Genomic DNA, 114,088 nt, shown 5'->3' with positions numbered 1-114,088 from the left:
TAGACTCCTAACTTTGGACAGGCACCACAGTTGTGGAGGAGTAAATATGTTTAATGAGATCTCAACCCTTCCCCTATACCTCCAGCAAATATGGAATAAAAAGCACAGAGCAAATTGCCAATATTAAATGCACAGTATCACTGTCAGTAAAACTCAGGTAAAAGAAGTCAAAGACCTGTTCTCTGACACCTTTAATTTTCAATAAGTTGAATGGATATTTTCTTCACACTTTTTTCCAGTACTACTTTGTACTCTATGGTCTCGTGCTAGCATGATCAACTTGTGTGCTGAAGGTTGTTGGGTCTGAACCACAGCCTTCTCAAACAAAAGACTTTAAAATTGGTATTTGTTGCTTCTTGGGTAAGAAGTAAGAGCAAGAGTAAGGCTGGGACTGAAGACTAAGACATAAAATGAGCTAGTCATTTAAATATAACTGTCCATTCACGACAAACGCAATATACAATGATTATGAAAATGGATAGATATTTAAGATCCAATAACAATTTTCACTGGCACATTGGGTGTGATAATAGGATTGGTATTTGCTGTTTCTTGGCTAAGTATGCTGCATAAGAAGTAAAAGGAAGAGTAAGGCTGGTCATCTCAGAGTCTGAATACTGTGATAGTGATATGCTTGTTTTCATAGCTGCAGGTTGTGGAATAATTACACATTTTCTATCGATTATACAGAGAAAAAGCATCAATAAGTGAAAAGGAGGTTAAAGTCATAAGAAACCTCAAATCAAAAAAAAAATAATGCATATGTTTTTTATAACTCAATGGATAGTTTTCATTATAAAACTTATGTACATATACTTTTTTCTGAAGAAAATTCTTTAATTTATTCATATTTAGAAGAAGTTTACTTTATTTTAATTGCTTGCTTCCAGCAACCAATTCCCCCGACATATTTTCCGTATGCAAAGTGACCTTAGTGTGACCCATCTCGTAAAAATCCGGTGATCACAATACGCATGGATATCCTTAATATAAACTATTATCTGAATTCACATGTTAAAAACGTGCTTTCTTTCCATGCTTTTTTTGTTTACTTTTTGTCGATTGTTGATAATCAGGTGACCATCGTTAAACTTCGGCTTCAAAACACGAACTTTAATTACCTGCCATATTTTCACAACAACACTGACCGATTAAAAAAAAAAATGACGATTATACGAATTTTACACGAAAAAAATGATAAATTCGTGCACAGAAAACTAAGTTTATGATGTTTGTATGCATTGGTTCAAGAATTGGAAGAACATAATTTTTCACCGGTCACTCGTTTCTTATGACTTTAACTAAATGATAGAATTTTAAAATAAAATATGAGATGATATCACTCATAGATGCTTTCAGAACTTCAAAAGAAAAATTGAGATGACTATTTTTTTTTCTGAAGATTCCTTTATTGTTTTGTCTGACTTACCTCCCCTTAATAAAAAAATTGACATCAAACAGATTTTACTTTTGTAATAATATGAGTGATACCATTAATAACCCAAGATCCCAATAATTTGTTCATTCAGATGTTAACTCTTATAAGTAAGTTGCACTCCTGTTTCTGTAAGTGTTTGGGAATTCTCACTTCATTACCCCGACAAATGGTGGTAGAAAAACGAAATTAACAGACTGAACGACTGAAAATATCAACAATGATGTCCAATAGTTTTGACATGCCTGTTGTTGATACTGTTTACTTTCATTTAAAAAAAAGATGTGGTATGATTGTTACTGAGGCAACTATCATCCATAGTTCAAATGAAGTGGATGTAAGTAGTTTAAGGCAACTGTCATGACATCTTTCAACAATGAGAAATACTCATACTGCATAGTTGGCTATGAAAATGTAAAACAATTTAAACGAGAAAATTAAAGGCATAATTTATAACGAGGAAAGATCTAGCCATGCATTTTTATACGACCGCAAAAATTGAACATTTTTTGGTCGTATATTGGTATCGCGTTGGCGTCGTTGTTGTCCGAAGACATTTGGTTTTCGCATTATAACTTTAGTATAAGTAAATAGAAATCTATGAAATTTAAACACAAGTTTAATGACCAGAAAAGGAAGGTTAGGATTGATTTTGGGAGTTTTGGTCCCAACAGTTAAGAAATTAGGGGCCAAAAAGGGCCCAAATAAGCATTTTCTTGGGTTTTGCACTATACCTTTAGTTTAAGTAAATAGAAATCTATGAAATTTTGACACAAGGTTTATGACCACAAAAGGAAGGTTGGGATTGATTTTGGGAGTTTTGGTTCTAACAGTTTAGGAATTATGGGCCAAAAAAGGGCCCAAATAAGCATTTTTCTTGGTTTTCGCACCATAACTTTAGTATAAGTAAATAGAAATCTATGAAATTTAAACACAAGGTTTATGACCATAAAAGGAAGGTTGGGATTGATTTTGGTAGTTTTGGTCCCAACAGTTTAGGAATAAGGGGCCCAAAGGGTCAAAAATTAAACTTTGTTTGATTTCATCAAAATTGAATAATTGGGGTTCTTTGCTATGCTGAATCTAACTGTGTGTAGATTCTTAATTTTTGGTCCTGTTTTCAAATTCTTCTACATTAAGGTCCAAAGGGTCTAAAATTAAACTTAGTTTGATTTTAACAAAAAATGAATCATTGGGGTTCTTTGATATGCAGAATCTAAAAATGTACTAAGATTTTTGATTATTGGTCCAGTTTTCAAGTTGGTCCAAATCGGGGTCCAAAAATAAACTTTGTTTGATTTCATCAAAAATTGAATAATTGGGGTTCTTTGATATGCCAAATCTAACTGTGTAAGTAGATTCTTAATTTTTGGTCCCATTTTCAAATTGGTCTTTATTAAGGTCCAAATGGTCCAAAATTAAACTAAGTTTGATTTTAACAAAAATTGAATTCTTGGGCTTCTTTGATATGCTGAATCTAAACATGTTCTTAAATTTTTTATTATGGGCCCAGTTTTCAAGTTGGTCCAAATCAGGATCCAAAATTATTATATTAAGAATTGTGCAATAGCAAGAAATTTTCAATTGCACAGTATTCAGCAATAGCAAGAAATCTTCACTTGCACAGTATTGTGCAATAGCAAGAAATTTTCAATTGCACAGTATTGTGCAATAGCAAGATATTTTCAATTGCACAGTATTCAGCAATAGCAAGAAATCTTTAATTGCACATTATTGTGCAATAGCAACAAATTTTCAATTGCACAGTATTGTGCAATAGCAAGAAATCTTCAATTGCACAGTATTGTGCAATAGCAAGTATTTTCAATTGCATAGTATTGCGCAATAGCAAGAAAGATCTAATTGCACAATATTGCACAATAGCAAGAAATTTTCAATTGGAGTTATCTTTCTTTGTCCAGAATAGTAGTTGAATCAACTTAAATCATTGTTTTATACAATATACAATGTAAATTCACTTTTACTACCAACTGATAAATTAAAACAATCTTTACCATTCAGTGATAACAAGCACTTTTTTAAAATTTTACTATTTTATGATGTATTTAAATGAGTAGTTATTGTTGCAAACTCCATTAGCTCCATTAGAAATTTGAATTGAGATCAGTTTTGGAATAAGGGAAAGGGGGATGTGAAAAAAAAGGGGGGGGGGTAATTTTTCTCACTTCAGATTTCATAAATAAAAAGAAAATTTCTTCAAACATTTTTTTGAGAGGATTAATATTCAACAGCATAGTGAATTGCTCAAAGGCAAAAACAATATTTTAAGTTCATTAAACCACATTCATTCTGTGTCAGAAACCTTTGCTGTGTCAACTATTTAATCACAATCCATTAGAGCTGTAATTAGCTTGAATGTTGTGTCCATACTTGCCCCAACCGTTCAGGGTTCAACCTCTGCGGTCGTAAAAAGCTGCGCCCTGCGGAGCATCTGGTTTAAAGGAAATATCAACCATAAATCCCCATTCAAAAGCAGGGAGTATTCATAACCCCTTTGTTTTGTTTTGGCCAATGGCAATCATACATTGCATCTCATAAATTTAATGATTTTACCGAAAAAGATCTCACTACAATGTTTACAGGATAATCGGTGTATTCAAAGGACCAAAAAGTTAACGGATCAGCTTTGTATTTACTAGTATTATAAACAACATTGTCGTAATATCTACAAGTACAGCCAAACTTTCAAAAAGTTGAAAAATGCTTTAGTCAATGTCGGTTCATAGAATAGTTTGAATGTCCCTTTTTGTTTGACCACTAACACTAATAAATAGACCGCAAAACAAAGGAGTAGGTCCGGTAAGGACCGATTTTGGCCTCAAATTTCAGGTTCATCTGACGAAAGATTTCACCGATTTTTTTAAACACTTAAGTGTCCATTTCATTTGATTCATTTAGTTTATGTGAACGATTTTAACTAATTTAGGGCTATTGGTACTTTACGGAACGGAACGGAACGGAACGGAACGGAACAGAATTTCATTTAAGGTATCCAAAGGGGGCATTTATCAAAATTTCGAAAAATCTTTAAAACAAAACAAACTTTAAAATTTCTGTGTTTTACGGTTTTCCATATACAAATAACACAAATGTACTATAATCTCATCTTCACAGGTGAAATGTGCAATAATGTATAACATCGGGAACTATTCTGTAAATGAATATGTCGGATTGTCCTGATAAATTATCATGAAATTAACGCATTTGCAAGTCATGCATTATGATATCTAGACTGACCTCACGTCGTCCTTTCCGACGATGATTAGAAACATTGGTTCTGATTTTAACTTTTTAAATTTATTATTCCGTTCCGTTCCGTTCCGTTCCGCAAAGTACCAATTGCTCTGAGGAATTGGTATTTAACGGAATCGAACGGAACCAGACATTTATAATGTAATAAAAGCAGTATGATATAAAAAAAAAAATGTGTCTGACACCCCTTTTTGCACGAGAAATAAGTGTTTTAGATAGCATTCCCGACCAGATAAATAATTAAGAATTTAAAACAAAGGCAGCTTAGACAAAAAGTCTTACTCCTTCCATTGGTAATTATATTTTTTAAAAGAGGCCTTCCACCTCTCGTGCCGAAGAGGATTAGAAACAGTAATCAAGTTGAATCTGATTTAAACTTTTTAATTTATTATTCCGTTCCGTTCCGTTCCGCAAAGTACCAATTGCTCTGAGGAATTGGTATTTAACGGAATCGAACGGAACCAGACATTTATAATGAAATAAAAGTAGTATGATAAAAAAAAATGTGTCTGACACCACTTTTTGCAGAAGAAATAAGTGTTTTAGATAGCATTCCCGACCAGATAAATAATTAAGAATTTAACACAAAGGCCGGATAGACAAAAAGTCTTACTTCTTCCATTGGTAATTATATTTTTTAAAAGAGGCCTTCCACCTTTCGTTCCGACGATGATTAGAAACAGTGATCAAGTTGAATCTGATTTAAACTTTTTAATTTATTATTCCGTTCCGTTCCGTTCCGCAAAGTACCAATTGCTCTGAGGAATTGGTATTTAACGGAATCGAACGGAACCAGACATTTATAATGAAATAAAAGTAGTATGATAAAAAAAAATGTGTCTGACACCACTTTTTGCAGAAGAAATAAGTGTTTTAGATAGCATTCCCGACCAGATAAATAATTAAGAATTTAAAACAAAGGCAGCTTAGACAAAAACAAAAAATCTTACTCCTTCCATTGGTAATTATATTTTTTAAAAGAGGCCTTCCAACTCTCGTGCCGACGAGAATTAGAAACAGTAATCAAGTTGAATCTGATATAAACTTTTTAATTTATTATTCCGTTCCGTTCCGTTCCGCAAAGTACCAATTGCTCTGAGGAATTGGTATTTTACGGAATCGAACGGAACCAGACATTTATAATGTAATAAAAGCAGTATGATAAAAAAAATGTGTCTGACACCCCTTTTTGCAGAAGAAATAAGTGTTTTAGATAGCATTCCCGACAAGATAAATAATTAAGAATTTAACACAAAGGCCGGATAGACAAAAAGTCTTACTTCTTCCATTGGTAATTATATTTTTTAAAAGAGGCCTTCCACCTTTCGTTCCGACGAGGATTAGAAACAGTGATCAAGTTGAATCTGATTTAAACTTTTTAATTTATTATTCCGTTCCGTTCCGTTCCGTTCCGTTCCGTTCCGTTCCGTTCCGTTCCGTAAAGTACCAATTGCTCTGAGGAATTGGTATTTAACGGAATCGAACGGAACCAGACATTTATAATGTAATAAAAGCAGTATGATAAAAAAAAATGTGTCTGACACCCCTTTTTGCAGAAGAAATAAGTGTTTTAGATAGCATTCCCGACCAGATAAATAATTAAGAATTTAAAATAAAGACAGCTTAGACAAAAAGTCTTACTCCTTCCATTGGTAATTATATTTTTTAAAAGAGGCCTTCCACCTCTCGTGCCGACGAGGATTAGAAACAGTGATCAAGTTGAATCTGATTTAAACTTTTTAATTTATTATTTCGTTCCGTTCCGTTCCGTAAAGTACCAATTGCTCTGAGGAATTGGTATTTAACGGAATCGAACGGAACCAGACATTTATAATGTAATAAAAGCAGTATGATAAAAAAAATGTGTCTGACACCCCTTTTTGCAGAAGAAATAAGTGTTTTAGATAGCATTCCCGACCAGATAAATAATTAAGAATTTAAAATAAAGACAGCTTAGACAAAAAGTCTTACTCCTTCCATTGGTAATTATATTTTTTAAAAGAGGCCTTCCACCTCTCGTGCCGACGAGGATTAGAAACAGTAATCAAGTTGAATCTGATTTAAACTTTTTAATTTATTATTCCGTTCCGTTCCGTTCCGCAAAGTACCAATTGCTCTGAGGAATTGGTATTTAACGGAATCGAACGGAACCAGACATTTATAATGTAATAAAAGCAGTATGATAAAAAAAAATGTGTCTGACACCCCTTTTTGCAGAAGAAATAAGTGTTTTAGATAGCATTCCCGACCAGATAAATAATTAAGAATTTAAAACAAAGGCAGCTTAGACAAAAACAAAAAATCTTACTCCTTCCATTGGTAATTATATTTTTTAAAAGTAAGAGGCCTTCCACCTCTCGTGCCGACGAGGATTAGAAACAGTAATCAAGTTGAATCTGATTTAAACTTTTTAATTTATTATTCCGTTCCGTTCCGTTCCGCAAAGTACCAATTGCTCTGAGGAATTGGTATTTAACGGAATCGAACGGAAACAGACATCTACAAATGTAATAAAATCAGTATGATAAAAAAAGGCTGACACTTCTTTTTTTGAATGAGTGGTAATTGTTTTATATAGCATTCTCGACCTGATCATTAATAAATAATTTAACACAAATGCAGGTTACCCAAAATCCATCCATTCCTTATATTTGAAAATTTTCGGGAAAAAAAATGATGAAATGGGCCAAAAAATGTTGTCGTTAATTATTAAAGTTCGGAATGAGTTGCTACATTTGTATGTCTAAAGTAATGTTGATCCTCTTGGAATTCATTTGAATGTAAGTTTTAAATTGTGCTAATGAATATCATGCATGTGTATTTAAGTTAAAAAAAAAAATGAAAAAAAATGTCTTGAATAAAAACAAAGCTCTCGTCAATTATACCCGGCGTCATTACAGTGGTTACAAATGAAAATATCAAAATCAACCTTTTATTAAATTAGAAGTCCGCAACTTTGACAATATACGGTTATTGGGTTCGGGATTGTGTACTTGTTTTTATGTTGTTCGTTCGATAAATAAAGTTTGAGTACTGCAGACGTCTTTTTGTCACAGCCAAGCTTTTTGTAGATCTCTGCTATTTGTGGTGCCAAATAGGACCCACGTTGCTTGAGAAATGTTTCAGGCATCACACTGGTGTCAGAAGTGTCGACTATTGTGAATTTATTCGACTGAGAAGTTTGGAAATTCATCGGAAAGTTGCTAGTTTGGAAAACCACGTGAGTCGACGATTGGGCGATCCAGAAGCGGATCCCCGTCAATCACAACCCAAACATAATTATTCCGGTGAGATCGTATGATTTTTATACTTTAAATACTGAAAATTGTTTTAATTTTTACAAAAAATTTAGCTGACGAAAATTTGCATTTGAAAAAAAATAATTCCGGTGGCTCCGACCTCGTCACCAAATTACCGGACATACAAAAACATTTTTATTTTTTATTTTTTATTTTATTTTAGTCAAGATTTGCATTTTGTATCATAATAATTTGCATATTTTTAGACTGTTTCATGTAATACGTGTTTTTTAAGTATTACAGATCGAATTTAGAAAATAAAGGACTTATGAGTGAAACTGTTCTACACAACTATCTCAGGTCTATTCCACTCGTCATCACACAACAGACAAAATATTAATTTTCACCTGCTAAGAGACGGGCTTCATCCTAAAAGAATATGGGCACAAAAGAGGTTTAGAAGATTACCACTTGACATATGCCAAGAGTATTGGTTAGATAGGGAATCATTTTCAGTACACGTCGATCCACAGGATTGAAAATTACAATCTTTTATAAATTGCAATTTAATAATAAACATGAATGACGATACAGTAGTAGAGACGGGTTCTGATCGAAAAGTCAGCGAAGATTCCCCGCCAAATGGTGATCAGTTGGGCATAAAAATGCTTAACGTGTTAGAAAGAATGGGGAACGACATGGGAACCTTGGCTGACACCATGACATATGTTTAGAAAACAGGATGAGGTTTCTGCCAATACACAATGCAGCTACTCTACCAACAAAGTAGAAGTATAGAAGAATTGAACAATACGTTTTTGCAGAACCGGGAGACATCGAAATCCGACATTAAGAGCACAGGAACTAATACTTCCGGTTACACAGTTGACGATTTTTCTGGGTCTTCTATTTGTCCAAAGTATGGATTATATGATGGAAATAATGAACACCTAGACCCTAAGTTAGGTGAAAACAAACCAGTTGACAGTTTTCAGGTTGACCAAGAGAACAGTCACAGACAATCTCTGTTCGGTCAAGATAGCAAGCCGAAATCGGTTTTACAGTTCGGTCGTGGGAACAGTCCCAGACCACCTTCATTTAGTTTAGATAATCAACCAATAGGATATTTGCAGTTCGGTCGAGGGAACAGTCCCAGGCCATCGTCCCAGAATACAGATGATGACATACAGACCGGAAGTTTGCAGTTTGGTCGCGGGAACAGTCCCAGACCAAATGCAAATTCACACACACCATTGTCATCAACACAAAGGGATACAACAACACAGAATTTAGATGATGACAGACAGAACGGGAGTTTGCAGTTTGGTCGCGGGAACAGTCCCAGACTAAATGCTAATTCACACACACCATTGTCATCAACACCAAGGGATACCACAACACTCCCCCCTTTTAAACCGTTGTTAAGCACTATAGAAAGATGGGAGTCTAGGTCGAGTTCTATGAACACAAATAATAGACAAGATTTGATAAGAAACATACAACCTTCGTTTTCTAGTTATATTGAAGCTATGCACAGTAGTAACAATACACAGCAGACAAGACAAAAAGTACCAAATAGTGACGTTCCGCACCAAAAACTTCCAACATTCGACGGGAAGGATGGTTATGAGGGGTTTATTATCCCATTCAACAGGGAACCTAGGAGAAACGAATGGACAGAGGAGGAAAAGTTAGATAGGTACATTGAATGCCTGCGAGGACAGGCGAGTAAATTTATGACCGCAATTCCTCGACAGGAAAGAGATACTTTTGAATCCAATTCGCGTCACATGTAAAACAGGTTCAACCGAAAAGAGCCCCCATCCACTGCACGAAAAAAAACTATCTGATTTAAGACAACACAATGAAAAGAATGAAGAGTTTGCTGAAGAAGTAAGACGATTAGTCTCAAGAGCATACCCAACAAGTAGTATCGAGTTACAAGAGGAACTTGCAGCGGAACACTTTTTGAAGGGCCACAAGAACGCCAAAATAGCATATGAAGCTTTAAACCACCAACCTTAGACTGTATCTTCAGCACTAGATATTGTTGTACAACTACAACACAATTATCATGCTACGTTGGGCAGGGATGTTGATTATAATACAAAACAAAGGACCAGACGCGTTACGTGGAAAGATGAAGAGGAAAAGAGTACTGACCAATATGAAGGGATGGACAGCGTTAGGCAGTTGGTAAATTCATTTCGGAAACTAGATAATCAAACATTACAGAATGAAATCAAAGCACTAAGAGATCTTTTAGAAAGGGCCATGCTGCATGATTCAAAACCAGCTACCTTGACAGCACAGTCAACGGGATGCTATTTTTGTGGCGATAAAAGCCATTTCAAACGTGATTGTCCAAAAAGATCACGATCCCCCAGCCCTATGAGAAGACAAGATACTGGTGCTGATTGTGAAAGGAGATATATTATCAAATTGGCAGAGGACAAGATTTACTCATTCCAATTCAAGTCAATGGCAATAAGGTCGATGCTATTGTTGATACAGGAGCAGATGTAACTATACTTTCAAGATCCTTTGCAAATTGTATTGGTTTGAGCGGTACTACCGGTATAAAAGCTTGCTTATTGAATGCAGAAAATGGGAAAGAAATGGAGGCTGACATGAATATTGTTGCAAAGCTTCAACTGGGTAAAAAGGAGATAATTTGGAAAGTATGCATTGCCCCCATAAGAGATGATATTTTGATTGGAATAGACTTACTGAAAGAAGTAGATGGTATCATAATGGCCAAATAAGGTGATCTGCTGATAAATAATGAGCTGATACATGGACGGTATCGAACAGAAAATGATTGCCAAATATCAAGAGTGACGGCTGAAATGGAACCCACTTTAGATACTTTAAAGCCCATGGACGAGACAGATGTATATGGAGGAGTTGAAAGTCTAAAAGAAAGTATTGTTGATGTTTTAGACCCAGCTTCCTTACAAGACAATAACAACACTGGGTCGGTTTTAGTGGAAACTCGCCTACAGGATAATCTTGAAAAAGATAATGTTTCAGACATGGACGAGGTAAGTGCGATTGGTTCAAATGTGCCACATGAGCCGAGGACACAGGCTCCAGACTCAGGTGGGTTTGAGAACAATAATATTAAGCTATCGCAAGAATTTGTTGTCGAAATTTCAGATGCTTATGATGCGGCTAACGACGATAAATCTGATAGTTCAAAGAAAGAGAATTCACTATTTGAAGACTATATCATATGTTCATTAGAACAGACGATACAAAGTTTAGATTCGGGCAAGAATTCAACCAAACAAGATGATGAATCAGAACAGAAGGAGATTATATCACGTGATTCGGGGACACTGAGTCCAGTCTCAAGTGGTAGTAAGACCCATGCAAACGTAACCAAGAAGATAGGGTCTCTCAATGATGCCTTAAATCCAAAAATTTCACCCAAGATGGATGACAGTTCAGATTCCAGTGAGTCGAGGACACAGGCTCCAGACTTACCTGGGAATCATCAGATGACAAAAGAAAAGCACCCACCTAAAATCAGTCGATATGGACGCAAAATAAACCAACCCTTACGTTTCAAAGATTGACAAAAACATTTGTGCAAAAAATTAAGAGATATTCTTATTGAGAACTGTCTGTTTATAAAGAAAAGGGGGGATAGTGTAACGGTTATTAGGTTCGGGATTGTGTACTTGTTTTTATGTTGTTCGTTCTATAAATAAAGTTTGAGTACTGCAGACGTCTCTTTGTCACAGCCAAGCTTTTTGTAGATCTCTGCTATTTGTGGTGCCAAATAGGACCCACGTTGCTTGAGAAGTGTTTCAGGCATCACATTACATTGTGTTAAACTCGCACGTCAATCTTTTGTCTGTCAAGTTTTGATCACTGTTTCTAATCATCTTCGGAAGGCCCCTTTTTTAATTTATAATTACCAATGGAAGTAGAAAGACCTTTTGTCTAACCTGTCTTTGTGTTATTTTTTATACGTCCGTCAATTTTGACGGGACGTATTATGGTATACAAATGTCCAGTGTCCGTCCGTCCGTCCGCCCGTCTGTCCGTCTGTCCGGTGTAAACATGTCGCACCGTAACTTGAGAACGACTTATCCAAATTTCATGAAACTTAACATAGTTGTTTCTTATGATGGTCAAATGATCTGTATACTCTTTTGTGAAAATAAGATTACAACTTTTTGAGTTACGGCACTTTGTAACTAAAACAGGGGTGTGTTTTTTTCACATGTCGCACCGTATCTCAAAAACGATTCTTGATTATGGCTTTAAACTTTAAATACTTCTTAGTTATATTAATCTTAATATCTGTATACTTTTTGGTGATGATTCAAAATTTAATTTTTGAGTTATTGAGTATTTTGTAAAAAAGGGGGAGTTTTTTTTTTGTGAAAATAAGATTACAACTTTTTGAGTTACGGCACTTTGTAACTAAAACAGGGGGGTGTTTTTTTCACATGTCGCACCATATCTCAAAAACGATTTATGATTATTACTTAAAACTTTACACATGTCTTTGTTATATTAATTTTAAGATCTGTATACGTTTTGGTGATGATTCAAAATTTCATTTTTGAGTTATTGAGTATTTTGTAAAAAAAAAAGGGGGGGTTTACATGTCGCACCATATCTCAAAAACGATTTATGATTATTGCTTAAAACTTTACACATGTCTTTCTTATATTAATCTTAAGATCTGTATACGTTTTGGTGATGATTCAAAATTTCATTTTTGAGTTATTGAGTATTTTGTAAAAAAAAAAAAGGGGGGGGGTTTACATGTCGCACCATATCTCAAAAACGATTTATGATTATTGCTTAAAACTTTACACACTTCTTTATATTAATCTAAAGATCTGTATACTTTTTGGTGATGATTCATTTTTATATTTTCGAGTTATTGAGTTTTTTGTAAAAAAAGAGTTTTTTTTCACATGTTGCGCTGTATCTCTATTGCTTAAAACTTAACAGGCTAATGTTGCGTCGGGTTTCCAAATACATCTTGTACAATGATGAATCTTCCTATTGATCGGGAATAAGGAAGGAGTCAGGATATACTAAGCATGACATCCTGTACAACCCTGTGTTATTCAAAAAAGATTTATGTTTTTTCACAAGACGACGGACGTATCATGCGCTCATGGCGCAGCTGTTTATTTAAATATTGATCAAGTCGAAATGCTATCTAAAACACTTACCACTCATTCAAAAAAGAAGGGTCTGACTTGTTTTTATCATACTGCTTTTATTACATTATAGATGTCGGTTTCCGTTCGATTCCGTTAAATACCAATTCCTCAGAGCAATTGGTACTTTGCGGAACGGAACGGAACGGAAAAATAAATTAAAAAGTTTAAATCAGATCCAACTTGATTACTGTTTCTAATCCTCGTCGGAACGAGAGGTGGAAGGCCTCTTTAAAAAAATATAATTACCAATGGAAGGAGTAAGACTTTTTGTCTAAGCTGCCTTTGTTTTAAATTCTTAATTATTTATCTGGTCGGGAATGCTATCTAAAACACTTATTTCTTCTGCAAAAAGGGGTGTCAGACACATTTTTTTTTATCCTACTGCTTTTATTACATTATAGATGTCTGTTTCCGTTCGATTCCGTTAAATACCAATTCCTCAGAGCAATTGGTACTTTGCGGAACGGAACGGAACGGAATAATAAATTAAAAAGTTTAAATCAGATTCAACTTGATTACTGTTTCTAATCCTCGTCGGCACGAGAGGTGAAAGGCCTCTTTTAAAAATATAATTATCAATGGAAGGAGTAAGATTTTTTGTTTTTGTCTAAGCTGCCTTTGTTTTAAATTCTTAATTATTTATCTGGTCGGGAATGCTATATAAAACACTTATTTCTTCTGCAAAAAGGGGTGTCAGACACATTTTTTTTTATCATACTACTTTTATTTCATTATAAATGTCTGGTTCCGTTCGATTCCGTTAAATACCAATTCCTCAGAGCAATTGGTACTTTGCGGAACGGAACGGAACGGAATAATAAATTAAAAAGTTTAAATATGATTCAACTTGATTACTGTTTCTAATCCTCGTCGGCACGAGAGGTGGAAGGCCTCTTTTAAAAAATATAATTACCAATGGAAGGAGTAAGACTTTTTGTCTAAGCTGCCTTTGTTTTAAATTCTTAATTATTTATCTGGTCGGGAATGCTATCTAAAACACTTATTTCTTCTGCAAAAAGGGGTGTCAGACACATTTTTTTTTATCATACTGCTTTTATTACATTATAAATGTCTGGTTCCGTTCGATTCCGTTAAATACCAATTCCTCAGAGCAATTGGTACTTTGCGGAACGGAACGGAACGGAATAATAAATTAAAAAGTTTAAATCAGATTCAACTTGATCACTGTTTCTAATCCTCGTCGGAACAAAAGGTGGAAGGCCTCTTTTAAAAAATATAATTACCAATGGAAGAAGTAAGACTTTTTGTCTATCCGGCCTTTGTGTTAAATTCTTTATTATTTATCTGGTCGGGAATGCTATCTAAAACACTTATTTCTTCTGCAAAAAGGGTGTCAGACACATTTTTTTTATCATACTGCTTTTATTACATTATAAATGTCTGGTTCCGTTCGATTCCGTTAAATACCAATTCCTCAGAGCAATTGGTACTTTGCGGAACGGAACGGAACGGAATAATAAATTAAAAAGTTTAAATCAGATTCAACTTGATTACTATTTCTAATCCTCGTCGGCACGAGAGGTGGAAGGCCTCTTTTAAAAAATATAATTACCAATGGAAGGAGTAAGACTTTTTGTCTAAGCTGCCTTTGTTTTAAATTCTTAATTATTTATCTGGTCGGGAATGCTATCTAAAACACTTATTTCTTCTGCAAAAAGGGGTGTCAGACACATTTTTTTTATCATACTGCTTTTATTACATTATAAATGTCTGGTTCCGTTCGATTCCGTTAAATACCAATTCCTCAGAGCAATTGGTACTTTGCGGAACGGAACGGAACGGAATAATAAATTAAAAAGTTTAAATCAGATTCAACTTGATTACTGTTTCTAATCCTCGTCGGCACGAGAGGTGGAAGGCCTCTTACTTTTAAAAAATATAATTAACAATGGAAGGAGTAAGATTTTTTGTTTTTGTCTAAGCTGCCTTTGTTTTAAATTCTTAATTATTTATCTGGTCGGGATTGCTATCTAAAACACTTATTTCTTCTGCAAAAAGGGGTGTCAGACACATTTTTTTTTATCATACTGCTTTTATTACATTATAAATGTCTGGTTCCGTTCGATTCCGTTAAATACCAATTCCTCAGAGCAATTGGTACTTTGCGGAACGGAACGGAACGGAATAATAAATTAAAAAGTTTAAATCAGATTCAACTTGATTACTGTTTCTAATCCTCGTCGGCACGAGAGGTGGAAGGCCTCTTTTAAAAAATATAATCACCAATGGAAGGAGTAAGATTTTTTGTTTTTGTCTAAGCTGCCTTTGTTTTAAATTCTTAATTATTTATCTGGTCGGGAATGCTATATAAAACACTTATTTCTTCTGCAAAAAGGGGTGTCAGACACATTTTTTTTTATCATACTACTTTTATTTCATTATAAATGTCTGGTTCCGTTCGATTCCGTTAAATACCAATTCCTCAGAGCAATTGGTACTTTGCGGAACGGAACGGAACGGAATAATAAATTAAAAAGTTTAAATCAGATTCAACTTGATCACTGTTTCTAATCCTCGTCGGAACAAAAGGTGGAAGGCCTCTTTTAAAAAATATAATTACCAATGGAAGAAGTAAGACTTTTTGTCTATCCGGCCTTTGTGTTAAATTCTTTATTATTTATCTGGTCGGGAATGCTATCTAAAACACTTATTTCTTCTGCAAAAAGGGTGTCAGACACATTTTTTTTATCATACTGCTTTTATTACATTATAAATGTCTGGTTCCGTTCGATTCCGTTAAATACCAATTCCTCAGAGCAATTGGTACTTTGCGGAACGGAACGGAACGGAATAATAAATTAAAAAGTTTAAATCAGATTCAACTTGATTACTATTTCTAATCCTCGTCGGCACGAGAGGTGGAAGGCCTCTTTTAAAAAATATAATTACCAATGGAAGGAGTAAGACTTTTTGTCTAAGCTGCCTTTGTTTTAAATTCTTAATTATTTATCTGGTCGGGAATGCTATCTAAAACACTTATTTCTTCTGCAAAAAGGGGTGTCAGACACATTTTTTTTTATCATACTACTTTTATTTCATTATAAATGTCTGGTTCCGTTCGATTCCGTTAAATACCAATTCCTCAGAGCAATTGGTACTTTGCGGAACGGAACGGAACGGAATAATAAATTAAAAAGTTTAAATCAGATTCAACTTGATCACTGTTTCTAATCCTCGTCGGAACAAAAGGTGGAAGGCCTCTTTTAAAAAAATATAATTACCAATGGAAGAAGTAAGACTTTTTGTCTATCCGGCCTTTGTGTTAAATTCTTTATTATTTATCTGGTCGGGAATGCTATCTAAAACACTTATTTCTTCTGCAAAAAGGGTGTCAGACACATTTTTTTTATCATACTGCTTTTATTACATTATAAATGTCTGGTTCCGTTCGATTCCGTTAAATACCAATTCCTCAGAGCAATTGGTACTTTGCGGAACGGAACGGAACGGAATAATAAATTAAAAAGTTTAAATCAGATTCAACTTGATTACTATTTCTAATCCTCGTCGGCACGAGAGGTGGAAGGCCTCTTTTAAAAAATATAATTACCAATGGAAGGAGTAAGACTTTTTGTCTAAGCTGCCTTTGTTTTAAATTCTTAATTATTTATCTGGTCGGGAATGCTATCTAAAACACTTATTTCTTCTGCAAAAAGGGGTGTCAGACACATTTTTTTTATCATACTGCTTTTATTACATTATAAATGTCTGGTTCCGTTCGATTCCGTTAAATACCAATTCCTCAGAGCAATTGGTACTTTGCGGAACGGAACGGAACGGAATAAAAAAAATTAAAAAGTTTAAATCAGATTCAACTTGATCACTGTTTCTAATCCTCGTCGGAACAAAAGGTGGAAGGCCTCTTTTAAAAAATATAATTACCAATGGAAGAAGTAAGACTTTTTGTCTATCCGGCCTTTGTGTTAAATTCTTTATTATTTATCTGGTCGGGAATGCTATCTAAAACACTTATTTCTTCTGCAAAAAGGGGTGTCAGACACATTTTTTTTTATCATACTGCTTTTATTACATTATAAATGTCTGGTTCCGTTCGATTCCGTTAAATACCAATTCCTCAGAGCAATTGGTACTTTGCGGAACGGAACGGAACGGAATAATAAATTAAAAAGTTTAAATCAGATTCAACTTGATCACTGTTTCTAATCCTCGTCGGAACAAAAGGTGGAAGGCCTCTTTTAAAAAATATAATTACCAATGGAAGAAGTAAGACTTTTTGTCTATCCGGCCTTTGTGTTAAATTCTTTATTATTTATCTGGTCGGGAATGCTATCTAAAACACTTATTTCTTCTGCAAAAAGGGTGTCAGACACATTTTTTTTATCATACTGCTTTTATTACATTATAAATGTCTGGTTCCGTTCGATTCCGTTAAATACCAATTCCTCAGAGCAATTGGTACTTTGCGGAACGGAACGGAACGGAATAATAAATTAAAAAGTTTAAATCAGATTCAACTTGATTACTATTTCTAATCCTCGTCGGCACGAGAGGTGGAAGGCCTCTTTTAAAAAATATAATTACCAATGGAAGGAGTAAGACTTTTTGTCTAAGCTGCCTTTGTTTTAAATTCTTAATTATTTATCTGGTCGGGAATGCTATCTAAAACACTTATTTCTTCTGCAAAAAGGGGTGTCAGACACATTTTTTTTATCATACTGCTTTTATTACATTATAAATGTCTGGTTCCGTTCGATTCCGTTAAATACCAATTCCTCAGAGCAATTGGTACTTTGCGGAACGGAACGGAACGGAATAATAAATTAAAAAGTTTAAATCAGATTCAACTTGATTACTGTTTCTAATCCTCGTCGGCACGAGAGGTGGAAGGCCTCTTACTTTTAAAAAATATAATTAACAATGGAAGGAGTAAGATTTTTTGTTTTTGTCTAAGCTGCCTTTGTTTTAAATTCTTAATTATTTATCTGGTCGGGATTGCTATCTAAAACACTTATTTCTTCTGCAAAAAGGGGTGTCAGACACATTTTTTTTTATCATACTGCTTTTATTACATTATAAATGTCTGGTTCCGTTCGATTCCGTTAAATACCAATTCCTCAGAGCAATTGGTACTTTGCGGAACGGAACGGAACGGAATAATAAATTAAAAAGTTTAAATCAGATTCAACTTGATTACTGTTTCTAATCCTCGTCGGCACGAGAGGTGGAAGGCCTCTTTTAAAAAATATAATCACCAATGGAAGGAGTAAGATTTTTTGTTTTTGTCTAAGCTGCCTTTGTTTTAAATTCTTAATTATTTATCTGGTCGGGAATGCTATATAAAACACTTATTTCTTCTGCAAAAAGGGGTGTCAGACACATTTTTTTTTATCATACTACTTTTATTTCATTATAAATGTCTGGTTCCGTTCGATTCCGTTAAATACCAATTCCTCAGAGCAATTGGTACTTTGCGGAACGGAACGGAACGGAATAATAAATTAAAAAGTTTAAATCAGATTCAACTTGATCACTGTTTCTAATCCTCGTCGGAACAAAAGGTGGAAGGCCTCTTTTAAAAAATATAATTACCAATGGAAGAAGTAAGACTTTTTGTCTATCCGGCCTTTGTGTTAAATTCTTTATTATTTATCTGGTCGGGAATGCTATCTAAAACACTTATTTCTTCTGCAAAAAGGGTGTCAGACACATTTTTTTTATCATACTGCTTTTATTACATTATAAATGTCTGGTTCCGTTCGATTCCGTTAAATACCAATTCCTCAGAGCAATTGGTACTTTGCGGAACGGAACGGAACGGAATAATAAATTAAAAAGTTTAAATCAGATTCAACTTGATTACTATTTCTAATCCTCGTCGGCACGAGAGGTGGAAGGCCTCTTTTAAAAAATATAATTACCAATGGAAGGAGTAAGACTTTTTGTCTAAGCTGCCTTTGTTTTAAATTCTTAATTATTTATCTGGTCGGGAATGCTATCTAAAACACTTATTTCTTCTGCAAAAAGGGGTGTCAGACACATTTTTTTTTATCATACTACTTTTATTTCATTATAAATGTCTGGTTCCGTTCGATTCCGTTAAATACCAATTCCTCAGAGCAATTGGTACTTTGCGGAACGGAACGGAACGGAATAATAAATTAAAAAGTTTAAATCAGATTCAACTTGATCACTGTTTCTAATCCTCGTCGGAACAAAAGGTGGAAGGCCTCTTTTAAAAAAATATAATTACCAATGGAAGAAGTAAGACTTTTTGTCTATCCGGCCTTTGTGTTAAATTCTTTATTATTTATCTGGTCGGGAATGCTATCTAAAACACTTATTTCTTCTGCAAAAAGGGTGTCAGACACATTTTTTTTATCATACTGCTTTTATTACATTATAAATGTCTGGTTCCGTTCGATTCCGTTAAATACCAATTCCTCAGAGCAATTGGTACTTTGCGGAACGGAACGGAACGGAATAATAAATTAAAAAGTTTAAATCAGATTCAACTTGATTACTATTTCTAATCCTCGTCGGCACGAGAGGTGGAAGGCCTCTTTTAAAAAATATAATTACCAATGGAAGGAGTAAGACTTTTTGTCTAAGCTGCCTTTGTTTTAAATTCTTAATTATTTATCTGGTCGGGAATGCTATCTAAAACACTTATTTCTTCTGCAAAAAGGGGTGTCAGACACATTTTTTTTATCATACTGCTTTTATTACATTATAAATGTCTGGTTCCGTTCGATTCCGTTAAATACCAATTCCTCAGAGCAATTGGTACTTTGCGGAACGGAACGGAACGGAATAAAAAAAATTAAAAAGTTTAAATCAGATTCAACTTGATCACTGTTTCTAATCCTCGTCGGAACAAAAGGTGGAAGGCCTCTTTTAAAAAATATAATTACCAATGGAAGAAGTAAGACTTTTTGTCTATCCGGCCTTTGTGTTAAATTCTTTATTATTTATCTGGTCGGGAATGCTATCTAAAACACTTATTTCTTCTGCAAAAAGGGTGTCAGACACATTTTTTTTATCATACTGCTTTTATTACATTATAAATGTCTGGTTCCGTTCGATTCCGTTAAATACCAATTCCTCAGAGCAATTGGTACTTTGCGGAACGGAACGGAACGGAATAATAAATTAAAAAGTTTAAATCAGATTCAACTTGATTACTATTTCTAATCCTCGTCGGCACGAGAGGTGGAAGGCCTCTTTTAAAAAATATAATTACCAATGGAAGGAATAAGACTTTTTGTCTAAGCTGCCTTTGTTTTAAATTCTTAATTATTTATCTGGTCGGGAATGCTATCTAAAACACTTATTTCTTCTGCAAAAAGGGGTGTCAGACACATTTTTTTTATCATACTGCTCTTATTACATTATAAATGTCTGGTTCCGTTCGATTCCGTTAAATACCAATTCCTCAGAGCAATTGGTACTTTGCGGAACGGAACGGAACGGAATAATAAATTAAAAAGTTTAAATATGATTCAACTTGATTACTGTTTCTAATCCTCGTCGGCACGAGAGGTGGAAGGCCTCTTTTAAAAAATATAATTACCAATGGAAGGAGTAAGACTTTTTGTCTAAGCTGCCTTTGTTTTAAATTCTTAATTATTTATCAGGTCGGGAATGCTATCTAAAACACTTATTTCTCGTGCAAAAAGGGGTGTAAGACACATTTTTTTTTATCATACTGCTTTTATTACATTATAAATGTCTGGTTCCGTTTGATTCCGTTAAATACCAATTCCTCAGAGCAATTGGTACTTTGCGGAACGGAACGGAACGGAATAATAAATTTAAAAAGTTAAAATCAGAACCAATGTTTCTAATCATCGTCGGAAAGGACGACGTGAGGTCAGTCTAGATATCATAATGCATGACTTGCAAATGCGTTAATTTCATGATAATTTATCAGGACAATCCGACATATTCATTTACAGAATAGTTCCCGATGTTATACATTATTGCACATTTCACCTGTGAAGATGAGATTAAGTATACATTTGTGTTATTTGTATATGGAAAACCGTAAAATACAGAAATTTTAAAGTTTGTTTTGTTTTAAAGATTTTTCGAAATTTTGATAAATGCCCCCTTTGGATACCTTAAATGAAATTCTGTTCCGTTCCGTTCCGTTCCGTTCCGTTCCGTAAAGTACCAATAGCCCTAATTTAGTCATTAAAAACGATCTGATTTAAGCTGAAATGTGAAAAATCTACCAAATATGCCGAAAAATGTCACTTTTTAGATGGTTTTTGTCAAAAATGAAAGTGGCCGCATCCGTGTTCATCCTCAACCTTTATATATGTTATGTATTATCATCAAATACAATTTACATTTCAATATTAAGGATGAACACGAATGCGGCCACTTTAGTTTTACACGGAAACCGTCTAAAATTTACCTAAAATGCTAGAATTGTGAAGATTTCAGTAATTTAGCATGACTTAATGGTGCTAGTACCCGATATACGTGCATTGTATTGTCAAAAACAGCACATATTTGTGTAGCAGAAGCATTTTACTGTTCAATAAATAACTAAAAGATTACATTTTAACAATTTTGTAAAACTGCTATATTTTGGGGCCAGAAAGGGGTCTTACTGGACCTACTCCTTTGGAATTGTATAATGATATGGTGTTGTCGTTGTTTGCGTCGTCTGAAGACATAGTTGGTTTCTGGACAATAACTTTAGTTTAAGTGAATTGATCTCTTTGAAACTTTATAAGAAGGTTCAATACCACAAAAGGAAGGTTGGAATTGATTTTCGGATGATGGTCCCACCAGTTTAGGTATTAGGGTCCCAAAGGGCCCAAAAACAAGCATTTTTCTACTTTCAGGATAATAACTTGTGTATAATTATTTCAATTGCACTGAAATTGTACCATAATATTTAATACCACAAGTAAAAGGTTTGAATTTATTTGGGGTCAATGGTGTAAACAGTTTAGGAATTAAAGGCCCAAAAGGGGACAAAAACAAGCCCTTCTGTAGTTTCTGGACAATAACTTGTGGGTAAACCGTATGGATCTCTCGGACCTTGTACCACAGAGTTTCATATCACAAAAAGAAGGCTGTGATTGAGTTTTAGATTTTTTGCCCTATTCATGCAGGAATTGCATTTGGGGGCCAAAAAACATTTTTCTAGTTTCTAGACAATTACTTGAGGTTGTGTTTAAGTGTATGAATCTCTCTGAAATTGTACTATAGGTTCCATACTACAAAGGATAGGCTGATATCGAGTGTTGTGGTAATTGCTCCAAGGGGGATTCAAAAAGTTTGGGGTTCTATTTTTTTTAAGGGGTTTAATTTTTTATCAAAATTTTCAAATTTCAAATTTTTGAAAAGTTTCAAGAAGAAATCTTCAATTGCACAGTATTGCTTAATAAATTTGTAAGACCTTGACATTTGTTTTGTGTCAGAAACCTATATTATGGCACAATCCAAATTCAGACAGTATCAAGCTTGAATGTTGTGTCCAAATTTCCCCCACCTGTTCAGGGTTCAACCTCTGCTGTCGTATCAGGCTGTGCTCAGCGAAGTATTTTATTGTATTTGGACATATGGTTGCAACTCCCTTTTTATGTGACTTGCATGAGTTTGAACCCCTCTTTTAAAATTTGCTGATCTGCGCCTGTAAGTCATATTTGTTAACTAATTAGGTGAACATTTATTTTTCCACAAACAAAACACAGCGGCAGGAACGTCTGGAGTTTAAATATCCATAATAGAAATGTTTCTCAATATTTGTTTTTATGAATATTGAAGTTCGTGTAATTTCATTCTTCCATTGAAAATGACTACAATACGATTTTACGATTAAGGTGTTAAACATTAACTAAAATATTATTACAAAAGTTAAATAATTCTCTTTCGTATTATTTTTGAAGATTTAGTAGATCAAGTCTCTGAGTTTATTTACTTGTTGTTTACAAAGTATTTTTATTGAGATTTTTTACACATCATTAGAAAGTTAGGTCGGCTATTTTGTTATTTTGATATATCATATATTGTAGGCCCAAGTCAATCAGTTAACCTTGGTCGAAGTTTAGAATCAAACTTATTAAGAAAAATAAGGAGATATAACAAACTTCAGAGTCAAAAGCAACAATACAACAGCTATAGGTTATCGTACAAGGAGCAAAACTCATGCAGTAGAGTAAGTTTTATAAGGTCCTAACATGAAAAATGTGAAACCGAGAAATAACAACAAAGCAAAGTTGAACTTTTTAAATTGTTATTTGGATGGAGAGTTGTCTCATTGGCACTCACACCACATCTTCCTATATCTATTGAACACATGATTTGAAAGCTTGATTAAGATACCATAATTATAAATATAAAGATTGTACATTAATTTTGGAGCTCTTTCAATTTAAGATTATCAGAACTGATGATTCTGCACTTTTGATAAGAGGGTCTGGATTGAAAATCCTTCAAATATAAGTTTTATTTAAGCCATTTTCACAGTTCTTTATATTTGGCACCTTATTTTTGTAGCCTTTTTTCCTCATTATTTTTTAGTTTTGGTGCCAATTTCTGTAGATTTTGCCAAGGATTTAACCTTGGTTTTGCCTATTATTCTCTATTTTGAAAACCCCATCTACGAAGACTGTTATAATTTTTGTCGTTATCATTTTTTACGGTTCTTTTTTTGCATCGGACACACTCTCCTTTGTTGTAAATACTTTTGTTGAAATTTCCCCTCAATATAAAATAATTGCTAGTAGCATATGGTGCATCGTCGGTAGGTGTATATGGCTGTTTAAGTTTTGTAATCTTTAAATTTAGAATAATGTTATTTTTTTACGGTATTGCGGACCGAATATATTAGCCCAATTCCCCCTTTTTTTTTTATTACGAAATAAAATTACAATATAACAAAATAATATAACGTATAGGTCAGGTACTTTCTATACTAACGTTAGTATAGAAAGTACCTGCTTAGGTTGACTGTAGAATATAAATCAATGGACAAATAGTGCAGAATCATTGAAAGGGCGAAATAAATAGAAAAAGAGAAAAAATGGTTACCCCCTCCCCCCAAGAATAAAGAATAAAAGGGTGCAAAAATATACAAGAGTAGCGAATAATGGACAAAATACCGTGTAAATACAAGAGAGGGACTTAAATGAACTTACAAAAGAGTAAAGAATATAGAAATAAGGGATCCAATCCAGACCCTCATATGATACTCTTTTAAATATTTTTTATTGAAAATTGTCCTAAAATTAAAATAGAAATACCTTTTGTTCCGTCCAAAAATCACTGGTAGATTTTAATTTCAACACAGTATATTTTATTAGAGATACGATTGATAATGTGTTTATAATTTCAATTAAGTAATTAAATTCTACTTTTAACATTTTAATTTCCACGGTAATTTTCAAACTACAAATAATTTTGTCAAAAGATAACATCAATTTCAAATTTGTTTTTATAGAGGGGGGATTTTAATATCTTATTTTCACTTAAAGTTTAAAAGAATATTACAAATGTTTTATAGGTACAATTATAACCTTGAAATTATATTTCATTTTGACTTGTTATTTTTCAACTTAAAATAATAATGTATCTACCACGTGTTTAATTATACCTTTGAAAATACTGATGCACATTTAGAGCTTGACATATATATTGTATATAGACACCTGTATAGGTATTGTTGAAGACTATGTTGCCCTCTTTTTCTTTTTGATTATTGAGGATTAGGTGCCCTCGAAAATGATTGGTTTTGTCAATTAGTGATTATCGGGGTTTTTTTTGCCGATTATACCAGAAACATATATATTTATACTGTTCCCAGCGTATACAAGTATTTTGATAGTCGTCCATACAAATCCGTGTCGTGTATCATGTTGTTTTTTCGCTTACAAATACTAAACCCTAATTTCAAATTAAATAATGATCTTTCAACGATATCATATAACTCGGTGTAGTGTAACTTTCGTTTTTTTCAGAGTATATTTCTGGTATAAACCATGCATGATTGTTTATTCCACACTAGCTAGAGATTCAGGCGTAGGGTTGAGAACTCATAATACATATTTAACCACGCATCATTATTGTACCTGTCCCACATTATGGCTCTTGCCTTTGGTTGTCTGTGTGTGTTTTTTTAAATTTTGGTTCATTTGTATGTTTTAGAATTTACTGTAGCGTCCAAATCAATGAACTTTTTTGCCATGTTGCTGTTAGTTAATTTTTGACCTTTTGATCATCCCTTTGGTATCTTTTGACTCCAATCTAATTAAAATATTGATCTCTGATTACGTTATACTACATATGAGTAGTATAACGTAATCAGAGATCAATATTTTAATTAGATTGTTTTGACTCTTTCTTCTTTTCCTCGATAGTTACATCATCGAAATGAATTACTAACATGACGATTGCCACTTGTGAAGCAACATTTCCTAACTACCTTTCCGGGGTACCTGAAATCACCCCAAGTGCCGTTCGAATAACGCAGGATTAAGTGTTAATTATGCAGTGCTTGTTCATACTTCTGTCGTCTTTCCGGCGTTTGATATGGCAATATCAGTTTATCTCCAATTTATTTATGGGATTCAAGGGTCCCCTTGTTGTTTGACATCTCCTTTTCACATTAAAAACTTATGTAAATTAAAATGCATTTTGCTTAAATAAAGACTGAACTTGTTAGTAAGATTTATCTTTATAACATCTAAACGGTTACTGATGGTCTAAATGCACGGTCCGTCAGTTAATACTGGAATTAGAGATTATCGTTTATCATCTCACCGAGAAAGGCAATCGATTTGAGATGACCAATGATAATCTGTTTATCGCTATTTTACCTATGAAGACGTTGTCAATTTCATGTCAATTTCGTTAGTAACGCCACGTGCCTGCCGAGTAGCATGATATGAAAATTAACACAAAAAAAGACCAAACGAAAAATGCACAAAATAGCGATATTTAGTTTTAGCACATGTATGTGTTGGTTCTTATTTCAGTTATAAAAATTAAAATGTTTCATTTTGATGAGATTATTGTTACATTTATTTTTAATCGACCAATTTTTTGATTGATTGCATGTGATATCGATTGATCGAATAAATGAATTAACGAATAATTGACTGATTGAATAATTGATTGAATGATATAATGTCCTCTGGCAAAAATGCACATTCTAAAAGTTTTCAGTTAATGTTTTTTCAATTTTTTTTTTGGTGTTTCCCAATTTTATCATTTATTCCCCTCAAGATCCTTCAATTTCACCAATTGTACGTAAAAATTAAATGCAGTCATAGTAAAACGGATTAAAGTTTAATTTGTTAATTAATATTTTGATGTGACCAGTAGCCCAGGCGTTAATCCTGTAATCCTGTAATCTCTTATTAATCTATTGATCAAAAATGTTCATATTTTTCAGAGCTTATCGTGTTATTCGTTTTGAATTTTAATGATATTTTTGTTTACCTTAAATTTTTCTCTGTTAATTTTGAACCAAATCTGTAATCTGTGTTAAGATATAGACGAGTCGAGTGTGACTTAGCGAATTGTGTTATTTTTATTGGGAAGATTTGGACACGGGAAGTGTTATTATTATAAATTGTATAAGACTTTTTTCAATTCAAATTATTCTTTTGTGGAACATCACCTACAACGTTAAATATATTAAGGTAAGAATAGTTTTTTTCAAACACTATACTGATTGATCAATAATTGATTTTTTTCAATATTCGACGGATATGTTCCAATTGTCGTAACCGCAAACCCGTCCTCTTTTCACCTTATAAGAGTCATAAGCACCGAGTTTATTCTTACACAAGCAACACGACGGGTGTATGTAGCAGGAGATCTTCCCCCGTCTATATATATGGTGGGGTTTGTGTTGCGCATTCTTTCTGTTTTCTAAATATATATGTTGTGTTTTATGTACTATTGCAGTTGGTCTTTCTTTATGATACCAATAATGAGTTGAATTGTCCCTATGTTATCTTTTGTCTGTCTTTTTCAGGAAATTACAATTGTAAACTAAATTCAATGACAGTTTCAAACTAAATTACAAAATTACTCTAGTATACATATATATAACAGAAAATCAGTTTGGGCTTTTGTTATTAGTAGTTAAATTTTTTATCAGTTGGATAAAAGAAAAAAGTAAAGTATTTATAATAGAAAAATATAATTGAATCAAGAGGAGTTAAAATTTTAAATTATTATTCAACATGAGTGTGCCATTGAGTGCTATCAAGAGTGCAGATTTTCTTATCATTGCAAACACAGATACAAATGTTTCAAATTTATATGCTACTTGTAAATTTTTACTTGACTTTTGTGCCTTTTAGATGCAGCACAGTAAACATCAAAACTGTACTTTACAAATAATGTCAGACATTCTCTTGTGACCTGAAGTAGGTAAAAGTAAATTGCATTAATTTTTTATTTCAAAGTAAACAGTACTTGACAGCTTTGTTACGGAAACAGTCGATATACACAAAAATTTACGAGTTTGCAATGCAATCTTAATCTTTGTACAAATATGATACATATTTGAAGAGACGACCATAAACGAATAACGACATACACTACAAAAACGTATATACCTATATAGATAAGCTATGTCCTTTGTAGATAAGTAGATAAGTTGAGTTGCTTTTTGCTGAGTCATATTATGGGTGAATTAGTTTACCAATGTCATGACCCTCTGGCATGGTCCGGATTCAGATCTTGAAGACTTCTCGGTCTTCTCCTTCCAAATACAAATGCAAAAATCATTATGATGAATATTCTGGCAAGTTGCAGATATTTGTACGGAGGCGTTTCATTCGGTATATTAGTCTTTGATACCAGCTGAGACTACTATAACAGACTACTATAACAAACACACGTGTTATAGTAGTCTCAGATACCAGTGACGGCCGGATCCATCAATTTCGTAAAGGGGTCCAATCCAGTCATGCTTTAGCGATTCTCTATATAATCTACCACAAAAAAAAAGGGGGGGGGGGGGGTACTTCCTGAAAAAAAACTCTAAATCCGTCTCTGGATAAGTTGAATCTGTCAAAAAGAGACGCAAAGTTGTTATAGCTTAAACCAGGAACATATATATTGATATACTCTTCCCAGTTTGAACATACATTTTATACAGCCAGATGTCTCTCAGTGATACAGCCAATCTTTTTATGTGTTGGAAATAAGCTGTACAGTTAGAAACGATTGAAAGTTGACGCCCAATAACTGTTGTTTGTAAAAAAAAATGGTCTTATAGCTCCCACGGCGGGTCAATAATTTTCATCTTTCGATAAGATTTTGTATAAATGCTGTTTAATCGTTTAAAATCATGTCAAGTTGTACAACAAAATAATATGTGATAACGGAATATATGAATGAGTTCTAATGCCATGAAATATGTTTACGGGTGAGGATTTCACAAGAGTTAGACTACAATATACTGATGAATGGGGTGTGTTTTTGAAATCCCATCTGCACATGTGAAAAAAATATATCATGAGACCCCCTCTTGATAGCTCCCAACCCCTCACATTAAATCCTGATTCGCGTCGTGTGCTACATAATCATCATCGTCTCAGTAGCCTATATACAAGGAACATTGACACATGATCGATCATGATCTGAAGATCAGATGATGATGTGTTTCTGTTTCTATACGAAAAACATACATAAAGCTATATATACATGTTTCGTTCCCCTCTCTCCATGGTCCCCAATGATGGTAAACTGTTTGAAAGTTTGGGAAATTTGTTTGCAGAAAAACATATTAGATTGTTGCAGGCCCGTAGCCAGGAATTTCCTAAGGGGGGTTCGTTTGACCAACAAACTCGACTTTAACAGTCACAATTCGAACAGAACCTTGACTTTAACAGTGCTTATTTGTTTGTAAGGGAGGGGGGGGGGGGGGGGGGGGGGTCGTCCGGACCCCTGGCTACGGGTATGTGTTGCGTTGGCGGACCCAGGGAGGGGGGTCCGGGGGTTAACATGTTTCTGAGACTATGCGTGCCACGACCTATATGTGGCATGGTTGATATTTACAGAGAATCCATGTAAACAACAACTCGATTTTGGAACAAAACAGTTAACAAAAAATGCAAAAATGCTGATAACAGTTAACAAACAGGGTTGAAAACAGTTTTACAACTTAAATTGGTCTCAAATAACAGTTGTGAACTATTTATTCATGTTATACACTTTGATTTAATACCCCTGAAAACATTTTTTTGGGAAAAAAGGGGGGCATATAAGAAATTACACTAAATGAGGTTTTCTTATACATTCTAAAATTTTTTACTGTTCTAATTTCTGTGTGTTTGAACATTTGTCTGTTTCAGGATTTAATGGACTTCAATTTATCTGAACTAGAATCCGTAATTGTTCAGGGCCTACTGAAGCCTGCCATTAGGTGATGGATAAATTTCTCACTGCATTGTAGACCCATTGTTAGCTATGGGCTTTTGTTCATTGTTGTAGGCCTTACAGTGACCTATAGATGTTAATATCTGTGTCATTTGGTCTGTTGTGGAGTGTTGTCTCATTGGCAATCATACCACATCTTCTTTTTATAATTTGGCTATTTTCACCTGTTTGGTAGGGTTGCTGTCTCTTTAGGCAGCAACCATTTGATTTTCTTGGGGGGGGGGTATGGATTTTTTTTCTGGACAAACTTTTTTTTTCGCTTTTGGCGTAAGACAATCTATTTTTTTGGCGACAAGTCCAAAACTATTTTTTTCTTTCAATTTTAGCATTACATATATAGTGGCAGCTGAGGGTGAATCAAACATTTTTTTTCTCAGGGCCAAAAACAAATTATTTTTTTCCAAAAAAATCCATAAGTAAATACATGTATATGAAATTTGATGTTCTGAACCAACTTCTGACATAAATTGTTTCATTGACAGTGGCTGAGTGCATCATTCACACTGTGCAGTATAAGCCTTTTAACATCTGGCCTGGACTTGATTAATACAAAAGCACACAAGTCAAAAACTTTATATTTTTTTTTTATTTTAGAAGCATATTTTAAACTATACCAGATTTATGACTCTACAAAGGAAAACAGTGGCTGATCACAGAAATCGTCCATAATTCAAATTGTCACGAAAACATTTTCTTAATTGTGACATAATTTAGTTTAATGAACCTTCAACAAAATTTTAACTATTAAAGGATTAAATAAATAATATGATTATGTTAGGATATGGTTCAGTTATTTTATTAAAGTTGTTTTTGATATTGACTTGACATTTAAAGAATATTCACATAAATATACATGTAAGATTGTAGATATTGAAATTGTAGCAAATAAGAAATTTTACATCAAAATATTTTTAAAGATTAGTTCATCCCAATAGTTAAAAAACAAGCTGGGGAATAACCCTGTAATTGAGGGACATCCCTTCAATGAGGGTCTGTTCCTCAGACAAAGGGTAAATTTTATAATTAAAACAACTGTTTTCTGAAAGAGGGGTCCACTTAATTAAGAATGTTAAAGTCCATGAATATTACAAAATTTATGTACAATTATGGCTTAGACAATATGATACAAGATAGATGTATAGTTCTTTGGGAAAAGTTTCTGCAAATAATTCAAATACTTTTCAAGAAATTTGTTTTACAAAAAAGTATTTTTTATCACTTGAAATGCATCTCCCATAAAAGGGATAGTCATTTCATTGAGGGGTTATCCCTCATTTGTGGTGTTGTTCACAACCTAATGAAGTGTAAAGTAATTAAATTTTTTTGAAATGTTTAGATGTGAGTGGTTCCCTCCTACTTTAAAAGTGATATATGAAATATTGAGTAGGTGTCATTAGAACAGGAGAAAATGTCATTTTTTTTAAAATATAGATATTAAAAAGATCAAAGAATATAAACTCTGAATGTGGTAAGTTACATTTGTAGATTATTCTAACAAAAACAGTGAAATGAAATATTATAATGTACATTCAAAAGAGACAAAACTGAAAAAGAAAAAATAAACAACATTTAAAAGCTACGTGTTAAATTAACGTTTTCATTGAAAGCATGATTCAGCAATTTTAACTTCTTTTTTTTTACAAAATTTTATTGCATTTTGAAGGTTATACACGGAAATGCATAACGGTATAAATATATGTAGTATATATATCTATCATGTCTATATTCTTTTATGATGACTGAAAGGAGTAACAGTTTATTACCATGTAATTGTGCAAATAAATGCAATATGCATTTTTTTTCACAATTTTTTGTGCTTGAATCTTATGATACTTATTCTCTGAGTGTTTTACACTACTTGGTAAGAAATCAAAGTTTTTAGCTGTTTTGAATACAAATCATTTTTGATCATCATCAAATGGGCACTTTTAATGTTCTGATGTCCCTGCACTAATAACCCTCCTTCTGGAATACACAATATACTAAAAAATATCTAATATGAGAAAAAGGGGCCATAAGAGTAATTACAGTATTTATGGGGCTTAAGGTTGCACTTCTTAAATACAGCTGTTTCTAAAAACACGCCTCTTTTGGGGAGATCTTGAATATTCATAACTTTGAGAATTTCAGGGCATATAAACGTTGAAAATATGCCGCACAGCCCTATATTTTGACCTTTGGAAAAAATTGTGGTGCATATGAACTTTCAATTCTAGGATAAGATTTTTTTCAAAACTTCATAGTAAAAGTGGTACAGTTTAAGCTGCAAAAGGAGTTCCTATGGGAAATTGCATTGTCAATATTTACAGAAATGCAACCTAAAAGGTCACTTTATTTTGATATCTTATACATAAATGATTAGTTACAATTGGACCACAATTACATATAAATATTTCAACCAAAGATAAATTATTTTCTCATAAAATAGATACTTAATTTGATCTTCATTGATTTATTAAGGACACAATAACCAACATACCAGTGTTCATTTATCATATAGACATCAAATTCCTGGTACCTTTAAAATGCAGTGTATTTAATCCTTGAGATAACATACCCCACGCTGACAATATCAGTACTTTACACATACTCTAGAAGTACTTTTCCTTTTAGGTATCAATTTTATTAGTTTGTGAAAATTTGTGTGTTTTTTTTTAGATTGATGAGCACAATTTGACTCAACAAAAAAAATTGTTTTCTTAAAGAAGATTTTTTTTTCTTTGAGGAAAATTGAAAAAAAATATATATTGTTAACCTACACATGTTTGAGGTCAATATGAGGATATATATCAACCTAAAAGAAGTACATTGACTGAAAATGAAGTCTGAGGTCAATATACTTCTTAGGTCTATTATGGCCTTCAACGATGAGAAAAATCTACTGCAAATTTAGATTTAAGAGACCAAAAACAATTGAGGTCATGACAGTTTGTGTAAATTTTGAAAAACTCTGAACATTTATAATTAAAATATAAAAGAACCTCTTTTGAGTTATCTGCCCCTGTTGCTTATATTTAAATCCCTGAGTTTTCATTGATCTGTGAAAGGATCTATTGTTTAATTTGTGCTTAATCTTCTGAAGTACAGTCTGATATTTTATTCTTTAAATATCATAATCTTTAAATGACGTTCAATAGGCTGTGTCGGTTTCAAATACGTGTCTTAATTTGTTAAACAAGTGCTTGGTATTATAATACTACTACGTTAATTGCAGTGTCGATTTCAAAGTCTTAAAAGGTGAAATAATATTTGTTAACTTTATCAAAGGAGAACTTGTACGCCATGGACATTAAACATTTTAGATGCATTGTTGATTTCAAATTCATTTGAGGAGAAATATTGGATTTTTATTTATGAAATTGATTTTATATATTAATTCGTAACAGGTAACATATTTTAATATTTTATTAGCTTTTTTTTAAAGGGAAATTTTCAATTGAAATTAAATGCTAAATGAAAATTTATGTACATGTAAATAGAGGGTTGATATTCATTTTAAATAACTTTTAAAAAAAATGCTTTTTTTTTCTTTCTACACAATCTAGAGTTGCAATATTCATTTAAATACATGATAGAAGAAATATCTCTTGCACTATAATGTAATGTCAATTTTAAAATTTGCATAAAGTTTTAAAAAACTTTTACTCTTTCTACACTTAACCTTGGATTGTCCTAATTAACATGTTAATTGATCAACCATGAATGGGTGTTATATTTTAACAACAGAAAAAAGTATACCACAGTTCTTCTACCGTGCACATTTAGCACGTTTTTTAAGTATAATTACTGAAAAAGAAAAAATATATGAAATTTGCAAAATTGTGTATTTCAAACTGTTAAAAGGTTAAAAAAATCCCAAACATTTTGTTGTATTTTTTATGTACATTGAATTAACGTACATAATATACATGATTTTTTTTTAGAAGGATTTGTTTAGGCACTGAATTATGTATTGCTGTTAATTAATGCATAAATTCTTTATCCACAAGAAAAATAAGATTTAAAAATATAAATCTTTTTGTATGTCATTGTGTGCATTTCAAAAGAATGGAATTAAAATAAATTTTAAATCAATATGAAAAAAAACCAAAATTTAGATAAATCCTTCTTTTGAAATGAGACTGTACTAATTATAGAGTAATTGAGTATATTTAGCACCACAGGGCGAAAACACATTTGTTTATTTTTTAATCAATAGGTTAAAAACTATACAATGAAATTTATGTCAAAAGGCCTCAAACAATTTAGATAATTAATTCTCCAATAATCAATAAATAAACTGTAATGTTTATTTTGTAGATTGTCACCTGAAATTTTTACCTGGGATTTTCGTAATATACTTGTATCTCACCTGAGCTTGAAAGCATGGATTTATAGAAAATAGACTTTTTTTCTGGGATTGAAAGATTTATTTCTGTGACATAATTTGAAATTGATCTGCTACAACTAAAATGGAAATGTATTACTGTGGATTTGTAAAGAATGTGGATACCTCATGTGGATTTCATTTAACTATGGATTAATAATGCAGTAATAAGGTTTGTTTATTTATAAAATGTGATGGTAACGGAAAGAAATATAACTTCTATTTTTATCTTTTTAATAAGAGTAGAGACAGCAAACTGGGATTTAACCTTCAGGGGTGGATCCAGCCAGTTAAAAAAGGGGGGGGGGTTCCAACCGAAGATACAGGGGTTCCAACCATATGTTCCCTTTCGAAAGCATTAATCGTTGAAAAAAATAGGGCTCCAACCCTTAGAACACCCCATGGATCTGCAACTGACCTCCCCTAATCATATCATGTTTATTGTCACATTTATTATAAGACTTATAAGGGTCTGTGATATGACACAGCACTTGCATGGGCAGGTGATTGTAACCTGTATGTAATTAGCAAAATACTTTGACCCATTAGTAGGTCAGTATGACCTGAGAATGCTACCTCATTAGTTCATGTTGTCTTTATTCAGAAGCTAGGGTCATTTGAGGGTAACCTAAACTGTAAGGGATAGGGTCTGTCTCATATAAAATTACAATTTGCTCAAAAATATTCTAATTTCAAGAACTAGCAAATTTTATTTTGCATGGATATACCTTTATAAGTTGATATAGGCCAGGATGGACCTTATTATTAGGGAACTAATGTGTTCTATGGTCATTTGTTCATTGTTGCCATTGATCAGTTTCGTGTACATTACATGATAGACAGCAATTAGTCCCAACAAATGCATCAACGACCACAGACAGAATTATTAATGATTCACACAAAAAGGGAAATTTTGTTGCAGTTGCTAATTTGTACAGCTTTAAAATTGATCTTAGGTATACCGGTAATATCTATTCTCATGATTCTAGAAAATACAAAAACCACAAAAAGACAAAATACATACCAAAAATAAGAAGATATTTCAGGTGCCCCTGGAAGGGTAAATAGATCCTGCTCCATATTAATCTTGGATGGTGACAGTATATATAGTTAAATAATGAACACTCATAAACAAAAGTGAACTTGAAAAATGCCACAAAAAACACACATAACAACTGACCACAACAATTACCGACCAACACTTGATTATACCCCCAGAAGATAAACAAAAACAGAACAGGGCATATACATTTTGTATTTAAAGGCTATCATAAACCAACGCTGACTTAGTATGGGGGGTCCAACCATATGTCCCTATATAAATGCATTGAAAATATTTGGTTATGTTTTGTGTTGTACAGTTATGCCTTTCTTTGATCCACATCCATAAGATTTTGTTTGGACTTAAATTCCAGGACAGTTGTCAATTTTGCAGGAACTCTATTTTGTGGAAATGGTTTAAAATTACTAAAACACTCATTTAAAGACAAATTAACATGTATTGCTCATTCAAATTATTGGAAATATTGACATTTTTTTGATAAAGAAGTCCTTGTAATTTTGAGTGTCAAAAACATGTATCATGTCAAATATTTCTTTTTAATGATAAAAATACCATGTGGACTAATGTGCCACAAAATAGTAAGAATACATTTTAGAGGGACGTAAAAGGGGTGGGGGGTGGGGTATCTGCACAGAAGAACACGAAATATCATTGCCATTTCATGATGAATGAACAATTAAAAATGTCTTGCACGTTGATCTTTTTACCAATTTCAAGAAATTTGGTGAATAACAAACCTTTTCCATGGCTGCACTTGAAATAAAAATGTCAAAACATGTTGCACTAAAATAACCCTTTACCACCCTCAATTTAATAACTCAAACAATGATAAGAGTGCTTTAAACTTGATTCCAAGAAAAAGATTTTGAATTTGAAACCTTAAAAAAAGAACATCTACTTGAAATTTCTTTGTGAAAATAAAATTGTCAGTTAACATTGATACAACGTATCCTTATCTACCATGACCTTCAACAGTTACCAAACACATTTAGACCTAAGATATACATGCAAGTGTCAAGAGTTGACATTTTATCTGACATTTGATAAAAACCTTGAAGACTAAATTGTCTGGCATGTCCTTCCCAGTGGTAGACCCAGTAATTTTCCTAACTTGGAGCTCACTGACTGCCTAAGACTGGGGCCTGCTCTAGTCATGCTTCAGTGATTCCCTAAATATTCAACCAAATATTCCCCACAACCTCCACCCCTTAGGGTCTTATGTTAAGTTACTGATCTAACATTACAGGGCTGATATTTTGAAGAATTATTATTTACATAATGCCTATAAAGTTCCAATACAATGACATACAAATCTATTAGAGTAGATTAACCAGTACAGAGATTAGTTCAATTATATATATAAAATGTAATAATTAGCAGTGTACCAGTTGGATCTCAGGGCAGAAGGGTTGTGTTATGCATACAAAATCTCAGGGCAGAAGGGTTGTGTTATGCATACAAAAATATATATTATATATTGTACCAGTTGGATCCAACTGGTACACTGCTAATTATTACATTTATATATCTGCATGCTGTGGGCCACTAGGGGACCACTTATTTCTACACCTTTGGAGATGCCGTTTTAACCAATTACCAAACTTGTATGTTCTATTCTAGAGTTCAAGACATAAGTTAAGTTTGTACCATCAGAGCTATATGAAAAGCTGATATTTTTTTCATGTGGTATACAATATACATGATATACATGTACTTGAAAACCAATTAAGAGCTGGCTTTGATTACAAAATTATCGGCAGTATATTATATTTCTATAACCATTACATGCTAATTGGCAATTTTTTAACAAATTGTTCATAATTTTCTACCGCTAATCGATTGCAATAATATATTTTGATTTTACCTGCAAATTGTTATGACGTTATTACAATTACTATCAAAATATATAGGTCATCAACGGTATGCCATCAGCTGTTTAATTGCTTTAAATATAAGTTAGAAAGTCTCCCAGGTGTGCAAATTAAATGTTGATTGCAAAATAAGGCTCATTTAAACTGTTGGTTTTCCCATTTGAATGGTTTTACACTAGTAATTTTGGGGGGCCTTTATAGCTTACTGTTCGGTGTGAGCCAACTTCACAGGCTCCATGTTAAAGGCCTTAGCTTATGATCATGATAATGGTTTATTTTATAAATTGATATTTGGATTTCGAGTTGTCTCATTGGCACTCATACCACATCTTCCTTTATCTTATAATCATAAATAGATGATATTGAGTAAGAAATTAAAGGTTAAAGCATTAACCAAACTTGTTCTGATACTGAAAACAAATTTTGAAAACAAATATATGACAGATGCAGATTCAGAAAGTTGAAAAGGGGGACCTCCAAAAAAGTCGACACTTGGAGTGGAACATTGTATGCATTAACGTTATATGTAGCTCCATAAGTAGGGATAAAGGGAGCTATTAGCCCCTTTTAATGAGAGTTGCATGGCCATTTGCATCTAGATCTTTTTGCAATTTGCATGCAGACCTTCTATTTGAAATAAGCCAGCATAAATTTCATGGTAGTGACTACTGGGTCCCATTCTAGTTTTATAAGGAACAATTGGCAAAACAAACTGTTTTGAGAGAGTTGTTCCCCTTTTCACATAACAGTGTATTACTAATTAAAAGTGACTAATGATATGGTTATGATTCAGTGACAATTTTCAAAAAATTTTATGGACAGGATATATGGAAAAAAGTACTTCTGATACTTAGTAAGGGTCCTCTTTAATTTTGTTAGGTGAACATTTTGACTCCCTGTTGGGACCTCGCTGACTGTGAGATGAAAAACAGCAATAAAAGTGCTGATCATTTCCTCTCTGTTTTCTTTGCTGTTCATGTACTGATTTTGTGTCGGATATCCCTAGCTTCTTTTCCATTATACTAACTTTGAACGGGGTTACTCAGGGCCTGAGTCAATATATTTTTTATGAATGCAGGCTTATTTTTTCACTCCAACCTTTGTCTAATGTGGGGCCCCTTGTTTCAAAATCCTGGATCTGCATCTGTTAACCACTAAAATGAGCATTTTAGTGGTTTACAGATGTGGATCCAGGATTTTGAAACAGGGGGCCCACATTAGACAACTTGTTTTTTTGTTTTAAAATGTGGACAAAATTGCTCAGATGCCAGATGTGCTCCCTCCTCCAGGTCTTTGAGTTTTTTACTCACTGCAGTGATGAAGACCCATTGTGGCCTTGGCCTGTTTACTGCTTTGGTTGGGTTGTTGTCTCTTTGTCACAATCCCTATGTATACATTCTCAATTTTAAAAAGATATAAAAACAAACAAATGTTAGGACTTTAACCATTCCTAAACAGAACAGATCAGATGGGAAGATAAAGAGCTTAATAAGTTATAAAATTTATCAAATTGTATTCAATCCTTTTAAAAAATGAAAATATTGTTGTATAACGTCTATATATCTCTCTCAGGAATTTGTCGTATTTTAAATATTTACGTATAATTATTTACAAGTATAACTATTAGGATAATATGATACTAGAATTATAACCAAGAAGTATTGAATACGACAGATTAAAAAACTAATTATTTGTATATACATAATAATAATTATATGAGGTTTTTGAAATACTTAACAGTTTTGACATTCTTTTGAAAAAATAGTTGACTTTTCAGAAGCAGAATAATTTGAAATAATTGGACCTTATTTACGCTAAGGGTACCTGAATTTTAAGGTAAGGGTCTACTGTCTACTCCTCACTGGGTTTTAGGACTAGTGTCTAAACTCTAAGGTATAGAGTTACAGGGTTCCCAACCCAGGATAAAGGGGAGTTCCAACCATTATGTCCCCATTCAAATGCATTGATCGGTCAGAAAAACTCGTGTATTATGATATTTCTCCACTCTTGACAGTTAAATTTCAACTACTTACCTTATGATTTAAAAAGCTCGGCAAAGCCTCACGCTTTAAATATTAAATTTAACTGTCTCTAGTGGAGAAATATCGTAACACACTTGTTGCAGATGTGGAATTTATATTTCCTAAATTTGTCTTGAAACAATCAATTTCCCACAGAAAACACCAACTTATTTAGAAAATGTCAAGATCCAGAGACCTGATTATCAAGCAGTGTTGCATGCACAGTTGACAAACTGCCCACAAAATTTAAAAACTCTTGCCCAATTGTACTGTAAATTTGTAGGTATCTTCTAGTATTCTTTAATTGTATTTTCTTTTGAAGAAGTTTTGTTTGAAACATCACCAGGACTATAAACATCAAAGTTTTAATAAAAGTTAAACTGTAATTTAAATAATTTAACCTAAGAATTTGTGTGAAACTAAAAATAATAAAAAATATCAATTACATTAAAAAAAGGTCTGAAAATTGGGGTCATCCAAAGTTGATGTATTAATCATTCCACACCATATTAGATTAATACAATTGTTCCTTATGGTTTTAATATGTCTATCTGGTTTCCAAATCTTAAAGTTTGACAAACAGTGTGTAATAGTCCATTTATAAGATTAAATTGTGTATACTTTACATTTTGTCTTATCTGATTTCCGAGCAATTGACCACGTTAATAAATTTAGTACTATTTTATTGTCTAAAATTGTTTAAAAGATCCCCCTGGTATCTTTGTATTGGAGATGTTCAAAATGTGTATCGATATATCTGTTTAGAATATGTATAATTCAGTGTGGGAGCGACGATTTTGTATGTGTGGTCAAATTAAGAATCATGCATGCAAATGAGTACATGTATATTGTTTTACACAAAATTTTACACCATTGTAGGGTACACAGGAAAACCAATTTTGAGACGGTTAGTGACATTCAATTATGAATATGATACTTTTCACTTCAATAAAAATCTGTACCAAATTTATAGGTGTAGAAACACTAGATATTATCTTGAATATTGGACACCACAATTGTGGCTTAAATTCTTTGTTTATTCTTTGAATACCAATTTCCCTGAATACAATACAAAATGAATAAAGTGAGACATTAATTTCAATTTTCCACAAAATTGAAAATACAAAATTGTGAACATGAGAAAAGTGATCTAGAACATGTAACTATTAATGTCCATAAACATACAATTCTTCAGTAATCCACGAAAATTTGGTTCCCACAAAAACACATTATCCACAGTTCATAACAAAGTTAGATATATAAACTGCTGGTCATATATATATGGGTTTTTCCCACACTTTATAGGGTCCCTGAGTGATATGCAAATTTTATCAGCCAGCCCTTAAAATTGTCCTTTCGATATAACCTACCCATACAAACTTTCTTGGCCGTCAACATAAGTTACACGTGATACATTAGATAACAACATCAGAGCAGACAGAAATCTATTAAAATATTTTAGATACACTTCTTTTTAGGTGGGTTAAGAAGGTATGTTGAACATTCAAACAGTCTTTTATAATTTTTGGCCTCATGTGGAATAATGTTGTCGGAGCACTCTAAGGAGTAATAAAGATATATGCCATTTTCTTTCTGCAATCATTAAACATGAGGCTACTTGGAAATGAATTGAATTTCCAAGAAAAATATCTTTTTTGGAGGCTGTATTGACAATAACAAATTTGAAGATATTAGTTGAATTTATGTGTTTATATATTTTTAAATGTTCAAATATTGTAGATACACTTAGGGTTTGAACATCAACATATGGTAAGAATTTATTCCTTCAATAAATAGCTGCTGTTTATGGAATTTCATAATTAGCTGATGCATTTAGAAAAAAAAAAAACTTTTTCTTTCAGTTTAAAAGTATTTTCTATATATATAGTCATTGAAACAAAATGGTATTAGTGCATGCACTTACAGTTTGTGCAGATTCCTATTTTTCTTTTTAAATTTTCATCAGCTTATTGTTCATTAGCCTTTCAAAGTATTTGCTTATTATGCTAGCTTTTATTATGTTGCTTATAATGACATTATTTTAAATATCGTCGCTCACACCAGGGCTTCTAAAATGTAATTGTATATGACTTTTTTGGCTAAAAATATGTTTTGACACCAATGGTCTGGGCAGGAGGAAATCTTTGGTATTACAAAATAGCACACAGTTACAATCAAAATGTGTGAAATAAGACATATTACAAAACTGCCAATGTCAGTTGTTCACAAGTAAAGTTTGCTTCCAAAATGTTGTATGAAAACTGAAAATCGTTGTAGAATGGCTTTGGGGAAAAAATAATTATACAATTCTTTATTTCTGTGAAAATAATTTAAGTTCTTAGATAATCCAGAAATGTTAAAAGTTTTTATTTCACTGCTATTTACAAAAAGGTTCAAGCTCACATACGACATTTTGGAAGCATGCATTTTGCAAAAATTTTCAAAGCCTGTTTGTGAGATATTTTTTTCTTGAAAAATTTGTAATTTACAACATTTTAGAAGCCCTGGGCTACGATATGTTCATTTGATGGTTAGCTTTATCAGCTTTTATTGCTTTTGATACATCATTTAGTTTAGCTTTTGCTATAACAATTAGTTAACTTTAGCTTTTGCTATAACATTAAGTTAACTTTAGCTTTTGCTATAACAATAAGTTAACTTTAGCTTTTGCTATAACATTAAGTTAACTTTAGCTTTTGCTATAACATTAAGTTTTAGCTTTTGCTATAACATTTAGTAGCTTAAGCTATTGCTATAACATTAAGTTAACTTTAGCTTTTGCTATAACATTAAGTTAACTTTAGCTTTTGCTATAACAATTAGTTAACTTTAGCTTTTGCTATAACATTAAGTTAACTTTAGCTTTTGCTATAACATTAAGTTAACTTTAGCTTTTGCTATAACATTTAGTTAACTTTAGCTTTAGCATTTGCTATAACATTAAGTTTTAGCATTTGCTATAACATTTAGTAGCTTAAGCTATTGCTATAACATTTAGTAGCTTAAGCTATTGCTATAACATTTAGTAGCTTTAGCTTTTATTATAACATTTAGCTTTTTTGTTTTATACCACTGCAATTATTTGCTTTCCACCCCCCTATTTAAGATTCAAAAATTTTGAATAAGCTTTTTATGTGTAATTGAACCATGTAGTGCAATGCTTGAAATACATGTTATAGAATAGCTTTGTGGGAAATGATATTTAATACTGTACTTGATATTTGGTCTAAAAACTCTGAACCGTGTCTACAAGTATAATGTTTCACACAAAATATTGACGCTTACCAAGTGAATTAAACAAGTAAACATGTATTGTTTTAGACAAGCCCAAACAATTAATAATTTATAAAGACTTTAAGTCATTATGATATATTCAAATTATCTCAATATCATTGCTAATGTTGCCAATTTATAGTGCAGTCATTATTAAAGACTTGATCGATCAAGGTTTTGAAAAGATAGACTTCAGATGATTTAGCATATACTCATAAGACTCAAAAAAGAATGACAAATAACAATTGTCAGTCTAGTCCATGATAGGTCTTTAGTTGTTAGTCATTTATCAATGCTGCGAGTGAGTGAGTGAAGTCAAGAAGATTGGCAGCTGTTTTTTTTTTAATTTGAATGTTTTAGTACTTAGGGTTTGCCACATTGATTGCATGCAACTTAAAGATATAAAGAGTTAAGACAAAGATACATTTTGTAGCTGTGACTAAAAAAAATTCCGAAATATTGAAATCTAAATTTTTTTTAACATGGTCTGGCTAAAAATATGAAAAAAGATTACTCTAGATTAATGGAAATTCTTAAGAAAAACTTGTATAAGGAATATAAGCCATTTTGTTGCAACCAAAATAAATATCTAAGATATTTAACCATTTAAAGTTTGAAACTTTTGATGCAGATAAAATTTGGTACTACATTTAGAAAATCACTCATAAGTAGAAAATAACAATTTTAGAAAATATCAATACTTAATCATGCTAATGGCTGGTTATGATTTTATTATTGAACTGCTGAAATAACTTTTATAGTCAAATTTTATTCAATATATATAACCACACAAAATTTAATCTATATTTCGTTATTTAGCAATTAAAGATGTTTAATTATCGATAATTCTATGAAGCATGTATTAAAACAGCTTAATACTGACGCAATGTTTAATACATTAATTGTAAACTTAAAACTTGGTCGTATTTAATTTATGGCTTTAAAAGGCACACAGATTTGATTTATACTTTAATAATTGACTAATATTATTTGAAATGGTAATAATTATAACTGCTGTAAATTCAGAAGTTAGAAATGGTTGTGAAATAAATATGAATTCACCATTGCAACAAGCTTTTAAAAGTGTGTTAAAATACTTTTACACTAGAGACAGTTTAATTTAAATATTTTAAGCGCAAGGCTTGCCAAGCTTTTATTAAACAATTACAATTTAACCATTGAGAGTGGAGAAATATCGTAACACACAAGTGGTGAAATCTGTTGTTTTAATGATTTTTATTCTTCCTATTTGAAGATTTGTAGAAAGAAGTATTCTTTATATGTAACGTCTAACTCTTATGGTCTTCCTTTTTGAAGATTTGTAGAAAGAAGTCTTCTTTATATGTTATGTCGAACTCTTATGGTCATCAAGCATTTTGTCAGTTTTTTTCATTACATCACAAAAGAAACTCAGGAAATTTAGATGAAATCAAGAAAATTTGAAGTCATAATGAAGCTTTTATATGATAAATGCATAGACTATTTACATGTATCACTTCCAATGATGGCTAAATTTTCCAAGGGTCCCTTCTTTTTATGCCCCACCTACGATAGTAAGGGGCATTATGTTTTCTGGTCTGTGCCTCTGTTCGTCCATCCGTCTGTCCCGCTTCAGGTTAAAGTTTTTGGTCAAGGTAGTTTTTGATGAAGTTGAAGTCCAATCAACTTGAAACTTAGTATACATGTGCCCTATGATATGATTTTTCTAATTTAAATGCCAAATTAGAGTTTTGACCCCAATTTTACAGTTCACTGAACATAGAAAATGATAGTGCAAATTACAGGTTAAAGTTTTTGGTCAATGTAGTTTTTGATAAAGTAGAAGTCCAATCAACTTGAAACCTTAAAGTGTACATGTTCCTTTTGATAACATCATTCTTATCTAATTTTAATGCCAAATTAGAGAATTTATTCCAATTTCACGGTCCACTAAACATAGAAAATGATAGTGCGAGTGGGGCATCCGTGTACTGTGGACACATTCTTGTTTTTTTTAAGAGAGATCAACTACTTCTAACCTAAGCACAAGGCATTTAGGAGTTAAAAGCAGAGAGTTGACTCATTGGCACTCATACTTCTTATTTCTATTTAATCTGCCACTGCAGGATGTAATAATTGTTAAATATCCTAGTTATTCCATCGATATATCTCAACTCTTTGATCTGAAAAATATAATGCTATTTTGTGGGAAGGTAGTCCAGGTTGGGCTGTTTTACATAATCACCATTTCCATCCCCTATTTTAAAAGTTTTGTAGAGGAGTTATAAATTTACAATATGAATAAAAAGAATGTTTTTTGCAAATAATCTGAACTTCAAAGCAATAGTGATCTAAAAATTTGTGTGAGAACTTTGCATGATAATGGTTGCCCCTTTAGCATCTGTGGATATTTGTTTTATAATAATAGCCTTTGTTCTGTTAGATTGTTGTTTAAATTTAGAATAAATTGCCAGCAGACAATAAAACGTTTATGTTATTTCATTCTGAAAGACACAAATTTGATGATCTTTTAACTGCAAATATCTAAAATATCTTTTTATTTCATTCTAAAAAATGCAAATTATGATCTTTAAACAATTAAATGTACTTTTATAAGTAATCCATTCACTCATTCAGATATGAAATACGAAGGCACTGTTTCAGTGATGATTTTGGAACAATTAAATGCACTTTAAATAATGAATTATTTTACACCGAACCAAAGTCTGAATTTGATGTCTTTTGACTATAGGACCGTGTAATTGAACATCACCTGATAATTATTTAAACATTATAACGATCTTTTAAATATGATTTTTGATCTAATTCAGATAAACTTATCTGAATGCTATCGATATTTAATTGTATTGTCAAACAGAACAAAATGATTCATTATTAAGGGGGTGGGCTTCAAATAACCTGACCTAAAACTGTTAAAATATATGTCAAGTGACAATTGAAGATTTTAAACGGTATTTAGAAGAACTAAGTTTGGTTAATGAAACAAGGGTTTTAATTTTGAGATGCTTTTATACAATAAGGACTTGACACATATTTAACCATTTGTTTTAGCATTTAAATAAAATGAATGGGTACAAATCCTTTTGAATAAGAATAAAACTTCTATAGGAAAACTCAAAAAGTATTAATTGTAATTACCGGTATCTCTCTTCCTCAGACGAATACCCTAGGCATGAAATGAACAAATCTTGGTTTCTCTTAAGTATTAGTGAATTGAAAGTATGCACAAATTAAATTTCCCCATTTATGCAGCATGATATAACGCTGCCACTGGACATTAGGGAAGCAACAATCAATTTTTATTTTGAAGGAATAGCAACTGTGGCATAAATAAATTAAAGGCATGACTATATTAAAAGTAGGTACAAAAAGCTCTAATAGCCACAAAAACTGTCAGTAAAGAGAGTAATTCTAGTAACATTTCTACATATCGGAATTAAATCAACATGTGTTTAATGTGTTTTTGTACTGTAGACTGAAAATAATTCTTTGTTTTTCTTGAGTTATTTCCCTTTGAATAGTAAGAATAATTAAAACATTCTATAAATTTTTCTTTTTTAGTTGAAATGGACCAAACTTCGTCATGGAAACAGAACAGGATGAATTGTTGTTTACGGCTGGACCCTGCAATACAACCCGACGAGACAGTGGTCTTGACGTAGGTTTTGACAGCATCAGTAGAACAAAGCTTGTACGTAGAGACAGTGGATTAGATATTAGTGATTTGGATAAGTTCAAGAAGAAGCAATCCCGGGTAAAGAGCCATGATAGCGGAAATGATGACCATGGAATGAGTACCGCATCGGTTTCAAGTATTGATGACATAGATTGTAGAGATTCAGGATCACCCGTGTTTTCTAAAACATCGCCTAGAAAATCAGAACTTCAATCGATGGAAAATAGCAAAAATGAAACTGATTCAGATAAGATTCCTTCTTCTAACGAGAATTGTAAGGATATTGAAATTGATGATTTGGAGAATGTAGAGTATACAAATTCAGAAAGTCAAAATGATTCTGAGAATGAGAGTAAAAGCATAGAAAAAGGGGAATCTGAGATTCTGTCAGTTGCACTAAAAACATCTGAAAGTTCTGAAAATGAAAAAAAATCAGGTGGATCGGAAAAAACATCAAAAAGTGGTAGTGTTTTGATATGTCGAAAAAAGAAAGTGAATTCTAAAGGTGATGCTGGACTTCGGACACCATTAGCATCAAAACCACCACGACCAGAATCATGTCGACCAAGTAGTGTATCAAGAGTTTCTGTGTCTACACGTGTTGATGTTATGCTAAATAGCGATCTTTTCAAGAAATATTTATCAAAACATGAAAATTTAATAGACAAGATTTCATTGAGACAGGGGCGAGGAGCTGGAATGAAGAAAGCGTTATCAAATTTAGATTTATCACAGTTAGACTTTGATGATGACCAATCACAAGAAAGAAAGACAAACTTAATTTCAACATTTTCGTTTAATGATGAAAAATTGAAAAGTGAATGGGAAAATTCACCCGTTACACGGACTCGGCGTAACACGGTTTGTGAGTATGATTACAATAGAGGTGAAGGGTCAGATAAAGAAAATACTAATATTTTGGACAATGAAAAAGAAAATGATATTCTTCGCTCATCTGTTGATAGTAGTTCTAAACAAAGGACAAGCAATCGAAAGAAATTTGCTATACCAAGTTTTCATGAATTTAAAATGTCGAAACATTTTAAAGAAATTCCCGAAGAAGGACCTTATGATGATGAAGAACAAACTTCATGTGAAAACTGTGATAAAAATAGAACATATGAAAATGAGAAACCAAAAAGTAGGTTACATTCAAGATGCCAAAGAATCAAAGAGAAATATTTTCAAAACCATGAAGATCAGACTTTAAGTTCAAACAATGACTGTTCTGGTGGGAATGATTCTATGCATGACCTAGAAGCTGAAGGCAAATCTGATGCAAATGTTCCGAAGGAAAAGTCCAAAAGTGCTCGGAGAAGTGAAATTCCTATCCCAGTTAAGATCAAGAGTTCATCTAGTCCTGTGTCATCTCCAAGGCAACAGAAAATTGTTGTCGATGAGATTAAGAAAGATCAAATTCATATAGGTCAAAATGAAAAGCCTCAAAAATCACGTATTTTGCCCAAAACACCTGATGAATCAGGTAATGGCTTACCACCCAAGCATGTTTCTGAACCCAAAAAGCGTGTAGTTCTTCGTGCATCTAGAAAAAGGAAAATGGGTCAAAAGAAGCCATTTTTACGAAGTCAATCAGACTCTCAATTAAAAGTTGATAGTGCTAATCATTCTGGAAAATCTTTGGAAGAGGTTAAGATGAAATTTAAACCTCCGCCACTGGAAATAAAAAGTGTGCAAAGTTGTGAAACATTTTCAACATATAGTCCCTTATTTAGTGCTTCAACATTCGACTCCAGTAGCAATCCCTCATCTGCTACTGTTGGGTCTTTTGACTTCTCTAGTGATCATGTGATCAAATTTAACCTTGGTGAACAGGAAACTCCCTTTAAGGGAGGTAATACTGTGCATAATACAGAAACCCTTACTACTAGGGGAGATAATAATTTACATCTAAGCAACAACTCTTCAAAGGGAGATAATCTCATGAACTCTCCGGAAAGTAATGAATCTAGTGCTAATTTAAGGACAGCTTATTCTGAATCTAGTACTTTAAATTCAGGGACAGATAACTCTGATTCAATACCAGGAAAAGATAACTCTGAACAGTTTTTACCCAGAAATAATAGCTTTAATACTATTCTATCCCATCGGAATACCTTTGACTCAATTTTATCAAACAATAATATTGCTAGTAAAATCCCATCAGGAAAAGACAACTCTTGTGATATTCAGAATGTTGAATTGTGGAGTGACAATTCAGACAAACCTATAGAAAGTTCTGTTCCCAGTTCTTCCAGTGATTGTTCTGATAAGGTCAATGACAATTCTGTGTCTAGAAATTATTCTGAAAACCGATCTAGTCCGACTAATTGCATTTCCGACAAAGTTGATAATTATCTGTCTCAACAAAATCTTCAAGTCGACGACGATTCAAAGGTGAGTGAAAGAGCTTAGAATAAAAGTTCATCATAATCTGACCTTTTTTATGTCTATGAAAACTGGCTTCACTTTTTGTTTCCTTATTTACAATCTACAACGAAGAATTTTTTAATTGATCTAAGCTGCAATGAGAAAAACTAAATGAAATTCCCTATTTAAAATCTTAATACAAGAAAAGAAAAAAAGACAAAGAAAAAACTCATAAAAAACATCCAAAAAACAGAACTAAATTGAATAAAACCTTGGAAAAAAATAAAATACAAAAATAACCTGATAAAAAAACTGATAAAAATTTAACCCTGAATCTGAATGCAGCAGGACTTGGTAATAGGATTTGTAATGCTCAGTTTAATAAGTTTACCTTAGAATTAGTTGAATACTCAATACACCTAATCATTTGCTAACACCACTGAGCACGGTATCAGTCAATATTTGGTCTGGCTTTACTGAGTCAATATGTTTGTGATTAATCTGTGTATTCAGACTATATAGAAACCATATAAATTGGATTATAATCTATTTGTCTTTAAAAATTCTAATCCTTAATTAAATACCACAAAAAAAATTAGGCGTTTGTAGGTTGGGAAATTTTTATTTGAACATCATGTTCTTTTAATTTAATTTTATGTGGTATATCATCTCTCAAAAACATGATTACTCTCTTAGTCTTAGAGAATAAATATGTGTTTGGTAGAGGATACCAATTAAAATAAATTAAAATTTTAGACATCCTTAATCATGATTATTCAATACCACAGAACAATTTTGGCCATTGGAGGTTGGGAGCTTTTTTATTTGTCACATGACATTATTTTTCAGAATATTTAAGTAAAAATTTGTTTAACATATATGGTATACTCAAAACATTACCATCTACATGATCTATGAAGATCAGGCAATACAACTTCTAATCATTGTTAATTAAGTTTTGCATAGAATAAGAATACCTCAGCAGGATTTTGAATTAAATTTTTTAAGTTAATTCAGATTTCTGCAAAATATCTGATAACAACAAATGGAAGTTTTAGCGACCTTGACTGGCTATACAGCCCTTGCACGGTCGGTAATCTGATAACAATAGCTTTTGACTCCCTTTTATAGTACAAAATATAAATATAAAGGAGCTGTGGTATAAATGCCAATGGGACAACTATGCAGCAGAGTCCCAATTACTTAAATTTAGCAATTAAATTGTCAGTGTACATTCTTTAACAATGAGCAAAACCTATAATGTATAGACTATGAGTTCATATTTTAACTGTTTGATTTAGGATCTTTTTGACATTAGACTCCTTTAATGAGTAAATATTTAAATATTTTTCATTTCAAAGTTTTCTTGTGTTGTATATGAATATGTTGTCTTTCCTTTTCCAGAATATTTTATGTTGTACATCTTATTTTTCCAGAGTTCAGTGACAAGGTCAACGTCTGATGTCTGTAATAGTACTACCTCTGATGCTCTAAAGAAGAGACGCGAACGGAAGGACAGGCCATATAAAAGTGATCCATTTACAGGCTCTTCTCATCTACCAGCAGGTGGGAATTATATTGCTAGCCATAAAAGTTGTAAAATACATTGGATTTTTATTGGGCTGAAAAAATAGAGACTATAATAAACATGTTAAAAAAGAGAGGGGATAGAGACAGATAGATACCAATGGGATAATCTAACTCATAAGATGAAAAATAAACTGACAATGCCATGGCTTGAAACTAAAAATGTACAAAATACAAACTAAAGTATATTAAAATCAAAATAGAAAACTACAGATTGAGCAAAAAAACTGTGGGTGATCTGAAAGGGTAATCAGTCCTGCTCCACCTGTGATTGAATTGTTGCTTACACATCATTTATCTCTACAGAAAGGGGGCAGCACTTATTTCTCATATGTTATTGTTCCTTTTTGTTGACCTATAGTTGTTGATTTCTGTGTCACTTGTGAAGAGTTGTCTCATTGGTTATCATACCAAATTTTCTTATTATATTAAGAAAAGATGTTTTTAACCTAATTACAAAATATCCATTGCAAAAGATGAAACCTCTGAGCCAATTACTGGACTTGGGGTCTTATTTTTGTGCTAATATTTTCTTGTTGTACATCAATTGATAAATAAAGAGTGAACATTTTAGCTGGAATTTGACTTTTCTCAGTTGTAAAAAAAAATATTTCCTCATTTGAGGTCCCTTTCTAAGTCCTTCAATCACTTAGATTATTTTAATTTTATCTAGATGTCTGATAATTTCCTATTCTCTGATATACCAAAATGACAACATGAATGAAATGAATCATATCTTAACTCTTTTCTCCATGGATTTTTTTCTCTCGCATACTTGATTCGCATAGGATTTTTTCAATAAATAAAAAATCATCAGGTGTTTAAAGTATTAATGCATTGTGAAAACGAATATTTCATCAATGACATTCAAGTCAGATATTCTTATGAATGTCCTTTTCATATTGGATACACATTTTTTAAGTCTGAATCAGACATTTTGTAGTCAAAGCGTTTCAACTGAGGTACTTCACAGGCGTCAAAAGGGATCATTATGGAGATAAGGGGGTGGCGTCAAAAAGCGTCATTATGGAGGAAAGGGTTTTAAGAATCAGATGACAAATTTCTAGTGGATATCTTCAGAATTTGACAACAAACTATAACAAGCTTTCATAGAAATAAACTTAGAGTTATCTCCCTTCGGCTGGATTTTCAAATATTATTTTTAGAATTAATTTTTTGGTAATAATATAAATGATATATAATTTTAAATGGTACAATACTTTAAGCTAATGGGAAAACAAGTCCATATGTTAATGAAAATTTCAATTAAATTCCAATTGAAAGAAAAATTGAAAGAAAAAGTTATTTTCATCATCTTCTTCTCAAAGTTGAAAACTCATTTAAATGTGCAAGTATATTTTTACATGCAATTTTAAGAGATTTAACTATTTGAATAATTACAAAAATTTTATTGATTTTCGATTGTGTTAAAATTTCCCCTTAAAACCAGTAAAACTTCACAATTATCTTTAAATAAATGACTTGCAATTTGCTGAAGAATATGCATGTAAAGGGAGATAACTACAGTTTTAACTGAAAAGCTTTTTAAGTTTACAAGTTTACAATTTTGCTTATATTCATGATTAAATAGAGTGCATGGTCATTCATTGTGATCTGATTGATCAGGATGCAGGAAACTAAAATTATAACCATGATTTTAACTGGAAAAGAAGGAAAATAGATAGATTTTTTTAAATATTTTACTATTTGAAGATCAGTTAGGGAGACCAAAAACATTGTCAACTCTTCTCAGTCAAACCGTCTTAATAAAATTGAGAATGGAAATGGGGAATGTATAAAATAGACAACAACCAGACCATAGAAAAAAAAACCAACAGCAGAAGGTCACCAACAGGTCTTCAAAGTAACGAGAAATTCCTCCACCCAATTCTTAAATTTACATTGGAAATATAACAACACAGTCAGCCAAATAAAGTGTATCAAAATCTAGTGATTGAGGGTCTCGTACTGGGGTACCTTTCTCAGTCAAATTACATTCTGAATTAACATGTTAAATCATCATATTAAATTATCACAATAAGTTATAACTGATACCTTGATGAATTGACCATAATCCAAATGGACTGGATATGGTAGTAAAATTGTTGATCAGTAAAAATCTATCTGCCATGGAATTTTCAGATGAATAGGATAACTGGTTGTTAGGTTGCTTACCCAGAATTGGTAATTTTAAGGTTATTTCGCTGTTTTTTGTTATTATCTTGAATATTATTATAGATAGAGATAAACTGTAAAAAGCAATAATGTACAGCAAAGTAAGACCTAAAAATAAGTCAACATGACCAAAATGGTCAATTGACCCCTAAGGAGTTATTGCGCTTCATAGTCAATTTTTTACAATTTTCATAAAATTTGTAGATTTTCACTAACATTTTCCACTGAAACTACTGTGCCAAGTTCATTATAGATAGAGATAATTGTAAGCAGCCAAAATATTTAGTAAAGTAAGATCTACAAACACATCACCATCACCAAAACACAATTTTGTCATAAATTTATCTGTGTCCATTGTTTAATATGCACAAAGACCAAGGTGAGCGACACAGGCTCTTGAGAGCCTCTAGTTTTAAAATATTATAATTTGTGATTTATTTGTTTCAATGATAATTGATATACTGTGAATTATAAGGAACCCACTGTACATTGCATCACTAATATGTATTATGTTTGTAATTGTATAGGTAAACCTCGGACTACATCCTCAAGTAAAAATGATATTTTTGAAGCAGATGAAATCAGCTTGGAGGAGGTTGAAGAGGAAGAAGTATGTCTTAGAAAATTATAGAATAATGTTTGTTTTACAATTTACAAATTAGGAGATGTAGTATGATTGCTAATTGAACAACTATCCAACAAAGTCTAAATTAAATGGATTTAAGCAATTTTAGGCATCAGTAGGAACTACAACATTTAGAAACCATACTGTAAAGTCAGGTCCAAATTAAATGGATGTAAAGGATAATAGCCAACCTTAGGACCTACAACAATGAGCAAAATCCAAACCATTAAGTCAGGTATTTTAAAGGCCTGGTATGAATATTATGAGACATTTCAATTGAGAAAAGTAACGACTTGTTTTAAACAAAACAATTAAAAAAAAAAAAAAAAATGACATACATTGAGCCAACGCCAACAACTGAACTACAGGCACCTCAAGCCTATTATGGTGGTGGGTGGAGTCTTCTTGACGCATCGCTTTGTTTTTGAATGATTTAATGAAAGTAACACCTTAAAGATTTCATGCATGTAAAATGCTTTTCTGGTTTTACCTTCATTAAGAATGCTCAAACATAAGCATCTAAAAGCCAGGAATGTCTTGATTTTCTACAAGGTCAGGAGCTATATTTGACCAGAAGGGACCAAAAAAAGTTCTGGCATATTTAATGGCAAAATTTTGTACTGATTTTCAAATAAACTAAATGATAAAGTTAATTTTAAATGTAGTAAACATTGTGGATGTGCAACAACTTATAAAGTAGATGTGCACTCCAAAGAACAATCATTTTTGTATGCAGTTATCATGAACATACCTTTAAATACAGTGAAACCTGTTTTAAGAGACTAATTAAGAGTCTCATAAGACAGATTGTTGATTCATACAGGTTCAATCTATTTGATAATTTACAGTGGGATCTAACATTAATGGTGTGATTTTGCTTAATACAGATTGTCTCTTAAGCAGGTTTGACTGTAAATAAAAAGGCATTATCAATTATGGGGTAAATTTTAAATAGAAACATTAATTCAATTCTTTTCTCATATTTATGTTAGAGTTCCATCATTTCTGAACAAGAATGGGAAAAAGAATGTAAAAAACAACATCGTCTGAGTGATGTAAGTAGTGATAGTGGAGTTATTGGCCCTGAATACCCACCAAGTCCTACCAGCACTGTCTTCAGTACAGGAAGTAGTTTTGTAGGTGCTGATGGGAATGACATGGGCACAGAGACCTCACTACTAGGACGAGGCCTGCTTTACAGTGACTTTAGTGATAGTGGTGGTAAAAGTGGTCCAAAAAGTCCCAGAAGTCCACATAGTCCAAGAAGCCCTCGAAAGGTAAGTTTTACATCTTATTGTTGGTCAAAATTCCCAACAGATCTTAAAATAAGAAAAGTAAGAATAGAGACAGTTTACAACTGTTTTAGAATTCACCGTTTCAGATTCTATTGCTTTCTGTGTAATATTTTCAAAAGTGTACACCAAAACGTTGTGATTGGTTTAAAACGTTCTAAACTATGGAAATTGAGCCCATGAAATATCGTTGTTTCTTTTGGGGTAGGAACACCGAGATTACCCATAATCCTTTAGATTCAGAAAAAGTGAATTAACCTAGATTTTGACTCTCAAATCTATTAAAAGAAATAATGCCTGACTTACCAGTTTATGGTTTGTTATTTGACCTGTTACTGTACTGGATTATTTTTCATTGGATAACATTTCTAATGTATTTTGTAAGTAATGATGAACTACAAATTACAAGTTTCAATTGCTTTAGCGAAACCACAAAATTGTAAGTTTTTCTCAATCCATGAAAATAATGGTACCCCCAAAATAAATGAATCCACATTCCCAGTTATAAAGGATTGTTACAGACAGGGCCTAAGTTAAAATATTGTTTGTTTCCCCAATCCTGACCCTGCCAAGGAAGGTGTGGGTAGGTAGGTAGGGAAATAATTTTGGAAAAAGCCTGAATAGTACCATAGTATTGCAAGATACTCACAAGCCTGAAAATCTGAAATGAATAAAATAATTTTCGACTTAGTTTTGACAATAAAATTTTATGAGAAGCACCCTTTTTGCAGGGTCGGTCGGGATTGTGGAAACAAACAATATTTTATTTTAGGTTCAGGTTTCCAGTTTATATGGTCCTTCAAGTAATCCCTTTGATGTATTATTTCTCTGTAGAATTTCATGCAAAAATGAGTAAGAAAATTATATTTCTTAATCTATGACTATGTTTAGCTGTATTTATAGATTATTGATGGTTTTTCAAATGGGAAGCTGCTTCTCTGAGCCACAATCTCATCGAAAGGTTGAGGTCCCTGAGATGAGATGTGGTCGAGAAACATCTTCTGAGTTTGAAAGACTATTGGCAATCTGTTTATCACTATTTTACCTATGATGTCCTTGATGTTCACATTGACAACGTCACATGCACACTTACTTTGTGAAGATTATTTTCTATTTCAAGCAAGTAGCATGATGTGAAAAATTATAACATAAAAAGATCAAAGAAAAAATACACAAAAAAAGAATAAATCATTTTTGTATGTCACAAAAAATAAGTCACAATTATAATGATATATATGGATTATAGTGCTACATTCAGGACGTAATTATTCAGAAAGAAGTTGGGTTGGTAATTATAAAACTTTCTCGAACAGTGATTGTCAGTTCTAATAAGTGTTTCTAAAAATAAATTCTGCATGTAGATGACATGTCTTTTAAAAGGAAAGTACGTCTAAAAATTAGCTTATACATTAATTTTGAAACTTCTATTAATAGAAATTTTAATTACAACAATGGTGGTCCATGGAAATAATTAGGAAGTCGTAGAAAATTTTAATTTACGTGGAGTCTGAAGTATCATGCGATTGTGTTATGTCAGAGACATGATTGATGAATGTTTTGTTTAAAGGTCACATGATCATGCTATTCAGATCACATGACACACTGCACTATAGACCAATTTTGAATTAAATAGGTCTTTCTTAACTATGAAAACAAAATATTTACGAGAAAGAAAACCTATAAAAAGGTTGATTGAAAATAAATAGACAAACCTAATAAAATTTAAGATTAATGCAACAGTCTCACTCTCATCCTTTAAAAAAAATGACTTTTTGAATATTACAGATTTTTGACACTGGAGTATATAATATTTTGAAAGGTTACCTACTCTGTGGTAGTAGGCTGCGGTAATGGGTCAATTAAGGGCAACTTGAAGCAGTAAAGGCTTTTTCTCGTCACTTTGCGTCAGGTGTCCATCATGGTCCATCGTCGTTAACTTTTACAAAAATCTTCTTCTGAAACTAATGGGCCAAATTAAACCAAACTTGGCCATAATCATCATTGGGGTATTTAGTTTAAAAAATGTGTCCCGTGACCCAGACAACCAACCAAGATGGCCTCCATGGCTAAAAATAGAACATAGGGGGAAAATGAAGATTTTGGCTTATAATATAACTCTAAAACCAAAGCATTTAGAGCAAATTTGACATTGGTAGAATTGTTTATCAAGTCAATATCTATCTGCCCTGAAGTTTTCAGAGGAATTGAAAAACTGGTTGTTGGGTTGCTGCCCCTCAATTGGTAAATTTTAAAGAAATTTCACCGTTTTTGGTTATAATCTTGAATATTATTATAGATAGGGATGAACTGTAAACAGCAATAATAATGTTCAGCAAAGTAAAATCTACAAATAAGTCATAACCTTAAGGAGTTATTGCCCTTTATAGTAAATTTTTAACAGTTTTCATTAACTTGGTAAATTTTAACAAAATATTTTCCCTTGTAACTAAAGGGCCAGGTTTATTATAGATAGAGAAAATTGTAACTTTAAGTAGCAAGAATGTTCAGTAAAGTAAGATGTACAAACACATCACCACAACACAATTTTGTCATGAATCCATCTGTGTCCTTTGTTTAATATGCACATAGACCAAGGTGATCGACACAGGCTCTTTAGAGCCTCTAGTTTTAAATCCTAGAGAAATTCATGATTTGATGTTTATAAATAGCTGCAGTATTGATGTGATTAATAAATTCAGTTTGCAAAAATCAAATCTAAGATTGCTGAAGTCACATATAGAAAGAATATTTAGTACAGAAATGTTAGAGTTAAAACGCACTATAAGTTCACAAATTTATATAGAAAATCATAAGTCTTTTTTATCATTAAAACAAAAGCGCACAATAAGTACACAAACTTATAACGAAATGTAAATCTTTTTCTTCGTCAAAACAATAACAAATCTATTTTTAGCCACAACAATAGTAAATATAGGCGTATTGGAATTAATTGCAAAATGATTTATCTGATAAATCTTTGAAAGTCAGGTAATTAAGCATGCAGAACGTAGAACATGAGATATTGATGGCATTAGTTTTAAAGTCTTCTTTAATATTAATCATAAAATCATTAATAGATTCTATAAGTCCAATGTCATGTGACTAAATCTTACACAGAGGTTTAAAATCATTTTTAGATTCTATAAGTCCAATGTCATGTGACCAAATCTTACACGGAGCTTTAAAACCATCTTATTTACCATACCATCACATTTTTAAAATAAAATATAAAGTCCCTTGGCATGTGACAACAGTCATGTACACATGACTTGTTTACCATTTACGTGTTCCAACTAAAAAAATCTGGATTTTACTGCTCATCTAATTATTATTAATGAGCTAATGGATCATGTAAACTTATATTTGTTGTATGAACCAGTTGAGCGTATATTTAAAAAAGTGCCAATGTTTTAAATATTTTGAAAACTGACCTTTACTCAGTTTAATGACATTGAGGAGACACGATGCACATGACACGTGAGGAAAATTACATGTTATAAAAGATGAAAAACTGAAGACATTATGATAAATCCTGACATGTGAACACGTTGCACATAATACTATTTTCATTTTATTGACTTTTTACTCCCAAGTTTTAATTTTTTTTGGCAGTTTAATCCTCTGTTATTTTTTAGGACATCCTGGTACTCAGTGAAGTACCTCTTGTGGTTGCTCTTACTTGACCTGAAGTACCAGAATTTTCTTACCACAATAGAAAGTAACCTGTTAATTATTCTAAGGGCTCACTTTAAAAGGCAGTCATTTGGCCCCCACTTAAGAATTTTATTTATTCATCACTGGTCTTTCCTTTGCAATTGAGCTAAGAGATCTCATGGGTGAGGTTATGTATACAGCAAATGGAAAATTTATTGGTAAATCACAAAATGAAGATACGGTAACAGAAGACGAATTCAAAAGCAGTATATATCTGAAGATTTTGATAAAAGTAAGGGCTTCTTTTAAGATTAACTGGTCAATGCACAAAAGTTTTATGGTAAAACTGTAAGCAATTCAATTATATAAAACATATTCAACCTTTTTAGCTCACCTGGCCCGAAGGGCCAAGTGAGCTTTTCCCATCACTTTGCGTCCGGCGTCCGTCGTCCGTCGTCGGTCGTCCGTCGTCGTTGTTAACTTTTACAAAAATCTTCTCCTCTGAAACTACTGGGCCAAATCAAACCAAACTTGGCCACAATCATCCTTGGGGTATCTAGTTTAAAAAATGTGTGGCGTGACCTGGTCAACCAACCAAGATGGCCGCCACGGCTAAAAATAGAACATAGGGGTAAAATGCAGTTTTTGGCTTATAACTCAAAAACCAAAGCATTTAGAGCAAATCTGACATGGACTAAAAATGTTTATCAGGTCAAGATCTATCTGCCCTGAAATTTTCAGATGAATCGGTCAATCGGTTGTTGGGTTGCTGCCCCTGAAATTTTGCTGTTTTTGGTTATTATCTTGAATATTATTATAGTTAGAGATAAACTATAAACAGCAATAATGTTCAGCAAAGTAAGATCTACAAATAAGTCAACATGACCAAAATGGTCAGTTGACCCGTTTAGGAGTTATTGCCCTTTATAGTCAATTTTTAACCATTTTTCGTTAATTAAAGTAATCTTTTACAAAAATCTTCTCCTCTGAAACTACTTGGCCAAACTAATCCAAACTTGGCCACAATCATCTTTAGGGTATCTAGTTTAAAAAATGTGTGGCGTGACCTGGTCAACCAACCAAGATGGCCGCCACGGCTAAAAATAGAACAAAGGGGTAAAATGCAGTTTTTGGCTTATAACTCAAAAACCAAAGCATTTTGAGGAAATCTGACATGGAATACAAATGTTTATCAGGTCAAGATCTATCTGCCCTGAAATTTTCAGATGAATTGGTCAATCGGTTGTTGGGTTGCTGCCCCTGAATTGGTAATTTTGAGGAAATTTTGCTGTTTTTGGTTATTATCTTGAATATTATTATAGATAGAGATAAATTGTAAACAGCAATAATGTTCAGCAAAGTAAGATCTACAAATAAGTCAACATGACCAAAATGGTCAGTTGACCCCTTTAGGAGTTATTGCCCTTTATAGTCAATCTTTAACCATTTTTCATAAATCTAAGTAATCTTTTACTAAATCTCCACTGAAACTACTAGGCCACAATCATCTTTGGGGTATCTAGTTTGAAAAATGTGTCCGATGACCTGGCCATTTAACCAAGATGGCCGCCACGGCTAAAAATAGAACATAGGGGTAAAATGCAGTTTTTTGCTTATAACTATGAAACCAAAGCATCTAGAGCAAATCTGACAAGAAGTTAAATTGTTAATCAAGTCAATATCTATCTGCCCTGAATTTTTCAGATGAATTGGACAACTGGTTGTTGGGTTGCTGCCCTCCAATTGGTAATTTTTAAAGAAATTTTGCCGTATTTGGTTATCTTGAATACTATAATAGATAGCGATAAACTGTAAACAGCAATAATGTTCAGCAAAGTAAGATCTACAAATAAGTCAACATGACCTAAATGGTCAATTGACCCCTTAAGGAGTTATTGCCCTTTATAGTCAATTGACCCCTTAAGGAGTTATTGCCCTTTATAGTCAATTTTTAACAATTTTCATTAATTTGGTAAATTTATGTAAATTTTTACCAAATATAGTTCTCTGTTACTAATGGGCAAAGTTCATGATAGATATAATTGTAAGAAGCAAAATCGTTCAGTAAAGTAAGAACTTCAAACACATCATCATCACCAAAATACAATTTTGTCATGAATCCATTTGTGTCCTTTGTTTAATATGCACATAGACCAAGGTGAGCGACACAGGCTCTTTAGAGCCTCTAGTTCGTAAATCTTAGTAATCTTTTAGAAAAATCTTCTCCTCTGAAACTGCTGGGCCAAATTATTTGAAACTTGGCCACAATCATCATTGGGGTATCTTGTTTAAAAATTGTGTCCCGTGACCCCGCCAACTAACCAAGATGACCGCCATGGCTATAAATAGAACATAGGGGTAAAATGCAGTTTTTGGCTTATAACTCAAAAACCAAAGCATTTAGAGCAAATCTGTCATGGGTTAAATTGTTAATCAGGTGAAGATCTATCTGCCCTGAAATTTTCAGATGAATTGGACAACCTGTTTTTGGGTTGCGGCCCCTGAATTGGTAATTTTAAGGAAATTTTGCTGTTTTTGGTTATTATATTGAATATTATTATAGATATAGGTAAACTGTAAACAGCAATAATGTTCAGCAAGGTCAGATTTACAAATAAGTCAACATGACCAAAATGGTCAGTTGACCTCTTTAGGAGTTATTGCCCTTTAAAGTAAATTTTTAACCATTTTTCGTAAATTTTATATATCTTTTACTAAAATCTTCTTCTCTGAAACTGCTGTGCCAAATTGATCCAAACTTGGCCACAATCATCTTTGGGGTTTCTTGTTTAAAAAATGTGTCCGGTGACCTGGCCATCAAACCAAGATGGCCGCCACGGCTAAAAATAGAACATAGGGGTAAAATGCAGTTTTTGGCTTGTAACTCAAAAACCAAATAATTTAGAGAAAATCTGACATGAAGTTAAATTGTTAATCAGGTCAAGATCTATCTGCCCTGAAATTTTCAGATGAATTGGACAACCTGTTTTTGGGTTGCGGCCCCTGAATTGGTAATTTTAAGGAAATTTTGCTGTTTTTGGTTATTATATTGAATATTATTATAGATATAAGTAAACTGTAAACAGCAATAATGTTCAGCAAAGTAAGATCTACAAATAAGTCAACATGAACGAAATGGTCAATTGACCCCTGTAGGAGTTATTGACCTTTGTAGTCAATTTTCAATCTGCTTCCTTTGTTTAATATTCACATAGACCAAGGTGAGCGACACAGGCTCTTTAGAGCCTCTAGTTTTTTAATTTAAAGTTTCATATGACTTTAATTGAAGTGTCACTTAAGAAGTATTTTTTGTTATAGTCCTTGATTTCACTTGCAACCACTTTTATATTTGAAAATGAATTATTTGCTTTTGTAAAATTTGTTTGATTACAATATAAAACCAGGAAAATATTGCATGCTATTTACCAGGTGAGCAATGAATTAACACTCAAAGAGGCCTCTTGTTTGTTATACTTGGTCATAGATATTTCAAGATTGTCCTAGAAAATTAATTGGTTTAGTTAGTATCTTTTCTCATCGCTTCTTGAAAAAGAAAACAAATTATGAAAGAGAATAACAAGGAAGTAAATTCAATCATAAATCAAATCTTTGTATGGATTCTGTTGATCTGAGTCATTACGGATAAAACGTCAACGTCTCAAGATTTATGGTCTGTACTATTATTAAACATTAATTATATACTGAGAAATCTTTTCTTTGAAAATAAGTGATAAATTTGGTTAGAATTTTTCCGATGGTTTATATATTGTGTCATTGACACAATATATAAACCATCAGAAAATTCTAACATTGACACAATATATAAACCATCGGAAAATTCTAACATTGACACAATATATAAACTATCGGAAAATTCTAACATTGACACAATATATAAACCCTCGGAAAATTTTAACAAAATTTGGGCAATATCAAGCAAACTTTAACTGAATTAGATGTAAGATATTATAAACATCTGTTTAGCCTTCAATAATGAGAAAATCTATACTGTTTAGTCTACTAAAACTGGCCCTGATAGGAAAGTATGAAAAAATATAATTGAACTAACCGACAGCCTAATATTATAATAAGACAACAGGTTTATGTTTCTGTCCCAAGTTCATTGGTTGTCATTGGTTCATGTCTGTCCTGTCCCAAGTTCATTGGTTGTCATTATTTCATGTCTGTCCTGTCCCAACTTCATTGGTTGTCATTGGTTCAGGTTCCTGTCCCAAGTTCATTGGTTGTCATTGGTTCATGTCTGTCCTGTCCCAAGTGCATTGATTGTTATTGGTTCATGTCTGTCCTGTCCCAAGTTCATTGGTTGTCATTTATTCATGTCTGTCCTGTCCCAAGTTCATTGGTTGTCATTAGTTCATGTCTGTCCTGTCCCAAGTTCATTGGTTGTCATTGGTTCATGTCTGTCCTGTCCCAAGTTCATTGGTTGTCATTATTTCATGTCTGTCCTGTCCCAAGTTCATTGGTTGTCATTGGTTCATGTTCCTGTCCCAAGTTCATTGGTTGTCATTGGTTCATTTCTGTCCTGTCCCAAGTTCATTGGTTGTCATTTATTCATGTCTGTCCTGTCCCAAGTTCATTGGTTGTCATTGGTTCATGTCTGTCCTGTCCCAAGTTCATTGGTTGTCATTGGTTCATGTCTGTCCTGTCCCAAGTTCATTGATTGTCATTGGTGCATGTCTGTCCTGTCCCAAGTTCGTTGGTTGTCATTGGTTCATGTCTGTCCTGTCCCATGTTCATTTGTTGTCATTGGTTCATGTCTGTCATATTTGTTCTGTTATAAATTAGGCTGTTAGTTTTGATTTTCTCAAGTGAATTGCTTAATTATATCATGTTGGCTAATAATTTTTATTAGTCAATACAGTATATGTTTTTCTCATTATCGAAGGTGGTACTGTTATAGTTGTTTACGAACACTTCATTTGAACTTTGTTAGATAGTTACCCATTGGCAATCATACCACATACACTTGATTTCATAAAGAAATATTGGGAAAATGAAGAAATCACAATATTTACTGATATTTTTATTTAAACTTAAAGTACTAGGTTAGTGACTAGTCTAATACTAAGTGTGAAAAGCAAAAGCAAGATTAATACTTTGAACTGGATTGTTTATCGTTCAAGCCTCACAGTTTCTTTGTTTTGCAATTTTATGTACTAAGGCACTACAAGGTCAAATCTTCACAAATGTCAAACAAGCTTGGCATCAATTTGTGAGGTTTCTTTTGATTATAGAAATTGATAAATATATATTTATATGACTAATCTGTTTTTAATCAGAGTCAAGACTTGTACTTTTCTATTCCTTGGAATCAGATTTTTTCGTTCAACTGTGGTTCATTGTTTTGTTATGTTTTAAAACAAAAATCCTTTAATAAGTAATGAAATTCTACACCAAAAAAGAAAAAAAAAGTTTAACATCGGAGTAAAGTTTAGTGTGAAAATGTTGCAGAAAAAATGTAATGCTATTGGAAAGAAAATGTTTTTAATGTTTTCATAGCAATCTTATTGACATTTTTATCTCCTAATTTCCTTTTTTATTTTTATTACCACATTAAATTAAATTTTCGTATAAGATTTCAATTACTATAAAGGTGATGGACATTATTTAACCTGCTTTTGGACTGAAATTTGTTCATAAATGTACTTTCTATTTGAAATTCTTTTGTATTTTTAATTAAGAGTTGAAATAGGACCTAACCTAAGTTAACTAGATATTTAATGAGTCATGTCATAGTTATATATCAATTTTTTTTTAAAAGTACAATTCTCAGAGATGGTAAAAAATAGATTCTACGTCACTGTAGTGTAAGTGTGGTTGCACTAAACTCTCCTCACGAAATATTTAAGGATGTTTCCAATCTATGTTTCAAAATAACAAGCTCAATTTTAAAAGACACTTGCCTATAAATTGATAGTTAAAATAAGCTTGCATTTCCTATAATGATGTTCTTGATAGATGGTTGCTGCTCACAAGGAAGCTACTAAACCAAGAGTTCCAAATGGTTAAGTTGAAATCATCCCTCCGTAAATTTTACAGACGCCATCATGAGTTATACCCTTATGGTATAACTGTTTCACAAATGATATCGGATATGTACCTTACGTTGTAACAACAATCCCCTTCCCTTTCATGAAATTGACCTACTGAATTAGACTATTTACCAGATTTTTTATCACATAAGCAACATGACGGGTGCCATATGTGGAGCAGGATCTGCTTACCTTTCTGGAGCACCTGAGATCACTCCTAGTTTTTTGTGGGGTTCGTGTTGTTTGTTCTTTAGTTTTCTATGTTGTGTCATGTGGACTATTGTTTGTCTGTTTGTCTTTTTCATTTTAAGCCATGGCGTTGTCAGTTTATTTTAGATTTATGAGTTTGACTGTCCCTTCGGTATCTTTCGTCCCTCTTTTAAGCATTGTTTGTTTACCTTTCCTTGCTGTGATGATTTTTGGTTAGACAAGCATGTATTTTCCGGTAAAATGCTTATGTTATTATGTCATCTTTCTATGACGTTGGGTAGCTCATTCATAAGAATGCATATGACACTGGAGTACAATTGGAATAGCCCAAACAATATATTCACATTTTACCACAGGTGTGTACTCAAAGTGTTTGAAAAACGTCATGTTTGAATATATTACAACAATTAAAAAAATAACGCAAATTTTTTGCTGTGATTGATTGGTCACAGGGTTACCAGACATTGATGGGAAAACTTAACTGTAATGAATTATTGTCAGTTATTGCAGACTTTCCTTAATAATGCTTTCAATTTTTATTTTTCAAAATTGTCAATTTCATTCACTTAATTGTTAATTTGAATATCACCTACTAAATAAACTGTCTTTGCCCTATTTTCCAAGTTCAATATTGAGGTACATATTTTCTTTTAATTGTCTATTTCATAAACTTGTTAATTTGAATATAACCCACTAAACTGTCTTTGTCCTATTTTCCAAATTCAATATTGATGTACGTATTTTCTTTTAATTGTCAATTTGATAAACTTGCTAATTTCCATTTCAATATTGTCTAAATGAAATTGATTATAGTCAGTTCAATTGTCATTTTCCTTGACCTAATTTTCCTTAAGAGACAGAATGATGAAATTAGTCCTTACAGCCGCTCTCTTATGAGTTTGCAACTTGAAATACTGTGTTAATTTATTTTATTGGATTCCAGAAAAACTTATTTCATGGATTTGTCAAAATTTGCATACATTCATTCCATAAGGAAATTTGAAATTTGTTGTCATTGAACATTTAAATATGTGGTTCCCAATTAGCCTAATCAATGTTTATAATAACTTTTTCGACCATGAGCTACCTCAATATTTTTCAATATATATTTTTTTAATTTACACTTTTGACCAAATATTTTTCTGGTTTAATGCTTAATTATTACATTTTTATTGTTTTGAATTTTCATTTCTTATATATATAACATTTTTATTTGAAATTCCCAGACGGTGACCTAGCTATTACCACTAAAATAAAAATATTATATAAAAACAAAAAATTTCCTTACATAAATTTTTAATTGAAAATTTCAGACAACTTTTCCGCACTTAAAAGTGTGATATCTTAACATGAACATTTAGTCAGTTCTGTCTATTTTATAATTTTAAGTTTAATGATCTTTTAGGTCTTAAAATTTAAAAAAAAAAGTTTATTCCTTTTTCTTTCTGCATATTACACCATGCACATGTATCCTGCATTTCATGGTGGAAAAATTTGATGTCCATGCAGTGGCACATATTTCATGCATTTTAAGGACAAAATATAAGAAAAACGATCTTAAATATTAAATTGTGAGTATGTTTGGCGAACAGGCAGTTAATTTTTTTTTCACACAGTTGGTTGTATCTGTTAATAGACAATTTAGCATAGTTGACATGATAAATATAATGTATAAAAAAGTCTTATAAATTGTTGAATATGTAGCAATTTCTAGTCTTTGATGAAAAATCGTGTTATTTAACAACATTAAACTCGTAAAGTGAAGATATTTGGGTTGAGGCCTAATGAAAAGTAAAACCGTTTTCCATTTTTGCAAGTTCGTTGCACTTGATTATAATTAAAGTTATATAGTGGAAAAAATGACATCTGACAACAATATTGTCAGCCGACAAGCAGACACGTGTCAGGGACTCAAGGTCATAAGTATCTTTTATGAGATTACCTTAGGGTTTTAATGGATGGGATGGAAAAATTGATAGAATCTTTGGTAAAAAGATAGAAGCTGTAAGCCTGTTGTTTATATTTTGGAGGACTAAAATAATTTGATGTTTTATCCTTTGGTAAGAACTCTCAAGGGCGGGGGGAGAACCTTTATCTCTGGACTATTGGATGGAGTGTTTGCTGCATGATCCTTTCAGGATTCAGGAATTCTTTTTAAAAAATTTGGGGGATGTCTGGATTTAAATACGGGACCTCAGGATTTCATGTTTTTAAGCCCTGAATTTCGGGATCAGGACCTGCCCACCCCCTCCCCCTCCCCTCAACACTGCTTTGGTACCCACTATAATTGGCTTTAGAAATGGTGAATATATGTACAAGACGTATTCACTTTTAATTTTGTATCCTTATTTTAACAATTTGTTTAAAGTTACTATTTATGCATACATCCATTTTATCTGAGCGATGAAGATTTTAGCAAGTTGCATTTGTTTTCACTCAAAATTTTAACAAATTAAAGAACGTTTCATTCAATCTTTTTATCACTTTTGATGTTTTTTGACATTTACAAGCAATTTAAGATTAGCTACAGTTTTGTCAAAGAGTGGCACTCATTTTAGCTCTCGTCATTTAGTTTTACTTTAAAACATATAACATGTGAATTTGACAAACATGTCATAAGAATTTCTGTTTTATTAAAGTACGCAAATAATTAATTAACTTTTGATAAATGTGTTAGGCGAAAGAAGAATGGCAATATTGAATGATTCAATCTTCAGCTGTTAGCTTTACTTTATTTTCAGAGCTTACTTTAAACTTACGAAAAATAATTAATTTATAAGACAGAGAATTTGATAATCAACGTTTTGTGAAGTGTCATAACATTTTGTGTCAGAGATTGCAGTACAGTCATACGAGAGAGAAAACAAGAATTTATAAGACAGCTAAAAAATTTGATAATCAACATTTTCTGAAATGTCAAAATGCTTCGTGTCGGAGATTGCAGGACAGTCATGTGAAAATTAAACACATGATGTAATTGTTGCATTGTTACGAAACAGTTGTTCGTGTGCAGAGAACATTTATATCAAATGATGCAGACAATTATTTGTCACAGAGGTTTTTTTTGCACACTAAAGAGAGCAAGAGAAACTTATTTACTATAGTTAGAGTTTATTTTTGTACATGCATTCTTCTATTTGTGGTATGAAAATTTAAATAAATATTGTGAAACTAATGTAACAGGCATCAATAAGGGTTGAAAAACAAGTTAGATAAATTTTATTTTGAATTAAAATGGCAAATGAGATGCTATTATGAGTGGGTTCAAATTTTGAAACCATTGGATAATTTCTTATGGAGTTGTGCATGGTCATTAAAAAACAAATTTTGTTCAATTTTCGTGATTAAACAGTTTTCAAGTTATGATCTCTGAGAAACTAAAAACTTAAATCATCTACTGTTCAATGTGATATGAGACTCATTAGTTTTATAAGGAAACATATTCTACTGTTCTGACAGTAATAGGTATAAATTTGGTTCTTTATAAAATAAGGTATCTGTGTCATTCTATCAGATTTTTGAAATATGCTCCAAAAAGCATATTTTTATTTTTTGTTATAATTGAATTTCCTTGATTTGACAGCTTGTTTGGTTAACCAAAGTGTAAAATTTGTCACATTGTAAGCAAAATTCATAATTTTGTACTGAATTTCACTTTTATTGGAAAATTTATTATCAAGCGTGTATTGAACAGTTGTAAATCAATCTGTTGTTACTATAGTTGCTCTTTTTACAATGTTTTAAAATTCTTTTTGTGATTTTGTCTTCCCTTTGACATTGAATGTAACGGTAAAATGAAATATCAATCAGTTATAAAATTATGGTTTATTATGCAACTTTTGGTATTATCAATGATGTACGTCTACGTGCACTATGGATTTCAGATTGTTTACTAATTGTGAGTCAGCCAGTCTGTGAAAAATGACCGTAAAATGTCTGGTAAAATATGGTCAATGATAAATATTTTACGTTATTTGACCCTTATGGTTAGCTACAAAAAATAGATTTGCAATTATGACAAAAAAAAATTAAGGCTCACTTGACACTAGTGGTAGCCAGGGTGCTCGGAAGACGAGTGGTCTAAGTATAGTTACTACTGTCATCACTTCACTGAGGTTGTGTCGAGTTCAAATCCCGCTCGTGTAGATGCACTCCACTCCAATCTTAATTGACTAGGATTGTCAGTTTTCCTACCAAAGGTTGTTGGTTTTCTCCAGGCAGTCTCTGGATTCCTACACCAATAAAAACTGACCGCCACAAAATAGCCTAAATGCGATGCTTAAAAGTAGTGTTAAATCAAGAAAAATCAAATCAACACAATATTGTAGTAAAAAACTTTGTTAAGCTTAACATTAAAGGACAATACCCCCTCCTGAAAGAGTTTTAAGCATAAATAATTGAATAGAAAGAACACATTTTTTTGCAGATCAAATTGGAGTAGAGGGTTTGAAGTCTGTATATATTGCTCAAAGATCAAAAACAAGATCTACCACCAAATTTTATGCAATACAATATTTCTTCACTAGCTCTCATTTTGATTTTTTTATAATCAAAATGTCTCGAGTTGAGAATTGAATATTGTATAGATAGCTCTAGATGCAGTTTTAGAATTAATATATGTATATATATATTTGACATCGTGCTATTAATAAAGAAGGATATCTGTTATCCAAAATATCTAATATTTTTTCATTTTATAGTTATTTAATGGTGATGTTTTACCCTTTTTGACTTGTCATATATGATATTATGTGTACAGAATCATATTACATGATCCATCGCCCTGTAAGATTAATCGTTGACTCTTTATTCAGTCATTTTATATATATATATAAGCAGAGAAATAAATGTACCAATCAAAAATATAATTACCAATACCTAAACTTAACTTATTCCCTAATGCTGTTAACCTAAAAAAATCTTGCCATTTCCAATTCCCCATTGAAAAAAAATCAACAATGACAACTAATAGCCTGTACTGTTATCCTTTTATAAGACGTAATTGAATGTATTGACAAGGATATTGAACGGAGATTAGATCTCCTTGAAGGCTGACAAGGAAAATTAATTACATTATTCTTTCTAACATGTGTTTTACTTTCACGTTGGACTTGCTTCGGAAGCAGGTCTCTATCTGGCTGTAACAAGTTTAATTAAAGCAAGCGTAATGCTAGGACAATATTTTAAAAAGAAATTTATAAGATCAAGATTGCTTTTTGTTTTGATAATTCACTAGATAAGACTTATTACTGTGGGTTCATTTATTTTTGTGGATTGAGGAAAATTTTCATTTTTGTGGATATTTGATTTCCTGGTTCAGCCAATCTTTGCGTTACTTAAACAAGCATATTGAACATTTGTAATTCATTGAACATTTCATTTCATGGTTAACCTGTACTCACAAAACCCACGAAAATTGATATTCAACAAATAATAATGAATCCACAGTAATGGTATATGCAGTTGAATAAAAGATTGTGCTTGTCCTGAATGAATATTTATCAGCTTGCCTGACCATGTGGCCAAGCAATGATGATGCCAATGCTACCTCTTGCTATCATTCATTCAGCTGTCTTTCATCATTGGTTGCCGAACATCGTGAACTTCTTAACATCTCCCCTCTGAAAAAGGACCAATCATGAACTTCTTAACATCTCCCCTCTGAAAAAGGACCAATCATGAACTTCTTAACATCTCCCCTCTGAAAAAGGACCAATCATGAACTTCTTAACATCTCCCCTCTGAAAAAGGACCAATCATGAACTTCTTAACATCTCCCCTCTGAAAAAGGACCAATCATGAACTTCTTAACATCTCCCCTCTGAAAAAGGACCAATCATGAACTTCTTTTTTATATAGTCTTAACATCTCCCCTCTGAAAGAGGACCTGCAATCATGAACTTCTTAACATCTCCCCTCTGAAAAAGGACCACTCTTAACCAGAACTTGGCGGAATGGCAACAGGATATCTAGATAAATGTTGATTTGTTTTTATTTCTGCTAATCAATCAACATGGCCATTGTGGCTAAAAATAGAACATAAGGGTCAAATACATTAAATGTTTGATACTACCTGAACAAATTATAGAAGATAACTGTTAAAAAAGCATAAATGACAAGCAAAACATCAGATTTACTGAAATGCCAAGCAGACTAAACCATGCACATATTAAAAACTTAGTTATTGCCCTTAGATTAAAAGATGATTTGTTTTTAAATTTTTTATTTTTTTTCCTAATAATTAAAGTAAAGAGATATGATAGACTAAAACTGTAAACAGCAAACATGATCTGTAAGACGAGATCTAAACATGCTAAATTGATTGGAACCAAATATTGATCAATTATTGACTCCTTATAAGAGTTATTGCCCTTACATAATGTATGAAAGATGTTTGCAATTATCTTTTTATCTTTAAAAGTATTACAGAAACTCTTAACTTAAGGTACCCAACATCTTCACTAAAATTAATTTGGCTCGTTTAATTTTTATAAGATTTTGGCAGATTTACTTTGACACTTTGACAAAAATATATAAAATTTAAAAAATTTGAACCAACCATTTTATTAGAAAAATTACACTAGTTATATAGCAGTATGACAAATGCTAATTTTGAACATTGAGAAGCTTAATATTGCATTCACAACGCCATGTAATTAAAATGTTTAGCTGATTTTTTTACAGTGTTATCTCCCTGTAGTGTTAGGTACCACCTTAATCGGAAAAGTTATCAGCAATACAAAAAAGGCTGATGGGGTTTACAAAATACAGAATATCATGTTAAATCTCCAGAAATATGATAAAAAAACCCAGCTAGAATATAGAAATATCGGGCAAAAAATACAGAATTGAGAAAAGTAGGGCAAAAGAATGGAGAAAAGAGAAATTTTGGGCAAGAAATATAGAGATAGAGAAAAATGACTTAAAAATTCAAAGAATAGTGTTGGTTCTCCGTCCAGTCACTCGAGTACATTAATCTGATATTTTGTTTGTTGGTTCTCCGTCCAGGCACTCGATCAGGCTAATAGTTCCTCCACCAATAAAAACTTAATTACCTTCAGTAAATAGCTCCATAGTGCAGAAAATTGTGTAAAACACAAAACAATTAACCTATCTGCAGTTTAGTTTAAAATCCAATTGATGATGATTAAAAAATTAGCAGATATTAATTTAAAGTTATAATATGATAAAGTTATGTTCATTTGATTCATTTTGTGAAATGAATATGATAGTAAAATAAATTACAATATGATTATTTTGGGAATTCTCTTTAATATCTTTTTAAAGTTTTTTTTTTTTTCAAACCAACTTTTAAGATGTTATTGAATTCTTTTCAGGATTTCTCCAATCAAATGTATTATTTATTTTTCTAAAAATAGAAATAAAAAAAAATGTGTAAAAAGTGCAGAAATATCGCCTTTAATATGTTAGCCGTCATGTCACGATGTCAAGATCTAAGGTGTATTGATTTTTCCATCGAGTCGAGTCGAGTCGTTATGAATTGATAATGCGCTAATTGATTTCTGACTGAACTGCTATATATCTATTCACCAGTGTCACTAGTCTTCAGTTGTATCAGTTGCATAGATGCATATCGGATGTATTGTTTTAACGAAAAAGTTTCAAATTAACAATTATTGATAAATTTTGCAACTGTTCGTGCAACTTCTTTGCTGTAATTAAGAAAAACACAATAGACATTTAACTGTAGATATTTGGAAGTAATTGAGTGAGATTTTTTTTGGAACATTTGAAAACTTTTTAAAAAGAAAAAAGACATACTTAGAATCCTTTTGGAGAAGGACTCAAATCAAAAAGAAAGTTTTGTTTGATACTGTGATTATTTGACAATAAGAACTATTAATAAGTGATGTTAAAAAGTGGTCTAGTTTTTTTGGTTAAAAACTATCTTTATTCAACTTTGAATAGCTGTTGAAGTGACATAAAACTAAATCAAAATGGTGCTATGCAATCAACAAGAATATGGGGTAAGTAATGTTCTTTTGTTTGTCAGAAGCCTACAATCGTGGTAGGGTTCACTGGGCCCTCGCCCCCAAATAAAGTAAAAAAAAACTTTGTCTAAATTGGGCTCCAATGCTCTTAGCTATTTTCATACACGAGATGATTAAAATAATGAAAAATTTGTGACTCATGTAAAGATTTAAATGCAGGAACATTTTTGTGGTTTTATTATTTTTGTCCTGCCTGCAATAAAATCACTGTATGTTTTTAACTATTTTGTCTAATGCTTTTAATTATTTGCATGCCTCATGCAGATATTTGGAAATAGGAAAGCTATAAAACTTGGGTCAGTTTTCAAAGTTTTGTGGTTTTATTTTTTCTAGAACCTAATTTCACATCTAAAATTTACTTAACTTATAATGTCTTCAGATGATTGCTAAACCCATTTAGTGAAAATCATCTAGCTTAAGAATAAAAGACAGATTTAAGTAGCAAATAAAAAATATTTATCTGAAGTATAAAAAAAACAGAATTTACTTGAGAATAAAAAAATAATGTAACTTAAAAATTCAAGACAGATTTAAGGAAAAAAAACCCATTTGACTTAAGAATAAATGACATATTTAAAGGGAGAAAAATAAAAGACAGATTTAACCTAAAAAAATAAGACATTTTTAAAAGACTTTTCCTAGTGCTTGTAAACTCAATCCTCCTTAATAAAACTAATAAATATCAAGATTACATATATATTGTTATATCTATCTAAAATCATTAGCTATTCCAATGATAATATCATAGTAAGTGACTGTAAGCGTCTTACTAATTTATTAATCTGGTCTCGTAAGTACATATATAAGCTTTCCCGACTTTTTGTTGGTCTCTTGAGAGAAGAAATTGAATATTATATTCTTTTTGAGCAATTAAAAGTTTTAATGATACCTTTGGTATCAAATTAACTTATTTCATTCTAAGAATTTTAACCTTTTCAAGTGAAATTGTACTCTGAGTGTAAAAATGGCATTGAAATTCATAAATGATTTGTCAAAATTGTACATTTTGCATATATATAATATATGTTGCCAAGGTTTTTGAGGCTGAACTATTTTCTTTACTGAGCTCTAGCAGTTGCAGACAATGAAAACTAGTGCAAAAATTTGATTTAGGGGCCAGCTGAGAACCACCTCTGGGTGTTGAATTTACTCGTTGCGTTGAAAATCCATTGGTGGCCTTTGGCTGTTGTCTGATCTTTGGTCAGATTGTTGTCTCTTTGACAATTTTGTTTCTCATTTCCATTCTCAATTTTAACTTAATAAGCTTCACTTTTTTTAGTTAATGTTAGGAATCTTATGGTTTCAAAGAATAGGGTATACAGTTTTCTTTTCATTCTCATTTCAGGTAAACTCAGGTTGCAAAGAATGTGGTAACTATGAAAATAACAACCGAACAAAGATTTGTTCCAAATGTGAGAAGAAAAGTATCGAGAGGAAGGATATCATAAAAGAAATCAAAGACACAGAAGAGAGCTATGGTAGAGATCTGGCTATTCTGAAAGAGGTATTTACTTTTAGATGTTAAATATGTGAATAAAAATTATTTCAGGGCAAATCATACTTTCCCCTTAATGTAATTTAAAATAAAAAAAATCCATATGTCATACAGGGTATAAAACATCCCCCCTCCCCTGTTAGCCCTCAAAGCAATTTGAAAAATATCTTAAAACAATTTTTTTTCATTTAATGATCATAAATGCAATATATTCTTAAATGAACCAAATAATGATATACTGTGGATTCAGTATTATTCTTTGGATCCCAATTTTTCGTGGGTACATGTGAACCATGAAGTTAAAGGTTCAACAAATAACAAATGTCCTATAGGTTTATATGCAGTTTACTTTTTAAATTGTTACTTTGATGGAGAGTTGTCTCATTGGAACTCACACCACATCTCCCTATATCTATTCAACAAAACTACGAAATTAGATATCAATGAACATGCAAGTTTTTCGTAACCCACGAAAATTGGTACCAGTGAAAATAAATGAATACACAGTTAATCTTCTTCTGGAAATCAAAACATCTATCATAGTTTATGTTACCTTTTCTTTACAGCATTTCTTTAAGCCAATGAAGTCTGCCGGGTTGCTGTCGTTAGAACATTTGGAAGGAATCTTTCTGAACCTGGAAGAACTGATCCATGTCAACACACAGTTTGTCAAAAAACTTCAAGGAGCAGTCGATATAGCTGTTAAAAAGGGGGATGAGGTAAATTAACTTACATTTATATTTTGCATATGAAGTACAGAAAAAATGTTTATGATTTGAACTTATCATAATGTTGATACCTGTGAGAAAGGGTGCCGGAAAGAGAAATGATGTTAACTTTCAGAAACAAAAGATTCAGAAAATTAACTTTGACATTTTTTTTTTACATTTTTTTGTAAAGGAGTAGGGGCAATAAGGCCCTTATTTGGCCCAAAAATTACTGCAAATTTAAAAGTTATCATACATATTCTTAAACTACTGAAAACTTGACTAAGTAATAAGGTACTAAGAAAAACAAAACAAATTTGACATCGAACAAGTTACCATGGCAACAAATCATGACTTAATTAGCATATTTTGTTAAATTTCGTGATTTTCCTTGTTTTTTCATCAAATTTGAAGTATATTTTAGATTGAAAAAGTATGTGCGCACTCAAGAAACAACTTTATATTTGGTGAGATTATGCCAATAGTTATAATAAAGCTTCTGTTAAATTATTTTTTTGTTTCTCGGCTGCGCACTATGTTTCCTCAACGGAAATAAAGATAGAAAACTGCATAAATTCTGTATTTTCATCGTTTTTGTGAAAATAGTATACATTATGACGTAATTGTGACGTCATCAGATAAAAATCTTAATGTTTTTCATTTATATTTCTTGACCCTATGCATTTCTAAACATTATGTGCCAATTTGAAATAGTTATCAAACATTTTATTTTCTTGGGCCAAAATTGGGCCTTAATGCCCCTACTCCTTTGGGTTCATGAAATGCCTGCCCACATAAATTTGATCCAATCAATATTAATACCTGTGATGGAAAGAGATATGATGTAGCTTTCTAAAATAGATTAAGAAAAATCAACATTTAAATGTATTTTTGAAGTTGGCTTTTTGGGTAGCATAAAAAGTTAAAATATAAATTGAAAAAAATGATGGATTTTTTTTAACTAAGGTAGAAAAACTCTCCTATGGATTTTAACTTACCCGAAAAACTCTCATATGGATTTGAGAACTATGAGCATTTTTATGTTTTCCGAATTTGAGAAATATTGAGTATTTGTATTTTTGTTTAAAATTTGTGAACTATGAGTTATTTTATGTTTTCAGAACTTGAGAACTATGAATATTTGTATTTTTTCAGAATTTGAGAACTATGAATATTTTTATTTCAGAATTTGAGAACCATGAGTATTGGTAATTTGTTCCTGGATTCCTCGTCTCTGATTCTTGCCTTTGAAAACTACTGTGTAAATCAGGTAAGTTAAATTTATTGAAAAATATTTAAGTTAAACTTGTAATTCAATTAATGGTTGTTGTTTTTTTGTCTATTGTTTTGTTCATAAATCAGACCTTTAGTTGTTTTTTTAGTTCACCTGGCCCAAAGGACCAAGTGAGATTTTCACATCTTCTTTATTATTTTCATCAGAATGAAAAAATGCCTCTAACTTAGATACATACAATTTTAGCTTGAAAAGCTGGTCGAGAAATTGCAAAAATAAAGTAGATGATTTCAACAGCGGTCTTAAATTGGGACAATTTATTTAGCATTGACTGGCAATTAGCACAGATCTTAGTTGTTCAGTCAAGGACAGTACTAAATTATGACATTCGCATTTCCATACGTCATTTCATTATCGTTAATGAAGAAGCTTGAATAATCTGGTTCATTCTTGCCTTTTAACAATTGGCCAATTTGTATTGAATCAACATTAATTGTACCGAATCAATTGTTTTATGTAATCAACATCAATTGTGAGATTGTCATTTCTAATCAAGCCCAGAAATTGCTGATGTCATCACAAAATTAGTTCCCTACACTGTCAGCATAAGTAATTATTTGAAAATGTGGGAGATCGAGTTTTTAAAACAAAGATGATTCAATTTTAGGTAAAAAGATTTAAAAAAAAACCACCATGAATTTCAAGGTTACAAAATTGTAACATATGTAACTGTTGCTGTTATTTAAGTTACAAGGGAGGTCTAACTGAAAGAAAATGATGGAAAACTCCTGTGTCAGAAGAAAATTGTAACAATACAGTAATTGATACATATATTTAAGGTTTAATTGCTTGAAAGGAGAATTAAGAAAAAAAGTCCCCAAATAGTTGTCACCATCCATTAAAGATTTAATCGTAGAAAATTCATGTAGTGCATGAGTTTTACAAATGAGTAACTAAATAATTTTTTTATTAACAAATGTATCTGTCTTTTAATTTTCTCTCCTAACTTAATAGTATCAATTTAAAATTCTAGATTATTTTATTTCAACTAAGTACATCCTCAATTCTTTTATTATTTTTTATCTTAAATTTTCAATTTGCAGGGCCAAGCTGCAGTGCTTCTTGAACAGTTAGAAAGAGAGAAAGAATTGCTACGAATATTTCTGAAGGTTTCACAAGATGAGAATCCAATCCTACGACGGATGCCGCTTACTTCATTCCTCATGGTCCCTGTTCAGCGAATAATGAGGTTAGTGCACGGGGAGTTACTGCCAATTATTATCGATTCATTTAATTTCTTGGGTACTAACTTTCTTGTAGTTTTTCATGGTTTGAGGAAAATTCTGTATTTTCATGGATATTTGATTTCGTGGTTTTGTCAATTTGTTTTAAAAAAAAAACACTGTCAAATTTATATTTTTTTAACATTTGAATTCTTTGCATGTTTACCTAAAATCATGAAATCAACATAAACTAGTCTTCCACAAATAATAATGAATCCACAGTTACTGATATATCTGCAAGAATTTGTTTTCAAATATTTTTATTTGGGAAGGATAAGGTCCTTTCATGGGGAGCAGTTTTGTTGTTACATACAAGATGATGTTTCTTGAAACAAAATGAGAATGTCAGAAACTTAAAGATTTTGTGTACTTATAATTCATATTCAAGTGCATTGATAATAACAAGTTCGCACATTTACAATTAAATTCACAGTTTGTTTTGTTTACATGTTGATTTCAATAGTTAAATGTCATGAAGTGGAAAAATTGTCCTTTACATAAACCCCATGGTCAAGGAGTAACACGACTCTTGTTGTTGTTTTTAATTTTCATTCACATTTTCTTTTGTTATTAGTACATTTATCACAGTTTATGTGTTTTTAAATCCTTGACCTTACAAACTGAGGTCAAAAGTTCACATACAGTTATTGTAATATTGACTAGTTTTTTGTTTCATTTTAAATAAATAATTTACATAATTATATTTATCACAATTATGATAGTGGGCCTTTATAATACACTTAGTTCAATAGTTCATATGAGGTCAATGTTAGGTTTTACCTAAAATATTTCATACTGTTAGAAAAACTCCAATTTCAGACTTTTAATGCCATAGCCAGGCAATATTAAATGGAAGTAAAAATGAAAAATGAAGATTTGATATAATCTGTTGTTTAAATTTAAAATCAGTTTGGAATCATAATTATTTGTGGGATACTAATTTTCCTGAATTTCATGGATATAAATAAAGCAAGGAATTTAATGGTTCAAATTTTCTATAGGATTGTGTATGCAAATTTTGGCAAAACCATTAATTTAAATATCCATAATTTTTTTCTCAACCCACAAAATATGGTTCCGATGAAAAATGGTATATCTGAACACAGTGTATTATTATTTTGGATATATTTTTTTCAGGTACCCATTACTTCTAGAAAGACTGTACAAGTTCACATCTGGAGATCACACTGATAAAAGTTCTTTGATGGAGGCAAAATTAAAAATAGAAGATATTTTAGACCATATAAACTCTGTAAGTATAGATTATTATTTCTCTAATTCTAACATGATTTATCCTTTTTCTCACCTGTTGATTATTTTTTTTAATCAAGGTTTTTATTTTTAATCTCAGTTCTTCAGTGATCAAAATTCAAATATAATGCAAATTTTATTCCTCTGAATTTCCTACTGTGCAGACGTCATAAAAAAAGCCACCATGGCTGATGATGTCACATAGAAAGAACACATAAGTTTGCCTGTATATTGTTTAAAAATTATTAGAGAAATAGATTCCACCACCCAATATCATGTTATACTAGATTTATTCCCTCTTGTCATAAAATTTGAAACACTTGGTGAGTCTCTCATTTTAAATTTTGACAATTGAATTGTCTTGAGTGGATACATATTGTTTCAATTCAGTGGAAGAAACTTTATTGATACAAGGTGTTCTTGATTTATCCCATCAACTCTTTTCTGACCAAATGACCTTTCACTGGTCAGTGGTCTCATTGTTGAGTACCTGTAAAGTGGATGCTAATTTGTATGATTAATTTATGCGAATTATAATTATCACTCAATTTGGGGGCAAATGATTTGGGAAAATCACCTTTGAATATTTGAAACTCTCAATCATATGTAAATTATCACATGGTTAGATTAGATTGGTGTTCAAGTGAAATTTATGGTATTTTAGTGTATTATCTCCCTTTAATTTCATATGATGGCTCAATAATTGGCTAAAAAAATTATGAAGCCTTCAAAATAATTTGACCTCTATATAAAAAATATTTAAAGATGAAGACCATGATATAAGACAGGACAGGTATATAGACTGAATGTGTTTTGTATTATTGATGACAATCTAAGATAAGTTTTAGACGACACATTTTGAGCAAAATGTTATTTCCCTTTTGAGGCAATGTACAAATTCCTTCATAAATTAGCCATATTCAACTTTGTATATTGTGCATGAATTTCCATTTCAGATTTATATTACATTTGTTTTAATTATTTGTTATTTTGTTATTTTAGAAAACAAAACACAGCGGAACAGTTAAATTAAAGAGAAAGATTTCAGAAAATATGTCTCAAAGAATTTCTATCACTGAAAAAATTGAGGTTAATAAGGTGAGAAAAAACTCAAATTTTTTGACGTTTTACAAAATATTTAGTTATTTACTCATTAACAACTTCATATTTCATATAAACCAAAATGTTTATCAATCTTGTCATTTTAAGTACAATATAAAAAAATAAGAAGAAGTAGTAATAGTATAATTGCCAATCACCTCATTGTGTTTCTATGCCTGTAAATTCAGAACTTATTTGGATGTTTTTTAAAAAAATGCAAATATGAGTCGGTTAAATATCTGAAAGTCCCCTTCACCAATGTAAATGGTTGCTCTGTATAAACCTCCTTTTTTCAGAGCACCACTATACGTTATTGTGTAAACAAAGACATTAAGCACACTGTATCTGAACAGATTAGTTTGAAAATTTGCCTAAGTCCAGTTCTAATGTCTGGTCATGGCTAGTTTTATTTAAAAAAAAAATGGTTCATAGAATGTCCCCCCCCCCCCCCAAAAAAAAATGAAACAATGGCGACTTTCATCACATGCTAGAAGATAATCATACTTTTTTACAAACTAAGATTTATCAATAACAAATATTTTTAATGTTTTCAGGTTGCCATTGATATCTTAGGATGGAACAGGAAAGAAGTCTGTGATATTATAATAAGTCGACTCCAGGTGGCACCACTTTCAGACCAAACATGGGCAGCTAAACGTTTAAAGACCATGAAATTCTCAACAGTCCATTGTGTCTTACTAACTCTTGGCCAGGTAAGATATTTGATAACTTACAGTAGATTTTGTCTGCCATTTTTTTTAACCATAGGCTAAAGTTTATAAAGTGTCTTTTCTTTGAAACACAATTTCAATTATAGTAGTAAGATTTCATAATAAATTATTCACTCAAATTATTTATGATCAGTTGGTCACTACATTGTAGTTTGAAATTGTGTGCAATTTCCTCAATTGTTGCCAATTTTTTTTTTTTTTATTCAACTGAAAATAACATGTTGATTCATTCAAAATTGATAAAAGTAGTCTGAAATAAAGTCTTAATTTATTTTTATTTTCCTACTGCATGTTGGTGGTTTTCTCCTGGCACTTTTTATTTTTTTTTATTGAGAAATTGACCACCAAGAAATACCCAATAGTGCTGATCAATCAATTAATTTGTTTTAAATATTTATCTTTTGCAGAGTGATACAGATATTACTGATAATGACGAAGATAATTTATTGTTTGCCAGAAAATCTAAAGTCATTCAGGCTGCTGTGGTGCTAATTAAAGAGAAAAACGGCAAATACCAAACATTTAGGGTAAGTCTTCATATGGATGTAATTTGTAACCTAAATCAACATGACCAAATGGAAGTTTTGATATCTTGTTTTTAAAACCATAATCTTATGATGCAATAAAACAAGCATTTGCATATCGAGATTATCAAACATTATAAAGAAAAAGAAAATTGTAAATGGAAACAAAACACATAAAAATTAAAGCAAAATTAAAAGTACTGTCAGATAGCAAACTCAACCACTTGTTATTATGTCTTAACAATCTATAGTATATTTATTATTTTGTCCTCTAAAAATACAATAGGTAAATAAAATGAAATAACTGATAATTAGTCATAAGAGTTGTATTCTGTGGAATATTTGAATCTGCACTAATGATGATATGTTTATAACAAATGAGTTATCTCCCTTTTGTTGTATTTTTTTTTTCAAATATTTATATGCTATATTTCTTTTTCAATTTCAGGAACCATTCATATTGAACAGATGTGTTGTGAGCATTGACCCAGATGTAGAGAATGCCTTTGAGCTTTCAGACTTGAGCCGAGATTCATATGTTTTTAAGGTAATTATTTATAAAAATGATTTGCTTTATAATTTAATTTTTGGGTTATTCAAGGTGCTCCACATTTTATTATGTTATTTCTTCATAGACAGAAGAAATATTCCAGTCATTCCTTAAATAATTATCAAAAAAGATATTGACTATGAGACAACTAAACATATACCACTATTCACAGAAGGATAAGAATATTGAAAATGACAAATTACTTTACAGCCTTCAACAACCAGTAACCCATATTGTAGTCCAAAGATTAGACTGTTGATTTTCCTGTTTGAATTGTTTTACACTGGTAATTTTTTAGGCCCTTTATAGCTTGCTGTACTGTGTGAGCTAAGGCTCCGTGTTGAAGGCCGTACATTGACCTGTTGTGGTTTACTTTTAAAAATTCTTTTTTGGATAAAGAGTTGTCTCATTATCACTCATACCATATCTTCTTATATCAATATAAGACATTTGAAAAACTAAATGTAAAACTATTCAAAAGACAAAAATTAAATGGCAGCATGATTTAAGCTTATAAGCAGAAAGGGTATTTCTCTTTGACAACAGAAAATATTCGAAAAGGAATAATGATAATTTTTTTGTTGATAATTACAGAAACTAATTCTGTGAATATTCTAATTTGTGTTTTGTATTTATAAAAATTTAAACATTTATTTTTCAGGGTGAAGATTTGAAAGAATTAAAATCATTTTTACAAACAGTCAAACAACAAACTTTGAACCTTGCCTCTTGGAGGAAAAGAAGAAATGCCTTACCTAACATTATGATTAAACATATGGTGTGATTAATCATGTTTCTTATTAATCATAATCATGATTCATTGAATGCAAGTGTTCATATACAATCCAACTAGTAGAGAAAGAGCAATGAACTGAAATTACCTTTTAATGTAGGTTTGAAATGCTTAGGTTTTTCTAGAGAGGGCCAAGAAAAGGAAGAAATGAGAGAGTTACAATCAATATATGTGATGCTGAGGTTTGAGAAGGAATGAGGAAACATGGTCTCCAGGAAGTGAATATTTTGAATGTAAACATTAACATGATAATACACAATCATGATTATTGAAAACATGTGATCTGATCATATCATATCATAACAAACATTCATTTGGTTTTTCCTGCAGGAAGTGAATAGTTTGAATGAAACCCTAACTTGATTAAACACAATCATGATCATTGAAAACATGTGCTCAGATCATATTGTGTGATATTTGATGCTAGATCCAAGCTGTGATTCGTTATAGACAGACTTTATAAAACTTTATGCTAAAAGAACAACAATGTGGGTCATGTCTGATTGAAGCTAAATTGTGATAAAGTGAACCATTGTGCTTATGGCAGAAGACACTCTCAGCTTCCTGTTATGTAGAACATATACATGTACTGATTGAACATGATTGTTTAATTATTAAAAAGGTGTCAGTAATCATTAATCATAATCATGTTTCAGAATCATAACAAAACATTAATAATGATTCATAAACCATGTTTACTGTTAAAAGATAATCATGATTCATAAAAATTGAAAACATAATCATGATTCATACGTTGTGAAAATATAATCATGAATCATCAACTGTGAAAATATAATCATGATTTCATTAAATGATAACTAAATTTATACACAATCTTAAATATGATTGATTAGATTTATATAGAGCAAAATCTTTAAAGTTTTTATATTGTTTCCCTGCTTATATACTTAACCTGAAATGACCATTGAGTTCTTCAAAATAAATATACATATCCTGAGATGAGCATTTGGTCTCTGGTTAAACAGAAGTCTGAATTTCAGTACAAATAAATGCATCTCCCATGAAATGTTTTTGTCTGTGATAATTGGTGTTTTGGACTTTTTGTCTAATGTTCAGAATCCTCTATATTTAGTTCAGATAAAACTTTTGCATGCTAATCCCTACTTTTCTTTTTATAATTATATGACATAGTTTAAAATTATATTTTTTTAATCTTATAAAATCCTTGTTTTTGAAAGGAAAAAGGTTGCAATCTAAAGACAACTGTTTTCTGCCATTTTTTCAGTTGATTATATATCAAAAACTAGAACAGATGCCTGCCTTTTTCATACTCTATAAGTTACTTTATTCAAAACTATCACAATTATCAGAGTCTTTTAAAAAGACTGTTATTTTATAAATCTACTGTAAAACATATGAAAGATAAGTTTTATTCATACTTGTTTTCAGAAGAAGAATGAAAGAAATTTTTGGCAAAAATATACTGGAACTACAAAATTTTCATGAGTGATTTATTTTTTGCAATTTTCGCCAGAAGAAAAATAATGCAACAAATTGGAAACTTGATCTTTCCTTGTCTAATGAGAGCTGCAGGAAGCAAATTAGAAAATTGCAAAACTAGATAGGTGAGAATTCGACTAGAAAGAGCTATATGAGAAATAAAGTATCCAGGAAAATATGATTTACAGTAATTTATTTCTACTTTTTTTTACATTAAAATCATTAATACCATTGAATATCATAAAACATATCTGTTGTCTCTAGATGAAATATTTGGTGCAAAAGTTAACATCATTAGTATTACATGGGGAAGTAATCCTGTTTGTAAAATTTAGTTGCATTTAAACATAGTATCAAAGTCATATTTCACTGTAAAAGTTAACTTTTATTGTCTGAGTAGAGAATTGGTCTTAAAATTGCATTTAAGTCCTTTTAACTTGATTTTTCTGAGAAATCCCTCCATGAAATGATTTATGCTTCATAATTCAGACACACAACATGAAAAGGAAGCAATGTTTTTCCATCCAATTTTGGTAAACTATCACACTGTTACTTTTAATTGTGGTAATAATCAAGACAATTGATGGGATTTCGATACAAAATTGATATATTGATCAAATCATAAAATTTGAAAGACTTGATAAAGTATGATCACCGTTAATTCTAAAAGGTTTTGCCAAATACAGTTAAAAATTTCTATTCCCTGGAAAGAAATGCATATTATTTATATATCTAGAGTATTTTTAAGGGTTTTCTGTCTCTATAATTTTCTTTTTTATCTGTGATATTTTTGTTGCTCAAGTCCACATTGTAATTATTGTATGTTATTTATTTTGTAAACATTAATTGTATAAATCCAGATAGTATTTTTATACATAAATTGTTTTTAAATTATTTGTTATTGAAATGAAAAGAATGCAAACAATAAAAGTGAATAAACATATATTTCATTGCTTTTTTGAACAAGCATCTAGTATGATTGATGGTTGTTAGACCAACAAAAAAATTTAGTTGACCAGATTTTAGTCAGCAACCTTGTGACATCCGAAAACAAAACCCCAAAATCATGCCATCAACACATCCATAAAAAAACCAGGAAAAGGATAGTTGTTTTGCATTCGTTAGATTTTTTGAACTTTTGATTTTAAGATGTTATGAAGGACCTACCGTTTTGAAAAATCACGAACTCCAAGGAAAGTTCAAAACTAACAGGCCTAAGTTAAATGTCAAATTCAAAGCACAAACGACCGGATAACAACTGCCAAATTCCTGACATAGTACATGCAATTTCGTAAGTAGAAAATGGTGGGTTAAAACTGGTTTTATAGCTAGCTTTACATCTCACTTGAATTTCCCTTGGATTTCATTATTTTCTGTTGTTCTGGTCTTTCTTTTTTTTTTTTTTTTTTTTTATATCAAACCGTGTTTACTACTTACTTGACTGGTGATATATTCATATCAGGAGACTATTACCCTGTCGACACATCTAATCTTGCTCCTTTTGCTACTCCCTTGGTTTATGATTTTCCCCCTGTATTTAGTACATCTTACTTCATTTGTCTTGGAATTGATCAGTATAATTTGAACAAAATCTTTGAAAGACCGACCTTCTAATGGTTATTTAAACCCAAAAAAAGTAAGATTAGCCAAATTGAAAAAGAAACATATGTTAATAGCGATGTAATCACAAAATTGTTGCATGGACTGTTGAATATTTCCTGATGTTCTTAAGAGAGACGAAAGATAAAAACTTTAAATATTTCCGGATGTTAATCTTTTGAATAATATCAAAATTACATGGTGCTATAAATATATGTCATCCATATATGCATGATTTTCTTAATCATACTAGGTAGAAACTAATACATTTGACATACAAATTACACAGGCATGTGGTAGTAAATAGAAATTGCTTTGCTGGTTTCTATTAAATACAAGACATTCTTAATACATTTGAAATATATTTTTTCATATGTATACACTTCACATACATTGGATGAAACAATTTTTCTTTGAACGTTCCTTAACTCTTTTCATATCTTATAATGGAAAGAATTTACCCAAACCTAAAATTAAATAAACCTTTATTTATCTTTTTTTTTTATTAAATCACCATTCACATTTGTGACTTCGAGATCAAGATTTGCAACATAAACACTGTTCCTTTGCTTTTTGTGTATTTAGCTGTACAAATATTGATTTTGTGTTATGAATGGCTGTTAATGGTTCGAAATGCCAAGTATTTTTCCCTTTTTGTTTTCAAACCGCACTGTTGAATTTTGAAGACGAAACATACGTGTGGCGTACAAAATGTGAAGCATTGTATCTTCTAAACCAGAAGTCGAGTAACTTAGCATTGGCAATTATACAACATCTTCTGTTTTATATTTACTGCATATTTTTATACTCGTGATGTGAGGATGCAATAGCTGACTATGTGGTAGGGGCCTTGTTCGTTAAAGACTGTACGGTGACCTATTCAGGTTAATTTCAGTGTCATTTCTTGTGGAGAGCTGATTCATTGGCAATTAAACGCGATCTTCTTTTGTTTTCATATGAACGGGTTTTTTTTCAAAATCTTCGGACATTTGGAACCTCTTAGTCTTTTTTGTGTTATTTCGGCTTTTTAACTTTTTTGTTTCGATCGTATCTGTGCATTTTGTTTAAGCGTGTGATATTTGGATCACACTGTTAAAATGATTAAAAAAGGTTGGCTTGACATCTTATCCTGCGAGATTTACATGTACATGTTTTTTAATAACTTCCTTTATTAAAGTACTTATGTAACCCTATCATATGTTCAGTATCATTATTCTAGATTCGGCGCGACTTTTTATGCCCCACCTACGATAGTAGAGGGGCATTATGTTTTCTGGTCTGTGCGTCCGTCCGTCCGTTCGTCCGTTCGTTTAGGTTAAAGTTTTTGATCAAGGTAGTTTTTGATGAAATTGAAGTCCAATCAACTTGAAACTTTGTACACATGTTCCTTAGGTTATGATCTTTCTAATTTAAAAGCCAAATTATATTTTGTATCCTAATTTCACGGTTCACTGAACATAGAAAAATGATAATGGTAGTGGGGCATCCGTGTTTTATGGACACATTCTTGTTTAAGAACTGATAACTATCCAGACTATCTTTAAAACGAACATTTGGTAAGTTTGGTTCATAAAGCTTGTTAACTTAGTAATTCTGGCCTTCTAAACAGTTGTATTCGATAGAAGTTATCGGTAGACGAACCGCGCGTCTTGATCGCTCTAAATTGTAAGCCTAGTATCTTTATATGGCTTACAAAGAACTGCTCTATTTGTTTATAAATTACATGGCTTCTCAATTGCTTAAGGGATAATGTAATGTTTTATGGATGTTTTAACGATTTTATTGCACAACTTCAATGATTAACATCGATGCTTTTTAAATTCTGGTGGATTGTTGTCTCGTTGGCAATCATACCACATTCTTCTTTTTTATACATTTGTATTTCTGATGAATCCGATTTCTTTTCTTGTGTTTACCCCAATATTTTCTATCTTTGTATTTTGTTTTGCTTGACATTTAATGTAACTTCATTTTAACCAATTCTGTCTCCTTCTTGGGCATAACTCATGTGAAATGTTTTTTAATTTTTTAGTAAACGGATTAATATGAGTAAACAGCTTGTTTTCAATCCTTTTCAACGATTCAATGTATTAATATGTTTATTGTAATTGTCGTAGATAATATCATTTCCGAATAATATCATAATCGTAAAATAAATCAACAAAAGAAAAATGCAGGTACCATTTCAATTATATGACAGTTGTTTTTCATTCGTCAGATGTGTTTGAGCTATTGATTTTGCCATTTTAAAAAGGACCTTTTGTTTTGAATTTCTCTTAGAATTCGATATTTTGTCATTTATCTATATCAAAATACTGAACATCAGATTCCTGACTTAAGACAGGTGCTAACACATGCAGCGGGTATAAATTTTTTTTTATAGGTAACAACCTTCACCGCCCTTATCTGAAACAAAAGTGTAACATCACAAAGACACACTATAAAATATCATTTTTTTATTCGAGCGTCACTGATTAGTCTTTTGTAGACGAAACGCGCGTCTGGCGAAAATATCGAATTTTAATCCTGGTATCTATGATGAGTTTATTTGCAAACACTGGGTCGATGCAACTGCTGTTGGAGATTTATTTTCCCGAGGGTATCACGAGCCCAGTAGTCAGCACTTCTGTGTTGACTTGAGTTATCATTGATATGTTCATATTTATAAATAAATTGTTAACAAAACTTTGAATTTTTGAAAAAAAACTAAGGCTTTTCTACCTCAGAAATAGATTACCTTAGCTGTATTTGGCAAAACTTGTAGTAATTTTTGGTCATCAATTCTCTTCAACTTCGTACTCTATTTGGCCTTTTAATTAAAAAATTTTTTATTCGAGTTTTTTGTAGACGAAACGCGAGTCTGATGTAAGTATAAAATTGTAATCCTGGTATCATTAATGATTTTATATCTACTGAAATGGCTTAACTTAACTTAATCAAAAGACACATTAACACAACTGAGTATACTAATACGAATGCATAAATTTGATCTATGATACAATGTAAATACACAATCAATAAAATAAGAGATATCCTGGAATGTATTATGAGTTTTATATATTAAACAATTTCAGAAAAACTAAATTGAACAAAATGCCGTCAATTAGAATAATGTATACAGCTAAATGAATTTGATTTTGTTGTAAGTTATACAGTATTTAGATGTCTGTTGTTTTTTATTTCCTCTCATCTGATTACCTCTTTCAATCAAGTCATTATCAAGACACACTGTTTACAAAGAAAGTCAATAGTCTTTTCAAAGTTTTATGTAAAGCAAAATTAAGGTTTCACATGTATGCCGGAAGAGCAAATAATTTAATTTGAAGAAAATTAATAAACTAATGAGTAAAAAAATCCGCATATTACCTTTGCATGTGAATAAGCAGTAGCAAAATACCCCCCCCCCCCCCAAAAAAAAAAAAAAAACCAACAACAAAAAACCCAGTGTTGATACATCCGCAAGAACAGTCTTTGGTGATGTGTTTTGGTCAAAGACATTCTTTTTATTTCGACATGGTGAAAGTCTTATACTTCCTTTGATCTCCTTCCTTACGAATGTGAACTTTCTTTATATATTTGGCAGAAATATTCCCGTCAACCTTGCAAACATCCCGTCCACGTGGATTATAACATGTAACCTTTCGTTTTGGTATTGTTATTTCAAGGGCAACATCTGTTTTTCCCTGATCTCTCTGCTTCTTCCACCTACCATCATAGTTATTTTTGGCAACCTTATCTTTGGGTACACGAGGACCCATTCTAGTCACATAAGTTCCTGTGCCAAATCTTGCGTCCCCTTGACTAGCATGCGTTTGCTTTATTCGACCAGATTCAAAAATTGCTTTTGCTCCTTCTCGAGTTGTGTGATGGTACACGGTTGTTTTTGATTTGTGATGTGACATGGTCTTGATTTATTTTTGCCTTTAGCTATTGCATATCTAGAAAATAAAAAAGACTAGAATATTGTTGTGGAATATTTTTTAAAACAACAAAATATGTCATTAAATGCATTTCTATACAATTTTAGAACATAGAAACAATACAATACAAAATACAATAATCATTTATTTAAGAGAGACAAAAGAGGGACGAAAGATACCAAAGGGACAGTCAAACTCATAAATCTAAAACAAACTGACAACGCCATGGTTAAAAATGAAAAAGACAAACAGAAAAACAATAGTACACATGACACAACATAGAAAACTAAAGAATAAACAACACGAACCCCACCAAAAACTAGGGGTGATCTCAGGTGCTCCGGAAGGATCCTGCTCCACATGTGGCAAAGATTATAAAGGGATACTAAAACTCAATACTGTAAGTCGAAGACTAACTAAGATCGATTAAAAAATAGTTTAAAAAACCAATAATACCGAACTCCAACAAACCACAAAAATGTTAATCTTTTAAAGTCATATGGAATCTCAAATAACAAAATGGATAGTTTTCATTATTAAATGTATGTACATATATTTTTTTTCTGAAGAAAATTCTTTAATTTATCCACATTTAGGTGATGTTTCCTTTTTTAATAAATTGCTTCCATACGCGCTTTTAGTGTACATAATACTCACCAGTGACGCTAAGATAAAAAAGAAAAGGTAGCAAGTCAAACACTCATAAAGTTGAAGAGCATTGCGGACCCCAAACTCCCAAAAGTTGTGCCAAACACGGCTAAGGTGATCTATGTCTGGGATAAGATCATCCTTAGTATTTTGAAAAATTCATACTTTTCTAAACAGTAAATTTATAAATAAAATTGATATTCATGTCGACACCGAAGTTCTGACTACTGGGCTGGTGATACCCTCGGAGACGAAACGTTCAACAACAGTGGCATCGACCCAGTTGTGTAAGTAGTTATCAAAGGTACCAGGGGTCTGTTGTTCAACTTGTGATTAAACTAATCATATGATTAATTTTAATCAGTCGTTAAAAGTTAATCGGATGATTAGTAAATGCAATGATTAAATTGCGTTGTTCAACTTATTTTAATCATTGTATTTACTAATCATCCGATTAATTTTTAATCATATGATTAAATTTGGGTAGTTAGCAAAAAGTAAAATCACAAAAATACTGAACTCAGATGAAAATCAATTCGGAAAGTCCATAATCACATGGCAAAATCAAATAACAAAACGCATCAAAAACGAATGGACAAGAACTGTCATATTCCTGACTTGGTACAGGCATTTTCAAATGTAGAAAATGGTGGATTGAACCTGGTTTTATAGCTAGCTAAACCTCTCACTTGTATGACAGTCGCATCAAATTCCATTATATAGTCACCGATGCGTGAACAAAACAAACAGACATAATAGGTAAAAATGTCAAAAATAGGGGTACAGCAGTCAACATTGTGTTATCATCTTAATCACTATAAAAACAACAAATGTAACGAAGAACGTGTTTCCCACAATGCATTGTAAATCAGGGGCTACAAAACTTTCTTTGATGCATTAAATTATAACATTCTTCTTTTAAACAGGTTTTGGGTGCCAATAATTATTGAATAAATATCTTATAACATGTTCATGTTTTTTCTTATGGAAACATAAACATATTTTAGATATGTTTCCAGTTCAAAATGAAATATGCTTGAATGAAAAAATAATTTCAGTGAATGCACTGATTAAGTAATCTCAAATTCAAAAGTAATATAGATATAGGAAGATGTGGTGTGAGTGCCAATGAGACAACTCTCCATACAAATAACAATTTAAAAAGTAAACCATTATAGGTTAAAGTACGGCCTTCAACACGGAGCCTTGGCTCACACCGAACAACAAGCTATAAAGGGCCCCAAAAATATGCATTTATTTACCATGAAAATGGTTTCGGGTGCATTTTGTAATAATCAGCATTTGCATTCCACTTTAAATTATGACTAGGGCCAGAGTGTTTCATGTTATTGCTCATAAATCTTAGTATCTAAAATGATGAGGTCATGCAGGTGGTCGAAAAACCAACATTCAATGAATAACTTGAAATCATGCAGTTTGTTTCTTAATTATATTAACAAATTTTAATCGTTGTTGAACTAGTCTTATCATGCAACATGTGACTGTTCTAACTCAGAAGCAATGTCAGAGATTGTCTTCAGTCCTCAATCAACATGCATCATTCATGACCATGATTTTAATGCCTGAATTTGGTGTCTGACAACAACGCCAGTGTCCGTGATTGCAATGATAATTCAGTTGAAGTCTTTGTTTTTACATAATGATTCCTTCAAATATCTGTTAAAATATTTTTTTTAGTTAAGTCATACCTTCTACACATGCGAAAGATACGCTTTTGTTTTATAAATGACGAAATAATTTGGAATAACGATCTCCATTGACGCGTATGTGAAGGGTGCTTTCTTTCACGTCCGCATTTTATCAAGTATGGCATGCCAAGTTAACATTTCAGATCATTTTTACGGATGGTGTAGATCGTAACAGAACTGTAATCGATTGCAGTTCACACGGCATAAGAAGATACAGCGTGACAATTTTAAATATTCACTTGTGCAAGTGTAATGGCACTGTCCGAGAACCTTTTCAATGATTTTTTAAAACTGAAATAACAAATTGTTAGTTCTAGAAATTTTCATAAAAGGGGGAGGGGCACTGACTGCCTAAGAGGGGCCCGCTCCAATCATGCTTCAGTGATGCCCATTGTATGAGTGCGTCCGATCCTTAGCCCCATCTTGTCAAATCTCTTTCCAATTTATGTTTCAACTCAACTCCTAGCAACTATATTGTGTTTCTTTCAAATATTAAGGTATTTTATGGCTGAAATCTCTTTCCAGGAGCTAAATATCTCTTAAACGCCTCATATTTCGAGGATAAACTAATTTTTGCATTGTTACAGCAGCCATCTTGGATGCTTTAATCATATAATTAAAATTTAATTCACCGCAAAGAGGTGGATTAAGTTAAACGACAGTTTTAGCCTTTTTAACGCAGCGTTAAAATTAACGACAAGTTGAACAACACACTAATCATATGATTAATTTTAATCGAATGATTAAGAAATTTTAACGACGCGTTAGCCCTAACGACAAGTTTAACAACAGACCCCAGGCTTATAATTTGATACCGAGGTTGAATTCTCATGGCTACTAATAAAATTGAGGAAGGAAATTGGGAATGTGTCAAAGCGACAACAACCCAACCGTAGAGTAGACAGCAGCCGAAGGCCAGCAATGGGTCTTCAATGTAGCAAGAAACTCCCGCACCCGGAGGCGTACTTCAGCTGGCCCTTTAAAAAATATGTACACTAGTACAGTGATAATGGACGTCATACTAAACTCCGAATTATACACAAGAAACTAAAAATAAAAAATCATACAAGACTAACAAAGACTAGAGGCTCCTGACTTGGGACAGGCGCAAAAATCAAAATTGCGGCGAGGTTAAACATGTTTATGAGATCTCAACCCTCCCCCTATACCTCTAGCCAATGTAGAAAAGTAAACGCATAACAATACGCACCACATTAAAATTCAGTTCAAGAGAAGTCCGAGTCTGATGTCAAAAGATGTAACAAAAGAAAATAAATAAAATGACAATAATACATAAACAACAACAGACTACTAACAGTTAACTGACATGACAGCTCCAGCCTTCAATTAAACTGATTGAAATATTATGTCTTCATCATATGAATATCAGGCACAATCCATCCCGTTAGGGGTTTAGTATCATACTATTATAAAATATATAAGAAGAAAATAACCCGTGTCATGCCAACAACTGTTTTTTTTAAAATAAATGTGTTTAGTTCTGATGCAAAGACCCTATAAGTGAATCAATATGAAAGCCAAAATATGCAATCTTTAATGACCTGACAACAGTATCGTAACTGTATCCCTTCTTAATAAGTCTGTTTAAAGGTTATGTAAGGTTTTGACTAGTTTGTGATATCGAAAACCCTGGTGTAATAATTTCTCAGTAATACATAAATTTCTCTCGCTAAAATCTAATACGTTGTTACATACACGAGAGAATCGTACACGTTGAGATATATAAACACCATAAGATGGTGACAAGGGAACGCCACCATCTAAAAATGGATAATTTCCGATAGGAAATGAAAAATCATCTCTATTATCATAAATTTTAGTATTAAGCTTCTACCTACCTACCTACCTGGATTCTACCTGAATTATTGCGGCGATCATTAAGTTGATAACTTCTTTTGCCGCCTCGTAATTAACTTTATATTAAAATACTTATGATTTAGCTAAGAGCTATGCGCATAAATAGAACTATAATATTTTAATTTTCCTGTACTGGTATACATGTTGTACGATGGTTTCCACAATATTCTAAATACTTGTCACATTTAAATACTGCTGCATTTATATTATGTCATCTTATGTCATTTAGGATTAAACTTCTTCCCATTCCAACGTTCATCATTAATACGATTTTTAAAAATATTGAACTGCACAAACTGTTTCTGTTGAAAGACTATTCCATTGATCAATGATCCTTTGTGAAAACGAATGAAGACGTTGAGTTGACTTACACCTCTTTTTAATTAATTTCCAAACATATTTTGCCATTTAATATCATCTATCCATGTAAAGCTTTATATACTTGTAACATATCATAACGATCTTTTCTGTATTCAAGTGCTTCCCGTTAATGATATAGATATCAAGATAGAGGAAAGGGCAGTGGTCATTGTTAGTATTACCTTTATATGCATCGCTCACCCTGTCGACACATAAAAAACCCTCATCCGTTTGAACTTATCAATAGGAAAACAAACAGTTCATTTATTAACACCCTTTGTTTGATAAAGAGGACACAAATAGTATTATATTCTGAACTCTACATTCTGATAGAATAGGGAAACATTATCCACCGGAAAAAAACCTCAAATATGTCCGATACTGTGAAGTACCAGACACAACAAATCAAGGTAATGGTTATTACAAAACCAATAAAGAAGGTGGTAGGACAACATTGTTATATGGAATATTAATCCAGGTTAAGAAATTTGAAATAGCATATACCAATTTTTTCAATATATTACATATACAATATCTGGCTTTAACGGTATACAATTACTAGTTGTATTGACACTAATCTAAATATATACCAATATAATAACATTCAAATATGTTGCTGTTTCATTTATAGATACCAGAATATTGCAAATAAGGTAATTTTTAGTCGAAAGAATGAATTTATTCACCTGGTGTTTTTGTCATATTAACTACTATCGAATTAATTAATCATAAAAAGTTTCGATTGGATATCACATATCAATAAATAGCTATGAAATTATTTGAACTCTTATGGTTTTGCTGTGGTTTCAGGAAATATTGCGAAAAACGGGACTTGGTTATAACAGCAGTAATTCAAACTCGCATTTCGAAATTGTTTATATGAATTAAACAGGATTTTTCTTTATATCGCAAAATTAAAACCACAAAATAAATTTTCATGTGACGTCCATTATTGTTGCGTAGGTTCAATTGTGTGACGCGTAGTTCGCAATTTTTTTATGCTGTTTTTGTGTACTGTTCTATATTACTTAAGGTATTCGTTGTTATTCTGTGGTTAACATATCGAAATCTACTATTATATTATTATGAAATAATGTTTTTCTCTGTTCTGATTGGTCTTGCATTTATTTGTACTGTATTCCTGTCTTGTAATGTTGTCCTTTTAGCGGTATATTTCACATTGCCATAAAGCGAGAGGTTTTACTAGCCACATAACCAGATGCAACCCACCATTTTTTTCATAAAATGTCCTGTACCAAGTCCAGAATATCTATTAGTTCGTGTATATGTATGCTGCATTTTAAAAGAGATCTGGGACCAAAACTAATTGTTTTTTTTGGTTGAGTTTTGTACCTTATCATAAGGTAAAAACTAATAGTGTAATAAATAAAATTATAAATGAAAACAAAAAGTTTACAGAACTTAATAAATCGAAATGAACAGTTGCCTTCATCCATTTTCGGCAGCAACTCAGAACAGAAAAAGAAATAATCAGCAAAGTCTAACAAACTACATGTTCTACTTATCATACATACTTATATTATATTTTGACTGAATGTAAAGTTATTTTATACAATCATTTACATAAGATATATGACGCTAGATGTGTTTTGTAGGCGAACTTAAAAATCCAAAATGCAATATACAAGAAGGATAAAAGAAACGGTATTAAATAGTAACATACTTACGGATTATACACAAGGTTTTCTAAAAGTTTTTTTTTTTTTTATTAATATTGAAATAAAAATTACATGGCGCTATATATATCCGTCTGTCCTCAACACGTGGTTCGACAGTAAGGAATTTATATACTTAAGTTGATCTTATTGAGTGCAATAATTGGGTGACTATATGTAGCGACGCTAAATACAAATAAGAAAGAATGTGGAAGACATTCTTAGTGATAATATAAAATTCCTGTTGGAATACTGTAAACCTGCGATATATAATCATTCGTAGTATCTGATACGTAATAATTGTACCAGTTTGATTATATCATACAGGTTAAACTTGGCCACTTTAACAAATATCAAATTATTTTGTCAACCAGTTGTAATGATGCAGAAAAGCCCTGTAGAGAACTACTGGACTAGTAAAGTTAAAGTGTATCATTTTCCCGATCTAAATAAAATGGAATTCTAGAAATAGAAATTTAAAAATTATTCTAGGATTATTGGATCAACCTTATCATTTTAACATTTCATTTTTTATAGTCATGAATATAGACAATAAGCAAGCAACAATTAACAACTTAATGAATTTATTTTGAGTTGGAATTTCATTATTTATTTTTTATATGTTCTGGACCTTATGAATATTTGAAGCATATGTGAATGGTTATGACCCTAAATCTATGTACACATATGGTCCGACCATAAACGTATATACACATATGGTCCGAGTAAATAACACGATATACGTAAGATTGAAATTATAGTAAAAGCAATTTTGAATAGTCTTGATTGATTTTTCCGCACGAAACACAATATATCAACACCGAAAAAAATGCTAAAAACATATGAATGAACCTTTATGAAATCATATGTTCTACTCATACATATGCAGTTATGTCATTGAACCTTTTTTTTCATTTATGTTTATTTTAATTTAATTTTCGCAAATTCAAAGTTCTAAATATTACTAATTTTTAATTTCAATTATTTGATTAGTTTATGCTTTAAGATTTATTTCAATTATACGGTTTAATAGTCACAGCTGTTTGAACGTGCTGTTTCTTTATTCTTATGTTGAAAATAATTGACATTAATAAAAAATAAAACACATTGGTAAATTACAAATCAGAAAGAGTAACATAACAAAGTGTCTATAAACGCCAGGAAAAAGTCACGTGGCCAAAACACCCGTAGGGGTTTCAGGTATCTAATCGATTTTGAGTTCATAGGACGAATCATGTGTTCCTATGAAAGCAGATATTTATTTTTACAAAATACCTATATGGTCTAAATACTCAAATGGTCAGAATCGTTAATAACCAAACGAATATAAACTCGTCTAGTCGGACCATATGAACATGTGGTCATGACCATACACGTATGGTCCAAATACTCAGAGGGTCTGGAACAAATATTTTAAACTCAGATCGACGTCCGGTCTCTAATCGACGTCCGTTCCTCAAATCGACGTCCATATCAGACGCAACAATTAAATATCCCCAAATAGACGGCCATTTGTGAAAAAAATAACAAAAAAAATAATAATCAGGAAATGTAATATGATTACTAATATGAACTAATACTATCCAGCAGAGTTCAAATAAATTGAGTGTGAGCAATTATAGCCTAAACTATAGGCAAACGCACGGCTTTCAACAATGATAAAAACCCATACCACAAAGGCTATTTATAACAAACCAATTCCGAAAAACAAAGATTACAGACATAAACCAACGACAACAGGCACATACAGAATGTAGCGGTGGGTTAACAAGTGTGATCATATACCCCTCTAACTTGGATCAGTGGTGTAACTAGTTATCAAAGGTACCAGGATTATAATTTAGTACGCCAGACGTGTAACAACTCAGCATAAAAACACAATGCCATTTTTTACGTATATGTTTCATCCCAGATATAAAACTCCCAAAAAAATGTTGGAAAATATCTAACATAGTCCGAATTATAATACTCTTAAAACAATTAGCTGTATTTCTTTATTTTTCTAATGTATTGTTGAAGACTGACTAATGTAAAAAAAAAAGTGAAACTTACAGACAAACTTTTGAAGCTCAGTCCACTTACAACCAAAATATCTAATGTTTATTATTTTAAAAATACGGTATTTATCTAATATCAATTTCTGAAAATTTTCAGTAACATAGCTTCTAAAAATAAATTTATTTTACTTTCCTTTTGATGTTCTGTCTGTGTTCAAAGTTTTCACGTCTAAATTAATAAATGACGCAATTATTTGGTATGTGTAAACTCAAATCATCTGCAGGTCAAGGTCTCTTTAACTAATCTTAAATAAGGTATTTTCCGAAAAACAATTTTCAGTGATATCAGAAATTTCCAGTTATATGGGAACAAGTGTTAAGTAATTGATAATCCTCTTCAAAAGTTTATTCTGTATATCAAGTTTTATAACTATCAGAAATATTTTGAACCTATCCGAAATCAAAAATCGCCCGACTCTTGTTTATATATAAGAAACAGATATATTCCATAACAGCCAACAAACTCGTGATGACATCCGTAAAATTTACGAAGGGATAATTATAACTTCACTACTTTGAACTCTTGGTTTAATAGCTTTCTTGTTAGCAGCCACCATCTTTTCTCTGTAAAATATGTTAATTTCTTATACCAAGTCAGGAATACTACAGTTGTTATACATCCGTTTAATGTGTTTAAGCTTTTGATTCTACCGTTTGATTAGGGACTTCCTGTTTTTTTTTCTCGGAGTTCAGTATTTGTGTGATTTTACTTTTTGTAAGGCATAATGTATTCATATCCATATGAAAGTAATAGTTATCACATGAAGACTCAGTGTGTCAGTGTAAGATCACCCCGACGACCTAATACCAGAGGATGATCTAACATGTACTTTGACACACCAAGTCCTGATGGGCTAACTATGTTACATCCCAGCTGTTTGAGATCCTTTTGCAATTCATAAAATCTAGTCTAGAACGCAAAACAATAACTTTTAATATAATTTATATATTACTGTATAATATATACCCTTTATTCTCTGTTCTTTTAACTGATTTATGACTGTTTAACAACGGGATAGTATTGTTGCCTTGGAAAATTATTTTATTCGATTCCGAAAGACTGATGTATTTACAAATTGATTACACAAAAGTATTGCATAAATTTAATTGAGCTAAACATTTGATAAAACATTTTAAATCAGATTGAATAAACACAAAAGATAGCATTACAAATTTGTGATACAAATTAAACAATGTAAAAATAAACATGTGAACATTTTGCATGAAGACGGTACAACAAAGTGATTAATATAAACATGCATGTTTATGGTATTGTACACTATCCAATTTATTTTAGAAGAACACATGCTATGGGTTGCCCTATTTTTTACTCTTCGGATTTAGAAACGTAGTAAACATATTTTGATTACCGTCTTTTCGAACGTGAATCTTATGTATATATCTGGCAAGTATATCTCCTTTAACCTTGTGGATATCCCTTCTAGTTGATTTTATAGAATTTACTCTATTTTTCGGCATTTTTATTTCTAGTGCTACATCAGTTTTATCCTTATCTCTGTGCTGTTCCCAATAGTTTGTTGCACCGTCGTAATTGTTCTTTGCAATCTTATCTTTTGATCTCTGTGGTCCCATTTTTGTAACATAGGTCCCCTTACTACTTGCGTCACCTTACCTGCTATCTGATTGCTTTATCCGACCTGAATTCAGAATTGCACGTGCTCCCGCTTTACTAGTGTGATAGTACACTGTTGTTTCAGATTGATGACGCGCCATGATTGATTAAAGTGACACTTCACCTGTAAAACAAGTAATAGTTAAAAGTTTAATAACAAAAATACCGAATTCCAAGGGAAAATCAAAACTGAAAGTATCACATCAAATCAAAAAGTATTCACAAAATGGTGGTCTATTGCCCTTGGTAAAATAAAAAAAAGTTGATCTTACAGACAACCTTTTGAAGCTCAGTCCACTTACAACCCAAATATCTAATGTTTATTATTTTAAAAATACGGTATTTATCTAATATCAATTTCTGAAAATTTTCAGTTACATAGCATCTAAAAATAAATTTGTTTTACTTTCCTTTTGATGTTCTGTTTGTGTTCAAAGTTTCACATCTAAATTAATAAATGACGCAATTATTAAGTATGTGTAAACTCAAATCATCTGCAGGTCAAGGTCTCTTTAAGTAATCTTAAATAAGGTATTTTCCGAAAAACAATTTTCAGTGATATCAGAAATTTCCAGTTATATGGGAATAATGTTAAGTAATTGATAATCCTCTTCAAAAGTTTGATCTGTATATCAAGTATTATAACTATCAGAAATATTTGGAACCTATCCGAAATCAAAACATCGCCCGACTCTTGTTTATACATGTATATAAGAAACAGATATATTCCATAACAGCCAACAAACTCGTCATGACATCAGTAAAATTTACGAACGGAAAATTATAACTTCACTACTTTGAACTATTGGTTTGATAGCTTTCTTTTTAGCAGCCACCATCTTTTCTTTGATTTTAAAATATGTAAATTCCTTATACCAAGTCAGGAATACGAAACTTGTTATCCACCTGTTTGATGTGTTTGAGCTTTTGATTCTACCGTTTGATTAGGGACTTTCTATTTTTTTTCTCTGAGTTCAGTATTTTTGTGATTTTAATTTTTGTAAAGCATAATGTATTCATATCCATATATAAGTAATAGTTATCCCATGAAGTCGCAGTGTATCAGTGTAAGATCACCCTGACGGGCGATGAACAGAGGATGATTTAACATGTACTCTGACACACCAAGTCCTGATGGAATAACTATTTTACATCCAAGCTGTTTGATATCCATGTACAATTAACAAAATGTAGTCTAGAACGCCAAACAACCATTTTAATATATTTTATATATTACTGTATAATATATACCCTTTATTCTTTGTTCTCTTAACTGATTTATTACTTTTCAACAACGGTACTGGTATAATACTGTTGCCTTGGAAAATTAATGTATTCGATTCCGAAAGACCGATGTACTTACAAATAGATTACACAAAAGTATTGCATAAATTTAATTGAGCCAAACATTTGATTAACACATTTTAAATAAGATTAACCTGATTGAATAATAACAAAAGATAACATAACAAATTAAACAATGTAAAAATATACATGTAAACATTTTTGTATGAAAACGATACAACAAAGTGTATATTTAGAGAAATGCATGTTTAGAATGTAATTGTACACTATCCAATTTATTTCAGAAGAACACATGCTATGGGTTGTCCTATTTTCTACTCTTCGGATTAAGAAACGTAGTAAACATATTTTGATTACCGTCTTTTCGAACATGAATCTTATGTATATATCTGGCAAGTATATCTCCTTTAACCTTGTGGATATCCCTTCTAGTTGCATTTATAGAAGTTACTCTATGTTTCGACATTTTAATTTCGAGTGCTACATCAGTTTTACCCTTATCTTTTTGCTGTTCCCAATAGTTTGTTGCACCGTCGTAGTTGTTCTGTGCAATCTTATCTTTTGATCTCTGTGGTCCCATTCTTGTCACATAAGTCCCCTTACCGTAGCGTGCGTCACCTTTCCTGTTATCTGATTGCTTTATGCGACCGGATTTCAGAATTGCACGAGCCCCCGCTTTGCTTGTGTGATGGTACACTGTTGTTTCAGATTTATTACGCGCCATGGTTGATTAAAGCTGGGTAAAGTATATCTAAGTTAATATATATGTTCCTGATTCAAGTGACACCTGTAAAAAAAGCAATAGTTAAATGTTTAATAACAAAAGTACCGTATTCCAAGGGCAATTCAAAACTGAAAGTATCACATTAAAACAAAAAGCATACACAAAATTGTGGTCTATTTTCCTTGGAAAAATAAAAAAAAGTTAAACTTACGCTCAGTCCACTTTCCATATATCTAATGCTTATAATTTTAAAAATACGGTATTTATCTAATATCAATTTCTGAAAATTTTCAGTTACATAGCTTCTAAAAATAAATAAATTTTCCTTTCAAAATTGATGTTCTGCTTGTGTTCAAAGTTTTCACATCCAAATTAATAAATGATGCAATTTTTTGTATGTGTAAACTCAAATCATCTGCAGGTCAAGGTCTCTTTTCGTTATTTTAAAAACGGTATTTTCCGAAAAACTATTTTTAGTGATATCAGAAATTTCCAGTTGTATGGGAACTAATGTTTAGTAATTGATAATCCTCTTCAAAAGTTTAATTTGTATATCAAGCATTATAACTATCAGGAATATTTGGAACATATCCGAAATTAAAAAAATGCCCAACTCTTGTTAATATACAAGAAACAGATATATTCCATAACAGCCAACAAACTCGTGCTGACATCCGTAATCTTTACGAAGTGCTAATTATAACTTCACTACTTTGAACTCTTGGTTTAACAGCTTTCTTGTTTATATATAGCAGTCACCATCTATTCTTTGATTTTTAAAATATGTACCAAGCCAGGAATACCATAATTGTTATTCATCCGTTTGATGTGTTTTAGCTTTTGATTTTACCGTTTGATTAGGGAATTTCCGTTTTTTCCTCTAAGTTCAGTATTTTTATGATTTTACTATTTGTAAAGCATAATGTATTCATATCCATATGTAAGTGATAGTTATCCAATGAAGACACAGTGTGTCAGTGTAAGATCACCCCGTGGGCTGATGACCAGAAGATGATCTAACATGTACTCTGAAACAACAAGTCCTGATGGGCTTACTATTGTACATCCAAGCTGTTTGAGATCCATCTACAATTCATAAAATCTAGTCTTAACAACCATTGTAATAAACTTATATATTATTGTATAATATATACCCTTTATGACCTCGTGGTCTCCGTAAAAAATCAATTATGCCCAGAATACCTTCTGTCACTCTCAAGTGTGAAATTTGGAATAAAACATCTCGATCAATGTGGATACCTTTTCCCCTCATATCCATTAGCCTTGCTGCTATAGCATCCCCTATGCCAGGTATGCAGGTAAGTATCACCCTAGGACATGTGTTAATATTGATCATATACCCCTGCATAGTGACTTTGTACTTTACAACGTTATAAAAATTCAATAACAAAATATACAACAGAACACTATAAAAGCAACTGCGCTTGTGTTTGTTTACATCTGTTAACAGAATCCAAGATGGCGTCCAAATCTTGTAGCTCACGTGACCTCGCTATCACTGAAGCAAACTTTTCAAAAAGTTTTTTCTCAGCCCAAAAAATATTTAAAAACGAAGTTTTCCCACTAATTTTCAACTAGAAAGTAAACCACAGGACCTGGTTTGTCTCCCGTAGACAAAATTCTGATTGACATTAGACACTCAAAATCTTGGAGTGATGCCAAAATGGCGTCAAATCCCTTGCAGGACCAACATTTAAACCACCCGCAACTATCAGTAAAGTGTTATTTGGCCTGTCTCGCTGAGCTCTATGGTTACCCGAGGGGTTAATACAAGCTATGATTAGTGTTAGAGTGTCCATACCTTCCTACAAGGTGTCAGTCCCAGCTAACCTCGTCTAGTCCAAGATATCAGGCGCATTGCCTTGCTCGTTCCGTGGAAGAGAGGGATGCACACGAAGAAAAGGCTGGAAGTACCCAACTGTTACCCTTGCGTCATGTGTCCCTTTGGATCCCTCGGTGATGTACCAGTACCCTTGTGTCAGGTTGGGGAAACCCCTTAGAACTACGGGGCAATTACACTACATTATTGCCACTTCTCTATATATAAAACCATTTTTCAAAAGTCGCAGGATGTAACTTCATATTGTACAAGTATGTTTAGTTAAAAGCAAAAGTAAACCACGAGAGCATCAAATATCAAATAATGTGGATTCATTTGTTTTCGTGGGTACCAATTTTCGTGGATAAAGAAAAACTTGCATTTTCGTGGATATGTAATTTCGTGGTTTTGATGAAGTCTGCATACAAACCTATAGAAAATTTATCATTCGTTGAACATTAAATTTCGTGGTTTAACTGTGCCCACGAAATCCACGAAAATTGGTATCCAACGAATAATAATGAATCCATAGTACATTAAAGTAGACATTTTACAAATATTACATGTGCTAAATACTAGCTGCGTCAGATAGAAATCGACCTTGCGCAAATAAATATCGATACATGTATTGTCCAGATTTGAGTTGAAAAATTCATAGTCCATAAAGGGTTCAAAATTGAGTTGTTATAAGAATCATACAAGACATCGTTCATTTGGTATTTTAATGTTCTACATCAATTACAGTCTCAAACATATCCATGTATATGTGCACTTTTCTGAATTCAAATTGTATCTGACATTGCTATATATAAATTTAATATGGTAATTTGATTCCAACATAAAATTGTGGAAAGTGACAATTAGTCATTCGTTAAGTTGAGTCATATTTAATTGTTATACCTGGAAAAATAATTGTATACATGTGTTTATATCGATCTCAAGTAAGGAATATAATGTTATCCCGCACAAAGCGGTGTAACTCTTTCATCTTTTCTTTTAAACGTCGTTCCAATTCGCCGTTTCAGAATCTATTGCATTCTGGGTAATATTTTCAAAAATGTACACCGAAACGTCGTGATTGGTTGAAAACGTCCAAAACAATGGAAATTCAACCAATGTCGTGACGTTATTTTCATTTTGGGGTACGAACAATGAAATTACCCATAGTCCTTTAGATTCTGAAACGGCTAATTGTATACCAATAACTTTTGATAAATGAATCATACAATTCGAACCGTTTTACACTTTCATTCATTTGATAAATAGTTTCACAGGGCAACATTTAATCTTTGTGTAAATTTTGTTAATACGTAATGTGATAAAGATAGGTCTGTTCTGTAAACCATGACCATACCAGGCCTTGTTTCTCTGCCGTATGTATGTAGTAAAATAAATATAAAAATGAGAAGATATAATATGATCGCCTTTGTCAACTCTCCAACAGACACAAAATGACGTTGAAGAGCCTTTATCACCGAGTAAAACCCATATCTCATAACAAACTACATAATGTTTATCAGCAAGCATAGCCAAACAACAAAGTTATTGTTAAACTGTCATTTATATGGCGTGAATCAGATGTGAAGACTAAATAAAACATCTTTTAGAGTACATACAGTTCAAGACTCTTTCGTCTTGAAATAATATAAACAATTTGAAATGTCTACACTTTAAACAAGTATTGCCGATTCCAATTAAACGACAAATAGAAAATGTTGGTCCTCCTTTGTTTTTTAGAAAGGAAAGACCAACGCATATGCAAGTGTCTTGTCTGAGGACGGGATAACACGTACTATGTAAAAAAGTATCATTCTGATTCTTACTAAAGATCTTCTGAAATTGACATTATCTAGATGCTTAATGTTTTGATTGAAAACATATTTGTACCGTTTAAAGAATGTTTTTCAACAAATAATAGCTATTCCCATACAAACCAACTATGATTTTCTTCTGAACGATTTGTTACTTTTATCGTATGAGTCTTACTGTATGAGGACCTTCTTAGGGAAAAAACGAAAATAATTGAGCAGTATTCTTTTTACCGTAATTTACGCTGAATAGATAATTTTATTTCAAGAAATACTTCCAAAAATTTGGTGACTTTATCATGTTTATTGAATTAAAGATATAGAATAGAAGAAGATAGCGAAAGACACAAGCTCAGAGATAGAAAACCAATCGCTACGACTAAATTTAATTTTGTTTTCCCAATTGTGAACTTTCGATTTCTATGTTGCGACATTTCAACAGCGTCTGACTATGGATTATATATCTAATATTTGATATGATATTCCTGGGCTTGTTTTTCCGTTCATGATTTTCTTGATAGAGGGTTGCTGATCACTAGGAAGCTATTACACGAAGAGTTCCAAGTGGTAAAGTTGAAATCATCACTTCGAAAATTTTACAGACATAACAACCAGAAAATACGTTAGCTGACTGATATGGAATATCTGTTTTACAGATGTCCGCTGATATGTCATTACAATTCTGTCCCGTTTTCCCCAATATCAAATACCTGATATGTTCTGGGTTAACTTTGTAAGAACACATGTGTAGCAAGATCTGCTTACATTTCCGGAGCACCTGTGATAATCCCTGTTTTTGGCTTGGTTCGTGCTGTTACGTCATTTGTTTTCTGTGTTATTTAATGTTTTGTGTACTGTTGTTTGTCTTTTTTTTCCGTTTTGAAACATGGTGTTGTCTGTTTATTTTCTACTTTGGTATCTTTCGCTTCTCCTCTTCAAAAGGCCATGAAATGACAAATGTAAAACAATTCATGAAAGAAAAACAACGGTCTGAAAAAAGTATTACAATACTACCGAACTCCATGGCAATTTAAAAAAGAGGGATTTCCCAAAACAATTCTGACGCTATATCAATGTCCGGAACCAGTAAACAATCCCATATTCTTGACCCAGTACCGTAATTTACAAAAAGAATGAGTGTTAAACTTAGGTTTATAGGTTATGTACTACACAATTTACGACAACCTGATATGATGTATAGCAACAATCGACAACCCCTATATTACAGGCTCCTGACTTTGGACAGACCCATCCATTATGTTGCGGGTTAAAACAAACATATTATGTATTGTATAATGCATCAAATGTACTTTTCTTTTTACTATAATTTCAAATATGAAAAAGAACTTGATATTTTACTGTTATGAATGTCTTTTCAATCCCACTGATAATATTCAGCAATTTCCTCTGGCCAATGTAATTTTCGTAGGTTCAGCACATCGAAGTGTCCAATGTCGAGTTGAATTTCGTAAACATGAAGTTTGAATCTGTTGATATAATCATCTCTATCAACTTTGAAATATCTAACATTTATATCACGAGTGTGTTCTAATGAAAATATCAATGACCTGACAAAATCTTCAGAATTTCTGTCGCTTATGGCAATTATTCCAATGTGTGTTGTTTTCTCTTTACAACAGGAAGCTGGCCTCACCTTATGGCATATTTGCTCACTACAACCATTATATACCCTATTATCATATCGGTTTTGAAAGTTGCGAGTTTTAAAAATTAACTCGTATATGCGATTTGTTTCCCAATTGTGTGTCATCTTTTCTCTAATTTGTGCGGTTTCCGCTTGCATTTTCTTATATTCCCACTCAATGTCTTTTCAATTTTTACCTTTAGATCCTTGTCAGCTTCTGTTTTACATTCTGGTTTTATGTCGTATCTATATATCATTTTTTTCTTCCTTTTGGTATTCTGACCAAACACTAATTCACCTTTAATTTTTACAACGACATCGCGTTTGTTCCTAAGAGGAAGGCTATCACAAATCACTTGTTTTTGCGCTTTTATTGTTATATAGATAGTTGTATTGTCTACTGGGCTGAACTGTAATTCGCTCTTAGGTGCAATTTGGGTATAGCCATTATTTGGTACACAATGCCATTTAGTTTCCTTATTTGCATGTGCACCTCTTTCCTCACCATACGCGTGCACCTCAAATCCAACCCGTTTTTGAACTGCCAAGTCCTGATGTCGAGTAGCCTTTAAAAATAGGATATCATTTGATTCTTTTTTTACCAATACCATTACTTAAACAGTCGGCTAATTGTATGATCTGAAATATATTGAAATATATTGTATAAATTAAAAGACATTAGGAATGTATCATAAAGTTTATATTACCGATGTTTGCAACTCTTGTTTTTGAATTTTTGCCAGATATTCGGAATCCTCTGGTTTTATCCATGTAGTGCCATTACAGTTTTTTTACCAACTAACCCCTACTTTCTTTTCCACGATTATATTACAGAGAATTTTAAAAGCCGTATTTGGAAATCTTATGAAATCCTTGTTAGTTTTATAGTGTTTTCGATGGTAAAATTGTGCAAAATGTTAAATGTATGAAAAGTCTAGAGAGAGTCAAATCCCGCAATATTTTCAATGGCTTATATCTCCAAATTAAGCACAAGGACCCTTAATTTTGGTCAGCTTTTTTATTTTCTTTATATCTAACCTATTCAAATTATAACGGACTTTACAAAAGCTTGTTATTTTGAAACAGAGTGGTGAACATTCTGAAGGACTGTGCAGTATATTTTTCATTTGTTGAAAGGTAGAAGGTAGAAGGTCATATAGTGTATTCGTATTTTTCTTAATTATCTTTTTGAAACCCCCTACTTTTCTAATCAATCCACATAACCGGAGAAATAGTCTTTGTTTATGAAAAACATATCTGTTTTTCGTTCATTTTTTCATATAAATAAGGTCGTTAGTTTTCTCATTTGAATTAATTTAAATTGTCATTTCTGGGCCTTTTATAGCTGACTATGAGATATGAGCTTTGCTTATTGTTGGAGAACATACTGAGACATATAGTTCTTTAAAAATTCTGTGTCATTTTTGTCTCTTGTGGCATGTGTGGAGAGCTGTCTCTTTGGCAATCATACTACATCTTCTTTTTTATATTTACATATGTTATACTAGTTTCCAATGAAACGATTTGTAGGAGTAGTCTTAAATCTAAGTTTGAGAAAAATATTATTAAAAATTCAAGAGATACCTTTTTGATAAAAGTTGAAATATTAAGGTTGTCCTACTTCAGGAATAGATTACCTTAGATGTAATTGGACAAACGTTTAGGAATTTCGATCCTCAATGCTCTTCAACTTCGTATTTTATTTGGCCTTTTATAAGATTTTTGGATTCGAGCATCACTGATGAGTCTTATGTAGACGAAACGCGCGTTTGGCGTAAATCAAAATTTAATCCATGTATATATAATGAGATATTTTGCTACTACACTGTCTTATATCCTTGCTTTCTCTTTATTAATACAAATTTAAAGGTAAATTAAGGCAGCAATAGTAAACCTATGTTCAAAGGTCATAAATCGATTGAGAGAATACAAATCCGGGTTACAAATAAAAATCCGAGAGAACACATCCAATATAAAAGGAAAACAACAAATAACAGTAAATAGTTATCAAAAGTACCAGGATTATAATTTTATACGCCAGATGCGCGTTTCGTCTACATAAGACTCATCAGTGACGCTCAGATGAAAATATTTAAAAAGCCAAACAAATACAAAGTTGAAGAGCATTGAAGACCCAAAATTCCAAAAAGTTGTGCCAAATACGGCTATGGTAATCTACTCCTGGGATAAGAAAATCCTTAGTTTTTCGAATAATTCAAAGTTTTGTAAACAGAAAATTTATAAAAATGACCATATAATTGATATTCATGTCAACACCGAAGTGCTGACTACTGGGCTGGTGATACCCTCGGGGACGAAACGTCCACCAGCAGTGGCATCGACCCAGTGGTGTAAATAGTTATCAAAAGTACCAGGATTATAATTTTATACGCCAGACGCGCGTCTCGTCTACATAAGACTCATCAGTGACGCTCAGATGAAAATAGTTAAAAAGCCAAACAAATACAAAGTTGAAGAGCATTGAAGACCCAAAATTCCAAAAAGTTGTGCCAAATACGGCTAAGGTAATCTACTCCTGGGATAAGAAAATCCTTAAACACTCTAGCATACCTAGAAACGAACTATGTGATAACAACTGCTATTTTTCCTGACTTGCTTCACGACATTTATAGAAAACATCTGTAATAGATCTAAAAAGTATCGTAGATGAAATTTAACAACTATACAAAAGGATGGCCTATTTACAATTGAAACAAATATGATTCATTCAAATTTCAAATATAGAAATAAAAATCCAAACATAAAGTTTAAAGATTGATAAGAAAGTAACAAAGCATATAGAGTATAACCTGCCTTATCCGACCACTGAGTATTCCAACATACTGCTTTAACCGACACATTACCCTGGTCCCAAGTATGTATGTTTATTATTGCAGAAAAAACTTGAGTATTTTGACACCCTGCTTTAACCGACATTTTTTCTGGTGCCCTGTGTGTCGGAATAGACAAGGCATACTGTAAGTAATTTAAAAACTTAAAAAATAAACGGAATAAATTATCTGTGATTCAAGTTAGTAAGAGGGGGACGAAAGATACCAGAAGGAGACTTAACGTCAAAGATCGAAAACAAACTAACAACGCCATTGCTAAAAAGAAAAAAACTAAACAACAAAGAGTAAACAAGACACTACATAGAAATCTGAAGATTAAGCAACACAAACTCCACTATTAACTGGGGCTGTTCTCAGGTGCTCCACATGTGTAAGTTCTTATCATTGTTTTATATTAACAATTGTTCCGGCTAATTTACATTTTTGTATTGCATTCATTGCTAATTTTACTAAGTGTTGAATTTTTTTTTATGACAGTCAATTTTTTTCCAGGGAGTGGATATGAGGTAGATCTTCCTTGATGAGTACATGGATAATTTACATGATACTCATACTGATAAAACACATAAAAGTTTTGAATTTACTAGTGTTAGGTCAGGTACCGACAGTGAAGTCAATACGTCAGTGAGTACGATTTGTCGAAAGTACGAGTTGTCGTGTAACCGGTCATGAAAATAAACATATGGTTCAAATACTCAGAGGGTCTGGAAAAAATATGTAAAACTCAGATCGACGTCCGGTCTCTAATCGACGTCCGTTCCTCAAATCGACGTCCAAATCAGACGTTACAATAAAATATCCTCAAATTGACGGCAAATGTTATGCTTATCTAATCAAAGGTCAATTTTTTGGGTTCTCTAATCGACGTTCATTTTAAGTTCCTTTCATCGACGTCCATGTTGGACACTAAATAACAAATTGAACTTAACTTATATCAGCTGAAACCTTAAGACTTTTAAACATATTATTTGTGACAAAAATTACCAAAAAATCAGGATATGTGATATGATTACTTATATGAACTAATACTATCTAGCAAAGTTCAAATAAATTGAGTGTGAGTAATTATAACCGAAACTATAGGCAAACGCACGGCTTTCAACAATGATAAAAACCCATACCACAAAGGCTATTTATAACAAAACAATTCCGAAAAACAAAGATTACAGACATAAACCAACGACAACAGGCACGTACAGAATGTGGCGCTGGGAAAACAAGTGTGAGCATATACCCCTCCTCTAACTTGGATCTGTGGTGTAACTAGTTATCAAAGGTACCAGGATTATAATTTAGTACGCCAGACGCGTAACAACACAGCATAAAAACATAATGCCATTTTTTTACGTATATGTTTCATCCCAGGTATAAAACTAAAAAAATGTTGAAAAATATCTTACATAGTCCGAATTATAATACTCTCAAAACAATCAGCTGTATTTCTTTATTTTTTTAATGTATTGTTGAAGACTGACTTATGCCCTCTAGAATGTATGTGAAGTTAGCAGCCGGTTCGTTATTCGATATTCGATATTCAATATCCAACCGGCTGCTAGCAGTCGGTTGGATATTCAAAAATTTGTTGAAAATCTTGAAAAAAAAGAAACACTTGATAACATTAAAAATATGATTTTCATAGTTATAATGACTGATAAGATACGAAGGAAATCGTAAAATGACCTCTCCAAGCTGTTGTGAGTTCTCGTTGTCCTCGAATATAAACCCTTTTCTATGTTGCATATTTGTCTTTATATAATATAGATTGTTGTCAATAAAACAACTTCAGAGATTTACTTTTATACATGATATTTCTTTAAACAAAAAGAAAAACCACTAACTCAAGAAAACTTTATGAATTATAAATAGAAATATTTAGGGAATGCCCAAAAAAGAAATATATAGACAAGTGAAAACCTATCTGAGACGGCTTAAATAAGTGTGAGACCCCCCCTGGTCATTCAATGTTCATAAAATTTAATTAAATTATAGACTCTGTATATATAAAGGTTGTATTAGAAGGATTTCCCAGAATATTGTTAAATTCGATATCTATGGAGGGCTTATATTGTCACTTTTCAGTTAAAAATTATCAAAATTTTAGAACAAAGGGCACAGGGCAATGGTGATAGCCCCCTGATCGTTCAATCTGCCTAATAATAAGCAGACATCTAGCCAATAGGTAGATACAAACGTGACTAAAAGGAATTTGGGTACACTTCCTGTCTTTCTTGTTTACGGAGCGCCCAAAGTGCCAGTTGGATATTCAAAATATACAGTGAAAACCTACCTGAGACCGCTTAAATGAGTGTGAGACCCCCTGGTCTTTCAATGTCCATAAAATTCAACAAAATCATAAACTCTGTATATATAAAGGTTGTATTAGAAGGATTTCCCAGAATATTGTCATATTCGATATCTACGGAGGGCTAAGATTGTCACTTTTCAGTCGAAAAATGTCAAAATTTTAGGACAAAGGGCACAGGGTAATGGTGAGAGCCCCCTGATCTCTCAATCTTTCTAATATTTGACAGACATTTCGTCAATAGGTAGATACAAACGTGACTAAAAGGAATTTGGATGCACTTCCTGTCTTCTATGTTTACGGAGCACCCAAAGTGCCAGTTGGATATTCAAAATATATAGCGAAAACCTACCCGAGACCGCTTAAATGAGGTTGAGAACCCCCGGGTCTTTCAATGTCCATAAAATTGAATTAAATTATAGACTCTGTATATATAAAGCTTGTATTAAAAGGATTTCCCAGAATATTGTGATATTCGATATCTATGGAGGGCTTATATTGTCACTTTCAGCTAAAAATTATCAAAATTCTAGGACAAAGGGCACAGGGCTGTGGCGATAGCTCCCTGATCTCTCAATCTGCCTAATATTAAGCAGACATTTAGTCAACAGGTAGATCAAAACGTGACTAAAAGGAATTTGGGTACACTTCCTGTCTTTTATGTTTACGGAGCGCCCAAAGTGCCAGTTGGATATTCAAAATATATAGCGAAAACCTACCCGAGACCGCTTAAATGAAGTTGAGACCCCCCGGGTCTTTAAATGTCCATAAAATTCAACCAAATCATTGACTCTGTATATATAAAGGTTGTATTAGATGGATTTACCAGAATAACGTCATCTTCCATATCTACGGAGGGCTAAGATTGTCACTTTTCAGTCGAAAAATGTCAAAATTTTAGGACAAAGGGCACAGGGTAATGGTGAGAGCCCCCTGATCTCTCAATCTTTCTAATATTTGACAGACATTTAGTCAATAGGTAGATACAAACGTGACTAAAATGAATTTGGGTACACTTCCTGTCTTTTATGTTTACGGAGCGCCTAAAATGCCAGTTGGATATTCAAAATATATAGCGAAAACCTACCCGAGACCGCTTAAATGAGGTTGAGACCCCCTGGGTCTTTCAATGTCCATAAAATTCAACGAAATCATTGACTCTGTATATATAAAGGTTGTATTAGATGGATTTACCAGAATAACGTCATCTTCCATATCTACGGAGGGCTAAGATTGTCACTTTTCAGTCGAAAAATGTCAAAATTTTAGGACAAAGGGCACAGGGTAATGGTGAGAGCCCCCTGATCTCTCAATCTTTCTAATATTTGACAGACATTTATTCAATAGGTAGATACAAACGTGACTAAAAGGAATTTGGGTACACTTCCTGTCTTTTATGTTTACGGAGCACCCAAAGTGCCAGTTGGATATTCAAAATATATAGCGAAAACCTACCCGAGACCGCTTAAATGAGGTTGAGACCCCCCGGGTCTTTCAATGTCCATAAAATTCAACCAAATCATTGACTCTGTATATATAAAGGTTGCATTAGATGGATTTACCAGAATAACGTCATATTCCATATCTACGGAGGGCTAAGATTGTCACTTTTCAGTCGAAAAATGTCAAAATTTTAGGACAAAGGGCACATGGTGATGGTGAGAGCCCCCTGATCTCTCAATCTTTCTAATATTTGACAGACATTTAGTCAATAGGTAGATACAAACGTGACTAAAATGAATTTGGATACACTTCCTGTCTTTTATGTTTACGGAGCGCCCAAAGTGCCAGTTGGATATTCAAAATATATAGTGAAAACCGACCATAGACCGCTTAAATGCGGATGAGACTCCCCTGGTCTTTCAATGTCCATAAAATTGAATAAAATCATAGAATCTGTTTATATAAAGGTTGTTTTAGAAGGATTTCCCAGAATATTGTCATATTCGAAATCTATGGAGGGCTTATGTTGTCACTTTTCAGCTAAAAATTCTCAAAATTTTAGGACAAAGGGCACAGGGCTATGGCGATAGCCCCCTGATCTCTCAATCTGCCTAATATTAAGCAAACATATAGTTAATAGGTAGGCAAAAATTATAACCTTAAGTTGAAAGGGGGCAACTGTCCCCAATTGGGATTGTGAGAGATTAAACAAGCAGCTGACCACCGTCTTGGCAAAGAGAGAGACCAATTGAGCTCTGCAAATTGTGAGCTTTGGGATGAAAAAACCAGGCTTTTTGAAAACCCATTGAATTGGGGATACTAGTAGTTGTTTTGGGTGACCTAAAATGATTTAATTTTGGATGGTTAGGATAAAGACATGGATCCTATAGCTTAAAATAGCTGGAATTAGTTGTTGAAAACGTTAATGCCCTGAAAGGTATTGCCAAAATGAACCACCTCCGATGGTACTCCCGGATGAGGAAGGATCAGTTGGTTCAGTTGATCGAAACGAAGATCAACATTATTTGAGCCTTGTCCCAACCCTATACGAGGAAGGATATTATCACCCAGGCCAAAAAGGATGAGTTGATAGGGGTTAGCAGGATGTCAAAAGATCAACTACTGGAGAAGTTACAAAGTTGGCTTTAGATGAATTTGGCTAATTATTTTAGATATTTTTTGACATACAGCTCTTCAACGGTTTCGGTACTTATACATCTTCGGATTTCAAATGTTTGGCTTTGAGCGTTCCTGATGAAGGTAAATCCAGAAAAGCGCTTCGGACGCATGAAATTAATAACGTGTTGTTTTCAATATTTTACAAGAAAATTCAGAGAAGATAGGAAAGCCATTGGGGATAAAATTGAGGTAAATCCTCCATTTGTGCACTGAAGAAGGTATGTTTAAAACTACTTGAAAAATGACCCCATTATTGACATGGATGTGACGACCTACCTTGAGGTCTCTCGGATGTCAAGGGTGGAACTTATAGACGATTGTGCATTGAAAGGATAAAAAGGATCAAAAAGTCAATGTAATGCTGCACAGTGAAAATTAACCAAACAGGTAAGATGGATGATGAGAACGAGGGATACTTTCACTCGGGAAACCAGGTTTCACCTTAATTACGGACTTGGGGAGATGGATGAAAAGATCGGAGAAAAGATTGCACAGTGGACCTCTGAAAAAAGGGCTGGACATCGAAGGCAATTGTAAAACTTCAAGTCAATATTAACAAACACCGACCGCTGGGTGAGTCCTAGTACATTGATTA

General features: G+C 32.1%; 2 protein-coding genes across 3 annotated transcripts; one reads left to right on the top strand and one right to left on the bottom strand.

Annotated features, from left to right (window-relative positions):
* The first annotated feature begins 32,663 nt into the window (after positions 1-32,663).
* LOC134695220 (uncharacterized) lies at positions 32,664-83,815 on the top strand. Of its 2 annotated transcripts, none has more exons than XM_063556432.1 (16): positions 32,664-32,926; positions 33,840-34,078; positions 45,696-48,204; positions 49,614-49,743; positions 52,467-52,549; positions 53,557-53,841; positions 73,131-73,289; positions 73,847-73,999; positions 75,174-75,257; positions 76,325-76,470; positions 77,642-77,756; positions 78,758-78,853; positions 79,411-79,569; positions 79,995-80,114; positions 80,560-80,658; positions 81,323-83,815. In XM_063556432.1, the coding sequence occupies exons 3-16, from the start codon at positions 45,718-45,720 to the stop codon at positions 81,443-81,445; spliced, it is 4,239 nt and encodes a 1,412-aa protein (XP_063412502.1). In that variant the 5' UTR covers positions 32,664-32,926; positions 33,840-34,078; positions 45,696-45,717; the 3' UTR covers positions 81,446-83,815. The 2 variants fall into 2 exon arrangements, with proteins under 2 accessions (XP_063412502.1, XP_063412503.1); XM_063556433.1 differs by having other exon boundaries at positions 32,670-32,777.
* A 14,135-nt stretch (positions 83,816-97,950) lies between these two features.
* Positions 97,951-100,764, bottom strand: LOC134695219 (uncharacterized). The gene is made up of 3 exons (XM_063556431.1): positions 100,636-100,764; positions 100,058-100,487; positions 97,951-98,519 (listed from the first exon to the last, which is right to left on the bottom strand). Exons 2-3 carry the CDS (start codon positions 100,422-100,424, stop codon positions 98,503-98,505), a joined length of 384 nt encoding a protein of 127 aa, XP_063412501.1. The 5' UTR covers positions 100,425-100,487; positions 100,636-100,764; the 3' UTR covers positions 97,951-98,502.
* Between the last annotated feature and the right edge of the window lie 13,324 nt (positions 100,765-114,088).

The sequence above is a fragment of the Mytilus trossulus genome, chromosome 13 (genome assembly GCF_036588685.1).
Source record: "Mytilus trossulus isolate FHL-02 chromosome 13, PNRI_Mtr1.1.1.hap1, whole genome shotgun sequence".
Lineage (NCBI taxonomy): Eukaryota > Metazoa > Mollusca > Bivalvia > Mytilida > Mytilidae > Mytilus > Mytilus trossulus.
The sequence above is the reverse complement of the archived record's forward strand: the minus strand, read 5'-3'. Positions and strand labels throughout refer to the sequence as shown.

Excerpts from the sequence above, each read along its gene's own strand:
- LOC134695220 (XM_063556432.1), top strand. The coding sequence starts at position 45,718 with ATGGAAACAGAACAGGATGAATTGTTGTTTACGGCTGGACCCTGCAAT. Across the intron at positions 74,000-75,173 it reads CTGTTAAAAAGGGGGATGAG|AATTTGAGAACCATGAGTAT; the intron begins GTAAATTAACTT and ends TTTTTATTTCAG. Across the intron at positions 77,757-78,757 it reads TTTTAGACCATATAAACTCT|AAAACAAAACACAGCGGAAC; the intron begins GTAAGTATAGAT and ends TTGTTATTTTAG.
- LOC134695219 (XM_063556431.1), bottom strand. The coding sequence starts at position 100,424 with ATGGCGCGTAATAAATCTGAAACAACAGTGTACCATCACACAAGCAAA.